The 141,545-nt window shown below is 47.4% G+C and overlaps 9 protein-coding genes and 1 pseudogene across 11 annotated transcripts; 3 read left to right on the top strand and 7 right to left on the bottom strand.

The window, feature by feature from the left end:
• Positions 1 to 19,534: 19,534 nt before the first annotated feature.
• LOC136537261 (pre-mRNA-processing ATP-dependent RNA helicase prp5-like) lies at positions 19,535 to 21,190 on the bottom strand. The gene is made up of 3 exons (XM_066529296.1): positions 20,688 to 21,190; positions 20,131 to 20,554; positions 19,535 to 19,627 (listed from the first exon to the last, which is right to left on the bottom strand). The coding sequence occupies exons 1-3, from the start codon at positions 21,188 to 21,190 to the stop codon at positions 19,535 to 19,537; spliced, it is 1,020 nt and encodes a 339-aa protein (XP_066385393.1).
• A 26,288-nt stretch (positions 21,191 to 47,478) lies between these two features.
• Positions 47,479 to 52,742, bottom strand: LOC136540090 (uncharacterized). Of its 2 annotated transcripts, none has more exons than XM_066532080.1 (2): positions 52,379 to 52,742; positions 47,479 to 49,334 (listed from the first exon to the last, which is right to left on the bottom strand). In XM_066532080.1, the coding sequence occupies exon 2, from the start codon at positions 49,253 to 49,255 to the stop codon at positions 47,567 to 47,569; it is 1,689 nt and encodes a 562-aa protein (XP_066388177.1). In that variant the 5' UTR covers positions 49,256 to 49,334; positions 52,379 to 52,742; the 3' UTR covers positions 47,479 to 47,566. The 2 variants fall into 2 exon arrangements, with proteins under 2 accessions (XP_066388177.1, XP_066388179.1); XM_066532082.1 differs by having other exon boundaries at positions 47,479 to 49,328.
• A 2,294-nt stretch (positions 52,743 to 55,036) lies between these two features.
• On the top strand, positions 55,037 to 56,912 carry LOC136540089 (uncharacterized). 2 transcript variants are annotated; one of them, XM_066532078.1, is made up of 5 exons: positions 55,037 to 55,186; positions 55,267 to 55,541; positions 55,611 to 55,829; positions 55,913 to 56,228; positions 56,314 to 56,912. In XM_066532078.1, exons 2-5 carry the CDS (start codon positions 55,413 to 55,415, stop codon positions 56,826 to 56,828), a joined length of 1,179 nt encoding a protein of 392 aa, XP_066388175.1. In that variant the 5' UTR covers positions 55,037 to 55,186; positions 55,267 to 55,412; the 3' UTR covers positions 56,829 to 56,912. The 2 variants fall into 2 exon arrangements, with proteins under 2 accessions (XP_066388175.1, XP_066388176.1); XM_066532079.1 differs by having other exon boundaries at positions 55,037 to 55,541.
• Positions 56,913 to 58,506: 1,594 nt separating this feature from the next.
• LOC136540088 (uncharacterized) lies at positions 58,507 to 60,068 on the bottom strand. The gene is made up of 5 exons (XM_066532077.1): positions 59,949 to 60,068; positions 59,663 to 59,871; positions 59,270 to 59,564; positions 58,966 to 59,049; positions 58,507 to 58,889 (listed from the first exon to the last, which is right to left on the bottom strand). The coding sequence occupies exons 2-5, from the start codon at positions 59,785 to 59,787 to the stop codon at positions 58,560 to 58,562; spliced, it is 834 nt and encodes a 277-aa protein (XP_066388174.1). The 5' UTR covers positions 59,788 to 59,871; positions 59,949 to 60,068; the 3' UTR covers positions 58,507 to 58,559.
• Positions 60,069 to 82,702: 22,634 nt separating this feature from the next.
• On the bottom strand, positions 82,703 to 83,053 carry LOC136537260 (uncharacterized). The gene has a single exon (XM_066529295.1). The coding sequence runs from the start codon at positions 83,051 to 83,053 to the stop codon at positions 82,703 to 82,705; it is 351 nt and encodes a 116-aa protein (XP_066385392.1).
• A 7,216-nt stretch (positions 83,054 to 90,269) lies between these two features.
• LOC136532997 (probable LL-diaminopimelate aminotransferase, chloroplastic) lies at positions 90,270 to 95,139 on the top strand. The gene is made up of 10 exons (XM_066525563.1): positions 90,270 to 90,475; positions 90,564 to 90,649; positions 92,369 to 92,436; positions 92,522 to 92,638; positions 92,813 to 92,875; positions 93,349 to 93,453; positions 93,541 to 93,591; positions 93,842 to 94,162; positions 94,338 to 94,544; positions 94,619 to 95,139. The coding sequence occupies exons 1-10, from the start codon at positions 90,399 to 90,401 to the stop codon at positions 94,910 to 94,912; spliced, it is 1,389 nt and encodes a 462-aa protein (XP_066381660.1). The 5' UTR covers positions 90,270 to 90,398; the 3' UTR covers positions 94,913 to 95,139.
• A 765-nt stretch (positions 95,140 to 95,904) lies between these two features.
• On the bottom strand, positions 95,905 to 98,354 carry LOC136533003 (probable xyloglucan 6-xylosyltransferase 1). The gene has a single exon (XM_066525577.1). The coding sequence runs from the start codon at positions 97,942 to 97,944 to the stop codon at positions 96,598 to 96,600; it is 1,347 nt and encodes a 448-aa protein (XP_066381674.1). The 5' UTR covers positions 97,945 to 98,354; the 3' UTR covers positions 95,905 to 96,597.
• Positions 98,355 to 101,857: 3,503 nt separating this feature from the next.
• Positions 101,858 to 106,534, bottom strand: LOC136540086 (uncharacterized). The gene is made up of 11 exons (XM_066532076.1): positions 106,135 to 106,534; positions 105,960 to 106,043; positions 105,742 to 105,875; positions 105,565 to 105,662; positions 105,033 to 105,121; positions 104,851 to 104,944; positions 104,612 to 104,769; positions 104,440 to 104,510; positions 104,091 to 104,205; positions 103,461 to 103,673; positions 101,858 to 102,255 (listed from the first exon to the last, which is right to left on the bottom strand). Exons 1-10 carry the CDS (start codon positions 106,366 to 106,368, stop codon positions 103,506 to 103,508), a joined length of 1,245 nt encoding a protein of 414 aa, XP_066388173.1. The 5' UTR covers positions 106,369 to 106,534; the 3' UTR covers positions 101,858 to 102,255; positions 103,461 to 103,505.
• Positions 106,535 to 106,919: 385 nt separating this feature from the next.
• Positions 106,920 to 108,197, bottom strand: LOC136537259 (E3 ubiquitin-protein ligase WAV3-like; annotated as a pseudogene).
• A 457-nt stretch (positions 108,198 to 108,654) lies between these two features.
• LOC136540085 (uncharacterized) lies at positions 108,655 to 114,276 on the top strand. The gene is made up of 12 exons (XM_066532075.1): positions 108,655 to 108,843; positions 108,935 to 109,081; positions 109,179 to 109,294; positions 109,965 to 110,119; positions 110,618 to 110,706; positions 110,833 to 111,358; positions 111,587 to 111,754; positions 112,002 to 112,183; positions 112,462 to 112,541; positions 112,633 to 112,741; positions 113,776 to 113,850; positions 113,958 to 114,276. The coding sequence occupies exons 1-12, from the start codon at positions 108,748 to 108,750 to the stop codon at positions 114,117 to 114,119; spliced, it is 1,905 nt and encodes a 634-aa protein (XP_066388172.1). The 5' UTR covers positions 108,655 to 108,747; the 3' UTR covers positions 114,120 to 114,276.
• The last annotated feature ends 27,269 nt before the right edge of the window (positions 114,277 to 141,545 follow it).

Below are 141,545 nucleotides of genomic sequence, written 5' to 3'. Positions count from 1 at the left end.
CGCGGCGCGCGGCCAGTGGTCCAACGGACGGGCACACGCATGGCCAAGGCGCGTGGCACCATACGGCCCAGGCAGGCGTATAGGGAGCGCGCGGTCCAGCATCACCTGGCCGAAACGGACTGGGCGCGCGACCGACGGCCTCGGCCATGGCCCGAGGCGTGGTGCTTGAACGGCCCTCTAGCCAGCCCACACGGCCAAGGCGGGCTGGCCCAGCGCGGACAGGGGCGCATCACCCTTCTTCTACCCATACCGTGAGCAGAGCAGAGGGATGAGTGTCGAGCCTCATCGACGGCCGGTTCAGCAGGGAAAAACGTCATGACGACGACCGGCTCCAGCACGGGTCTTGCGCGCTCGCGCTCACGCGGTGGCAGCCAAAGTGGCCACGGTGGTGCGACGATGGCGGGAGAGCGGCTTGATCTGTAGCAGGGCACGGGCGGCCATGCCCAAGGCTCATCCACCAAGGATAGCTACTGAAGCTCGTGGGGAGCTCGGCTCTGGAAGAGAGAGAGAGAGAGACACGAGTTGGGGAAGACAGAGGGTGGTGAGGGGATTTGATTTCTACGCTTCATGGCATGAATGAGGGAGGAAAAAAGGAAAAGGCGTTGAGGGCCACGGGAGCTGCCAATGACGACCACTGCAGCTTGGAAGCGGCTCGACACCGGCAAGGAGAGGAAAAGGCGTGGCTTGGAGAAGGTGGAGGAGGGCCTGGAGGTGCTCACCGCCAACCCAATCGAACTACATCGGCAGGACGCAGGAGATCGATGGTGGTGGTCGTCACTGCACACGACGGAGGTGGCGCACACCTGAGTAGGGAATGGAGCGGCAACGTGGGCTCGGGCGTGGACGACGCTCTAAGACGGCGTGGCGAGGATGATGCGGAGCAGAGCCACGCGCAAATGCTGTAAGGCCACGGTGGCTCGGTGAGCAAGAGGGAGGCGCGAAGCCACGCACGGGCTCAAGCCGGTGCGGGGAAAGGAGGGCGAGCTGGGGAGAGGAAACAGAGGGCGGTGGAGCTGCGCACGGGATGGGCTCGCTCGTTGGGTGACCGCAGGGCACGGGCGCGTCCGTGCGTGCGGTGGCCAGGCAGCGCGTCGGTGGTGCACCAGGACGCCGTGGCAATCACAAGCGGGGAAAACAAGCTGGACCGCGGCTCCAGCGAGGGCGGGAGCGCATACAGCGGCATGGTGTAGCGCGGGGTCACGGTTGGTGAGGCGGCGCGAGGAGCTCGAGCGCTCATGGCGGGCGCAAGGCAGGAACCGAGGAAAGGAGGTTGGTAAGGACGGCTTCGACTGCTCGCCTGGTAGAAGAAAAGGGGAAACAAAGTCGGGCAGACAAGGACATCAGAGGATAGGCAGAGATAAGACACGGGCAGAGAAAGACAGGAAGGATTTGGCCTGGCCAAGAGGGCCAGCAGAGCTTGTCGGTTGGCACAGACAGCTCTAAGAAAGTGCACCTGCGCATGGTCAACTGCAACAGCGACGCGGAAGGACAGCGCAGGGACACCGATTAAAATAAAAATAGCAAGCCAGAGATGGGGAAAACAGTGGGAAGGAGACAACAGCGACCAGCAGGCAGACAAGCGGAGACCAGAAATATCGAGGAGCAGTCGGTCAACTTGTACAGTCAAACGCTACAAGCATACGTTGCTCTGCCTTCTAATCCATTGTTTACACATATCGTCGTAACGTATATATACCTATATATATATCGTTCTATTTATTTATAGATTTCATTTTACTTATAAAAGTCGCTTTTCCTGCCTAATCTAACAGAACAAACCCTTCATCATTTACTTGCTAAAATCGTTATCGGACATTCCGGAATATCCCCACGTACGGCGTAATTTCACTTGAGCGTGTATTTGAGTCCACGAAACTAAGTCATATAGGATTCGTTTATCGCCTCGAGTACGTTTTAAATTAAAACCCGAGAAACTCGATTCGAAAATTTTTCCTTAGGCCTAAATCGCAGTGCTAAACGAGGCTGTAACACCGGGGTGTTACAACCAACCCCCCTTAAAAAGAATCTCGTCCCGAGATTCGAAACTAGAACCAGAAGGGGAAAACATGATTACGTTCGTAGATCAGGGATTACACGAAAGATTACACAACTTCGAATACTAAACCACACGGGGAGCTAGGGATACATGGTTAAGAGCAACCTAGTACAACTGAGATCTAATCCAGAAGTCGAGATAGACGAGGACAATGGAGAAACAACAAGATAATGATTATCCAAAACATAGCGTAGCACCAACAGATCCAGAAACAGTCGATTGAGAAGTAAAACATCGTGAACCCTAAGATTGACTACCCAAAAGGGAACTTGAACTTCTTCAATGAACCGGATCCTTTCTTCTTCTTCTCAGATCACATCCTCACCTCAAACTGACAAACCTAGCTTCACAATGACGACTGGATTTCGTAGCTCTACTCCGAATGAGAGGGGAAATGGGGATGAAGGAGAAGAGCAAGGACCAATGGCATTTATAGAGGAGAACGGAGGTGAGGAGCAACACACCGGAAGTGGAGGCGGAATGAATGGGATACACAGATGGTTCATGCTGTGGAGATAAGATCGAAAACATGGTGCGCTCCCTGCGCGAGCGGCGGAGGGGGAAATAAAGGAGAGTAGAGGGGGTCCACTCGACGAGGCAGGCGTGCAGGCGGTCGTGTCACCAAAAGAAGAAGGAAAGGAGAGGGAAGGGGAAATGAGGGGGGTCCGGCACGAGGGACGAGGCAGGAGAGTCGAGAGCCGACCGAATGCTGGGGAAAAGGAGCAACGCACAGTGCACAAAGACGGCAAGCACTGCACGATGGCGCGGCCACGCGAAAACTGGGTCCTACAGATCCCGACACAGACGGCGTTTGTAGGGCACGCAACGAAATGACCCAGCATGCGAAGCACGGTCAACTAAAAACAGGGTTGGGACATGACATCCACTCTGACTTTTCTATTACTCCTGGCTATCCACTGTTAACCTTCCTTACTACTCTTCTTTTGCTTTCCTTCCTTTACCACATCCGTCTTTTCTGTAAACCCACACCATGTCATACTTTCCTTCTCCAAACCATCTCTTGTTTACCTTGGGAGAACACCTCTGCATCAACCCATTGTGGACTTCCCATTTGAACACTTAAACATTTCCAAGGAGAAAATTTTAAAAACAAAATGGTACAGCGGTGTAACTTGGTAATGGTACTTGGTTAACAACCTTGATACCAGCGCGTGCCGAGCAGCGTCACATGTGGCAGCTGTTCCACACGAAGCCCTTGGTTTCGTCGTGGCGCCATAAGCTTTTAACCAGTCAACTATTACCAACTTACACGCCATGAAGGCGATGGGGTCATAGACCACAGAGTAAGGGGGTATCACAAGGGAAAAAATTTCAAACAACAAAGGTTTCCCTCCACAACAAGGGACAAGGAATTCAAATCCAACGACGGATTTATTTTAAAAAGATTCAAGTGTTCTGCTGGGACACCCACAATTAGCTGATACAGTGTCCTATATTATCCAATCACAACTGATCTACTGGCATCTGAATGTCAACTTCTCTTGTAACCCGCTTAATATCACCCCGAAAAACTTTAAGCACGTCTACCGAAACTTAAAGTAAAGGAACACAATAAACACAACGAAATAATTAAAATGCATATTCCAATGATCTTATACGGGTATAGCGTACAGACATTCAGGCTCCATTCACGACACAGCATTCACCTATGGTCAGACGATCTCAACACTACGGACGAACAACAACAACAAGAATACAATACCGGAGGACAGCGATGAAAAGCACTACTACTATGGGTACAACATCCCAAGGCAACTAATCTACATCCCCTCGTGGCAACGGCTGAGCAAGAGGAATCGAGGGTTCTTCTTCTGACACTTCCGAGGGTGGAGGTGCGGGCGGTGCTGCAACACTTGTTCTTCTTCTTTCTGGTGGGTGGATAGGGATCCCTTCCAAGATCGGGGCATCCTGCCTTCCAGCAGCCAACATCCTCCGTTCGGCCCTGGTCACAAGATAGGCCACCCGCAGCTGATGAACATGCTGATCTTCGGCCTCCTTTAGAACTTCCTCCATGGCAGCCTCTCGGCTCTCAGCAGCTGCAGCGCTGTCATGCACTTCGGTGAGCTGCACCTGGAGCATTCGGTTGAAGATCTCGGCTTCCTCGGCGCGCCAAAGGCACGCCCTCAGCTCCAAGGCTTGACGGTTGTACTGCTCATCCAGAGCAAGCAGGTACGTTGTCAAGTGCACCACGGTGGGACTGTCCTCTTGCATATCCCTTCCTTGCAAAGCCTCCATGCGGGCCCTCCATGCCCGTCGATTCTTGTCCAAAGGAGGAAAGAACCGCATGGGACTACGAGCAATGGGCTCCTCATAGATCTGGCAGAGGTACCGCAAGGCTTTGCGGGCCATAACCTGGTAGGTGTCGATGAAGTGAAATCCGGTCGTGGTCACACTCCAGGCTTCAGTGAGGTTGGGGAACTCCTCACTCTTCCCGATGTAGACGGTAACCTCACACCGCTCGGTGCCATGCTCCTCATACTCATGGCCCTCATACTCGGGGTGATCATTGACTCTGAGCTTTTGCAGGGTGGCATGCAGGATTCTAGGAAAACCCTCAATGTTCAGGCAGTAGGTACTAACCCAGGCTCCTGCCATCTTTGGTGGTGGTTGCAAGGAAGGCTAAGCGAAAAGCTAGCTCAAAGGAAAAGCTAAGTGAGCTAAAGTGCACCGAGTGGTGGTACCAATGGCTAAGCCAGGCTCTACTTATAAAGGCGGAGCATTCAGTGGTCTTGGCGTGGTTCACCAGGGTTCCTGCGTGGGGTCACTACGACAAATCGACCAATTCCTGCGCGTTCGAGGCGAGCGACGTGCGATGCCATTACTGACTAGTACGACTGCAGGGCAAGGGTCTGACAAGAGCGCAGAAAGGGGTGCGGAGAGATGTGGGTCACGACCGGCGCGAACCACGGCGAACGCGAAACACGAAGCCATAGTGCAGACCTACTCTAGAACAGGAACAAGTTCGTCGTGCACAATACGACACGCGCGACCCAATGAATGGCGTATCTGCAAGCAATATGGCACGACAATGCACAAATAGGATATGCATGAATGCACGTCCTATACGTCCTTTCCCTGTTGCCAACATATAGGGCAACCGTTCTCAGATTTTTAGCACATCATTCTCTCCCTGTAACTAGTCGATACTATCGAACTATGCTCGAGTGAGTGTACCTGCAGAAAACTTGATCAAGCCTATCTAAGTCAATAGAGTGCCATCTATCCTGGATACATAACCATAGTAATAGGGCTACTTATATCAAAGTCCATAACTGAATTGTTGAAAAACCAAGTCAGGTTTGTCTAGTCATCTGATTGTGAAGAGGCTTTCCAGACTTTGAAGAGATTGTTGACTACTGCACCAGTGCTAGCCCAACCTGATATCGAAATGCCATTTGATGTTTATTGTGATGCTTCAGGTATTGGTATTGGATGTGTGTTGATGCAAGAAGGCCGAGTCATTGCCTATGCATCCAGGCAACTTAAGCAGCATGAAGAACACTATCCGACTCATGAGCTGGAGTTAGCAGCTGTGGTTCATGCTCTGAAGATTTGGCGGCATTACCTGCTTGGTAATACGTGCCATATGTATACAGACCACAAGAGCTTAAAGTATATCTTTACTCAGTCAGAGTTGAACATGCGACAAAGAAGATGGTTAGAACTGATTAAGGACTATGACTTGGAAGTACATTATCACCCCGGTAAAGCAAATGTAGTTGCAGATGCCCTTAGTCGTAAAAGTTATTGCAATTGTCTGACAGTGAGAACAATGGGTTTGACTTTGTGCCAAGAAATGGAGAAATTGAATGTAGAGGTAATTCAACAAGGTAGCTTGACCAACATAATTGTTGAAGCCACTATTCGAGATCAAGTTATTGTTGCTCAAAAGGAAAACAAGGGTATAGCCCATATCAAGGAAAGAGTCAAGAATGGAAAAAGTGGAATGCTTTAGCATAGATGGTGAAGATGTGCTATGGTTTAAGGATCGCCTGGTGGTACCAAAAGTTCCTGAGTTGCGGCAGTCAATTCTTGAAGAAGCACATGCTACTAGGTTATCTATCCATCCGGGAAGTAACAAGATGTACCATGACTTAAAGCAAATATTCTGGTGGACTAAAATGAAAATAGAGATTGCTAGATATATAGCAAAGTGTGATACTTGTCAAAAGGTGAAAGCTATACATTTGAGGTCTGCTGGTGAATTACAACCATTACCTATTCCATCTTGGAAGTGGGAGGACATAAGTATGGATTTTATTGTTGGTCTACGCAAGACATCAAAGGGATTTGACTCAGTATGGGTTATTGTAGACCGACTCACTAAGTCAGCACATTTTCTTTCTGTCAAGACAATATATCCTACGATCCAATATGCCAAGATGTATTTTGCAAGAATCATGAGTCTCCATGGAGTACCCAAGACTATTGTGTCAGATAGGGGTACACAGTTTGTCTCTAACTTTTGGAAACAATTGCATTCTTCATTAGGTACCAAACTTCTGTATAGTACAGCTTATCATCCGCAGACTGATGGACAGACTGAAAGAGTTAATCAAGTACTTGAAGATATGTTAAGGTGTTGTGTCCTTAACTATTCCAATAAGTGGGATGAATGCTTACCTTTGGCCGAGTTCTCATACAACAATAGTTATCAGGAAAGCATTAGAATGGCTCCATTTGAAGCACTCTATGGTCGTAGATGCAGAACATCGTTGAGTTGGTCTGAGCCTGGAGAAAGGAGATTCTTTGGAGTTGACCTTGTGAAAGAAATAGAAGACAAGGTTAGGCAAATACAGAGTAATTTGAAGATAGCTCAGTCCCACCAAAAGAGTTATGTGGATAGAAGACGGAGACCATTGGTATTTAACAAAGGAGATTTTGTATATCTGAAAGTATCACCAATGAAGGGAGTTACCCGTTTTGGTGTAAAAGGAAAGTTGGCACCACGATATATTGGACCATATCAAATTTTGGAAAGGTATGGAAAAGTGGCATATCGCTTGGAATTACCTGAACATCTCATAGCTGTGCATGATGTGTTCCATGTTTCTCAATTGAAGAAGTGTCTCCGAGTGCCTGAGTAGAATGTTGAGGTTGAAGGAGTGGAACTTGAACCAGATTTGACTTATTCCAAATATCCTATCCAAGTTTTGGATCAGAAAGATCATGTTACTCGAAGACGGACAATCAAGTTCTATAAAATACAATGGAATCAACATTCAGAAGAAGAAGCTACTTGGGAATCAGAAGATTACTTATTAGAAAAATTTCCAGAGTTTCTAGCGTCTATATAGAATAGAGTAATGTTAGTTTAGCTCGGTTGTACAAGTTGTGTTTTGTAAAGGAACCTCAGCTGTTTTGTGGACAAGTTTTGGATGTTTTTGGACTGATACATTTCCTTTTCCATTACTTACTCTATGGCTTTGAATCTCAGGGCGAGATTTCTTTTAGGGGGAAGGATTGTAACACCCCGGGTGTTTAAATACTAAAAACTAGACATATCATCATATGCATTGCAAGGCATTTGGTCAAATTGCAAACTTTGATATGCATTCACTAAAACAAGTTTACATTTGGGTTATGAGTGTTGAATTGAATTGTTTGAATCAAGTCAAATTTTGGTTTGGATTTGAATTTTCCAGAAAACCCTGATTTTTAGTATTTAAACCCTACTCTAAAAATCCATTTCAAAATCTAAGCATATTTTAGGGTTGAGCCCAAAAGCAGAAGTGTAGAGCTTCACAGGTTGTACAAAGTTTGTTTTTGGAGTTTTTCAAGTTATTTAGTAAAATTTGGAGTAATTCAAAAAGGCGTAATTCGTTAAATTTCCCCCATTTGAATTCAAAAGTTCATTTCAAAATCTAGACTGAATTAGGGGTTGGTTATAAAAGCAAAGTTGTAGAACTTTTGATTTTGAACAACTTTTGTTTTTGGAGATTTTTGAGTTGTTATGAAAATTTGAGAGTAATTTGTGAATTTTGGCAAATGGCAAACTTGTAAATACTATGAACAGTGTTCACCGCCGTAGCTACACCGCCGGCGACCTTCGGTTCGCTTCCAGGCGCACGCGTGGATGTCCTCGGCTTCGCGCTGGCACGGAGAAGTCTCCTGCGTGGCTTCCTTGTGCTTTTGAGCCGCTCTATTTAGCCCTGGCCGTCGCCGTTTGCCCCCGCTCCTTTCCTCTGTTTCCACCGCCACCGTTGCCATAGCTCCGTTGAGCTTTTGCCGTCGAACCAGCGCCCGCGCCATCGCAGCAAAGCGTGTCCCAGTTTCACTAGTTCCTTGCGCATCTAGCAAACCAGTCCTTGTGGCTTGTCTTCACCGGAAACTCGCGGTGCGCGCTCTTCTTCCTCGCGGCCGGCAGCGTCCCCGTCGCGAGTACTTCATCGTGGCCAGAGCTCCACGGTGTGCCTCTGCCCCTGCTGAGTCTTGCTTCAGCTTCGCCACGATACTGTAGTACTCCATGACCCATTGATTTCTCATTTTGACCGCCACAGCCACCGGAGCATCGCCACCGACGACGATCTGCTCCGCCGTGCTTGCTTGGAACGTCGACCCACCTCTCCGTTGCTCCTCTGGCCTTGTGCTCTACTCAGTCGCGTTTGGGGTGAGCTGCTGATGCTTCCTGGGCCATCTATTTAAGCTTTACAGGTCTCGCGTCGCCAGCGTAGCATAGCCACACTGTCGTGGCCGCCATGGCCGGCGTAGTGCTCGGTCCAGTCCGTAGCTAGTCCAGCTTGTGCCCTAGAATGATGCGCCTAGTTGAGGGGAGTGTTTTGGTGCTTCGGCCGTCGCCGTTGGTCTCGCCGTCGACGAGATATCGTCGGTCAGCGCAGTCACCGGTGTGGTCAAACGCGCGAGGTTAGGGATGACAGGTGGGGTCGGGATGTCAGTGACTGCGTAGTTCAAAATGAATTTCTGTTTTTCAGATTTGAATGAATAGTGTCTGTTTTTGTTATTTTTGTGTAGATTTATTTAGAGTTCCAAAAATTATGAAAATTTTTGTGTGACTCCTCTGTGATGTATATTATTTAAGAAAAATATGAAATATTGTTTTTCAGCACTTTTTGAATGTGATAAAATTTGCTCAATTTATTAATAAATGGATTTCCATGATTTTTCTAGGCTTATTTAATTGTCCAAAAATTATGAAATTTGTTTTTCCACTTACTTATCATGTAATGAACATTTACAAAAATTTTGAGCTCAATTAGAATAAGTTGATTTATTTCATAATTTTGAATTAAATAATTAATTCATAAAAGCAAATAGTAACCTTTAATGATTTAGGTTTTGTTTGAAATTTTGATTGAGTGATGACCTTGGGTCATTTGTTGATAATGATCCTTGGCAATTGATATATGTGTTACGAAAAAGATTTAGTTTGTTTGACTTATAACTGTACCGCGAAGGAAAGTTGTATTCAAATTGTTAATTTTTGCATCCATCATCGAGCATCACGTTCCGTATTCCGCGTCATGTTAAACATGGCATTGTTATTACATGTAGTGAACGAAGGTGAACACGTGGTAGTTAATCAAGTTGTTGAGGAGGTTAATCCATATGTTGAGGTCGGATCGAATACTTGTGAAACGTCGCAGGAACCAGACTTTTCCGTCAACGAAGGCAAGCCCCGGATGCATACAACCCAACCTTGTATTTTATAAATCAATTTCGCTTTTGCTTCTTTTTACTGCATTAAGTGAATAGGAGTCAAGTATAAACCAAATTGGTGCATTACCACCCTTGTTATTCCATATTTACCATATTACCAGTTTTAAATTCGTATATGCCTAGTTTTGCTTAGCTATGCTTAGAACGATGAAAGTCAGGTGATTACCTGCCACCTGCAAGTTTTAAATGGAACTTTGGTTACTTGTGTTATCATGTGACATGGGAATGTGGAGTAATAAATCTAGACCGGGCGGACTCGGTGTGTGTGAGCCACAAGACATGGAGGTCTTGTGAGCGGGTTCTTTCCGCCTGTGTCGATTAAGGCACGTCCGTTGTTGAATTGCATGAGGTGAGAATTTGTAGTACTAACCACATACTCCGGTAAGCCTTAACTTGGCGATTCTAGTATGAGAATGGCTACTCGCGCACTGGGAGTGGAGAGATGTCGGGAATAGCGTGTACCCACGTGGCCATGGGCTGGATTGGTGGAGTACTGTGTTCTCGGGTGGCGTGGACCCGTTCTTGTTTTAGAGGATCTGAGAATAGGTTGGTATATGTAGGTCGGGGACCTGCATATGTCGTGTGGTCTAAAATTCCTAGCTGGGTTTTAATCAGTTAGAATCGTCGTTGCTCCTCGGTTATGGAGACTCAACTCACTGTTCATCATCGTAGTATTAATAACTGGAACCTGAGACTGGTTGAGAAAGTGTTGGATATGAAGTTTCATGATCTCCATACGGATCATGTCAGCTTTGTATATGATTTTATGAAGTTACAAATGTCGAATTAAAGAATTTTTATTAAAAAGCTTTTACGCAAAATAACTTTGATTATTGCTAAAGCTATACCTTGAATCCCTGAGCCTGCATTCCTAAATTTATCAGTTAGTATTTCGGTTAAGTCTTATTGAGTACTTTTTGTACTCAGGGTTCATTGACCCTTGTTGTAGGTGAGCCTCATGAGCAGATCTGTTTTGGATCGTGCTGCATGACTATTGTTCGATCTGACGATGAGAAGTGAATGTGTGGTCCTTGGGTAGGACAGTTTTATTTTGGGTGTTTGTTTATGTTAATTATGCCACTCCACTGCTACTATAGTTTGTAATAATCATCGAACTTAGTTGTGAAGTTTGAAGCTACTGTTTTGTAAATTATGTTATTGTAAGACTTCCGCTGTTTTTACTCTGGTGTAGATATTTGAATAAATGTTGTAATACTGCAATGACTCTGTAATGTGATCCTACTCGGAAATCGTGGATGATTCGGGGTTCCCCAAGGACACCCGACAGTCTTCTTAAATTACTGGAAACATATGCACAGATGTCAAAGGTCGTCGGACAGTGACAGGTGCATGTGGGCCCTATAATTTAGAAGGTTCTACCACAGAGACACATGTGCAAGCAACGCACAACGCTCTGTAACACACACGCTTTCTCGCTACAAGAGATCAACATCTCAAGCAGCCCACGCCACTCTACGCAGAGACCTGGGACTAGCTCCCTCTCTCGCTCGGCTTGTAAGCCCCTACTACAAGCACGTCGGTGCAAGGAATGCAGGATCGCTCTCTCAGACTGGACGTAGGGCACCTATTGCCTGAACTAGTATAAACCTTGTGTCTCTTTGCATCATCATCTAGGATTAGGGGCACACAGTACACTTTCACTAGTCGGTTGAGGACCCGTCGGACCAAAACACCGATAGTTGGCGCACCAGGTAGGGGCCAGACTGCGTGTCAGCTTAGTCATCCCAACAAGTTCCGGACGACAGACCCTATGCGACCACTGCATCTCGGCACGGTGATCTGGTTATGGAGCCTAGAGTTCATGTCTCTAGGATATGAGTATGATATGGTACTCCTCCCACCTAGAGCCCCATCGACCGACGACGACATCACGCACCAGCAGCCCAGGCGCAGGCAGCGCCTGGGCCGCCGCTCTTGTTGTGCTCACCAGGCACGATGCGGGCGGGACCACCTCAACACCGCGTGAGCTCAGGGCGACGCACCATGCTCCGCCAGTATCCCATACCCGGCTATTGGTACAGAGTCCCTGGATGGGGACCTGTCTAGCTTAAGCCTGGGCAAGGGAAAGCTCACGGAGGAACGCCCTGTCATCAAGCTCTGCCCCGCCACCTCATGAGGAGTCGACTCTAGCGGAGTGGAGCCTGGCGACGACGCCATCCCCGTACCCCTTCGGGTTGGGCAATGCCGCTGCCGCCTATGCTTCCGCCTATGCTTCCGCTCACGCAGAGCCCACAGGACGCCACCCACGTTTTGCCCTCGACCTCATCGCCACAACCTTGGCCCACACCCACGCTAACCCTTCGGAGGAGGATGAGGCGTGGGCCGGAGCGGACTTCTCTAGGCTTCGCGACCCTAAAGCCATGCGTCGCTTCATGGCCGCGAGCGACTACTGCTTCGGCTACTCCGACTCTGATGACGAAGGCACTTATGATCCCACTCGTGAGTGCTTCAACGTCGAGCTCGGGATGCCGAGCATGAGCAATGAGGATGAAGGGGCAGGCAATCGCTCCCCGCCCCACGAGGGGGCAGGTGACACCGCACCTCCACGCATCAAGCCCCCAGCAGCGCGGAACGAGAACCCCGCCCCCGAGGAACTTCGATGCCTAGACCTGGAGCAGCTCCGTGAGCTTCAGGCCACGATCAAACAAGACCGACTCCTTCTGCAGCAGCTCCGAGACACTCTTGAGCAAGAGCAGCGGGGTCGCGGTGATGGCGAAGCAGCCCGGCGGAGGGCTCGCGACATCAACCACCGCATCAACAACAACGAAGGGGTCGAGCAACCCCCTATCTTCAATCGCGCTAGCCAGAACGTCGCGGCAGCAGCGATGCTACTCTGGACAATGCCCGAGCCCTCTACCTCGGAGGGGCGATGGGTCCACGGCGAGCTCCGAGACCTCCTCGAGACCACTGCGGTATAGTAGGTTGAAAGTTCTGCCTCTCGACGGCGTGGGGGAGCCTCGGAACTACCCAGGACACCTCCTTGGTAGGATAGAGAGGCCTCCGTTCGTCCCAAGCCTGCTCGGGCACCAAAAGCCAACAAGGCCCCCTCGGTGCACGACCGCCTCAGCGACCGACGCGAGGCGCAAGGTGACCACGATGTGGTCAGCAGGCCATGGCGCCACAACAACGATGGGCCCGCCCGAGGCTACCACCCACACTGAGGCGGTTGCTATGACAATGGGGAGGACCGCAGTCCTTCTCCTGGGCCACCTGGCCCTCGAGTCTTCCGCAAGGCCATCCGCGGCACCCACTTCCCGGCCCGGTTTCGACAACCGACCAACCTCTCAAAGTACAGCGGCGAGACCAACCCCGAGCTGTGGCTGGCTGATTACCGCCTAGCTTGTTAGCTAGGCGGCGTGGATGATGACCTGCTCATCATCCGCAACCTCCCCTTGTTCCTATCAGACTCGGCACGAGCCTGGCTCGAACACCTCCCTCCCTTGCAGACCAACAACTGGCGCGACATGGTAAAGGTCTTCGTCGGGAATTTCCAGGGCACATACGTGCGCCCCGAGAACTCCTGGGACCTCAAGAGTTGTCGCCAGATGCCGGACGAGTCTCTCCGAGACTTCATCCGATGCTTCTCCAAGCAATGCACCGAGTTGCCCCGCGTCGGTGACTTAGAAATTGTCCAGGCATTCCTCTCCGGCACCTCCTGCCAAGACCTGGTCCAAGAGTTAGGCCGGAACATACCGACCATGGCAACCGTGCTCCTCGACATCGCCACCAACTTCGCCTAGGGCGAAGAAGCTATCGGGGCCATCTTCCCCGACAATGACGCCAAGGGGAAGCGGAGGGCCTCGGCCCCCAGGGCCTCGGCCCCCATCTCCCTAAGAAAAAGAAAAAGGGTCGCCAGGGGAAGCTAGAGGTCCTCGAGGCCGGTCTAGTCGCGGCCGCAGATCGCAAGAATCCCCGAGGCCTCGCCAGAGGCCCCGAGCTCTTCGACGACATGCTTAAGAAGCCCTACCCTTACCACTAAGGCCTAGTGAAGCACACCCTCGAAGAGTGCACCATGCTCCGGCGTTACTACACCAAGCTCGGGCTCCCCAACAACGATGCCAAGAAGAAGGGCGCCGGCAATAGGGATAACGACAAGGATGATGGATTCCCCGAGGTGCACAACGCCTTCATGATCTTTGGCGGGCCTTCAGCGTGCCTCATGGCGCGTCAGCGAAAGGAGTGCCGAGAGGTCTTCTCAGTTAAGGTGGCCACTCCCCGATACCTCGACTGGTCTTGGGAGGCAATCACCTTCGATCAGGATGACCACCCTGATTATGTCCCAAACCCTGGGCAGTACCCACTCATCGTCAACCCGGTCATCGGCAACACCCGGCTCACCAAGGTGTTGATGGACGGAGGCAGCGGCTTCAACATCCTCTACGCCAACACCCTGGAGCTCCTGGAGATCGACCAGTCATGGCTCCGAGGCGATGCCGCGCCCTTCCACGGCATCGTGCTAGGAAAACGCACGTGACCCCTCGGGCGCATCGACTTGCCCATCTGCTTCGGCACTCCCTCCAACTACCGCAAGGAGGTCCTCACCTTCGAGGTGGTTGGGTTCAAGGGGACCTATCACGCTATCCTAGGGCACCCGTGCTACACCAAGTTCATGGCGATCCCCAACTACACCTACCTCAAGCTCAAGATGCTAGGCCCCAACGACGTCATCACTGTCGAGTCCATGTACGAGCATGCATACGACTGCGACGTCGAATGCATCGAGTACGACGAGGCTCTCGTGGAGGCCGAGACCCTCATCGTCAACCTCGACCGACTTGCTAGCGAGGTGCCCGACACCAAGCATCATGTCGGGACTTTCGAGCCTGCAGAGGCCGTCAAGCTCGTCCCGGTCGACCCCACCTGCTCCAACGACCGGGCACTGAGGATCAGCGCCACCCTCGATAGCAAATAGGAAGCTGTGCTCGTCGACTTTCTCCGCGCGAATGCCGATGTATTCGCGTGGAGTCCCTCGGACATGTCGGGCATACCGAGGGAGGTCGCCAAGCATGCCTTGGACATCCGGGCCGGCTCTAGACCGGTGAAGCAGCACCTATGCCAATTTGACGAGGAAAAGCATAGGGCTATCGGCGAGGAGGTGCAGAAGCTTTTGGCGATCGGTTCATCAAGGAAGTGTCCCATCCAGAGTGGTTAGCTAATCCTATATTAATTAAGAAGAAAAATGGGAAGTGGAGGATGTGTGTAGACTACACCGATTTGAATAAAGCATGTCCAAAGGTTCCATTCCCATTACCTCGAATCGACCAAATCATCGACTCCACTGCGGGATGCGAAACCCTATCTTTCCTTGATGCGTATTCCGGTTACCATCAAATCAAAATGAAAGAATCCGACCAGCTCGCGACTTCTTTCATCACCCCATTCGGCATGTACTGCTATGTGACTATGCCATTCGGCCTCAGAAACGCAGGGGCCACATACCAGCGGTGCATGACCCAGGTCTTTGGAGAGCACATCGGGCAAACCATCGAGGTCTACATGGATGACATCATGGTCAAGTCCAGGAAGGCCAGTGATCTCATCGGCGACTTGGAGATAGCCTTCAAAGGCCTCAGAGAGAAGGGCATCAAGCTCAACCCCGAGAAGTGTGTCTTCGGGGTCCCCCGAGGCATGCTCTTGGGATTCATAGTCTCGAAGCATGGCATCGAGGCCAACCCATAGAAGGTCTCGGCCATGACCAACATGGGACCAATCCAAGACCTCAAGGGAGTGCAGAGGGTTATGGGACGCCTTGCGGCCCTGAGCCGCTTCATCTCGCACCTTGGCGAAAAAGGTTTGCCTCTATACCGCCTCTTGAGAAAATACAAACGCTTTTCTTGGACCCCCAACGCCAAAGAAGCCCTCACCAAGCTCAAGGCACTGCTCACCAATCCTCCCATCCTAGTGCCACCGACCAAGGGTGAGGCCCTCTTACTCTACGTCGCCGCAACGACCCAAGTGGTCAGCGCGGCCGTAGTAGCCGAGAGGCAGGAAGAGGGGCATGCTCTACCCATCCAACGACCTGTTTACTTCATCAGCGAGGTGCTCTCCGAGGCTAAGACACGCTACCCCTACATCTAGAAGCTGATCTACACCATAGTCTTGGCTCGACGCAAGCTGCATCACTACTTCGAGTCCCACCCGGTAACTGTGGTGTCGTCTTTCCCTCTGGGAGAGATAATCCAGAACCAGGAGGCCTCGGGTAGAATAGCCAAGTGGGCCGTCGAACTCATGGGGGAAGCCCTATCTTTTGCGCCTCGGAAAGCAATTAAATCCCAGGTCTTGGCTGATTTTGTGGCTGAGTGGACCGACACCCAACTGCCACCTGCTCAAATCTAGGTGAAATGCTGGACCATGTACTTTGATGGGTCCCTGATGAAGACCAGGGCAGGCGCGGGTCTGCTCTTCATCTCACCCCTCGGAGTGCACATGTGCTACATGATCCGGCTCCACTTCACCGCCTCCAACAACGCAGCCGAATACGAAGCCCTCGTCAATGGCTTGCAGATCGCCATCGAACTTGGAGTACAGCGTCTCGACATATGGGGCGATTCGCAGCTCATCGTCGATCAAGTGATGAAGGAGTCGAACTACCATGACCCCAAAATGGAGGCGTACTGCAAGTTGGTACGTCGCCTAGAAGACAAGTTCGACGGCCTCGAACTCAACCACATTGCGCGAAAATTCAACGAGGCCACGGATGAACTGGCCAAGATGGCATCGGCACGGGCCCCGGTCCCCCTGAACATCTTCGCCAGAGACCTCCACAAGCCTTCCATCGACTACGCCTCGGCGGTAGAAGAGGACCCACCATTTGAGCCCACTGTAGGGCCCGAGGCCCCCTCTTTCACCGAGACCCCTACGACCGAGCCCAAGGCCATGGAAATCAATGCGGAGCCTCCCGAGGCGGACCAGGGCATGGACTGGCGAGTCCCGTTCCTAGATTGCCTCGTTCGAGGAGAGCTTCCTATAGACAGGACCAAAGCCCGACGGCTTGCACGATGAGCCAAAACTTATGTCCTCAGCAACAGCGAGTTGTACAGGCGAAGCCCATATGGCGTCCTCCAACGGTGCATCACCACCGAGGCAGGCCAAGCCCTACTTTGGGACTTACATGTAGGAGCCTGCGGGCACCATGCAACGCCTCACACGCTCGTCGAAAACGCCTTCCGCCAAGAGTTCTACTGGCCAACGGTGGTTGCTGACCCCACCAAGCTGGTACGCTCCTACGAGGGATGCCAGTACTATGCGTGGCTGATGCACCTCCTGGCCCAAGCCCTCCAGACCATCCCCATTACATGGCCATTCGCCGTGTGGGGGCTGGACATGGTTGGGCCTCTACAGAAGGCCCCCAGGGGCTATACCCATTTGCTGGTAGCTATTGACAAGTTCTCCAAGTGGATCGAGGCTCGTCTGATCACTCGAATAAAATCCGAGCAAGCGGTGCTGTTCTTCACTAATATCATCCACAGGTTTGGGGTTCCAAACACCATCATCACTGACAATGGGACAAAATTCACTGGCCACAAGTTCCTGATGTTCTACGACGGCCACCACATTTGTGTGGCCTGGTCGGCCATAGGATACCCTAGGACAAACGGCCAAGTAGAACGTGCAGACGGCATGATCCTACAGGGTCTCAATCCAAGAATATACAACCAGTTGAAGAAATTTGGCAAGAAATGGCTTCTCGAACTCCCGTCGGTCATCTGGAGCTTGAGAAACACTCCGAGCCGAGCCACGGGGTTCACACCGTTCTTCCTAGTCTATGGAGCCGAGGCCATCCTCCCCACTGACTTGGAGTACGGTTCCCCGAGGCTATAGGCCTACAACGAGCAAAGCAACCACACAGCCCGCGAGGACGCCCTCGACTAACTAGAGGAAGCCCAAGACGTTGTGCTGCTACACTCGGCCAAGTACCAGCAAGCCCTATGACGCTATCAAGCCCGGTGCATTCAAAGCTGAGACCTAAAAGTGGGCGACCTGGTGCTGAGACTGAGGCAGAGTAATAAGGGTCGCCACAAGCTGACCCCACCATGGGAAGGGACGTACATCGTCGCCCAAGTGCTAAAGCCCAGGACCTACAAGCTAGCCAACGAGAAGGGCGAAATCCTCACCAACTCTTAGAACATAGAACAGCTACGTCGCTTCTACCCTTAAATTTCCAAGTATTATATACATTGTTTCTCGAAATACAATAAAGAAGCGTTCTTTAGTTGTTCTAATTTTTCAAGAAATCCCCCCAACGATGGGGGATCGATGTTACGATAACGCTATAAGGGAGACTCAGCTCTACCTCTATAGAGGTGCCCACCGTGGGGCTCAAACAAGACTTGGCTCTGCCTCTGCAGAACCGAGCCTCCCTCGGGGGCTAGAAGGGGGAACCCCCCCTAAGTCCTAGACACCATTTTTAGTCGTTTTTCAAAGAAATTTCTACGCCAAACTCTCTCGCATACTTTGACAAATCGATAGTAAAAACCTAAGGACCGAAAGTCTGTCTCAGGGCCAAAAGGCTGGCCGAGCCGCGAGACGGCCTACGCCCCTGGGCTACGGCAACTCCCTCACCACCTTTTGCCCGAAGGGCAGCTTAGGCTCCGAGGAAGTTTTTTGCAAGATATATGTTCAAAGACGAGACAGAGGGCAGAGGCTTAGAAATATAATAAAAACAATTGAAAAGCATATACACACAAGTACTTTAAAAGGCCTCGACGGCCACAAGCGTCATGGTACAATGATGTAAGTCATAATCTATTTACATGGCCCCTTTGGCCCAGATCAAAACTCAGGGTCGCCAGCGTCGGCGGTCGGCATAGGAGGAACCACCTCCTCTTCGAACAACCTGGCCAGTGCCGTGCCAGGGGCCTCAGCCGCCTCCACCAGCTTCATGACCTCCTCCTCGGCCTTCTCATCATCATCAGCCACGACGTAACCGTCGTTGATGGCCTCAAGGTCGATGCCGACGTAGTGTGAGGAGACAATGGCCAGGGCATGCTTGACGCCCGTATGCAGCGCCCCCCGGAGCTGCTCGTGAACTCGGCCGCTCAACGCGATCAAGCGGCCCCCGAGGGAGCTGCCCAACTCGACCCCCCCCCCCGACCTCTAGGGCCTCGCAGGTGGTACGGATGGCGCTCTACGGCACGTTGTGCTCCCAAATCTCAGCCTCGAGCATCGCCTGCACTGCGACGGAGGCCTCAGCTGCCCGGGAGGCCTCCTTCTCCAACCCTGCGCCAAGGTAGGCGGGATAGGGTTAAGCACGAAAGAAAACAAGCCAAACAGAGGCACAAGCCTATGAGACTCACCCTCAGCTTTCTCCCTCCAGTTTTGGACCTCGACCCGAGAGGCCTCGGCCGCCCTGGAAGCCTCCCTCTCCAGCTCTGTGTCATGTCGGGGAGTTAGGGGTCGAACGCAAGAAAAACAAATAAAACAAGGGGCGTGGCTCAATAGGACTCACCCTCGGCCTTTTCCTTCCAGGCTAAGGCCTCGACCCGGGAGGCCTCGGCCACCTTGATAGCCCTCGCCAGCGCACCTTTTTGTCAGTAGGTGTGGCCCCTGCTCCGCCTCCAGCTGCTCGGCGACGGCCTTGGCAGAGGCTGCCTCTTGTTCGACCCAGGACCTGAAGGTGTCCCGCTCACCGGCCACCTGGGTTAGCTCCTCCTCCAGCTCTTGGATCCACGCCACCAACGGGGTGGCCTGCTCCCGAGCCGTGGCCGCCTTGGCTTTCATGTCAGCACAGCGAAGGCGGAGGTCCTTCTGCTGCTAGAGCTAGTCCCAGACGTCCCTCTCCCGCTGGAGGAACATCGACTTCTCGAGGGACCGGGCCTCGAGCTCTTGGATAGGCAGAACAAACGTCAAGCTCTGCGAGAAAACTCGGGAAAAAGACAACACAGCACAAGAAAAGAAAGCGCGTACCTGGGCAACGCAGGGCAGGTCGTTAGCCACGACGGACAGCGCTGTCCGCAGCGACCGCTCCACCAGCTGGCGGAATTGCTCGAGGGAGCCCTAGTGCCCCCTCGTCCGCATCCTCGAGGGCGAACAGAGGCTCCCCTCAGGGACATCCCGGCTCCGCCATAAGACACGTGGGCTATCCCACCCGCGGGGCTCGGGTCGCACCCGGACGAGGGCCGAGCTCCCCTCGCCAGAAGTCAGAACTAGTTGCTCCATGGTGCTGGTCGCCTCGGCGTCTGCCACCTCCTTCCCCTGGGAAGTATCGTCGGAGGAGATTGAATGAACCTCCACCTCCCAGGCTCTCTCCTACGACGGCGACGGGTCTTGGACCGGGCGAGGTATCGAAGCTTGCCCTACCTCCGTCTTCACATCCTGGGCCGCCAGCTTCGCCGCACCCAAGCCGGCCTCCGCACCTCGGCCTCAGTGGTCCCAGGAGCTCCAGCCTCCGCCACCTCGGCCTCGATGTTCCTGGGAGCCCCGGCGTCCGCCACCTCAGCTTCGGAAGCCCTAGAAGCCCCGGCCTCCGCCACCTCAGCCTTGAAGGTCCTAGGGGCCTCGACCTCGCCCTCGATGACCTCAGCGATTGAAGGCACCTCAGCTTCACCTGACTCGATGGCCTCGGCCTCGCGGGGTGTAGGCGCCTCCTCCCCCGCCTGCATCATGGCTGCCTCGGTAGCCTCTCCTTGGGCGACCGGCTCCTTTGGGTCGGCCCTGGCCGACGCCGCGCCACACCACAGGGCGACCTGCACGTCCACCACCCATCGGGCGGTGGAGCTGGTGCTCACCCTGAGCGCCTTACGTGGCGCCAGGGCGGGCGCTTCCGCCTGACGCTTTCGGCTGAAGACAAAACACTTACCATGAACGGGGACACAATAGCTTCCGCACCGCGTCCCTCGTCCTCAGCAATGGCGGTGGCGGCGGTAGTAGCACGGCCCCCGTGTCCGCCGGTACCGGTCGGCCCTCGCCGGACTTCGACGCCCCCTCGACCCTCTGCGGAGGCGGTTGAGTCACCCCCGCCGTCGCTCGCTCCACCTCCGTCGTCGAGCCCATCGGGCTAATGGCACGCTTCCCCGACACCCGTATCTCGGGCGTGTCGGCCTCGGCCCCGGGGTGGGCGATCGCCAGCCTCGAGGCGTCCTCTCCTCCTCCTCCTAGAGACACCAGGCCGGTCGCCGACGCCCTGGGCGCCGTCTCCCTGACGTCAGGAAGGTCATCCAGGGGACCCCGACCCGCCTCGCTCTCGCCGTCGTCGCTCGAAAAATCCATCGACGACGATGATGGAGACGGCTCCACCGGGAGACCGTCGTGCCTCTGTTCCCGGCGACGTTTCTCCAGTTCGTCACGCTTGAGGCTCTTCCTCTTGCGCCTTGCCTCCTCGGCGTCCTTCCGCTCCTTGTACACCTCGACGTGCGCCCTGTTCTCCGCTCGCCGCTCTACATCCTTGGGAACGGGCGCGCAGGGAGGCTCGCACATCCCTCATCCCCTGCAGGAACGGTAAATGCAAATAAGGGAACAAATTGAAAACATAAGGAGCAAGGAGGCCTCGGGGGCCGCAGCGACGCGTGACTCACCAGAGAGATGTACCCCCGCGACGGGCGCATCGGGAACGGGGTCAGATCACTGCTCCTCTGCCGCCCCTCCACCGTCTCTCTCACCCAACGCAGAATCTCCTCGTCGGAAAGGGCGACGGCGGACAACCGGATGCCGTCGATCGGCTCACTCGGTGTCATCTCGAACAGACACTGTCGCCGAGCCATCAGCGGCAGCATCCTCCAGCGGTGGAAGGCCGCCACGACCACGGCCGCCGTAAGGCCGTGGCTGCGCAACCTCTCCAGCGCCTTCAGGAGCGGCTGCAGCTTGGGCTGATCAGCCAACGGGACGCCGTGCCTCCACCTCTCCGGCTCGCTCTCCACAACCCGCCTGGTATCTGGCCCTATATCCACCAATTCTTACACGAGTGATGACCGAAGCAAAGCTCAACTGTGTAAGCACACAAACTCCCTATCACCGTGAGTCTACTTAGAGCATGCCCAATGCGGTGGCTTCGTTTACGACTCCGCAGGTCGAACTAGCCTCGGATGCCACTGTGTACACAAATTAAGTGCTCTCCAGTTGGCAGTGTAGCTTGTATGGCCTACAATAGGCCTGAGGAAAGATAGCGTGGATACTCTTAGGGCACGTACAACGCCAACCTTCTGCCGTCTATATACCTCGAGCTAAACAAAATACGCTGATGTACTCGTGATTAAATGAGGAGAGAGATGGTTGCCGTCGCCTGGTGAGACGCCGGCTGTGGCTCGTGCTCCTATGCATAATCGGCAGCTGAGTGGCCGTTGTATGGATCGTTGCCAGCCGACGACGACTCCACCTGATCGTGTACGTTGCCTGGTGACACATGTTGCATAGTTTATGTCTGGTAGTGTCTTCTTTTGAGCAGGTGTTCACTTGAATGCACACATTCTATAAACTGAATGTTCACTTGAACGCACACATTCTGCAATTCTATTTTTCATGCTCACTTGATTTTGATTCTTGCTATGGAAACAAAGAAAATTAGACATAAATTTTTAGGGAAGAAGACGTATGTTATATTTGATTTATAAAATATATTATATTACATTATATATATAATATATGGTTTATCCTAAAAGATTTCATCAATTAGCAACACAATGATATATAGAAATGATATTCATGATTGATCATGGCTATATGCAAGCATTAAAAAATTTATAGACAGCCAAATAAACAACAACTGTCTGTGGGTTATATGAGTTATTTATTCAACCGTCTGTATTATAAATTTCAAAAACTTATATACAGCGTGTCTCTCTGTTCTGCATGCCCTTAGGTGTCCTCAATGGCCTGCACAAATAGCTAGCTGACGTGGATGCTTAAAATAATTAAAAAAAATATATAGAGCTGTAGAGTGCTGAGTATGGTGCATATGTCAGAGACACGAAACCTTTCGAGAATCGTGCGTTAGGCTACTGAAGACTCGCTAGCGCGGTGATTTTAATTAGTCTCTCTCTTTCTCGTTGGTTAAGATCCGTACTCGCTGTCGAAATCGACGGCCATTGAGGGCTGCCCTTAAGATGAAAGCGATAGGTGTGAGACAAAACTAAGAAAGGAAAAATATTCTCTTGGGACCAAAAAGCAAAGTCCTATATGACTTGCAACACGTGAATAATAGTCCTAAATATCCATCCTACTTGATGTGAATCTTTTGTTGAGACTAACACTCACATGTGCATGTGTTGTGCATGGCCTTAAGTTCGGCCCTATTTGAATCCTAGAGGAATTATAAGAATCCAGATAGTAGATAGAGATTTGAGAATCTAGATTTTGGATAGGAATGATTTGACCTGTTTGGTTTCTCATATTATACTCTTGATGATAGTGGATGCATGGTACAAGATGAATGTCTAAAATACCCTTCAGATGGTTTTATGAATAAGGTGGAAGCAAGGGCAAAATTGTCTTTTCCACTCTAAATCCCCAAGACCTTCTAGAGAAGGGATACTGAATTATTGCTTTGAATTGCTGAAATACATAGTAGAATCTTCTAAAAGCCTTCATGTTTGGATCATATTCTGATTTTTTTCATCCGGCCTATAAAGTCTCAGTCGAATCCAAACGGCCTCTTAGCGTATAGGAGCAGACTATCTTTTGCGTGTACTAGTAAACGGTACTTTAACTGTTCTATGTTATAAGATGTTTTAGCATTTCTATATACATTCATTTCACTGTGTATCTAGATATAGTGTATGTCTAAATATATAATAAAAGCTATATATCTAGAAAAGTCAAAACACTTTATAATTTGGAAAGTAGAGAGTAGCACGACTACTCCCATCGCTCATCTGTTTCCATTGGGATACCTATCTCAATTCTAATACCTGATCCGTAGATATCTGTGGGTACGAAACCTGCGGGTATTCACAGCCGTGGATCGGATTGCTATCCCTAGCAGCCGTCCGCAGTCGATATCTATGGGAGGTCCCACCTCGAATCCATTAGCGACGACGCATCAGTGCATTTGTAGCAGTACCGGTCACAAACTCACAACAGCATATCACTCTTTGCAACATTAGGCATATGGCACATCACATATATCCATCCATCGCACAGCAAAACAGCGACTGCTGCTGAAGCGGACATACGGTGTTCCAAAAAGTTTTCTCAAAGAGTGATACGGTAGCCATCACATCGAATCTTGATATGTGTATGGAACATTAAATGTAGACGAAAAAACTAATTAAACAGTTTGGTTGCAAATCGCGAGACGAACGTTTTGAGCATGATTAGTCCATGATTAAATACTAATTGCCAAATAAAAACGAAAGTGCTACAGTACCTAGATTCTCAAATTTCACCCAACTAAACACACCCCAAAGCTAGTTGTGTTTTGTTGTCAAAAAAAAAAAAAACTAGGTGTGTTCCACCTGGAATCCTATTCCTCGGTCATGCTGCGATGCATTTATGCGAGCGCAGACCAGAGATCTTTCGGAAAGTAAAGGGCTCGTTGCTTGTCCCGAATTTTTTGTTTTTAGCTTTTTTTTTAAGTTTTTCATAAATATGTTTATGAAGATATGTTTTTAAAATTTGGACTCTTACCGCCTATTTGCTTGCTCGTATATGATCGTGGATTATAAATTGAAACAGTATTTTTCTCTCACATCAAACCAGCCAGCAGTAAATAATCCACGATCCTTTACGACGAAACGAACAGACTTTTAGTGGCGCCGAGTTACACGTCTCGACGCCATAGATTTTAACGCCTAGGTCTTGGGCTCGACGCAGACGTGACGGTGACTTGACAGGCACCTTAGCATCGTTGATCTTGACGTCGTGGTTATTGGCGCCGAGAACGGCTCCAAAATCTATGGCGCTCATACGACACGTCCATATGACACATCCTAAACTTTAGTCACCAGATCCAAACACCCCCTAAAGTCGGGGGTGATGCGGCAACACCACATGCCCCGCTAGTTGCAGCCTGTTGTGTGGCTGAACCGTCTGAAATTAACACACTTACGGAAGCGCTCGTCTTCCACCAGACACTAAGCACCCCAAAAGCGAGCTACAGCGGGCGGTATCCGTCGGGCACACCCCAAGGGAGAACCCAAAAGATCCACATTTTTTCCCAATGATCAATAATGAGAACAAGTTACAATACTTAATACATTTCATACATCTAGAGTTCTTAGAAATTCATTATTACATTGCCAAATATCAGAGTACGGAACATTAAACAACGAAATGTAATTAAACATATATCGACAAGAACAAGGATCCGTCTGTGCTCATCAGAAGAATCCTTCACACAATGGTACTCCTCAAGCATTACCTGCAACAGGGGTAAATAAACCATGAGTACATAATATACAAGCAAGACTTATCCAACTAGTGAGAATAATTTTTCGACTCCAAGGGATATGCAAAGCTTTATGGTTTACTGGGTTTCTTTTTGCAGAAAGCAATACTAATAGTGAATCCTTATTTATGTTATTATTAATGGCCATGATTAATTTATTATCCAGCCATTCTATGTAAGCACATATTCTACTTTCAAGCAAGAGTTGAGCAACCTGTTCCATTTCATCACATTTCATCTTTCAGTTCTTACTATGATGCTAGAGTTAAGACAAGTCGGACCGACTCGGCGGCGATTCGCAAATCAATATGACAAGCTGGGTACCCCGAAAACACACGCTCCGCTTGTACCCCAGGCACAAGCAGGACCAACCCATCACCCTCCTATTCCAGGTTCCAGGTCCCCGTCCAAATTTGGACTCCAAGCCCCCACTCCTAAGTCCCGAACTTAGTGCGGTGCAAGGACCTACACCATCCCCTCCTCCAATCAGTTGGTCCAGAAAGAGCTAGAACCAACGATAAGAGAGCAACAAGTCTTCCCTACGTCCATACCCAAGTATGTGCTCAGGATAATAAATCTGTGACTTGCCTAACATCCATTGCAACAGCCGGTCCTTAACCGACATAGACAGGGAAAAAGTGTAACAAAGCTATGCCCTATTGGCCGCAGGACACAACCTCTTACACCCACCAATACCCAAACCATATCCCTATCTAGTCACCATTTTTCTTTCCACCATTTATCATAAGTGATCATAATTTTTTACATATTGTGAGTAACGGTAGGTTACCCATGCTACTGATATCTTGAGCATAGCAGCTACTCGACCTATACTAGTACGACTCATTGGTAAGTATGTTTATGCATATAGTTCTCATAAAATGCTTGTAACGTAAATGCATATCATATATATATTCAGTAATCATTTAAAATAGGGGTTATGCACCGAGACATGTCTTGGACAGGCGGTGGGTCAACAAAGTTAGCACCAAAAGGCTCTAGGACTCCCTCCTACACGAGGATCTCCTCCTCTTACTCCTCAATGGCCTCCTCATAGTCTTGTTCGTCCACGGGCATGAACTCTATCAACTCATGATCTACATGCATGAAATGATGATACAACACTTAGTAATACAACAACAACAACTATTAAAATATAAATACATTTATTAAGCTACTAAGCTAGTTCTGCCGACTAAAGTGCTAAGTTACCTACTGTTACCACTAACAAGTATAAAACATGGCATGTACTATCTTAGCAACTAAAGGTATTCCTACTCTTAATACCGATTTACTCTACGTATGGTAAAACAAGGGGTACTAGCTATTTTATTTATCAACCTACTCTAGGGCTACAAAAATTATAGTGAGCACCTAAAAATCTAATGAGCCTACTGTAAAAATTTCATGACTAAAGCCATCACCAATTTGCCACAAAAATTCCTATAAATATTAATCTATATAATACTAAGCTCTCTAATTTAAATTTATGAACCTATCATTATCACAGCTAACTATGAACTAACTACACCAACAGATAGATAGTTTTTTGTGAACCTAACAAATTTTGTTTCACTATTTTTGGACATCTAAAAGATTTACTACAAATTATTAAAGTTTAGCTCAAAACTAAATTGAATACACATTTATCAATTTATTGGAAAATGAAAAACTAAATTCAACCTTGCGGCCCAAGTGCGAACGGCTCGGCCCAGTTCGGCGCGAACACACGCGCGCACGCGACGCACCGGCGCGGCCCAGCCGCGCGACGGGGAGCCTGCGCGCTTTTGGCTGTTTTACGAAAACGACCCTAACCTACCGATGATTCACCCTTAGACCCACGACACTATTCCTATAGTCAGATGCTTCACAGATAAACCCTCAGAACAACCTGTCTTCGCAACGGCGATACCCTCGGGCAACCACGCGCACCGGCGCGGCGGCGCTGGCACCAGACAGTTACGTCGGCTAGACCGGCCCCTCCGCGCCCCCAAATGCGAGCCGATGCTCACCTAGGCGTAAACCCGAAGTGATGGGCGGCGACACGGTGAACGGAGATGCTGTCCTGAGCTCCCTCCACAACGACGGACTCCTCCCTACGACGGTGGCCACGTTCCCTTGAGCCAAGGCACAGACAACATGAATGAGCTCAAGAATGAGCATCAGCGACTCACCCCGAACCTACCAGACGTGGTGGATTGATCGAAGACGGGCCGAGTGAGTCTGGCCATGCGCGCGCAGCAAACACGGCGACGGCTACAGTGGCGCGACTGCGTCAGCGACGCAGGTCAGGCAATAGCCGGGAAAATTGGGGTGTGCACGGGATAGAGGGGAACAGGGCGAAGACACAGTGCCAATGAATTGGATGGAGGTGGGCGGGGTAAGATCAATTAGACAGGCGCTACCGTGGGGTCTTAAGGTGGCCGACGACGAAGGAATCGTCAAATTAGGGCTCGACAACGGCTGACAGCAGCAGTAGGAGGGTTCGGCGCGTAGCTAGGTTCCTACTCAACCCTTTGGCGCACGCAATTGCATGGATTTGGCTGGCGCTGCGAGCTGTCCTTGGCGCGGCTCGGGCGACTCCGGCGCGACGCCATTAAAGGCAGAGGTGACCGGGGGCACAGAGCGATGCTCGACATGCAACGCAATGGACAAGGCACACACAGGGAAGACACACGTGCTCGTACGAGTTGGCACGGCTCGGGCGACCACATCGCATTAACTTGCAAGCCGACGGCGACAAGGCCATGTGCCGGCGCAGCGACTCAGGTAGACGCGACGCGAGCGGTGCAGCGCACACGGGTGATCCAGCACTCACGACCATGACTAGCAGCAGCGCGTTGACGTGACACAACGCAGCGCAGGCAATGACAGCAGCAGGGTGACGGGACGGCGGCGCAGCGATGCAGGCGGTGAGAGTGCACGCGGGCAACCCAGCGCTCACGATCGGGGCTGGAAGCCGCACGAGGACACAGCGGGGCAGACAGCAGCGGACCGACAGGGCATCGGGCCCACGACGGCAGCGGTGGTGGTAGAGCGGCCAAACCCGCCGGGCACGGCGTGCATGCGTGCGCGAGCGTGAGCGCGAGCCAGGGCGTGGCAACGCGGTGCGGATGACAGCGGCCAGCGACGCGGCGCCAGCGGTAGGCTGGGCTAACGCAGTGGCACACGTGCGGCATGCGTGTCGGGCAGCAGGTGAGGCGACGCCGGGTGCCGGCGCTGTGATCGCGCCCAGGTGCTGCAATCGTGTCATGCACTCTTTTTAAAGCGCTCTAAAAATTCACCTCGATGATCCAGTAGCTAAACTAACTATTTAACGCTCGAGATGGAGTGTCCAACTACTAAAACCAACCATGAAATTACCCTACTTCTTAATCCAATTCGCCTGCAAAAATTCCCAAACTTAGCTTCGTCGAAGCGATTTCTAACTTTAGAAATTCAACTAAGTTCTTATCGGTTTCACGTCGAATTCGATTTCTAAGCCATCAAGTACACTAGCTAGCGAATTCCATTATCGACCGCAAGTATTTCACCGCCACCTATGAAGTTTGTACCACAAACTTTATTAAAGTGTCGGGTATGCGTTCTATAGCATTTTCGTTCAATAAAAATTTATTTAGAACCCTAAGTGATATAACGCGACATGAAACATAACATTGGTTTCACGTTTCCGATGAACATTTTAAGTTACGTATATTGCTTTACACTCTATATTAGACACATTTACACATAAGTATGATGCTCATGTGGTGTTTTAGCAAAAGATTGTACAGTGTAGCATCGAGGGTGTTACATGCTGCAAGACTAAGTGCGCATTATTAGGGCATCATCAATGAAGGCTAACACTCATAATAGTTCTAGTATAAATATAGTGATCCACGTAGAATAGAAAAAGTTGGGACTACTATTCATACTATGTAAACTATCACTATTTATGGTTTGTAAAGAAACTTTTTTCTTTCATCATACCTCACATTTATTTTCTCTTCCTCTTTTTTTAACATGGACCACATTCTCTCTAAGTATATATAGCTTCTAAAGCCACTTGTCACCTATTTTTTTTATCCGATCATATATAGTACTTAAGGCTACTATTAAAAAAAAAGCAGCCTAGGGAAGCCCTTATTGGCGCTAATTTAACAAACCCGCATCGGGCAGATACTTTGGCTACTACTACATTATCCACAAAAAGTAAACTTGGCCTGGGCTCAACGACATCAGCCAGTACCACGGACGGAAGCTCGTGGAAAGCCGGAAAGTAATTAGGTCCGCGGGTCTAGAGGGTGCTGTCACTGTCAGCTCACTGAGCTGTCACTGTCAGCTCACTGAGGTCCATACCATTACGCACCCGTCGCTGTCAGCAGTTAGGCCAAGCTCTCTTTCCATTTTTGTTTAATTTGAGCTGAATGAATCGCGCGCCGTATGTCTGCGATGCAATGTGGCCCGTGAGCGCCTCCATTAGCCAGGGTCACCACGCACCACCACGGCACGGTGTCGTAATGACCTCCTGCCCGTTGGCCGTTGCTAAACGCGACCGCTGCGGCCACTCCCATTTCGCGGCATCTGGAGCTATCGGTCACCCTGCGCATGTCACCTCGGCGGGGAAAAGGAGGCCAAAAAGCTGCTCGGCAGTTCAGGTTATCCACATATCCCGATCGGCGTTGCCGCCCTCTCCCTCCCCACAGCCACCAACCACCCACGGCGATCTCGGTGCCTGCTTTTGGGGCTTTGTACTCCACTCTACTAGAGACTACTACTCGCTCCACCAGCCAACAAAGATAAGGAGTGGAGTGGATGCGTTCTCATTTACAGTTAAAAATGGCGATGGTTGTGTTTGTTTTGCCCGTGATGGCAAGAGGAGTTTGGACAATGATCTCTGCCAAATCGGTCGGGTTGCCGGCAAGTGCGTCGTGGCAATGCCCATATTCAATTCGTGTGGTTGGTGAGGTCGGTGTACAAGACTTCGGATAGAGACACCGTGTCCATTTGACTTATGTCCGGTGCTGTATATTTCTTCATTTGGCTTCGGAGTCCATCAGCTTGCATCAGCATAGACTTGGTCTTTTTTTTTAGTGGTCAGCGTAGACTTCTTTAAGTATTTTTTAAGAAGCCAGCGTAGACTTCTTGAGTGGTAGCAGCATTTACTGTGCCAAAGAAAAAAAGGTAACAACTAACAAGTGGTTTCTTCAATTTGTCTAGTCATCGAGACATCTCTTTCTCCGCGCACGCAACGTTTGGGCCAGCTTTGTTTTACGCACCGGCAGGCTAGGCCAACTCTATGCTGGCTGTCTTTTCTCTGTTAGGCCGAAACAAAGGCCGAACTTATGGGCCTCGCTCCGTTCTTACAATGAGACGGAAACCGTGCTAGCTGCTGCATGCCACCATAGGTGTTGCTCCAGTGGCGCCCGCCATTTTCCATCATCTGATTTGAAGGGAGATGCTAAACAACAACGCAGCCTTTTTGTTTCTGTCAATCAGCCAATCAGGTCCGTGATTATGTGAAGCTACGGTTCACAAATGTCGTAATTCGTTTGGAGCATAGGGTGAGCCCGGATCATCCAGTCCACTCCACTCATCCTGAGAACCTTGTTCGGATCTGCATGCATTTGGAGGATTTGGATAGTTATTAGGATCATTGGTCCATCAACCCGTGCTCTAGCACAGGTTAAAATCTTAGGAGTCAATATTTACTCTTAAGTATCATGATGACATAAGAATATTTACTCTTAAGTATCATGATAACATAAGTAATAATTTTAGGCCTACACTATGTCACTTAAGATTAGTGGTAGAGCTTGATGTGAGATCTGCAATGGGGTAGCAGTGCTTGATGATGTTAACATTTAAGCTTTATAGTAATTGTTTACTTTAAAATAATCTTAAAAGAGCAAGAAGATGTAGGCACCTATGGTCTGTACTAACCTCCTCCTTTCTCAAGATGTTTGATTCTTTTATTAACAATTTTTTTATGTAGTAATGGTCACATTATTAATATGGATATGTCAAACATTTAAGTTAATATATATATATACATCTGTGTGTGTGTGTGTGTGATTTGCATGATGGTCGCACAACATGCATGTTTACTTTAATTTTTTAATGTATTAATATTTAAAAAATGGACAATGGACAAACATATTTGTGCTTATGGTTATTTAAACATTTTTTGATAAGCTACTAAAATAATAGTAAGGTATAGATAATTTTGATACAGATATAAATATGTTATTTATGTTATCTTTCATAATGGCATATTGTAACATGATTTTATAGAACATAGAGTGCTTAAAATTGAACTACAAATATTTATATATTATTATAATATTTCAGTCAAATGTGTACACTTATCTTGAATAACATGCTTGATAAGTTATTAAAAAAATAGTTATCCTAATGTAAACATGTTATCTGCTCTATATGGTGGAACATATTAGTATTATGCTTATTTTTAACTTAACAGTTGTAGAAGTATATAATTTAGAAATATATACAGCTACTTCATAAATAATCTTTTGTGATAGCTTATATTAGTAGTCACTACTACAGAAGTTAACTGTACGGACGGCTCTAGAGCTTTTGTAGGGGCGGCTGCCCCAGCCGTCCTTCCCAGAGTGTTCCTACAGAGGGTGCCTTTGTAGGGGCGGTTTCCTGACCGCCCCTGCAGTGCCCTCTGTAGGGGCGGCTGGTGTTTTCAGCCGCCCCTACAGTGCCCTCTGTAGGGGTGGCTGATAATATCAACCGCCTCTGTAGTGGACTTCTGTAAGGGCGGCTGTATCACCATCCGCCCCTGCTGTGTGTATTTATATGGGTGGTTCAATCAAGAACCGTCCCTACAGTGGATTTTTCAGCAAAAAAAATAATTCAAATTCAAATCTGACCACATATATATATAATTCAAATTCGAATCTGACCGCCACAAATATACATATATACATCCACAAACACAAGACCATTATTTAGAACATCATCACAAGTCATAATTCACAAAAGTCCATCATTATTGGTAGTAAAGAAGATAAGAGGGGATGAAAGTGGACTACGATTATTACATCTTTAACTTCAAATGAATTGTGCCGCAGAGGAAACTGATCATGTCCAGCAGGTTCGAGCTGAGGTGGATTCACATATTGTCCTTGGCCATAGAATGCTTGAAAAGCTTCCTCTCTTGAGTTGATTTTTTTGTAGCAATTACCCTTGGAAGCCATCGACTTGAGCATGTGCTTTGTCCCAGCTAGAGTACACACCAGGTTCCTTCCTACGATGAACAACATACCATGCCATAGCTGCAGAAAAAGTAAAGTGTAGTAACAAAAAGTAAAGTGTAGTAACAAAAATACCACCAGGAGGCATGTGTAAGCATCATTGGCAAAGAGGCATGTGCTCAGTTCTATGAAAAACACATCACAGGCAACAGACATGTGCTCAGTTACATGAAAAACACATCACAGGCAACAGACATGTGCTCAGTTATATGAAAAATACATCATAGGCAACAGACATGTCCACAGAAGAATGCAGGTAATATGCTTGGAAGAGTTAACAATAAGATGTTCAAATGAATGGCTGGGTCACATGATCAAACTGCCAAGGCAAATACACACACTAGCATCAAGTAGGTTGACCCAAAGAAGAATGCAAGGGTGTAGTGGCATATAGTCACTAACTACAAGCCACAATTAGCCATAGTTAGTAGAGGGTAGCATGTTAACTGCACAAAAGAATGTAGGAACATGTCATCTGCACAGAGATGGGTAAACCGACTGCACAACCAAGCCCAGCAGGAGTGAGTTATGCATAAAAGAAGCCACTAGAGAAGACCAGATGCATCCACTAGGAGAGAGCAGCCACTGCACCAAACCATGCATACAAAATACCACCAGGAGAGGGCAGGCACTGCACAAAAGATGGATCAACCAACGGATCAGCAAGCAGCTTAGTTGTAATAGTGCTTGGCCAAGAAGGTTCTCAGCCACAGCACACGATGATCTGCATTCATGTTCACAAAAGCAGTACCCTGGGGCTTGTTGTCAAGAAGGTGGCCTCATCAGCAAATCCAAGCATGAACATCATAGCCCCATACAGCTCTGGGTGGGAATCCTCAATCTTGGTTGAACAAATAACATCACAGCCCTAGCAGGCAAACCAGCCCCAACAACAGCAAACCTAGTAGGAGCACCAATCCCAGGGAACACAAGCTCATCAGGTGCAAGCATGTCAACATTCATCTTTTCAGCCATCCCCTAGTTTAGTTGGCACACCCCACTCAGATTGTAATAAGATCAAATAAACATCATTGCACATGTCTCTAACCTCAGGTAAATTAAGAGTAACAAATAAACATCATAGTACATGCCTGCGGCCTCAGGTAAATTAAGATAGTAGCAAATAAACATCATAGCACATGCCTGCAGTCTCAGGTAAATTAAGCCAACAACAAATAAACATCATTGCACATGCCTCCAGCCTCAGTTAAAGTATCACATAAACAAATAATCATCATTGCTCATGTCCAAAGCCTCAGGTCAAATGTAGTATCACAAAAAATCATCATTGCATTTGTCCAATGCCTCAGTTCAAGTGTAGTATCATAAAAAAATCATCATAGCATAAGTCCAAAGCCTCAGGTCAAGTGTAGCATAAAAAATTAATCATCATTGCACATTGTTCAATGCCTCAATTCACATGAAAAACATAGTTCAACATTATTGGAACAGTAGCAGTTGCTTTCACATGAAAATCATCATAGCGTAAGTCCAATGCCTCAGTGTTATACATTTGTAGGTTTTATGTAGTTAGCCATTGTAGTTGATGTAAGGAAAATGGACCCTTGGCCCATTTACTTTGGATTTTGGTGTTTGATGACCAACACAACCAAATTGGACTAATGAATTTGCAAGTGTTTGTTTTGTAGTCTAATAGGGTGCAAGACGTGACTTGGACGAAGGCGACGTGATGATCCGATGATCAACACCTTAAGCAAGACCTTAGGAGCACAAGAAAAGACCCAAGATATCAAGCAAAGTCCAAGCATGAAGATAGGAACCAAGCCGTACGCAAGATCACGAAGAAACAAGCTCGAAGAGGCGACCGGACGCTGGACCGGACGTTGGAAGCGCGACCGGATGCTGGACCGATGGCTAGGCAGATAGGCGACCAGACGCAAGGACCGGACGCTGGCGGCAACCGACTAGACGCAGGAACGCAGCGTCCGATCGAGTACAGAGAGGTTCCAGGCGCGCGAAACTACGACCGGACGCGTCCGGTGGCAGGCGACCGGACGCTGGCAGCGTCCGATTGGTAGTTCGCGGCTACAACGGTCGGGACAACCGGACGCGTCCGGTCAGGACGATTCAGCGTCCGGTCAGTAGCAGAATTATGGAAGTTCGACCCCAACGGCTACTTTCTCAGTGGGGCTTATAAATACAACCCCCAACCGGCCATTTGAGAGGAGTGAAGCTGAGGAAACATACCAAGGGTGTTGATACACTATTTTAGTGATCTCCACTTGCATAATGCTTAGTGTTTCATCAGGTGATTAGCGTAGGTGCTTTGCGAAGTGCTTAGGTTGATTAGACCACCGCTTATACGCTTGCTCTAGGTGTATGCCTAGTGTTTAGTGAGGTTTGCATACCTCTTGCCACCCCGTGCTTGCGAGCACAAGAGTTGTACATCGGAGGGCTTGAAGTCTTATAAGATCGCACCAACCGCGTTTGTGGTGCGGCCGCCACCGTGTACCGAAGGGAACAAGGCCCATGGCGTTTCGGCCGAAAGCTTGATAGTGAAGACGGCGGGGAGCATCCGGGAGAGGCTTGCCGGAAGGCACATCGGAGACCCACTTGCGTGTGGGGAAGGCCCGAGGCTATCCACGGAGTTACCCGACTAGGAGCTTGGCCCTTGCGAGGGATTCCTTGCGAGGGGCTCCAACGAGGACTAGGGGGAAGCTTGCGCGCTTCTCGATACCTCGGTAAAAATACCGGAGTCGTCGACGGGAGTTTACATATCTCTACCTTGCTCTTTAAGCTTCTGCATTTACATTGATCATATTATTATTATTTATGGTAGATATAGCAACACACTAGCAAAACCATAGTTGCACATCTAGATATATTATCTTTTACATAGGTTTTGCTAGAGGTAGAAAAATAGGCCATAGTTTAGAGTTAGATTTTTAAGTTGCCTAATTCATCCCCCCTCTTAGGCGTCCACGTGTCCTACAAGTGGTATCAGAGCCGGTTGGCTCATATTTGGACCTTTGGCTTAACCGCCGTTGAGCCGACGCTAATTAGAGTGGTTGGGATGGATACCGCTAGGCCTCCATAATTTGACGGCACTAACTTCCTCTATTATAAGGCTAGAATGGCTTGCCATCTTGAGGCGGTTGATTTAGGTGTATGGAGAGTCACTCGCGATGGGATGAAATCCATTAAGAATCCCGAAAAACCCATGAAGAGTGATGAAAAAGAATTGCATTTTAATGCTAGAGCTAAAAATTGCTTGTTTGAATCTTTTAGCATGGATGTTTTTAACCAAGTATTTACTTTAAATACGGCACATGAAATTTGGTTAAAACTCCAAGAGCTCCATGACGGCACAAGTAATGTCCGTGAGCAAAAACATTGTCTAGCTAAGCAAAATTATGATTCCTTTACAATGAATGAAGATGAGCTTGTTCGTGATATGTATTCTCGATTGAATCTAATTATCAATGAGCTCCACTCTATCGGATTATTAAAGCTAGATGATGCGGACATCGTGAGGAAGATCATCTCCGTGCTATCACAAAGGAAATATTCAAGCATCATCACCATCCTTCATAATATGGAGGACTTGAGCACCATGACCCCGGGCATTGTCATTGGCAAGATAGTGGTATTTGAAATGTCACGCAAGATGGGTCAAGAAGAAGCCTCTTCATCGAGCAAAGGCAAAGCTCTTGCATGTAGCAAGAAAAAGAAGATGAAGGGCAAGAAAGTTGAGACAAGCTCAAGCTCAAGTTCCTCAAGTGAAGATGAAGATGAGGATGAGGATGATGATGAAGAAGAATCAAGTGATGATCAATCTTCCTCCTCCACCTCCGACCTTGATGAAAAATCAATCAAAATTATCAACAAGATGGAGAAGATGATCCAAAAGCTCAATGTCAAGGGTATGCCCATCCAAATCCAAGACCTCATTTTCACCAATCAAAGAAACGAGCAAAGAAAGAGAGGATGCTATGGATGTGGCGAGGTGGGGCACTTTGTGGAAGTTTGTCCAAATAAGCCCACACCCAAGACAAAGAAGAAGGCGTGCAAGAACAAAGCCCTCACATCAATAAAATCATGGGATGATTCTTCAAGTGAACAAGACCATCACAAGAGGCGAGGGCGCAAACACTCATCATCAAGCTCTTCTCGTGTGTGTCTTATGGCACGAGGTAACGAAAGCTCATCCTCTAGTGAGAGTGATAGTGATGATGATTTGCCTTCTTACAATACAATTATGCAATAAAATCTTAAATATGCTAAAGTTTGCACTAGTCAACAACAGAAGCTCAAAATTTTAAAAGAAAAGCTAGGTAGTTCACAAGAAGCATACAAGAATTTACTTGAACAATATGAAAACTTTGCAAATCTCAATGTTGAACTATCTACTAAAATTGAGCAACTTGAGGCTAGTGCAACAACGAGTGCATGCACAATTAATGATAAGCAACTTGAAAAGAAAAATGAAAAATTAAAAGAAAAGTTAGCTAGCTCACAAAATGATTATCAAAGTTTGCTTGCTAAAATAGAAATCATGTGCAAGCATTGTGATGAGCTAACAAATAAAGTTGCTAATCTTGAGGCCATCAAAAATACCCCCACCAAGGCATCTAAAAGAAATGACATAATTAAAAAGGATGCCTCTACTTCTTGCAATGATTTATATTTAGACTCACCCTTGTGCAACCAAGCTTGTGTTAAGAAAGTGATTGTAGATACATGCACACAAGAGGTTGTAAAGGAGAATGAGAAACTCAAGCAAGAAGTAGTTCGCCTCACCAAGGACTTGACTCAAGTGAAAGGCAAGGCGAAGCAAACTCAACTTCATCAAGATAACATCGTCAAGGGAGTGAAGAAGCTTGATGAAGGACAAACTGTGGTTTGCTACGTGCGCCACAAGGAAGGCCACAAGTCCTATGAGTGCAAGGTAAAGAATGGGGGAGGAGAAAAGAAGAAAGAGAAAAAGCAAACAAGCAAGCTCTCCAACACCTACACCAACAAAGTGGACAAGAAAGCCTCCACACCTTATCTCTTGAAGAAGAAGAAAAATGATAAGGTGGTGGCCATCAAGGTGAACAAGCAAGCCAACAATGGGGTCAAACGCTTTTGGGTGCCAAAGGAAATTATTTCCAACATGAAAAGCACCAAGAAGGTTTGGATCCCGAGAGGGAAGTGAGAAGTCCAATGGACTTCGGGAAATTTGGAGACTTGGCAAAGTATGGGTGCATTTCATGGGGTGCATCATGATGGACAAAATCATTGCCAAGTGGGGTAGTGAATACTATGGACCCAAATTCCCCTTCCCATGTTAGGTAACTAGATTTAATTTTCCTACAATTGGTATCTTTTAGCATCTAGTTACTCTTTATGCCTATGTTTGCATTTGAATTCTTATATCCTTTGTCATGCATACACTAGGTATATCATATGGTAGGCTTGCTCGGTTTCATTCTTAACCCTTGGAGCAAACCTACATGGTTCACAATTATTTAAGAGCACGGCACATAGCTTGTCTTACTATTGTTCATCTAATATGTGCCAAAGTCTAAATTGTAGATAATCTCTCCCGAATATCTATTTTTGAAAATGATTCTCACATTCATAAGATGTCATCTTTCAAGTGGTATTTTTTATTCCAAAATCAATGTGCATGATTTCTACAAAGTATTCTACATTTATGTGCACATATTTAGGGGGAGTAATTCTACAACTTGGATACTTTGAGACTAACACTTTTTCAAATGGTATCAATTTTTCAAACCTATCACATGTGTAGTAGTCTCATTGTAAGGAAAATGGAGTCCCCGGAGATAAGCATTATTCTTCATTTAGTATCATCATGTTGACTTCTTTTTGATATTTATATGCTTTCTCCATGCATTATATAAATTAAACTCCTTTGTGCAATAATTTGCAAATTATGCATATGCTTTGCCTTCTATCATATGTATGCATTTACTTAGGGGGAACTTAGTCTATATAATGTGAGAGTCAAATTTTTGTGATCTAACCAATTCTACATACAAAAGATCATAAAGTTTGACCCTTCCTTGTGCTATTAATGTCTTTCTTTTCGGTGTTTGATGCCAAAGGGGAAGAATTTGGAGGACCAAAGGTTAGCATTAAGTTAATATCTACAAATGGTAATGGTTCGAGAAAGGGAGGATAGTGGATTATGGATTAGTCTAAGTAATAAGGAGAATTTATAAGAAGCAAGACTTTAATCCATAATGCCACATGGGGACATTTGCAAGGGCAAGTTAGGTCTTCAATTTGTATCATAGTCTTTCATGTAGTATCTCTTAGCATCATAAAACCTTGCCCCTTGCATTGCATCCTAGCAAGTAGATAGTTTTTAAATTAAAAATTTCTATTATTTGCTTGCTTTGGTCGTGTTGTCATCAATCACCAAAAAGGGGGAGATTGTAAGGAAAATGGACCCTTGGCCCATTTACTTTGGATTTTGGTGTTTGATGACCAACACAATCAAATTGGACTAATGAATTTGCAAGTGTTTATTTTGTAGTCCAATAGGATGCAAGACGTGACTTGAACGAAGGCGACGTGATGATCCGATGATCAACACCTTAAGCAAGACCTTAGGAGCACAAGAAAAGACCCAAGATATCAAGCAAAGTCCAACCATGAAGATAGAAACCAAGCCGTACGCAAGATCGCGAAGAAACAAGCTCGAAGAGGCGACCGGACGCTGGATCGAACGCTGGAAGCGCGACCGGACGCTGGACCGGTGGCTAGGCAGATAGGCGATCGGACGCAAGGACCGGACGCTGGCGGCAACCGACTAGATGCAGGAACGCAGCGTTCGATCGAGTACAGAGAGGTTCTAGGCGCGCGAAACTGTGACCGGACACGTCCGGTGGCAGGCGACCGGACGCTAGCAGCGTCCGATCGGTAGTTCGTGGCTACAACGGTCAAGACGACCGGACGCGTCCGGTCAGTAGCAGAATTGCGGGAGTTTGACCCCAATGGCTACTTTCTCAGTGGGGCTTATAAATACAACCCCCAACCGGCCATTTGAGAGGAGTGGAGCTGAGGAAACATATCAAGGGTGTTGATACACTATTTTAGTGATCTCCACAAGTGCTTAGGTTGATTAGACCACCGCTTATGCGCTTGCTCTAGGTGTATGCCTAGTGTTTAGTGAGGTTTGCATACCTCTTGCCAACCTGTGCTTGCGAGCACAAGAGTTGTACATCGGAGGGGCTTGAAGTCTTACGAGATCGCACCAACCTCGTTTGTGGTGCGGCCGCCACCGTGCATCGAAGGGAACAAGGCCCGCGGCGTTTCGGTCGAAAGCTTGATAGTGAAGACGGCGAGGAGCATCCGGGAGAGGCTTGCCGGAAGGCACATCGGAGACCCACTTGCGCGTGGGGAAGGCCCGAGGCTATCCACGGAGTTACCCGACTGGGAGCTTGGCCCTTGCGAGGGATTCCTTGCGAGGGGCTCCAACGAGTACTAGGGGGAAGCTTGCGCGCTTCTCGATACCTCGGTAAAAATACCGGAGTCGTCAACGGGAGTTTGCATATCTCTACCTTGCTCTTTAAGCTTCCGTATTTACATTGATCATATTATTATCATTTACGGTAGAGATAGCAACACACTAGCAAAATCGTAGTTGCACATCTAGATAGATTATCTTTTGCATAGGTTTTGCTAGAGGTAGAAAAAGAGGCCATAGTTTGGAGTTAGATTTTTAAGTTGCCTAATTTATCCCCCCTCTTAGGCATCCATGTGTCCTACAGTTGATTACCTGGTGCAACCCTTAACCCATCCTCCCTCTCTATTGCATCAGCAAGGAAGGTAGCATCAGCAAGGAAGGAAGCATCTGTGAGCAAGTTCCTTTCTCTAAGCAGTTGGCACAGCTTAAAAAAAGGTGCTCTTCTCATACGAAGCATGTTGACACACTCTATATCATTGCAGTTGTTAATTAAATCCAAGTTTTTTTGCCTTTCCTCATCCATGATTCTCAAAGGACCGTAAGTGATATGAGGCCTTGAATCATGTTGCATTCTAAGCCTACTAAACAAGAGTGCATACATAGCAGTGATAAGAGCAGCGGCCTGAGCAATCAACAGTCGTCACTGGTCCTCCAAAGCCATCTACCAAAGCAACACTGGTGCAATGAGCACAACAACACAACAAAGCTATGAAAATAAGGGTGTGTTTTATTTCCTAGACAAGGTAAACAACAACCAATGCTTACTGTTCAATCTTTAGTACTATATGAAAGACATCATTGACATTGAACAAGTGCTCAGATTAACTGAAAACAAACATCCAAGGCATAGACAAAAATCTTTGGCATTGGACAGTGCTCAGATTTATTGAAAGAAATCATGAAAAGCATGGACAAATTATCATTGGCATTGGACAAATGCTCAGAGCAAAAATAGCAACATCATTGACTTGGACATGAGCTCAGAAATATATTTCATTCACAGATCTAGACAGCACCGACATCATCCATCAAGTATTACTGCAAAAATCAGAATAGGGAGGAGGGGAGGGTTCAAAAGAGGAGGATTGCTTATATCGAACAGATGTGGTGATAGCACCACAATCAAAAGTAGATGAATAAACAAGGGATGACAGATCTGTTGTGCCTGCATCAAGTATGAGACGAAATAATTAGGGATCAACCTATTCCCCAAGAACCTTGGGTTACAAGATGAACAAAATAGAGGGAGGGGCGACGGGGAGAACCAGATTCACTTGCTTGTTTAAGAACTCAGATCCATAGCGCCTGGAAAACAACCATAGAGGGAGGGGATTAGGCCGGCTTGAATCAATGACAAACACCAAAAAAAAGGAAAAAAGATGAACAGAGGGGATGAGCACCTGCTGCCGGAGCTGAGCGAATGGTGAGCAACTGAGAAGGGAGACGACGGGGATGGGGATATATACGTGGTGAATGGCACGAAACGGAGCGGTAACCCTAGAGAGATGGCGTCGAGGTCGGAGAGGATGGTGAGGATGGGGCGAGGGCAGCCGCACGACGAACCCTAGCCGCGCGCCGGGGGAGCAGACGGACGGGCCGCGCCGAGGAGTGCTCCCAAACCCTAGCCGGCCCGACAAGGACGGAGGTCGAGGTCGAGGTCCGAGACGGGGCAGCCGGCCGCGGGCGAGTGCTCCCAAACCCTAGCCGCCGTCGTGGCCTGGGGAACGGCGGTTGGGGTCAGGGAGACGGTGAAGGAGGCGGTGGAACGGTGGTGGATGAACCTAGCATTGACGAGCTGCGCGCGTAGGATGTGGGAGAGGGAGGGGGCCGCCTCGTAGCGAGGGAGGGCTACGGAGGAGGATGGTGGCCGCCGTCGTCGCGCCAGCCGTCGGCGCGGACGCTCGTGCCCGCCGTGGCCCCCTGCCCACGTCGGAGAGGGAGAGCGAGAGAGAGCGAACACGAGAGAGAGGAGGAGAAGAGAAGCTTCGTGAAGGAGAAGACGAAGCTGAGTATATATTTGTTTGGGTGGATTCCGACGAGAAGCGGGAGAAGCAAGAAAGAAGCTGAGCAGAAGCCGGATAAGGTAAGGCGAAGCAGGAGAATCAGCTTCCGATAGAATCCGATCCAAGAGATCTGTGTCGTCGGTTGTGGAGATCGAACGGTCGAAATAATTTGGGAAAAAAATTTAAATTTTAAAAAATTAAAATCAAAACTACTAAAATAATTTTGAGACACCAAATGATCTCAAATGAAAATTTGATAAACATCAAAGTTGTAGAGGTCATGAAGATGTACAATTTTTATTTTGGTCATCTTGTCATTTGACAAAATTTGAACCTTTCAAATTTGAAATTTTAAAAAATGACAAGTTCGAACCAAAATCTGAGACCCAAAATGATTTCAACATAAAAAGTGATGAATACCAAAGTTGTTCAACTCATTAATATCTATAACTTTTATTTTAGTCATCTTGTCATTTGACAAAATTTGAACATTTCAAATTGGAAATTTTGAAAAAACGACAAGTTCGAATCAAAATTTGAGACCCAAATTGATTTCAACATAAAAAGCGATGAATACCAAAGTTGTTCAACTCATTAATATCTACAACTTTTATTTTGGTCATTTCTTCATTTGATAAATTCTTAGCACACATTATTCACTAATCTTACACATGTCTCATATAGTTTATAAAACCTTATGAGAGATGTGTCACATTTGTGAAAAATTTGTGAAAAATATCGTTACCACTTTGTCATATGAAGAAATGACCAATACAAAAGTTGTAGATCTTGATGAGTTATTCAACTTTGGTATTTATCACTTTTTTAGCTGAAATTATTTGGGGAACCAAAATCTTATCTGAAGTTACATTTTTTTGAAATTCAAAATTTAAATTGCTCAAACTTTTTATATGTATATATTGACAAAACCAACAAAATAAATTGATAGAGAATGATTTTAGAAAAAATTTAGGAAAAAATCATCAGATTTGGAGTTAGTATGAGAAAGAAAAACTAGTTACAAAATTAACCCACAGATTAAAAAAAGAAATCACACTGTTCACTCTGATCATGTAAGAATCATCTAGAACAGTGTGATTTCTTTTTTTAATCTGTGGGTAAACTTTGTAACTAGTTATTCTCCCTTATACTAACTCCAAATGTGATGGTTTTTTTTCCTAAAAATTTCTAAAATCATGCTTCAGCATTTAAGTTTGATCAAACATGGATGTGACAATGTTTTACACATTTTAAAATTTGAAATTTAAAATTCGACAAGTTCAAGCTAAAATTTCAAACCCTAAATGATTTCATATGTAAAAGTGATGAATACAAAAGTTGTTCAACTCATCAAGATCTACAACTTTTATTTTGGTCATCTTGTCATTTGACAAAATTTGAACCTTTCAAATTTGAAATTTTAAAAAATGACAAGTTCGAACCAAAATTTGAGACCCAAAATGATTTCAACATAAAAAATGATGAATACCAAAGTTTTTCAACTCATTAATATCTACAACTTTTATTTTAGTCATCTTGTCATTTGACAAAATTTAAACCTTTTAAATTGGAAATTTTGAAAAACGACAAGTTCGAACCAAAATTTGAGACCCAAATTGATTTCAACATAAAAAGCGATGAATACCAAAGTTGTTCAACTCATGAATATCTACAACTTTTATTTTGGTTATTTCTTTATTTAACAAATTCTTAACACGCATTGTTCACTAATCTTACATATGTCTCATATAGTTTATAAAATCTTATGAGAGACGTGTCCCATTTATGAACAATGTCGTTACCACTTTATCATATGAAGAAATGACCAATACAAAAGTTGTAGATCTTGATGAATTATTCAACTTTGGTATTTATCACATTTTCAGCTAAAATTATTTGGGGAACCAAAATCTTGTCTGAAGTTGTATTTTTTTGAAATTCAAAATTTAAATTGCTCAAACTTTTCATACGTATATATTGACAAAACCAACAAAATAAATTGATAGAGAATGATTTTAGAAAATTTTAGAAAAAAAATCATCAGATTTGGAGTTAGTATGAGGAAGAAAAACTAGTTACAAAGTTGATCCACAGATTAAAAAAAGAAATCACATTGTTCACTGTGATCATGTAAGGATTATTTAGAACAGTGTGATTTCTCTTTTTAATCTGTGGGTAAACTTTGTAACTAGTTGTTCTCCCTCGTACTAACTCCAAATGTGATGGTTTTTTTTAAAAAATTTCTAAAATCATGCTTCAGCATTTAAGTTTGATCAAACTTGGATGTGACAATGTTTTACACATTTTAAAATTTGAAATTTGAAATTTGACAAGTTCAAACCAAATTTTCAAACCCTAAACGATTTCATATGTAAAAGTGATGAATACAAAAGTTGCTCAACTCATCAAGATCTACAACTTTTATTTTGGTTATCTTATCATTTAACTAAATTTGAACCTTTCCAATTTTAAAATTTGAAAAAAGACAAGTGGACACTGCAGGGGTGGCTGTTGATTGAGCCGCCCCTACAGATCAGCCCCAACTGTAGGGGCGGCTTAGGTTACCAGCCGTCCCTACAGTGCCATCTGTAAGGGCGGCTGGGGCCCGAGGACGTCCACTGTAGGGGTGCCTCCAACTCCAGCCGCCCCTACAGTAAAAATGTCTCTGTTCCTAGTGTAAGAATCTGACGTACTGAGTTATACATTGCATGAGGTGTTTATTTTAGTTTCATTGTATGTATGCTTCGTTAACTAAATAATTATTAAGTAGGCATAATAGTAGACTGTATGTTTACACGGAAGTTGCCTTCCAAAATGGCTCAAACTGACTGAATGGCACACGCATGGATCTTCTTTATTGGTTTTGATCATCAGGTATGTTATTAATAGATTAACGAACCATGAACGTGATGGGTCCTGCGTGTGTTGTTTGTTGGTTTTGACATTGCCTCTAATACTTTATTAATAGATCCATAACGTGGGTCCTGCGGATATGATATTTTATATTAATAATAATGCATTAACTAAGTGAACCTGATTGGTAGGCTAATCTAATATTTTATATTAACCATCTATGAACGAACATTTGTAAGGCGGATCAAATTTTTTTGTGCACGACAAAATATTCAATTTTTCCTTATAACAAAAGTAAGTTTATTGATAGATCCATACACGTGTTAGGTCCCAATATTTTACATTAATATTAATACATTAACCAAAAGTGAACATGATTGTCGGATATCTATATCCGGGTATCCAAGACAAATGATTAATGAGCGTCACGTCGGCTCATCCGATGGTTAAGGACGCAACTGCGGCCTCGTCCGACCCTCAGGGGCCGGGCCACGCCTCGTCCCAGCAAGATTTCCGCCTCATCCGACCCCAAGGCGTGGGCTCCGACTCGTCGAGTCCCACGGGGAGAGCTCCGCCTCATCCAACTCCTGAGGGTCGGATTCCGTCTCGCCCGGCCCCTGAGGCGAAATTTCTGCCTCGCCCGTCCCCTTGGGGTCGAATTTGCTACCGGACAAAAGCAGTGGCCCCAGGGTGGGACCCGAACCATTTCAACCACTACGGCATGGAGGCACATGCCCGAGAGCACGTCTCGGGCGTATCCTGATGTGACTGGCGGTTGCATCGGGCCATGCTGGGAGACTCACATCGCCCATCGCGTCAACAGGCCAACACTGTGCTGCCAACTCCCTGCCTGTTCACCATCCAACGTTAGTCAACCGGCGTTAGTTAATTGGCACTGTACCGCCAGCACCCCGTATCGACGTCGTGGCCTTCGACACGGACAAACTCGTCGTCGAGGTTGCGTTGGAGTGGCCTTCCTTGCGAGTCAAGCTGAGCCTCGGCCATTGCAAGGGCGACCTCGTTTGCTCGGCGCTGCGCTCGGTTGACGTTTCTGTAGACATGAGCGGCGCGGTCCTCCTCGGTTTCCCCTTCTCGCGCGGGGATGTCGACGCTGACATTGAAGATCGCGCCCCACGGAAAGGTGGGAGAGGAAGTAGTTCGGTGGTGGTTTCGACGACGGTCTCCGTAGAGTTCTCGGACTCAGAGTCCGGATTCTCCTCCTGGATGGTTTGGAGGGATGCTCCGAGACATCGGTCGACGTGCAGCATGTTGACAGCCGGCGGAGGCTGGTCGGCGATCTGGTCGGCAAGAGGATGGACATCTCCAACCTGGTCGGTGAATTTGCCCCTTAGGGCATCTTGGTAGGTGGCGGCGACGTTGCTGAGTCCAAAGGACAGGGCCGTAACCCCTAGAGTTTCCCGATCAGCCTCCGATAGGTCTAGATCGGAGGGTGGTCGGCGCTGAACGAGAGTGTCCAGAGCCGATTCGACGATGGAGAGGCAATCGGCGAGCTTCTGACCAACCTGGTCGATGGATGCGATCAGATCGTCGTTGTTGATCTGCCTCCTCTGGTAGCGAGTAAGCGGGCGGCGAATTGTCGATGAAGGCGACCTCGGAGGCGGTTCTGAGATTGGGTCTACAGACGCAGGTGTTGGGGTGATCGGTGTAGAATCGATCTGCACCAGCTCGATGAGCTCTCTGACTCCGTCAGTGTTGATGATCCACGAGATCGATCCGACCATGAAGATCTGGTCAGGCTGCGGGAGGGACGAAGAGCCTGTGGAACGTACCATCTTGGTCGATATAGTAACAACACGCACATCCCTACCTTGCGCGCCAACTGTCAACATAATATCATCGGCAGTCCTCCGAGGGGTATCCCACGAAGGTAGATTGATCAGTAGAGAGTCGTGTAATCAAGAACAAGAAGGCAACAGAGACACACGAGTTAGACAGGTTCAGGCCGTCAGTATGACGTAATACCTTACTCCTGTGTTCTGTTGGATTGTATTGGCTATCGTATGATGTTGCGTGAGTTTGGAGAGGTCCCTGCCCACCTTATATAGTTCAGGAGGCAGGGTTATAAGTCGGTTAGATCTGAGAGATAACCAGAAAGTAATAACAGATTACAGGAATCATGGGATCATACGTATCCTAACAGATCTCGTAGTATCTTCAGGATATCTTCCCGGTGTCTTGCGGGAGACGCCGAGCAGCGTCGTGTCCCGCAAGGCTTTATCTTGTGGGCTGGGCCGTCCCTGGTGGCACAACCCATGTGATTTGTCATGGGTATCCAGGGTCGTACCCTCACATGGAACCTCCGTTGCTGCCTCTAATTAATAACAGTAAGCATCTATTTGAGATCCTTCTCGGTTGTTCTGGGTTATCCAGTTCGGATCATCCGTTAGTTTCAGATTCAGACCATCCAGGTTTCCCAAGCTCTTTTCTTCGTCTTCCTCTAGTTCCTTTCTTGTTTGCTTCCGCATTGTTCCTGTGATCCTATCCGAGTATATATCCGATTTGTTGGCAAACACGAAGAGGTAATCGGGTTAATTAGGATTTAGGCCAAGTTTCTCTTGTCGGGTGAGGAGATTATTATAAGGCTCTCATTCACCCTCTCTAGTTCTTCTGGTCCCTGGCGTTGGCAACTGATGTATGAAATGTGTGGATTTGAAATGGTGATATGTAGGATGTAGCAACTTTAAAAAGAAAAAAAAAAACGGTGATAGCATGTTTGGAGAAAAAATATCTATCTTTTGTTCATGACTTGAACGGGAAAAAAACCTTATTGTATACGAACAGGACTACAAAAGTAGCTTCCCAAATGACTCTACACTAGTATTTTACAGTACACAGCTGCAACATAGGTATATCGTTGGAGTACAAAGGTGGAGTGTATGCCTACAGTAGGTCCTAGTCTTCTCGCTCCGTTTGCATCAGTGGAGGCAGCGGTGGCCTCATGGGGTGGTACGTGGCCGACCTCTCCATGGCGGCGGCTTCGACCATCCCCGGTCCCAGCGGGCTCGTCACCCCGCCGCCGCCGCGCGCCGCGTCGTCAAGCATGGGCGGGCACGACATGCTCCGTGTGTGCGTCGTGGTGGACGCCTCGCGCGGGAGCGGCACAAGCACGGGGCGCCCCTCCCCGTTGCGCGCGCCCAGGACGGCCACGAATCGGTCGTCGTCCACGTCGTAGAAGTTGGCGGTCCGCACCTCCTGCGCCAGCGCGCAGGTCCAGCAGAAGAGCCACTTGGCGCAGTCGCCCACGGCCGCGCTGCCGCACCACCACCAGGCGGAGCGCCCCCCCGGGAGCTTGTAGCGCTTCCGCATCTGGGACCGCCAGAACCCGCCGTACAGGAAGCCGCAGAAGCCCAGGAGCACGCCCACGGCCACCACCGTGTCGCGGATCTCGTCGTCGTGGATGTTCAGCGCCGTCACGCTGAAGATGAGGAACGGCGCCACGCACAGCAGGATGAAGGTGAAGGCGTGCACGTACATGTTGCCGAACCCGAGGCGCTCCATGTTCCAGCCGAACACGCAGAAGGTGCACGTCGCCGACAGCGCGCACACCGTGCCGTCGTCGCAGCAGTCGAACAGCCCGCCGCTCCACTCCGGGCTGCTCACCACCACGCGACGGTTGTAGATCTTGATCTCTACGTCGTCGTTCTCGGTACGGCTGTTGTGGTCCTGCGCCGCAGCAGCAGCTTCGGCTGTGTCGGGCTCCTTCCGTCCAAGCGGGCTGTATGCGGTGTAGAGGCCGGCGACGACGGGGCACCCCGTGCCGAGGCCGTAGCCGATGTTGAGCGCCCAGTCCGGGCGGTCCTTGCGCGTGTAGCTCCAGAAGAGGGCACAGCAGTAGTACTGGGCGAAGCAGGTGACGTGCAGCAAGACCACCACGACGAGCATGTGCGCTCGGTCGTGCGGGCGCGCGGCGCCGTCCTTGCAGTACACCTTCCTGATCTCCTCGCGGTCGCCGTCGGGGCGCCACCGGAGGAGCAGCACCAGGTGGTGGAAGATCTTGGGGTGCTGGTACAGGCACATGATGGTGAAGAGCGCGTTGAGGATCTGGTTGATCACCTCCGTCCACTTCTTGCGCCGCTCGTCGTCGGGGATGGCGTCGTCGAGCATGCCCGTCATGAGCATGAAGAGCAGCAGCAGCCCGGCGGCCACGAACGCCAGCCAGATGATCATCGCAAAGTTCTCGGGCTTCCTGCACCAGCTCACCGCGTAGGTCCACAGCTTGCCCCACTTTATCTTCCGCACGAACGGCACGCGGAACTGCCTCCGCGGGCAGCGCCGCCCGCCGCTGTCGCCGTCGTCGTCTGAGTCTGCCGACTCCTGGTTGTGGCTACTCCTCCGGCGGAGGCGGCCTACGAAGGTGGAGCGGAGGAACCAGTCCCTGGATGGGTGGGCGCGAAGGAAGTCCAGGAACCGCCGCTTGCGCCGGCTCTTGCTGAGCGCGCCCTGTTCCACTGATGGGATGTAGATGTCGATGGGGATGAAGTCGATCAGCCTCATTGTCCCCGACGGCGTGCCAGGCTCGCCGTCGCCGGCGACCTCGACGATCTCATGCCCGTCGAAGCTGCCAATCGTGTCCGTAGGCATGTCTGCCGAACTCCTCTGCCAGACAGTAGCAGTGCTGCCTCGAAATTTCAGAACATGGCGTCGTATGCGCTATCTGCAACTGCAAAGAGTCATTCAGAATTTCAGATACAAATGAGATGTTAAATCTGAATGATAATAAACTACAAAAAGTTTTCAACAGTCACACAGCAGCACAACCGAAATGACCAAGTCACCGACTTCGACCTTGACTGACTGTTTGTTTGATTTTTTGAATGCTGTAACAAGGATTCAGCAGGGTCAAACATGGTTGGCCTACCTCTTCTTTTTTTTTACCCACTACCTTGTAGTCGTAGCTACAGTGTATCTATCTATGGTCCGACCCGTGTACAGTTCTGCTTCAGACATGTAGCGCTGCATATTTTGATCTGTAAAAAACTTCATGGATGCAATGCAACATGCAAGGGATATAGCCGTGGCATGGCCCTGGAAGGAAGGAATGTACTGCAATTTCATTTACTGAGATAGTACAGAGTAGGATGCAGTTCGGTAAACCGAATTTACTGTACAATTTTCAATGCCGGCTTGGACCACGGCGCATCGTGGCACACAGCCCAGGGTGCAACAACAGCTGATGCATCAAGATTCAGGAAGCGTCGACGGCTCCGGCCGGGGGCCTGTTTGCTTCGTATACTGGGATTCCTGACTGGCGCAGGCGGCTGAGGGGGCGTTTGGTTCGTTTCCCTTCCAAACTGGCTCGCACGAAGCAAGTCAGGCCATGGTTGGCCAGGCCCGACGCATGCACGCGAGCGTGATTGGTTAGTCGGTTTTATCCGGCCAGGCTACGCAGAGATGGCGATTGGTTGGTCCGCTTCCTTCCTGCCTCGTGCATGCGTCCTCTCACGCGCACTGGGCATGTTTGGTTAGAAGCCAGGGGAACTTGTCCGGTAAAAAGTGATACCTGAAAGTTGTCTGAAAAATTGATGATTTTTGTTTGGCGAGGTAATTCTGAAGAAAAGCTGTTTGATTGGAGGCATGTGCTTGAGAATGTTAATAAGAGGAGATATTCATAATATCAGTGTGTTAACTGATGTTTGTGATATATAATTAGCATATAGCTTTTGCAGTTTTACTAAAAAATATATTTGTATAAATATTTTAATTAGTTAAATAAATATAGAATTATTTATAAATCTAAAAACGTTATTTTAATTAGATTTATTTTAGATTATTAAGCTAATAAAATAGAAATAAATATGTATTCATATTAAATTAATCCATAATGGTACACGTTTGCCTTAATTATAAGTAGCTAATGTACTTTTGCCTTAATTATAAGTAGCTAATGCACGGTAGTTAAATAGCTAAAGCAATCAACAGCTTGTTCGTTTGGTCGTATTTGGCTTATAAGTCATGGCTTATCAGCCAACGAACATTATTTTTCTCTCACACCAAACCAGCCAGTACTTTCAGCCATGGCTTATAAGCCAAACCAGCCCAAACGAACAAGGCGAAATCAGTCATTAGAGTAGTACTGTTCTAGGCAAAGAAGACCCCGTTCGTTTGGAGGAATTTTGGAGGAATCTGGATAAATCTGGAGGAATTTATGAGAGGAAAGCACTATTCCGGATGAAAAAAAAAACGGATAAGTCAAGTTTAAGAAGACGCGAACGGGGCTGAAGCAGCAGGAGCCAGACGACCGTTTTTCTACGCCTGGAGATGCCTAGGGCAGGCAACCCACCAGGTCTACAACCAAACAAGGTGCAGTTCCAGGCAAGTTACAGGCGAGGCATTTTCCTTGCAGGGTTCAATCCAAACATGCCCACTGTGCCCGCGCCAGCCAGGCCCGGATTTTCGGGAGCCAGGCTCCGGGTGGCTCGTTGCATGCCAAGGGCCAGGCCCAGATCCCCACCCAGGCTTCCAAACGCTGGGAAACTGCATCCCGAGAGCCAAGCCTGGGCATATATACGGAACCAAACAGGCGCTGAAGCTCTCGCAGGGCTGGATGAAGCTGCCTGGCTGAGCTGCCCAGGCCACGTTCCCAACCAAACAGCCATCCCTGGCCCTTCCCTAGGTGCGATGGCTAAGCCGCGTCACTTGCAGCAAAGCTACCTTTATGTCAATTTTTTTTATTTCTCACTCTTTTCGGTTATATATATGACGACGCGAAAGCAGCTTTGGTCTGCCACAAAAGAAGGCATAGAATAGGTGTTTGAGTGAATGAGTGACATAAGGTTTAACGATTTGGTTGCTGTCAATCTGTCATCCATGTCACGTAGCTAATGTCACCATGCGAACGGATCTCACAGCTAGCGTGGGCGGCCGAATGAATCTACTAGGCGGCCTAGCGCTTTTGTTTGGCAAGCAATGGGGCATCACTATCTCGCTAGAGGTACCGTGGCGAGCGAACATTATGTGGAATCGCTTTAACTAAAAAAACGCGGGTGGAAAAAAGAGCCCTGAAAGAAGAGGAGAAAGCTGAATCCAACAGCGAAGGCACGTCGCTCTGGCGATTGCCCAAGATCTCACGCTGCTGCTACTCGAAAACCAGGCGCACGGATTTGTTTGGAGTTTGGACAGGACTATATGGATTCAAATCATTGTCATTGCTAGATTTGCTTGGTCCTTGGCTCAAATCATGAAACAAACGTTTACGAAACTAGTTAATCACTCCGTCCTTTAAAATAAAAGGTACCGGAGTGATCAAAATTTGTCTCAAATTAATACGCTATTCCAAGAGAATTAACCCTCGTGCTCATTTATTAACATTTATAAAGTCCAGTCACATACTTACCTATCATTAACATTAATTAATGTCAACCCAACTATCAAGCTTAAAATATGATAAACACGATATCTAAATCTACCCACGATTAAGGGAGGATTGCATACTGGCTTACTGCGTAACGTGTTCTAAATTTTATAGAATATTTTGTATTTCAAAACGGGCTGAATAGAAAAACTAACTAGTGTAGTATCAAGGGGGTCATGGAACTTCCAGATACTCATAATCCATCGCGAGATCAGATGTCAAAAGAAGACATCAAACGTTGCCAGCTTCAGCTGAAACTGCAAAGAGAACTCAACCATCTTTCTACCAGCCCAGCAGAAATTCAGAGCTGGAGTCGGATCAAAACGAAGCAGGAAGAGAATAAGGACACACACATGAGCTCAGCACCTCATCTCCACGCCCTCGTCGCCATGCCCGGAAGAAGACGCGCTCAAAGATCTTTCCTGGTATCGCAGTAGACTTCTCAACTTCAACAAGAGCAAAGCCGTCTTGTTGGCTCTCGGCAAAAGGCACCACCGCTGACTGTCTCTGAATCGCGGCTTATACGTAGCCGCTGCTCGCGCCGGGTGGGATCGGATGCCGGAGGTGAGATCGACGGGCCGGGGCGCAGTTATGCTCCCGTCCCGTGCCTCGCGGGGCGAGTCTCGGACTCTCGGTTCTTGGCCGCGGTCCACAAGGGAGATCAGTCGAGGGGGGGAGTCGGGGTCAGGCAGTCAGCATTGGCGGGTCAGGGACAGGGAGACTGGAAAATGGAAAAGAAAAGGAGCGGGCGAGCGGCTATGGCCAACAGGGGAATTAACGGGGGAAGGAAGGCTACTGATTCCGCGGTTTTGGTTGTAGTTCAAGTCATTGATCCGACGGCCCACAACAGCTTGAGTCTTCGGCGCAACAGATTTTGATTACGCACAAAAGATTCTTTTGAATAAAAAAACATTAAATGCCAGATAACGAATTAGATGTTTGTTTCTACAAAAGTCCAAAACCAAACTTGCTATGCATGATAAATGCTAAAGTAAAAGAGAGATGGATGTGCATACAAGAGGGACGACGTAGGGCTGTTTGGTTCTCACCTCAGCTACGACGTAGGGCTGTTTGGTTCCCACGTCAGCTTGCCAAGGCACAAAGACGCGCGCTACAAGTTTTTTGTTTGATTGGGAACAAAACTTTTTTTTTTTGAGAAATTGGGAACAAAACTTAGACATCCACGAGTGTTGCAGAGCTCTTGCTCTATGTAATATCACCACACTCTGTGGCATGGAATTCCTATGCCACGCTCTATGGCGAGCCACATTCTACCGCACTTGCGGCGCGGCTAGTGATGGCCGGCATGTAAACATCCTCCTATATAGGTGCTAGCTTAATAAAACCTGTGCATGACGCAGATAAATAGGCATGAGTGCATTGATATCAGTATATCACTAGGATAGACTATCCGAAATCATAAGCATTAGAAGTTACAAGTTCATATTTAATACCTACAACTAATACACACAAAAAATACCTATCTATGCATGCTCTATCTATTTTCTAACACGATACGTACGCATATAATATTCAATTGGACTTTTACAACCGATATGGCTAACTAGTCACAAAAGCGACTTCAAAGTATTTTAAATTCACTATGTGGTTCATATGTCTTATATAGCTGATTAATGGTAAATGCGCCTTACCGAGTAGCCATTGACCCGTTGTGTTGCTGTTCAAAACATCACCTATTTACGATGGGAAGGAGCATCATCCACAATCCATATGATGATTATACTATATTCATAGGAAAAAGGCAGGCAGGAAAGAGCCAATTATATACTCGCGCAAATGTATGTGTGTTTCCAAGTGCTGTTGCCATTCCAAATGACGATAGTTTTCATCTGAACAACACTTGTCTGACAAGTTACTCGGCACGTGCCACGTTATTGCCACCTAGTCGAGCGGCGGCTAACCATATCGATATCGGCAGTGCAAACGATGATGTCACCTACTCCAACCAAGACGGCGTTTCAGATCATCAATACCAATAGACAACACCAACAAGACCCGGCACTCCAAGACACGGACGCCCCGCCGCCGAAAGCCCCAAGGTGACCGACGAGTATTGTGCGCGCGCCGCAAATCGCAGCGGGTCATGGCTCAGCTCGTGGTCGTGGCAATGGGGGCGGACGGGCGGTGGCGACCGGCGAAAAGCTGTCCAATAGTTTTGCGGACCACGCGGTGCGCAATGGGCCCGAATTTTTTATTTTTTTTTGGTCTTTTTTTCGAAAGTTTCTTTCAAATAGATCTCTGGCGGAAAGAATTTCAGAAATGGACCCTTGGCTAGGCGCCAGAGTGAGTGGCGCCGAGCTCGGCGCCACGGTGACTGGCGCCGAGCTCCTGGCCACGGGCAAACGGCCTGCAAGGGGCTCGGCGCCAGAGCGGATGGCGCCGAGCTCGGCGCCGTAGATCTTGGCGCCGAGCTCGGCGCCACTCACTCTGGCGTCGAGCTACCTGCATTTAACCCCCGCCCAGCCTTCTTCCCTGAGCGTTCTTCCTCTTCTTTCTCCTCGGGTTTTTTTCTCGCCACTTCATCCTACCTCACGAATCGACATATTGGACCTTGAAAACCTTGATTTGATCCGTAGATCTTCGAGAGCAAGGTATACTCGCTCACCTCCTTGTTTTTCTCGTATAGATTCGGTACATATTAGTCGGATTTTTGAACCTAAGAATCGTCATCACTTAGGGTTTCATTGTATCCCTCAATATATGTATTATACAACCGTAGGTTCATTTCAAGGCGTGAAAAATGCTAGCAAACCAAGCCGCATGTAGTTATGTTATGGGTTTATTGTTGTGGATGAAATGAGAAACCCTAGGTTTAGGGTATAATGTTAACTGCTTTTGGTTCTTATAACGAAATTGATTGTATTGTAGTTATGGTTCTCATTGATATTTTGTTGTGATGTTTTTATTTATGTTTGCTAAATTACATCCTATTTGTTAGATGCAAGAAATGTTTCGGGAGGAGTTTTGGCGAAAACTGGGGTCGTCCTCGCGAATTATACCCCGACGCGTCTAGCAAAGATGCCCCTGTTCCCCCTGACCTTCCTGTCCCTAACTGTGATTGTGGTTTCCCGGCCCATGTTTTTCAATCGAAACATCCGGACACAGCCGCGCGTTGCTTCTACACATGTAGTCGGTTTAATGTAAGAAATTATTTGTACTATCCTTTTTCTTTATTTGTTTAAGTATGGTACTAATATATTATTGGAATCTCGTTGTGTAGGACCATGAGAGGTGCTTTTTCTTTCAGTGGATCGATGGTGCAGAAAAGTTTGATCCTAGGTACCTCTTTTTTGACGATTGGTTTAGAGGGAGACATCCACGTGAGCACTTCAAGCGGTGGGTTCCACCCCCCCTAACCCTCTGGCAATGACGGCTAAGGAGAAGCACCTAGCCGCCGTTAGACGACTCGAGGAACCTCCTCTGTGCGATTGCGGAGATCGAGCTGTGATAAACCCTGAGAATACGTTGGAGTTTGTGTGTCCAAACAAGCATGAAGTAAGTGCAAAGTGTATGTGTTAAAATCTTGAGCTATATGTGTTTATGTACTAATGTCTCATTATTTAGGTGTATTCAATGGCGAAGTGTCGTTTCAAGGAGTGGTTGTATGGTCCTAAGAACCAATGGCCGGAAGAACCGCGGAGGGTTAAGGAAAAGAAGAAAGAACGTGTAATCTACAAAGCACCTCCTGTCATGTGCGAATGTGGTGTAAAATCCAACTATGGCCTAGTCCCTTCGGAGCTTGGAATAGGTCATTATTGCGGCCATATGATTGAGTATGATGAGGTTTGTTATAATTCTGGTAAACATGAAATCGTATTTTGTTTGTTTTCCTAATACATATATGATATAATATTTGTTTTGAACAGAGTACTAGGAAATGCAGTTGGGAATGTTATGATGGTCAAGCTAAGTTCTTGGATGAACTGAAAAAGAGGCAAGTAATTGCACGGAAGAGGGGATATGGACCTGACTACGTCAACCTATTCGTTAAACATCACAAAGAAAAGATGTGTGAGTTTGCTAGACAGCGCGGTATTTGTAACCCGATCGATGTTGGGCTTAACAAATGGGGATTGGAGAGGCGAACGACGTTAGAGGAGGAGAGGGCAAGGAATGAGGCAAGGGAGGAGACAAGAGTACAGATGCAGGTCTTGGACGAGCATGTTGCTACATTATGTGCCAGTGAGTGCTTGAAAACCTTTTTTCGTTGCCTGGTTTTAAATGTAATATTATCGAGTTGCTAACTGATTGCATTTTATACATCAAGGGATTGGTTGCAGCGGAGAACATGCTGCAGAGGTGGCTCGTGCAAGATATGAGGAGAAGAAGTTAGATGCCCATAGATCACGAGCTGGTCGCACCGTTCAATCATCGATTGTGCTGTGTGATGATGGAGACGAGGATGAGGACGACACTGGCAGACTGAGTGAGCTCATTGCTTTAGCAGAGGCGGGCATACAGGCGCAGGAGGCTGACGACGACACAGGCAGACTGAGCGAGCTCATCTCTCTAGCAGAGGCGGGCATTCAGGCGCAGGAGGCTGACGACGACACTGGCAGACTGAGCGAGCTCATCGCCCTAGCAGAGGCAGGCTTACAGGCAGAGGAGGATGACGACGCGTTCTTCACTCAGGCCGCAGCGGCCGCAGACGAAGCGGAGGCCGCTTACTACAAGCGACAGGCAGGTGAGAGCAACGCAGTTGAGCCTAGCCGCAGCAACAGGGTTGTAGTAGAGGACTGGTACTCGGATGATGAGTTGCTTACTCAGTACGTTTCAGATTGAGGATTTGGAAGTGCATTTGCCCCTTTGTCTACTGTCGGCACTTAGTTATACTATTAATATGTTGTGTAATATGACATAGTATCTAACTTTTCATTATGTGGTTGTTTTCATTATCAATGGTCTTAATATTCCGCTTAATGATACAGACTTATTTCTATTTTAACACGTGCTGCAAAAAACAGTTAACGACATACGATATTATAGAAATCAACACACGAAACACATTAAATGGCATGTGACTACAGGTACCGAACCTGGGTACATAGTTTTCTTTGACTAAATCTAACATGCCTTAGGTAATTAAACCATGCCTTCGGTAATTAAACCTAACATGCCTTAGATAATTAAACCTGGGATTCTCCACAAGAAAAACATAAACTCATCCTAGTAGTGTGGCCACATAGCAAATTGTGTTGCACCTTCTCCATAGTAGCCTCCCGTTGTTGGTGGTGGTGGTGGCGGGGGTGATGGGGGAGACCCCTTTTTCTTGTGGTTAGGGCAGGTGCAATATGGATCATTGCAGAGTGCCTCCTGTGAATCGGCACCATTGTTGTTGTCGTCCTGTTCGTCGTCCTTGTAACCGCTGCTAACTTCCCTTTCTAGTTCGAAGATACGGTCTTGTAGGTAGTAGATGTACTCCGCATGCGGATAAATAGGTCGAGGATCGACCCACCTACTGAACCCACAGTTTTCTTCTGTCAAGGAAGACTACAAAAAGTATGTCGTGTAAGTGATATACAAGACAAACATATTGAAGAAACAAATAGTAAAAGAAATTACCCATGCTCGCGGGCATTTGAAGAAACGACGACCTCCATCTATTCCCTCGGTGAACATCTGCACTAGGCAGTCCTCACCATGCATGCATTTTGGCCACTCTTCTTTCCTTTCATCGTATCCTGTCAGTGGTGCCTCTTTGGTGAAATCACTTTTGCTCTCAACTGGGAACCTCTCATAAAGAGCTTCCTCAAAGAAATCGGGACCAAGAGGACCCTCCCACCCCCAGGTAGTTTTCTTCCCCTTTCCTCTCCCTCTGGACGACCCTCCAGACATTGGTACTACAACGAAAGCAAATGCTGAGGAGTGTTCTTCTTCCTTATTGTTTGTGTGAATGAGAGGGAGTGAGTGGTTATTTATAGGTCAAGAGGAGGAATGGAGGCCTGTCAATGTGCCATGTCAGCGATCCGTGTGCCGCTTTACCTCAGCCCTTGGATCAAACAGTCATAAGATGGATGGTGGAGATAGAGTTTAGTTGTGCTTCCTTGCATGTTGTCCTTGCAGCTGAGAGGTCTATATCAGTGATGTGATAATTCGATGATGTCCGTGTATCTGAAAAGTCTATATTTATTCTCTGAAAATCATAGATTCTCTGAAATGCATAGATTCTTGTACACAGCGTATGTACAAATATTCCTGGATTATAAACGTAATAAATTTATAGTTAATCTGTGTACTACATTTAGTGTCTTTGTACAAGTATAGTATGATTAAAGATTCACGCAAAAAATTCGCAAGATACGGTCTTGTATTAGAAGCATCCACAGTTACAAACAGAGACATCAATATATATTCTAAACATTTACTCATCCAACAAGCATAATGCAACCACAACGAATATCACAACTAACATAATATGTCATGCAAAGTACAAATAGTCCACAATATTCATACGGTCCCGAATAATTAAAGATAAGTAAATACAATAGTTCATAGTAACATCTACCACGTCCCTCACTGTCTCCTACTCTTGCCCCTACCCTTGTGACCCAGAGCGCTGGTGCCTGGAGTGTAAGGGTCACGGGGACGGCGTCGCCTAGTGCCTAGAGGCGGTGTAGGATAAGTCGATGGAGCGTCATGGAGCTGAGAGGGCCCAAGCTCATCGTGCCTCTTGTCCATGTCATCGTCGTCCTCGGCCTCCTCGTCCTCCTCCTCGTCCCCTGTAGCTGCTTGACTAGAGGAACCCAAGGCTCCTCTTCCTGCGGAAGGATCGTACACGTCATGCGTCGTGTTTGTCCTGCAACCACAACGACCAGCCGCACGGCGTAGACGACGTGACAGCCTCTGTTGTACAAAACAATGTTAAGTGAAAGAATATAACGTATTAATGATTTGTTTGAAAGAATATTTGTAATCTTACATCTAGGAAGCCAAGTATGTAGTCATCATTGACTCTAGGCCGAACGCGCTCGATCTCTTCAACTGAGCTTCTCAGTGTATTGCCCTGCAACAATGTTTTCAATATTAAGACTTCTGAACACCTAATGTATTACAAGGGTTATATATTTAGTTTTGTTTTCTTTTGTACAAGAATGTAACTTATTACAAGGGTTATACAGCGCGAAGGTTGCAATAACTACAATAGATAACTCCTAACGTCGGTCCAAGAACACCTAATGTATTGTTATGTAACTAAACGTAACAAAATAAGTCGATTGGCTTACCACTCTGTCCAAGATCGGTCCTGCCTCCACCTGCCTTCCTGCACGAGTGGACCGGTCGTACGTCGTGTCCTCATCGTCGGAGGACTCGATGTCGGCGTAGTCAGCTTCGGTCCACTGTAGTCTGAGCCTGCACCTTGTCGAACGCTGGTACCAAGCTTGGTACCGCCTGAACTCACGGTTCGTGTGCGGCTCGTTGTTGTCGTCCAGGTTGTCGTGCATCTCCTCCCATTCCTCAATGTAGGACTGGTGGTGCCTCTCCCAGTCAAAAATCTTCTTGTTCCTCTGACGATCCAACCTGCACGTATGTCATCGTTACATTAATCCACGTACGTGGCACCATATTATAATAAATGGACCATCATCATGACTCATTTGAAATATCAAAACACTTACTTGTGTAAGTCAACGCCAGTCGAGAACATAGGCATAGGCCAAAGCTGTCTCACTCCAAATTGGCGTGCAACCCTATCTGGCAGGTGGTACTCGATAGCATAGAAGCAGATTAGAGGACACCTCATCCTATAGAAGTAGTCGTCGGCCCCACATACGGTGCTCAGCTGAAAAAGTAGTGCGTCCTCTCCACCATATGGCTCCCACTCTACCTGCATCATGTTCAAATAAGATGTTAGATGGTATACTAATCCTTTTAATAGGTGCATGGAAAATAAAATTTACTTACACTAGACGCCGTCAGTGAATCTAGCTCACTCGTGTACTGAATGTACGCCCGGTCTATCCTCGTGTGCGAAACCCTGACCTGGTCCCAAAGGTACGCCCACGTCGGCTGGCGACTTGGAGGCTGACCTTAGAACCACTCATGACGAGCCAGTACCTCTGGACGACCAACTGGAAAACGAGCCCACATCCACAGCTGTAACAGGTACACGCATCCACCAAGTGACGGGTTCGCCGTAGACCGACGACACCCCTCGCACAGCTGCCGGTATAGAAAACACAAGACTGTAGAGCCCCAGCTGTACTGACCCGCCTGGTCCCAGTTACTAAGGCAGTGGATCCACATCCAGGACGCATTGTCACCCGTCGCGTCTGGAAAGAGAACGCAAGCAAAAAGGTGTAGGATCCACGCCCGGCAGTAGTACACAACCGTCTCCTCATCTGCCTCCTCGGGGCACTGTGCGAACTCTGTACGTAGCCATGAGATGGGAACTCCAGAAGTGCGAGCCCCTTGCTCGCCAAGCTCACGCCCAAGGAAGGCCTCCACTCGTGCTCTCCATCCCTCTGACCTGCACTGCCCGGTGACTGGGTTCCCATGAATCCTTAGGCCTAGCATCTTCTGACAGTCCTGAAGCGAGACTGTCATCTCCCCGAAAGGTAGGTGGAAGCTGTGAGTCTCCGGCCGCCACCTATATTTAAGACCAAGGAAGATTACTTGTCAAACAGTCAATCGCATTAACAAATGGCCATGAATGGAGGCAATGATTCACTTTAATACCTGTCTACCAACGCAGTTATCGCCGCTGAGTTGAACTTGGGCAACCCACGACGAACCTGAAAGGAGATGACATCCAGGCCAGCTCTTTGCAGGAATGGAGTGTACCTATCATCGTACCGAATGTCCAAGAACCCACTGTGGGTCCTAGAACGAAGGTGCGGAAGGTCCTGCATCGAAGATAACATAGTAACATGTTACTTCACGAACACATGTACGAATAAAACTTATAGATTATTACCTGCCCCAGCGCAACGAGACGTCCTCTGTGGGTCTCCTCGTACGTCGGGTCGAGCAGGTGGAATTGCTCCATCCTACAAAAAAAGTGAATGAATTAGAATTGCAATGTACAATGAAACATGAACTTATAAATGTATACATAATTGACACAAATACAAGCATAAATTGAGACATGCATAATTAAATATATGATACGACAAAATATAAAATAATACTATAAACCAATAGTCCTACCTCACTAATCTGCCAATGGCAACTTCGTGAGTTGTGGCCAAGTCTACCGCACTTGCCGCACTCGTACTGCTCGGGATCAGTAACAAATGGAGTTCCTCTCCCACGCCTAGTTCTTCCGGGTATCTGATCCATAACCATCCTATGTCTCGTCCTCTGCCTTGATCCACGCTTGTTCCAACGGTAAGCTGGATCCGCAATGTACTTCGGCCCATCATAAGGAGGCCACTCTCCAGGGTCCCGGAAAGGCACGAAGCGAGGGCTCCATGTGTTCACAAGCGTGTTGACACTGAACTCGTGAGGTATCCTCCTCTCGATATTATAGTTGCGATGCCTAGCTGCTGCCACCAAATGCGAACATACAAAGTGGTATTGCCTTGGTTTACCACAAGTGCACTTGAAATCTTGGAGGACAACCACATGTATCCTCGACTCTCGGACCTCGCCATCGGACGTTGTACCGCCCCTATGCTCGACCTGATAAGTCCCTGTGGCGTGGTCAAAGCATGCAACCTCATGTGTGCCAGCCCTTTCTCTTGCCTTCTCTAGGTGTGCCTTTGGTTTCGGAGCCCATATCTCTCCATCACTACTCAACTGCAATGCATGGGCGTGTCTATCGTTGAACCAGGCAACAAGCTTATAGAAGGTGAATTGAACAATTGCATTCACGGGCATACCACGTATCCCCAATAGCAATTTATTGAATGACTCTGCCATGTTGCTGCATTGAAACTCGTACCTCCAGCCACCATCGTCATGAGCTCTCGTCCATTTCTCCAAATCCCTCATCAAACCCGTGAGCCATTGTCTACCTTCTGCATTTGATGCGGTTCTGACCTGCTCCAACTTTTCCCTAAAGTACTTGTCCTCAAGCTGTCGAGCAGCCTCCTGCAACAGATCAAAGTTTTTCTTGACACTGTCCTTCCGTAGGAGATTCTCGGCAAGGTGTCGAGTACACCAACGATGGTGCAAAGGTGCATACCCCTCTAACTGCTCTCGCACGGCATTAAGTATGCCCTGATGCCTATCAGATATGACGCCAACCTCCCTGCCAGGGCCAACCACATGTATCCGGACTAGCCTCAAGAACCATCCCCAACTGTCATTGTTCTCCTTCTCAACCAAAGCAAATGCTAAAGGAACCAACTTGTTGTTCGCGTCACAGGATATGGCTATAAGAAGTGTGCCCTGGTATTTGCCAATCAAGAACGTACCATCAATGGAGAAGACGGGACGACAATGCCTAAAGGCCTCGACACACTGAGGAAAGCACCAGAAGGCACGGAAAAATATCTGCCTCCCATCCTTCCATGCATTAGGTTTTGGGATGTACTCATAATGCATGCCTGGATTCACCGCTTTGATTGCATTGAAAAGAACTGGCAGCTGCTCATACCCATCCTCCCAGTCCCCATATATCATGTTCCACGCTCGCTGCTTAGCCCTCCATGCTTTACCATAAGTTATCACATATCCTCCATACAACGCCTCAACGGTCCTGATAATTGTTCTCACCTTCATGTTGGGTTCTCCCTGCAAAATTCCCATCAACCGCTTGGCAATTAGGGTAGATGTCAACTGCCGATGCCTCAGTGTCAGCTCATGGTCAGCACAATTGTGTGGCCCAACTACTTTTGTGATCTTCCATTTTCCGGTCACCTGTTGCTTCCTTGCACAAACCCTCCATGGGCAGCGTTCCTTGTCACACACAACTGTGTAACGGCGCTCCACATATGAATGCAATACCCTGTAAGGCCTCTTTCGTATCACTGCAAAAGCCTGCAACCACCTCTTCAAAGCAGGGAGGTCATTGAACACCCTCCCCTCCTCAATTACCATGTTAGGACCGGCCTCAGGAGCTTCTAGGAGCTCATCATCACGTCCTTCTGCAAACGCCAGATCAGAATGAGCAAGATCACTAAACTCATGAACTCTAGGATCACGGCGGTCGGGAAAGATACGTCTCATCATCTCAACATCACTCTCCGTCAGCTCTCCAACAGGACGATCATCATCAGAATCAAGAGCCCTAGCCATCTCATATGGCTCCGAATCATTCATAATTTCAACATTATTGGAGCCACGAAATCCATCTGAAAAGTGCACTTGCGCAGCAACATGGGGCACATCGATATTCTCAGGAATGTCTCCTGCAACGTCATTACAGAAATGAGGAAAGAATGAAAAAAATACCATGATTCTGATGAGCTCCCAAAAACCATGCGGTTAAGACACTTACTCGGATGATTCTGTGTCAAAGGGATCTCATAAGGAGGATCTGCCACGAAAACATGAGTATGACAACCATCTCCAAATAACGCATTGGGGGCAGATTGAGCATCAGGAACCGTAGGCGCAATCTGCACATGCAGGTAAGGTTCCGGAACGGGAGGGTCGATGTGTGCCGGATGATCCATTGCTGGGGTAAACCCATGAGGGATTGGATCAACTAACACCCAACGAACAACCACGTCCAAACATTGCAGCTGGCTCTTCATAGCCGATCTCACATAATTGTCCCACTGATCCGCACAACCAATTGAGATCATTCGCCTGAAGATGTTTGGAGGACAACCTAGGTGCAGTACACCATCAACTGCAATGTCATCATCTCCAAAGCAATGCAGCTCCTCCCGAGCCCTTGCAACCATATCACTAAATGAAGGCCTATCATTGAATAGCACAGGCACGCTTTGCATGTCAAGAAACTCAACATATCCATAACGATCGCTTTCAACCGTGCCTCCATGATATATAGTCACTAGGTTGCCCATCTATTTAAAAAACGTAACGAAACACATGTCCTTTAGTCCAAATTATACGATAGATAGTACCTAACAAGTACTTTCTAACTACAAACTAAGTAATCATGATAATAACTACGTATATATTTATAGTGTACTCACTAAATAGCAAGATCATATGTAGGTAACTACAAATATAACTACATATCTAAGTAGCTATCTAACTATATCTATTTATCAATGTATCTATGTTTCTATCTATCTACATATATATATAACCATATCACTAACAAAGTCATCACAATATAACTAGTCAATAACATACACCAACTAAATAAGTACATTGCATATTCATATTTTATACCTTTCCGGGTCGACGGACGATGGGCGTAGGCCAAGGCGAATATCCGGGACTGCGGTGGCGCGGCCAACGACAGAGGTGGCGCGCGGCGGTCGCGGGGTGGCCGGCGCTCCGCGCTGCGAGACCGGCTCGACGGCCGCGGGAGGCGGGGCGAGGCGAGGACAGCGGTGGACGTCGGCAAGGCGGGGCGAGGCCGAGGCCGGCGGTGGAGACAAAGGCTACGACGACGGTGGAGGGCGTGGCGGCTCGGCGCTGCAGCCAACCAACGGCCAACAGCGCGAGGGCACGACGGCGCGGTGCGGGCTCGGGCGAGGGAGCCGAGGCAGCGGCTCGGACGGGCCCGGCGCGGCGCGGGCTCGGCGCAGGCGGGCGCGGCACGCGGCGCGGGCAGGCGCGCGCGGCGCGGGGGGCGCGGGCCGCGGCGGGCGCGCGGCAGGGCGCGGCGGGCGCGGGCGGGGCGGGTGCCGCGGCGTGGCGCGCGCAGGCGGGCGCGGGCGACGTCGGGCGCGGGCGGGCGTGGGCGCGGCGGCGGCGGGGGGGGCTGGCTAGGGCAACTAGATGAGGAAGAAGGCCGGCCGGGTAGATATTTAGGCCGAGCTCGGCGCCAGAGTGAGTGGCGCCGAGCTCGGCGCCAAGATCTACGGCGCCGAGCTCGGCGCCATCCGCTCTGGCGCCGAGCCCCTTGCTGGCCGTTTGCCCGTGGCCAGGAGCTCGACGCCAGTCACCGTGGCGCCGAGCTCGGCGCCACTCACTCTGGCACCGAGCGAAGGGTCTATTTCTGGAATTCTTTCCGCCAGGGGTCTATTTGAGAGAAACTTTCAAAAAAAGGGCCCAAAAGTAAAAAATTCGGGCAATGGGCCTGCAGCAACCACGGATGATGTCCCGCAAGGGAGTGCGGGCGGCGCTGATGCATGCGGTGCGTCATATCGCGTTGGGCGGTTCTTTGTTTCCGTTTATAACTGACTTCTTTGTAATCATCATTGTAACTATAGTATTTGCTTTCAATAATTGTCAGCAAAAACAATTGCAGCTCTGCAGCCTGTTTGTTTCGGCTGAAACAATGGAGTTCGGATGCCATGACTCTACTGTAGGCTACAGCAGAGTGCACGACTGCAACAGCCTCCGCAGTCCGCACACTTGTACACAGAGCTCCGTGCGACAAGCTGCAGGCTGAATTGATCACCACTCTCGTTTACCGTCATGCGGTTTGCAGTTACAGCCCGGACAGTTTTTGTTGCGCAGTGTGCTCTCCGAGCTCTGAGTCACTCCCGTTCCGACAGCGTGCCCCCTGAGTTGGCTCACACTGAAGAATAGTTGTAGTTGAAGGAGAGATGTCCCGCAACGGGGGCCCAGAACGAAGGTCAAGCACAACGCAGACCATTTTTATGTTCCAGATTTGTTCAGGGATGGCCAAGCGCGCGCCCACTCAGCTTGGCCAGAACAAGGCCGGTCACCAGGGCCGCACCCGCACTGAACCTGCCCGTCTAGAAGCTGCTGACCGGCGGAGGGTGCACCTCCGACTTCCAGTGTCAGGCCAGCCAGTTACGAATTTCTGGTGCCGCTGCTGGCTACCGTACCATATTCTGCCCACACCGATTGACCACTTCACCTCCCCATCTCCATCCGATGCGCCAGCCCGCCCGGCCAACTAATGATCCCGACTAGGCGGCGACTTCGTGGTTTCCTCCTGTCTAGGGGGTGTCCCGCGGCTAATTTTCCTTCCGCGACGGCTATGGACGTCTGACCACAAGGTACCACGTGCCCATAGTGGCGTGGTGAGGTCTTCGCCATCATAATAAACCGTAGATTCCGGTTCGCTCGAATACAAAACCATGTACACAGTACATAGGGACATATATTTCTATATAGCAAATCCTCACATCACAACTTCAGACACTAACAGAGTGTTTGATTTGAGTAATTAATCAAACCTTATATGAGTTCATTTCTCAAATTTAGTGGAAGAGACTCCCAACATAACTAATTATTAGCTTGCGATGAATGAGGTGATGATACATCGACCTATTACATTCCGCAAACTATTACAAAAGTAAGGGTCTATTTAGAACAAAGAAAAAAAATCCCTGTTCCTGTATTTTTTTCCTATAAAATTAAACTAATTCCTGTGTAATTCATGCATGATTATTGTGAATTTCATGCGTTCCAACTAAGCCCTAAAGAGTGAGAAGATGATGGACCTTCCTCAAACCAAACTTCCTATAATAATATGAAGAATCTTACTGTCGGTGTTTCGAATAAGCACCGTGTCGGTGTTTCGTACAAGCACCGGCAAGTAAATTTATAGTAATGCGCGTTAGGCTCGGATGGTGCGCTAAAGGACACAAGATTTATACTGGTTCGGGCGGAACGTCCATACGTCCAGTTTGCTGCTGCTTGTGTTATTAGCACCGTGAACGATCTGTAGTAAGGGATACAAACGATCGAGAGAGGGACTGGTCCCAAGTCTCTGATGGAAGGGTTGAAAGGTGGTCAAGAGCTTCGTAGCCGCTTGACTGTGTCTATGAGTGCGTTCTCTTGTTCGGTCTTATTTTTCGGTCCCCCCTGATGGAGGAAGCGCATCCTCTTTTATAGATGAAGAGGATGGCTTTACAAGGGTGAGGACTCTAGGACGCGTACTCTACTTAGTCTTGGCTCACATCTACCCGGTCAGGTCCTTCATTCTGATGAGTGCGAAGGAAGATAAGTGCTTACAATGTTGTCGATGTCTCTGTAGGATGTCAGGTTAGTCACAGAATGCTGCCCTGCGCAGGGTATGGGCTGTAGTACAGTGGTTTTGACTTATGAGCCTCCCCCAGCCTTGCTCCGCACGCCTTCTGATTCCCATGAGTCCTCGTTGGAGGAATGCGGGGTCGGGGTCCGGTGTAGCGCCGTGGCCAAGGCCTTCTGACTGGGAGGACCTGAGGGGTCGGGAAGCGGGCGCCGCTCCCTCGGGTCCACAGCGTGGTGACGGAATACCCGTCATTCGTGGAGATAGCAAATCCTTTCCTGGAGCGTAGCGGTTGTCGTATATCTTCGTCGGGTTCCGTGTCCCAGAGCTGAAGGCGGCGCCTACAACTCTACAGGGCGAGGTGCACGCACCTGTAATGCCTTTTGGGTTCTGCGGCGCCCGGAAGGGTCTAAAGCATCAGTCCTGTCGTTCCCTGGCAGTACTTTTCCTGCCAGGGCGCAGGGTATGGTCCTTGGAGCCATGGTTGACCCGAACGTCTTGTCTCGTCCTGTACCCATCATCATGAGGGATAGATATCGATCAGGGCGAGACTCGTTCTTGGCCGTCGGGTGAAACGGAGATCAATCCTTATCTCTTGGGCGAGACTAACCCCGCCCCTCCGGGATCGGGCGAGGCAAAATCCGTCCCTCAGCCCTCGGGCGAGGCCGAGCCCGCCCTAAAGGCGTCGGGCGAGACGGAGATTAACCTTGAGCCTTTGGGCGAGGTAGGGTTATCCCACAAAGGCGTTGGGTGAGGCTGACCCCGCCCCTCCGGGATCGGGCGAGGTGGAATCCATCCCTCAGCCCTCAGGCGAGACCGAGCCCGCCCTAAAGGCGTCAGGCGAGGCGGAGTTTTATCCCTCGGCCCTCGGGCGAGACCGAGCCCGTCCCAAAGGTGTCGGGTGAGGCGGAACCGAACTCCTGTCACTCGAACAAGGGATGACACGGCGCCCTTATGCGTCCAGAAGTTTTTTACGTTTGGTGGTTATTGGTTCCACCTTCTGGGGTACCCTGGTATTAGGTCCCCGACACACCGGCAAGTAAATTTATAGTTATGCGCGTTAGGCCCGGATGGTGCGCTAATGGACATAAGATTTATACTAGTTCGGGCTGAATGTCCCTACGTCTAGTCTGTTGCTGCTCGTGTTATTAGCACCGAAAATGGTTCGTAGTAGGGGGTACAAACGGTCGAGAGAGGGACTGGTCCCAAGTCTCTTATGGAAGAGTCGAAAGGATGTCAAGAGCCTAATAGCAGCTTGACTGTGTGTTGTTCGTCCAGAGTCCCCCCCTTCGTTGAAGGAAGCACATCCCCTTTTATAGATGAAGGGGACGGCTTTACAAGTGAGAGGGCTCAGATGCGTACGCTACCTAGCCTTGTTGTTCACGTCTACCAAGCCTTGTTGTCCATTCCAGTGGGTGCGAAAGGATGATAAGCGCCTACAATACTATCGATGCCACTGTAGAATGTCAGGATGGCTACAGAGTACTGCCCCGCGCAGGGTATGGACTCTGGTACAGTGGTTTTAACTTATGAGCCATGCCTTGCCTTTCTCCGCACGTCTTCTGGTTCCCTCCGAACGGGGAGCCCCCGGTCGGATGGCTCCAGTCGGCCCTCAGTGCGTCAGTAGGAGAAGAGCGATGAGCAAACTTCCCGCGAGCCCCGGTCGCGGGGTCAGAGCAGGAAGCAGTGCTGTGGGCAAAGCCTTTTGATCGGAGGGGGCGTCCGGAGGCTGAAGCGAATACTCCGATCTGGTGGACCCGAGGGGCCATGAAGCGGGTGCCGCTCCCTTGGGACCATATCGTGGAGATAGCATATCCGTCATTTGTGGAGGACGCGAGTCTTTTTCTTGACCGTAGTAGTTGTCGTATGTCTATGTCGGGTTCTGTGCCCGAGGGCTGAAGGCATGAAAGCTCTAGTTTGGTTTTGGTGAATTGATGAAACCCTAAGTGCTAACCTAGTTTATCAAGTGATCATGATATAGGTAGCACACTTTAAGTAGAGAAGCTAATGAAGATCATAGCATGACTATGGTGATGGCATGGTGATGATCCAGGGCTTAAACTTGAAAAGAAGAAAGAGAAAAACAAAAAGCTCAAGGCAAAGGTATAACTTGTAGGAGCTATTTTGTTTTGGTGATCAAGACACTTAGAGAGTGTGATCATATTTAGGTTTGATAGCCGTACTATTAAGAGGAGTGAAACTCGTATCGGAATACGGTTATCAAAGTGCCACTAGATGCTCTAACTCATCGCATATGCATTTAGGATCTAGTGGAGTGCTAACACCCTTGAAAATGTTTGTAAAAATATGCTAACATATGTGTACAAGGTGATACACTTGGTGGTTGGCACATTGGAGCAAGGGTGAAGAAGTTAGAAGTGAAAACGAGTTGGTCACGAAGACGCTGGCGTCGATCAACTGACCGGACACTGGGTCAGAAAGCACCGGACGCTGGCAGCTTGCGTCCGATCGAACTGGTCGGTCGGCACAGTACCTAGGGTATTGCACCAGATGCTGGTCTGTGTTCGGTCAAGGTGGACCGGACGCATCCGGTCGAAGTAATACGCCTCGGGGAGCTTACTGGAAACGACCGGACGCTGGGGCTTCAGCGTCCGGTCAGTTTTGCCAGAGCGTCCGGTTAGCTTCGTAGCTGTTGAAATCTGACGAACAATGTTTGAAGTTGGTGACGCGTGGCGTCCATCAGTGGACCGGACGCTGAGTCCAGGGTCCAGTCAGTTGGACCGGAGCGTCCGGTCAGAGCACAGTGTGCCCAGTGAAGGGGTACAACAGCTCTATTTCGTGGGGCTTCTATTTAAGCCCCATGGCCGGTTATGGCTCACATCTTTGGCCATTTTCATTGATATAGCAACCTTGTGAGCCTAGCCAAAGTCCTCCCACTCATCTCCATCATTGATTCATCATCATAGTGAGATTGGGAGTGATCCAAGTGCATTACTTGAGTGATTGCATCTAGAGGCACTTGGTGTTCGTGTTTCGCTGCGGATTTCGCTTGTTACTCTTGGTGGTTGCCGCCACCTAGACGGATTGGAGCAGCAAGGATCGTTGAGCGGAGGGTGGTGATTGTCTCCGGCTCCGATCGTGGTGATTGTGAGGGGTTCTTGACCTTTCCCCGGTGGAGCGCCAAAAGGTACTCTAGTGGATTGCTCATGGCTTGTGTGATCCTCATCTTGTGTTGGTTGTGCGGCACCCTATTGAGGGTTTGGCGTGTGAAGCCAATTAGCGCGTGAACCTCTAAGTGAGTGAATCGCCACAACGAGGAGTAGCTTGCCGGCAAGCAAGTGAACCTCGGTAAAAATCATTGTGTTCATCCTTTGATTCCGAGGTGATTGGTCTTCATTGTTATTCATCCTTGTGATTGATTGGTTCACTCCTCGACACGGCGGTATAACTATCTTGATCACTCTCTTTACTTTACCGCAAACTAGTTGACAAGCTCTTTAGTGTAGCTAGTTATGAGAGCTTGCTTGCTTGGTTGGTGTGGCTCTTTAGTTAGCCTTTGAGAGCACACTAACATAGGGTAGTGTCATAACTATTGTGTGAATAGACACTATCTAAACTAGAATTGTGGTAGGTGGCTTGCATTTTGAGTAGGCTAGCGCAACACTTGCTTCGCCTCATAATTGTCTAACCTTTTGTTAAGTGTTGTTGTAGAAATTTTATTAGGCTATTCACCCCCCTCTAGCCATTAGGACCTTTCAAGTGGTATTAGAGCCGAGGTCACCGTTATTTGAGGCTTAACAACCTTCGGTGTTAAAATGGCTCAAATCAACAACACCAAGAAGCCACCCCAATTTGATGGCACAAATTATTCTTATTGGAAGTCAAAGATGACAACACACATCAAGTCAATTAATAGAAAGGTGTGGAAGGTGCTAGAAACCAAAATTGAGATTGGTGATCTGGAGAATTCCACCACCGCCGAAGAAGTGCTTCTCTAAAATAATGACATTGCTCTAAGTGCCATTCATGATGCAATTGATGAAAGAATATTTGAGCAAATCAAGAATATTGAGATGGCACATGAAGCTTGGAAGAAGTTGGAAGAATCATTTGAGGGCACTCAAGCCGTGAAGGGTGCAACGGCATATATCCTCAAAGAAAAGTTTGCAAGCTTCAAGATGAAGGAGGATGAGAGTGTGCCGAAGATGTTTCATAGGCTTCAAGTGCTTATCAATGATCTCAAAGCACTTAGAGAAGAAGTGAAGGATAAGGACTTCTCCCACAAGTTCTTGAGATGCTTACCCTCAAGATTTGGTACATTGGTCACTATTCTAGTGAGGAGTGGTTTGGACACCATGACACCAAACCAAGTGTTGGGAGATATAATGACCGATGATACTTACAGAGATGATGATGAGAAGGAAGAAAAGAAGGAGAAGAAGGATGAGAAGAAGAAAAGCGTGGCATTCAAAGCCACATCATCCAAGGGCAAAGCAAAGCAAGAAACTTCAAGTGAAGAAGATGAATCTTGGGATGATGATGATGATGAAAAGATGGCTCTATTTGTCAAGAGATTTGGCAAGTTCATGGTGAAGAAGGGCTACCGTGCTAGAAGAAAGAAGTCTTCATCCAAGAACAAAGAAGAGTCAAGAAGGTGCTTCAAGTGTGGAAGCAAAGATCATCTTGTTGCTCAATGCCCATACAATAGTGACAATGATGATGACAACAAGAAGAACAAGAAGAAGGACAAAAAGGAAAAGAAAGAGAAGAAGGACAAGATGGCCTTCAAGAAGAAGAAGGGTGGTTCATATGTAGTCACTTGGGATAGTGATGACTCCTCAAGTGATGATGATGATGATAGTGATGATCACAAGACCACCAAGAAGAAGGTTCTTGCAAGCATTGCCATCAATGAGAAGCCTTCTCTCTTCGAATCTTCATCATGCTTCATGGCTAAGGCCACTAAGGTACAATCTTGTGATGATGAAAGTGATAAAGAACATGTTGATGATAATGAATATGAAAATGAAAATAATAGTGATAGTGATCATGATGAACCTACTAAGGACAAATTATTTGACATGCTAGAAGATGCTAAAGAATACTTTGACATTAAGAGAAGGTAATGCAAGAGCTTGAATAAGGAGGTAAAAGCCCTTAAGCAAGCCCTTGATGAGCTCAAAGCAACTCATGAGAAGCTAGAGGTAGCCCATGAGAAGCTTGGCAAGGCTCATAAAAAGCTTGAAAAAGCTCATTCCACTTTGCTTAATGAACAAGATAAAAAGAAGCATGTTGAAACTTGTGATGTAGGTGTAACTTGTGATTTAATTGACACATCACTATCTATGCCTATCATTGTTGCTACTACTAACCCTTCTTGTAGCACTTCCACTTCCACCTCATCTAGTAGTGATGGTCTCACTTGTGATACCTCACTAGTGGTTGAGAATAAAAACCTCAAGAAGGAGGTCACTAAGCTCACTCACACCTTAGCTAAGGCTTATGGTGGTGAGGACCGCTTGCTTATGGCCTTGGGTAGCCAAAGAGCTTCTCTCTACAAAGAGGGATTGGGCTATACCCCCAAGAAAGGCAAAGCAGCCTTTGCTCCTCACAAGACTAGTTTTGTGAAGAACAATGGTCGGTTTTGCACTAGTTGCAAGCAAGTTGGTCACAAAGAGCAAGAATGCAAAAACAAGAGCAAAAATGCTAAAGTATCCTCTATTAAGCTTGATTCATGCTATATGCTCACTAAGGGTACAAATGGTGTAAAGGCTAAGTTCATTGGCAAACCATGGATGGGCTCAAAGAAGAAAGCCATTTGGGTGCCAAAGAGCTTGGTTACTAACCTTCAAGGACCCAAGCAAGTTTGGGTACCTAAAAAGAATTGATCTTCTTTTGTAGGTCAATTACAAAGCCGGAGAAAGGCATTGGGTTCTTGATAGTGGGTGCACTCAACACATGACCAGAGATGCAAGAATGTTCAACTCAATCAACACCAATGTCAATGATGGTTATGATAGTATCACATTTGGTGACAATAGCAAAGGCAAGGTCAAAGGGCTTGGTAAGATTGCAATATCCAATGACTTGAGCATGTCCAATGTGTTGCTAGTAGAGAGCTTGAACTTCAATTTGCTATCCGTGGCTCAATTGTGTGATCTTGGATTCAAATGCATATTTGGAGTAGATGATGTAGAAATCATAAGTGTAGATGGCTCTAATTTGATCTTCAAAGGCTTTAGATATGAGAATCTATACTTGGTTGATTTCAATACTAGTGAAGCTAGATTGTTTACATGCTTGTTCACAAAGTCTAGCATGGGTTGGTTATGGCATAGAAGGCTTGGTCATGTTGGAATGAAACAATTGAATAGATTGATTAAGCATGACTTAGTTAAAGGCTTGAAAGATGTTGTGTTTGAAAAGGATAAGCTTTGTAGCTCTTGTCAAGCCGGCAAACAAGTTGGAAACACCCATCCTAAGAAAAGCATGATGAGTACTAGTAAAGCATTTGAGTTATTGCACATGGATTTGTTTGGGCCAACACAATACACTAGTATCAGTGGAAACAAATATGGATTTATGATAGTGGATGACTACACTAGATACACATGGGTATTCTTTCTAGTGGATAAAAGTGATGTATTTGCAACATTCAAATCATTTGTCAAGGGCATTCACAATGAGTTTGAAACAACCATCAAGAGAGTTAGAAGTGACAATGGTAGTGAGTTCAAGAATACTAGAATTGATGAGTTATGTGATGAATTTGGAATTAGGCATCAATTCTCGACCAAGTACACACCCCAATCAAATGGCCTTGTTGAGAGGAAGAATAGAACACTTATTGATATGGCAAGGTCTATGCTTAGTGAGTACAATGTGAGTCAATCTTTTTAGGCCGAAGCTATCAACATGGCTTGCTATTGTAGCAACCGCCTCTATTGTCACCGATTGAAAGAGAAGACACCTTATGAGCTCTTGAATGGTAGAAAGCCCAACATTGCATATTTTCGAGTCTTTGGTTGCAAATGTTATATCTTGAAGAACGGCATAAGATTGGGCAAGTTTGACAAGAAATGTGATGAAGGATTCCTACTTGGCTATTCCACCACAAGCAAAGTATATAGAGTTTGGAATTTGGATAGTGGTACTCTTAAGGAAGTTCATGATGTTGAACTTGATGAAACCAATGGTTCACAAGTAGAAGATGAGAACTTAGAAGATGTTAGAGACATTCAACTTTCAAATGCCATGAAGAACATGGATATTGGTGAATTGAGGCCTAGGCAAGTGATTGATGATGAAGATGATCAAGTGCAAGTGCTCTCCAACTCAAATGTGCAAGATGATACAAATCAAGCCAGTGCAAGTGACTCTCATGATAATGAACAAGATCAAGTGGCTAGTACATCATCTCAACCCAATGATCAAGCAAGTGCAAGCAATCAAGTTCCAATCCTCCAACCAACTAATGTTGCAAGAGATCATCCTTTGGATACAATTATTGGTGATATTTCTAGAGGTGTACAAATAAGATCAAGATTGGCATCATTTTGTGAACACTTCTCATTTGTGTCATCCATTGAACCAAAGAAGATAGATGAAGCTTTGATGGATGTTGATTGGGTGAATGCTATGCATGAAGAATTGAATAACTTCACAAGAAATCAAGTATGGGAGTTGGTAGAAAGACCAAAGGGACACAATGTGATTGGAACCAAATGGGTCTTTAGAAACAAGCAAGATCAAGATGGGATAGTAGTAAGGAACAAAGCAAGATTGGTAGCACAAGGCTATACTCAAGTTGAAGGTCTTGACTTTGGAGAAACATATGCCCCAGTTGCTAGATTGGAAGCAATTAGAATCTTGCTAGCCTATGCTTGTGCCCACAATATCAAGCTCTATCAAATGGATGTTAAGAGTGTATTTCTCAATGGTTATATCAATGAAGAAGTATATGTTGAGCAACCTCCCGGTTTTGAAGATGATAAGAAGCCCAACCATGTGTACAAGTTGAAGAAGGCATTGTATGGCTTGAAGCAAGCACCTAGAGCATGGTATGAGAGATTGAGGGACTTCCTCCTCTCTAAAGGTTTCACAATGGGCAAAGTTGACACCACTCTTTTCATCAAGAAGATTGGAAAAGATCTATTTGTATTACAAATCTATGTAGATGACATCATATTTGGATCAACAAATCAAGATTTTTGTGATGAATTTGGAAAGATGATGGCTAATGAGTTTGAGATATCCATGATTGGAGAGTTGAGTTACTTCCTTGGTCTTCAAATCAAGCAATTAAAGAATGGTACTTTTGTGAGTCAAGGCAAGTACATCAAGGACATGTTCAAAAAGTTTGGAATGATTGATAGCAAAGTCATTAGCACACCAATGGGAACCAATGGCAACTTGGATAGTGATGCAAGTGGAAACATGGTGGATCAAAAGTTGTATCGGTCTATGATTGGAAGCCTACTCTATGTGACCGCATCAAGGCCGGATGTCATGTTTAGTGTATGCATGTGTGCAAGATTTCAAGCCTCACCAAGAGAAAGTCATTTGAAGGCTACAAAGAGAATATTGAGGTACTTGAAGCATACACCAAATGTTAGTTTGTGGTATCCCAAAGGAGCAAAGTTTGAGCTAGTGGGTTACTCTGACTCAGATTATGCGGGATGCAAGGTTGAAAGGAAGAGCACCTCGGGCACATGTCAATTGTTGGAAAGATCACTTGTTTCATGGTCATCAAAGAAGCAAAATAGTGTTGCATTATCAACCGCCAAAGCCGAATACATATCCGTCGGTAGTTGTTGTGCACAAGTACTTTGGATGAAGGCCACTTTGAGTGACTTTGGAATCAAGTTCAAGAAAGTGCCATTGCTATGTGACAATGAGAGTGCAATCAAGCTAACCAACAATCCGGTTCAACATGCAAGAACAAAGCACATTGATGTCCGCCACCATTTCATAAGAGATCACCAACAAAAAGGGGACATTTGCATTGAGAGTATAGGCACCAAAGATCAACTTGCCGACATATTCACCAAGCCATTGGATGAGAAAAGGTTTTGCAAGCTAAGGAATGAGTTGAACATATTGGATTTCTCAAATATGTGTTGATGCACCCCCACTCATATGACATGCCTCTCCTTCGAGCAATTCAAGGTAAAAGTTGGTTGGCATGACATACATCCTTGCTAAGGACATGATTAGTGCATCTAGTCATATTTTCAATCTAATTAGGACCTTTCAAATGGTTCTATTTTATTAGGCTCATTCATGAAAATCAAATGAATTTGATGTTTATATGCTATCACTATTACTTCCATGCTTGACTTGATCTAGTGATGGCATATGACATGTTTATGGGCTTGTAAACCTAGTGTTTAATCTAGAAAATGAGGTATAAGTGTTTAACTCAATATGGTACAAGATAACCCTTATTTGGAGGTGTGAAAAAGCTTGTCCTTGGATCAAACCGAGTTAAATATCTTTGGCAAATGATCTAGACTAGACTAAATTTGGGAAAATAATTCTCACCCCATTGATTGACATTGATACTCTCGACCCTACAAGTAATACTATCTATATCTAGAACCTTTGTGGTCATTGATGACAAAGGGGGAGAAAAACAAAGATAAGGGGGAGAGAAACAAAGAGGAGAGAAACAAAGAGGAGAGAAACAAAGATAGTGAAAAAGGGAAAGAAACATAAAGATATCTTGACATATGACATAGGGGGAGAGATATGAAAAAGGAAATGGATCAACTAAAATTTTGAGCACACAAGTAGGGGGAGCAAGCTCATGAACTTGTATGGTGCATTTGAATGTGCATTTCATATGTTTGCTTGCATGGCACAAGTATTAAATTTAAATATCCATGCTTATGTGATGAATGTTAGTTGTAAGATTGAATGATGAAATGAATTCACTAGATAACTTTCATTTTCAAGTAAGCCTTTACAAGTGGTTTCTTTTCAAAGTATGTTTCCAAGTGATATAAAACTAACCATGATGCTAAGGATGGTATATTGGTGCACTCTGGTTGGTATCACGCTTCAAAGGTCCATCTCTTATACCTTAGCATCATTTGGTAGACATTGACTCCTATATTTCCTATCTAAGCATACATGCAAGCTTCAATCCAAACTCTTAGCACATATGTAGGGGGAGAAATTGCTACCATTTAGGGTTCATGAAACTTGTCCATATCCTTTTACACATGGTAAATATGCTTAGGCAAGCAACATGGATTCAATTGAATTTTAATTCATATCTTTGTATAAGGGTTGTCATCAATTACCAAAAAGGGGGAGATTGAAAGCTCTAGTTTGATTTTGGTGAATTGATGAAACCCTAAGTGCTAACCTAGTTTATCAAGTGATCATGATATAGGTAGCACACTTCAAGTAGAGAAGCTAATGAAGATCATAGCATGACTATGGTGATGGCATGGTGATGATCAAGGGCTTAAACTTGAAAAGAAGAAAGAGAAAAACAAAAAGCTCAAGGCAAAGGTATAACTTGTAGGAGCTATTTTGTTTTGGTGATCAAGACACTTAGAGAGTGTGATCATATTTAGGTTTGATAGCCGTACTATTAAGAGGAGTGAAACTCATATCGGAATGCGGTTATCAAAGTGCCACTAGATGCTCTAACTCATCGCATATGCATTTAGGATCTAGTGGAGTGCTAACACCCTTGAAAATGTTTGTGAAAATATGCTAACACATGTGCACAAGGTGATACACTTGGTGGTTGGCACATTGGAGCAAGGGTGAAGAAGTTAGAAGTGAAAACGAGTTGGTCGCGAAGACGCTGGCGTCGGTCAACTAACCGGACGCTAGGTCGAAAAGCACCGGACGCTGGCAGCTTGCGTCCGGTCGAACTGGTCGGTCGGCACAGTACCTAGGGTATTGCACCGAACGCTGGTCTGTGTCCGGTCAAGGTGGACCGGACGCGTCCGGTCGAAGTAATTGGCCTCGGGGAGCTTATTGGAAACGACCGGACGCTAGGGCTTCAGCGTCCGGTCAGTTTTGCTGAAGCGTCCGGTCAGCTTCATAGCCGTTGAAATCTGACGAACAGCGTTTGAAGCTAGTGACGCGTGGCGTCCATCAGTGGACCGGACACTGAGTCCAGGGTCCGGTCAGTTGGACCGGAGCGTCCGGTCAGAGCGCAGTGTGCCCAGTGAAGGGGTACAACGGCTCTATTTCGTGGAGGCTTCTATTTAAGCCCCATGGCCGGTTGTGGCTCACATCTTTGGCCATTTTCATTGACATAGCAACCTTGTGAGCCTAGCCAAAGTCCTCCCACTTATCTCCATCATTGATTCATCATCATAGTGAGATTGGGAGTGATCCAAGTGTATTGCTTGAGTGATTGCATCTAGAGGCACTTGGTGTTCGTGTTTCGCTACGGATTTCGCTTGTTACTCTTGGTGGTTGCCACCACCTAGATGGCTTGGAGCAGCAAGGATCGTTGAGCGGAGGGTGGTGATTGTCTTCGGCTCCGATCGTGGTGATTGTGAGGGGTTCTTGACCTTTCCCCGGCGGAGCGCCAAAAGGTACTCTAGTGGATTGCTCATGGCTTGTGTGATCCTCATCTTGTGTTGGTTGTGCGGCACCCTATTGAGGGTTTGGCGTGTGAAGCCAATTAGCGCGTGAACCTCCAAGTGAGTGAATCGCCACAACGAGGAGTAGCTTGCCGGCAAGCAAGTGAACCTCGGTAAAAATCATTGTGTTCATCCTTTGATTCCGAGGTGATTGGTCTTCATTGTTATTCATCCTTGTGATTGATTGGTTCACTCCTCGACACGGTGGTATAACTATCTTGATCACTCTCTTTACTTTACCGCAAACTAGTTGACAAGTTCTTTAGTGTAGCTAGTTGTGAGAGCTTGCTTGCTTGGTTGGTGTGGCTCTTTAGTTAGCCTTTGAGAGCACACTAACATAGGGTAGTGTCATAACTATTGTGTGAATAGACACTATCTAAACTAGAATTGTGGTAGGTGGCTTGCATTTTGAGTAGGCTAGCTCAACACTTGCTTTGCCTCATAATTGTCTAACCTTTTGTTAAATATTGTTGTAGAAATTTTATTAGGCTATTCACCCCCCTCTAGCTATTAGGACCTTTCAAGGCGACGACCACAACTCTGTAGGGCGAAGAGCACACGCCCACAACACTATTCAGGCTCTGCTATGCCTGGAAGGGTCTAAAGCACCCATCCCGTCGTTCCCTGGCAGTACTTTTCCTGTTAGGGCGCAGGGTATGGACTCTGGTTCAGTGGTTTTGACTTATGGGCCATGCCTTGCCTTTCTCCGCATGTCTTCTGGTTTCCTCCGAACGGGGAGCCCTCGGTCAGATGGCTCTAGTCGGCCCTTAGTGTGTCGGTCTGAGAAGAGCGGTGAGCAGGCTTCCCGCGAGCCCCAGTCGTGGGGTCGGAGTCACGGGGTCAGAGCAGGAAGTAGTGCTATGGGTGTCCCTCGGGCGAGACCGAGCCCGTCCCTCGGGGGTCGGATGAGGCGGAGTCGATCCCTAAGCTCTCGGGTGAGGTGGAGCTGGCACTTATCCCTTGGGCGAGACCGAGCCTGGCCCTCGGGGGTCGGGTGAGGTGGAGTCTATCCCTAAGCCCTCGGGCGAGGCGGAGCTGGCCCAAAGGCGTCGGGCGAGGCGGAACCAAACTCCCCGTCATTCGGGCAAGAAACGTAGCGGCGCCCTTGTCTGTCCAGAAGTTTTTAACGTTCGATGGTTATTGGTTTCACCTCCTGGGGTACCCCGGTGTTAGGTCCCCGACAGTAGCCCCTGAGCCCTCGGGTGATTCAGACAGAATCGTCCGGGGGGTGTTTTCAATTTCGTCGGAGTTAATTTGCCAGAGGGTGCGCGCGAGCGCACCCGATGGGTGTAACCCCCGAGCCCCCGGGTGACTCGAGTAGAGTCGCCCGGGGGGTAGTATCGGACCCTTCGCAGGTAAGGCTAAAGAACTTGGTTTTTTGTCGATGGGATATTTTTAAGGGAATCGATGTATTCTGTTCGCGGGAATTTTACTCAGTGTTGGCCTGGCTGGGTCCTAACTGTGGATTGAGGCCCTGGTAATGGTTGAGGATCTGTTGGTGAGGGTGAAGCTGGATGAGGAGGAGATCGCCAGGCTCTGAAAGGAGCGAGACGAGCTACTGCAGAAGAATGCCGCGGCTAGTGAGCGGGCCGGTGAGCTCCTGGCGGAGCTGCAGACGGAGCGGGACCTCAAGCTGAAGGCTGAAGAGAGGTCCGCGACATTGCAGGAGAAGGCGAACCAGGATGCCGTGGTGGTCGATCGGGCCATCCGAGAGCGCGACGAAGCGTGTCGAGAGGCCGAGGCACTCCAGGCGGATCTTGGAGTCGAGGTGTCCTAGAAATGGTTGCGTAAGTCTTGTTTCGTTTGTTTTGATCTTACCTTCTCTTTTTGCGATGAAAAAGATTTAGACAGATGACCCTTCCGTTTGTTAAGACCATAGGGCACGAGGTTTTTTTAGGGGAAACTTGATTGTGCTGGTGAGCAAAATTACCGTAGCTGTCTGGGCGTGGGCCTTTTGCGGTCTTACCAGTCTGTTCCGCCGAACCTTGCCACTGGTCTTGATGCGAAGAGGAGGTCAAATGTAATATTTTCTCGAAAAGAAAAGAAAGGAGATTCCCATACCTTTATCAGCCCCTGAGTGAGATCCGACCCCTTACGGTTGCTGGGGTCGGATGTTACTGGATACCGGAGTGAGGGAGGTGAACTTACGTTTGTATTTACTCGTACCCCTTACCTTAGGACTTTGATGATTGCTGCGTGACCGTGCGTTATGAGCTTGCTAACGGGGATGTTCGGACGGAATCCGATCTTGTTTGCTTCGCGACAGGGTCGGCGAAGCCCTCGAGGGGCATTCCATTACTCCTTTGCCCGCCTTCCAACAGATTCCCCCTTAATGGGGTTTCTATGGGCTCGACTAGAGGCTGGATTGAACAAGAAGGTTGAGATGACCTTATTCGCCTTAACGCGGGTCGGGCAAAGGCCGTTGAGGCTCATCTGTGTTTTCTCCCCTAGTTCTTATTCGACGCGAGGCGGCCCCGGACCCTTCGCTGGTCAGCCATCGAACCTCAGTCTCTCGATCTTGGATCGAGTGGCTCGAGCCCCCGAGCCCTTGAGGGTCTGCTAGGGGTTGGCCGTGTTTTTGCGTGCTACCCCATCCTCAGTTTTCGCGGTCGGATGGGCTGAGTTGACGACACTTGCCTCGATGGCTCGAGTGTCGCGCTCAATGAGCTCGCTAACGGGTATGTTCGTGTGGAATCCGGATCCATCATTCGCTGACGGGGTCGGTAGAGCCCTCATGTGGCATTCCACTACTTCTGAACCTGCCTCCCGGCAGATGCCCGAGCCGTTTGTTGGGCTCAGGTGGCCCGTTGGCCTCTCCTCGATGGAGATTCTGTGGGTCTAGCTCGAGGTTAGAATCGAATGAGAAAGGTCGAGATGTCCCTGTCCGCTTCTGAACGGGGTCGAGCAAGGCCACTAGGGCTCATTTTGTTTTTTCTCCTCTAGCTCTGTTTGACACGAGGCGGCCTCGAGCCCTTCGCGGTCCGACCTTCGAACCTCGGTCAGGCGTCGCTCATATTGAATGAGGCGGCTATCGCTTCATGACGCGACACGAAGCGTTGAGATGCAAGGGTTTGCATATGCAATGTTTGAATGCATGAATTTAATCATATAGTTTAATCAAGACGAAAGTGGGGGTCGGTAACGTTACCTTGGTGGTATGAGCCATGGGAAGCTCCTACCAGACATGTCCGTGCCAGGTTCGGGTCCGACGTTTGTGACGAGGCCAGCGTAACCTGCATAAGTATCATGATTTTTTGTTTCCGTCTCTTGGTGGCAATCCGAGCTGTACGATTGACTTTTAAGCGATCTGTTAGCTTCCCCCCAAAGGGGGCTCTGCAGGCGGACCCCTCCAAACTCCTTTCGGGAAGGTGGGAGCTAAGGCTAGTAGTGTGAGGGATTGTGAATGCGATTATGCTGGTGAACCAAAAAAAACACCGTAGCCGTCGGGGCGTAGTGTCTGGTGGTTTGTCCAGTTGTACTCATCGTTGTATTCCCACACGCCATGCTTTTGGTTTCCCAAATGTAAGGAGGGGTCAGGCTAAGAGGGTGTTTAAACAAACATGCGCCCTTGGCAGCCCCCGAGCGATGTCCGTGCCCCTGCCGTTGCTGGGGTCGGAGGCCCAGTAAAGAATTTAATACTCAAAGTAAGTAAACAGGGGTACTTATCTTTCAATTGGTCGTTCGTTCGTTGTTTTGCCTAGGCCGCCCGATCGACCTAGGAGGCCCATTAGACTCCCCCTGGAGGGAGGTTCCGTCGTTGGGTTGTTCTATGGGCCTGCCAGGCGGTGTCCCATCGACCAGAGCGTGTCCCGTCGTTTCCGGCGCGTCCCCTCATATTTCTGTCAGCATTGATTTCGCATTTGTATTGAATAGGGGAAGGCAGAGAGTTTTTTGTCCCAACCTTTCGCCTTTCCTCCGCTACTGTGCCCCTTCTTTAAATAGGGAGGGGGAGAGGAGTTCTCGCCCCATTCCTAGACAGCCTCTGAGCTGCCACCACTTCTCCTTCCTTTCCACTGAATGCGGCGGTTAATGAGTAAGAGAGGGTGATGCGAGGGAGAGAACAACTCACAGGTCTGCTTGTGAATCTAGAGCGCGATGTCAAGCTAGAGGTCGTCCCACATAGATGAGACGGTGCGAGCCACCCTAGCTGTGGGCGCACCACCGCCACCAATGGAGGAGGGGCACTGGAGGGCGCCGAGCATCGTCGCCCTTGCCGTCGTTCGTTGCGGCCTTCCTTCGGTGGGAAGCGCCTCCTGTCCCAACGCCGTTGTTGGGGTTGGAGCTAATGATGATGGCGTAGTCCCTGAACGCCCCAGCGGAGGGGCACCACATTCGCCGCCACGGTGCTCGACGTTGCAGATGACGGTGCCTTCGAAGATCCCATGGCGCGGTGGGATGTTGCCGATGGAGAGCGTGGTGCGGCGGCCGCAGTAGACGAACTGGCCCATGTACATGCCCGGACGTTGCCGATGGAAAGCTTGGCGCGGTGGCCACAGTAGTACATGTAGTAAAACTAAGCAGAGATTGTACTTGTATTGTCGATGTCGCTATAGGATGTCAGATGTGCACGGGGGGTCGAGATATCTTCTTCAGGAAGGATGGACGCCGATACCTGCAAATACTTCTTGATGCCATATGGGAGTTTCTAGCGGCCCCTTGCCTTTCTCCGCACGTCTTCTGGTTCCTTCCGAATGGGGAGCCCCCGGTCAGATGGTTCTAGTCGGCCCTTAGTGCGCCGGTCGGAGAAGAGCAGTGAGGAGGCTTCCCGCGAGCCCCGGTCATGGGGTCAGAGTCGCGGGGTCAGAGCAGGAAGCAGCGTTTTGGGCCAAGCCTTCCATTTGGAGAGACTGCTTGGAGACGGTTGGTGCCTGAAGCGAGTGCTCCGATCAGAGAGGTGGGCCGAAGAAGCTGATGAGCGGGCGCCTATTCTTACGGGTAGACCTTCCGGTCGACAACTGGACTACCCTTCCGGCCTGCTGTGTTTTAGTTTTTTGGGCCATCCCATGGAATATATGTTGTTTTCCTAGGCCAAGCCCGGGCATGGAAGCCGGTCCTCGAGGGACCCTGGGTCAAACGTCGTGCTGCCGGAGAGCGAGCAGCCTGCGCCTTCGTCGGTCGCGCCGTCAGCAGATGCCGTCGGGTCGGTTTAATACCTTTTTTTAAATACAAGTAGTTAGTAAATGTAAAAAGTTTAAGTTCGTGGGGGAACCCCTATGTAAAACGTTCGTGTGTGTTTTAATGACTGCAATTGGTTTTTGTTTTTGTGATGGAGTTGCTCCGTTCGGGGAAGCTTGTTCCCTTTCGTTCCTTAGTTCTCCCTTAGCATAATTTTGTTTTAAATTTCTTTCTATCTTGTACCTGCCCGTTTGTTCCGTAGGTCATAACTTTGTGAGCCCGGGGCATGGCCCACGAGGCTCGGCCGATCGTAGCCGTAGGAAAAGACGGGGTGCGATTAGTTGGAATATTCTAAAGCAAAGTTACGTAAGGTAAAACAAAGGAACGAACTACCCTTTTGTTCAGGTAGGAAGAAGTTTCTTCATACAAAACCAAAAGAGTACTTAGGGTAAAAATAAAAATAAAGGGGTAGTAGAGCCCCCAAGCGCCCCGAGCTGAACAGTGTTCGGGTCGAGGTGCTCTTGTAGGAGCGTTCGCTAAGTAAGATAAGACTGAAACTTAGGAAAAGAAGAAAAGACATAGTTGTTCCAAGGTCGTTGGAGAGAGCGTCGTCGTCGTTGTCCTTCAGTCGATAGGCTTTCGGTCAGATCCCTTCGTGCTCCAGTCATCTGGATCCTTGTCCGCTGCGCCCCTTCTTCGGTCGCTGTCTCCTCGCCTTTTTATTCCTTTGGCCTGCCGGCCTACCTCAGCAGGCGCCTGAGGAGCTGGCAGTCCTTGTAGAGATGGTTGACGGGATAGTTGTGGTTGGTGCATGGGCTCTCCATGAGATCGTGGAAGTGGCTCGAAGGGTCTTGCTGGGGCTGAGTGCCCACGTAATCTGCCGCGGCGGCCAATCGCGGAGTTGGCCGGTCGGCGGCGATCCTTTCTGTTCTTCTTTCCCCTCTATGTGGAGGGGCCTTCGTCTTGATCCTGGCGCTTGCTGGGGGTGTTGGACAAAGGTCCATGGTTCTAGGCTATCAGGGCTGGGACTCCTACTGACACTGCGCGCGTCTTGGTTCGGCCCAAGCCACGCATAGATAGGCGGTCGGCATGGGGTGGCCGTCAAGTCAAGATGAGGTGCGGTTGCGACTTCTTGTGCCACAATCGGTGGTTGTGGTGATGATAGGGTGTAGTGCCCCATCTGCTGTATCCTTGTTCCCCGGATGGGGAGCGAGGTCGCGAATCGGCGTCGTGATACAGAGCACTCCGCTTGTTGAACAGCGGCGGTCTCCAATAGTGCCTTGAGGTTCTGGTGGATTGCTCGTCCACGAGGGTTGTTCGGCTCGAGCAGGTCACGCAGGAGCATTGCTGCTGCGGCAACGTTCTGGCTAGCCCGAGCGAACTGTTGCCTATCGGGGTTGCCTCCTCTCCAGAGATGCTTTGGACGTGCCCCTCAGGGGTTTTCGTCATGAAGCATTCCTGGGAAGGGTGATGGCTCCCCTGCTAGAGTCAGAGCTGGAGGATGACTCTGGTTCCTACGTGAGGAGCCCGTGGAGTGTCTCCGGATCATGTTCAATTGCCCCCATGAACTCGCTATCCGTAGGCGGCTGAACCATGCATAGTGCCATAAGGTGGCCAGCGGTTGCCGCAGCGTTGTGGAGGCTAAATGGAAACGTCGTCGAGGCACGCCGTGTCGAGCGTTCCGGAGAGAGAGTGATGTGGCGTGGGGCCTCTCTGGACGACTGGGGTCCAAGGGAGATGCCGGCCTAGCCCTCAAGCCTCTGGTAGCTGAAGTTGATGGGAGGGAGAGACTGGATGGCCGCGTGGGCCAGTGCTAGCTCTCCTCCTAGTGTGACGATGAAATCCAAGTCACCGAAACGCACGCGTGCGCCCGAGACCCAGCTGATTGCATGGTTAGCCATCCGAGGCCTGATTTGGAACGCGTAAAGTCCCCTACCTGGCGCGCCAACTATCGGTGTTTCGAATAAGCACCGGCAAGTAAATTTATAGTTATGCGCGTTAGGCCCGGATGGTACGCTAATGGACACAAGATTTATACTGGTTCGGGCTGAATGTCCCTACGTCCAGTCTATTGCTGCTCGTGTTATTAGCACTGAAAATGGTTCATAGTAGGGGGTACAAACTGTCGAGAGAGGGACTGGTCCCAAGTCTCTGATGGAAGGGTCGAAAGGATGTCAAGAGCCTGATAGCAGCTTGACTGTGTGTGATGTGTGTTGTTCGTCCAGAGTCCCCCTTCGTTGAAGGAAGCACATCCCCTTTTATAGATGAAGGGGACGGCTTTACAAGTGAGAGGGCTCGGATGCGTACGCTACCTAGCCTTGTTGTTCACGTCTACCAAGCCTTGTTGTCCATTCCGGTGGGTGTGAAAGGATGATTAGTGCCTACAATACTATAGATGCCACTGTAGAATGTCAGGATGGCTACAGAGTACTGCCCCGCGCAGGGTATGGACTCTGGTATAGTGGTTTTGACTTATGAGCCATGCCTTGCCTTTCTCCGCATGTCTTCTGGTTCCCTCCGAATGGGGAGCCCCTGGTCGGATGGCTCCAGTCGGCCCTCAGTGCGTCGGTTGGAGAAGAGCGGTGAACAGGCTTCCCGCGAGCCCCGGTCGCGGGGTCGGAGCAGGAAGCAGTGTTGTGGGCAAAGCCTTTTGATCAGAGGCGGCGTTCGGAGGCTGAAGCGAATACTCCGATCCGGTGGACCCGAGGGGCCATAAAGTGAGTGCCGCTCCCTTGGGACCATATCGTGATGATAGCATATCCGTCATTTGTGGAGGACGCGAGTCTTTTTCTGGACCGTAGTAGTTGTCGTATGTCTACGTCGGGTTCCGTGCCCGAGGGCTGAAGGCGGCGCCCACAACTCTGTAGGGCGAAGAGCACGCGCCCACAACACTATTCAGGCTCTACTACGCCTGGAAGGGTCTAAAGCACCCATCCCGTCGTTCCCTGGCAGTACTTTTCCTGTCGGGGCGCAGGGTATGGACTCTGGTTCAGTGGTCTTGACTTATGAGCCATGCCTTGCCTTTCTCCGCACGTCTTCTGGTTCCCTCCGAACGGGGAGCCCCCGGTCGAATGGCTCCAGTCGGCCCTCAGTGCGCCGGTCGGAGAAGAGCGGTGAGCAGGCTTCCCGCGAGCCTTGGTCATGGGGTCGGAGTCGCGGGGTCAGAGCAGGAAGCAGTGCTGTGGGCGTCCCTCGGGTGAGACCGAGCCCGTCCCTCGGGGGTCGGGCGAGGCGGAGTCAATCCCTAAGCTCTCGGGTGAGGCGGAGCTGGCCCTTATCCCTTGGGCGAGACCGAGCCTGGCGCTCAGGGGTCGGGCGAGGCGGAGTCTATCCCTAAGCCCTCGGGCGAGGCAGAGCTGGCCCAAAGGCGTCGGGCGAGGCGGAACCAAACTCCTGTCATTCGGGCAAGAAACTTAGCGACGCCCTTGTCCGTCCAGAAGTTTTTAACGTTCGATGGTTATTGGTTCCACCTCCTGGGGTACCCCGGTGTTAGGTCCCCGACACTTACTATTACTAATAGTGGCGAGGGAAGGAAGAAATCAAGATATAGTTAAATATTTACGTGAAATTTTTTATTTGACACCGAAAGATAGATTTTTCCTTATATAACATTGGTTATTTTTTATGTCCAATATGAAATTATGGGGAGATTTGTTGAGGGCTAGACAATATTTAATGGAGAACGTCCTTTTGACCTTCAGCAGTTATATTCATACTATAGGATGTTAAGTATGAAGTGGTTACATGAGACTTGTTTGTCGTCAAAGTGACTTGACATGTACTTAGTCAGATTGTTAATTTAGACTATATATAGAATTAGATAACATGAGCAGCAAATAATACACTAAAACTGTTGATATATTTTTTTTAAAAAAAATATCTGTAGTCCAATTTACTCCCTTAGGCCTTGTTTGGTTGGCGAATTATTTTAGGAAATAGTACTGTAGCACTTTCGTTGTTATTTGGCAATTAGTGTCCAATCATAGTCTAATTAGGCTTAAAAGATTCGTCTCGTGAATTTCGTCTAAACTGTGTAATTAGTTTTATTTTTTATTTATATTTAATGCTTCATGCATGCGTCCAAAGATTCGATGTGACGCGGAATCTTGAAAAATTTTACAAAATTTTGGCAACTAAACAGGCACTTAGCTATCATTGCAGTCCCATTACCCTTTTACGGGTGATGTAGCAACATATAGGACGTCTAATGTGGTGCCATGTAAGCTAAAATTACAAGCATACCCCGCGCGTTGCTGTGGAAATTACGGATTAGTGAATTGTGGAGTATGATAATATGGAAAACAAAATGTGCATTGTCTAGTTGGACAACTTGCATGTTGAGATAAATAGCCAATGGGGTATTGCTTAGTGGAATTTTTTTGGAATAATTGCTTAGTGGATTTTAATTGTATGTGATAGTGCATTGGCTAGTTGGATAGCTTGTATGTTGAGATAAATAGCTAGTGGAGTATTGCTTATTGGATTTTTTTTTGGAACAATTGCTTAGTGGATTTTAATTGTATGTGATAGTGCATTGGCTAGTTGGATAGCTTGTATGTTGAGATAAATAGCTAGTGGGGTTTTGCTTTATAAGAGTATAAGATAAGATAAGATTAAAGTCTAAATTATCTATATGCAAAAACAAATGATTTTAAAAGTTGGTAAATGACCACTATCCCATTTTATTGACATTGAAGGAAAGTTGAACTTTAGAATAGTTTAGCTGATAGAAACGGTGTTTTCTATTTGGATCTAATAATAATCATTTAAATATACAGGAGAGAAGCAGAATCCTTTCGCTTGGTTTTATTTTTGAGAAAACACAGTATCGCTTTATTCATATATCATAGTATTCGGTATAGACTCCATTCAGAGGAAATAACAGCCAAACATGATTCATAAATGGCTAATCTATGAGTATCAACATTTGAGCTCATGCTTTCATAGACGACATCCACTGACGTGAAGCTTGCCATTTCTGCCTTGATCTCCCTGATGGTGTGGCCATAGGGGCTCATCCCAAGGCCACGCAGATTCTTCACCACATCCGCACAGCCTGTTCGTTTGGCTGTGGCTCGTCATAAACGATCGTAAATTTTCAGCCAGAACAGTATTTTTCTCTCACACAAACTAGCCAGTAGCACTTCTTCACGAACCAGCAACGATATGAACCAGGCAACCAAACAAGCTGGCACTCAGTAGCAATCCTAACCTTCCGTAGCATGAGGTCATTTGCAAGAGCCAAAACTCCTCTGCAGGCCAGCGCTTCCGCCATCTCAAGGTCTAAAACAAAAGTGTCCGCTTCATTCCTCTGGCTTAGCTTACCAGGGAGAGGGTGCATACATGGGCCTAGAGGTGACACTCCGGCTGGCACAAGAACGGCCCGGAGTAAAATCGTGACGATGTTTTTTTTTTTTTAAAGGCATGCCGGTGTTGTCGATGGGCCATGGCCCATGGGCATGTTGAACGCTCCTATCTTAGGCCCCGACACCGACAGTTCCACACCGGAACGTCGGACCCCCTCCGAACAGTTCAACCGACTCACGTCACCACCGCAGTTTCGCCGGAATCGTGGGGGGAAACACCAGGCTTCGTCAGGCCCACCGCTAGGACCTCCACCAGATTTCCCGAGCGACACGTCCTTCAAATTGTTAGGCTGCTCCCCAGTACCCCAATATGAAAGCTACTACGAGCCAAACAAACAAGTCGCCACTTGTGTTGTGAGCTGCAGCCCATCTGTTCCCGGACAAACTCTGCCTGTGTCCCTTGTACTCTTGACGTTTCCTTGATGATCGATGCAGGCGGCTAACTCCTTGCTATAAATTGGGTTGCAATTGTAACTGAACAGTGTGCACTGGTCTGGTCACCTGGACGATGCAACTGAGAGAGTTGATATCATGACTGGTTCTCAGACTCGTGGATGCAGTGGTGTGTTTGTGCAGGGTGGAGAAGCAGGACACGTGAGCGACCATCCAGAGTTTCACTCTCTGGCACGCTGCGGGCGGTGCCGGCCCGTGCGTCGGATCGTCCGGCTTCCGGCTTGGGTTGGGTGGTCGCTCATGTGTCCGTCCTCTCCACCGAGCACCGGCACATCCGATCCGTTTGTTTCTCCGTCGATCGGCCGAGCACCGGCGCAAAGCAGGGAGCCTCAATCGCGGTGTCTGTAGCTTTGAGTCCAACTGCAACGGCATGACTGCCTCGTTATTTCACTCATCATTGTTCAGCTCCAGGGTGTGCCAAAACCTTCTCTGACGATCTGTTCTATCTCGGGAAGGCCCAGCCGAGCCAAACAGGATAGCACAGCCCATGAATTAATTATTAACTCAAGTTCATTTGCATAGGCTAAGTACAAATATATTGCCTTTAACAAGGAAGTAATATAATTATCGGAATTTCTACATGCATGTTATCTTCAAGGTTACTTTTTATCCTCTTTTTTTTTTGTCGTCGCTCGGACGACTCGGGGTGTGGCCCATAAGATCCATGGAACCCGTCAGCAAAAAGAGATCCGAGTAAGCTACGTGGGCTGAGAATTATCAGCCTACTGTGGCCCACGGCCCGCGTAAAAAATCCACATCGCTCCGTACTCCCTCCGTCCCCGTCGGCCAGCGAAGTCCTTCAGTCGCCAGCGAAGTCCTACCCAGCCGCCGCCGCCGCCTCCTCTCCTGCCGTAGAGCCGTCGCGATGGCAGCAGCCCCTGCCGGTGCCCCCGCAATCACGGCCTCCTCCTCCCTTCTTTCTTCGCCGCCGTTCTCTCTCAAGTAGCCGACTCCTTTCCTTCTTCCCGTCGCAGCATGCGTGCTCTTTTTTCCCCACCGATGGATACGTCTAACTGTGACTCGCTTCCAGGGCATCGATGACTAGCCACCGCCGACCCGCGGGGAGAGTCTCCGTCAACATCCGCTGCGTCAGTAGCCCGCCGGCCGTCGACACAGGTACTATTGGTTTCCTTCCAGTTCTTAGAAACTCATGTTTAAGCTCTAGTAGTTTTCGTTTTAGGCATCCAATCTAATGCTTCAGATGCTAGTTCGGAATCTGTGGTAGTATTCTTGGTTGTGATACCCTGTTTTAACTTCTAGGGTTTTTTTAGAGTTCGAGGGCAGGATCGGCCCGGCCTTTCATTTTCATAAAAGACCAAAAACATTCTGTTACAGCACTTGAGTTTAACAACTCCAAACCCCAGCACTCGCCAGCACCAGGGATAACCACTCAACATCCAAAGCGAGGAATAAAAGGAGCAGCAAAACTGAGTCTCAGAAAAAGCAAACTAGCAGAAAAGCAGACCACCCTACTCGAGCCAGAAACAACTCAGATTACCATTTCACCATCTCCAAAGCAGCGTCAAATGACCACCACCATGGTCCTGAAGACGACATTTCGCCCACCTCCATCTTCTCAGGTTGAGCAACAACCCATTTCAGGTCCCTGATAGCTTCGTCACCAGAGAACTTCAAGTGTCTTCCAGTGTTGTATAAGGGACCCAGAGCACAGTCCTCGCCGCAGCCTTGATTTTGTTCAGGAATTCCAGCAACCGTTCTTTCTTTTCTGGCGTGCATAAAACCACCCAGTTCTGAAGAAGCCCACCTATCCTGCAGAGTAGCATTTCCATGACTCCAGAAAACAAATTTCATTTCTGAGTTTCCATATACACCAAAGCACCACAGAGGTAATAACATTTAGCAAACCATGTTTCTTACTGCTAAGCCAAAATTTCCCTTTTTAAACTAAGTAACCTCCCACTTTGATATTGAAAATCTCAGAAATCGTTAACCAGCACTGTTTTGCAACTACACATTCAAACAGATGCTGCACAGATTCTTCTGAACAAAACAGACAGCACTGTACATTGTAACTTCTAGGGGTGTAATCGAATGGACGGATATTGCCAATCTCATATTTGTTTTCATATTTCCTTTCGGATTCGTAGTCGGACACGTAAGGTAATGGATATACAACTACTAATGTCTCGATTACTATTACGAAAAAGTGTGTATATAATATGGGACGAGTCAGCTGTGAATAATGTCGGTAATAAATATTTCTTAAGATATTGGGTAAAAACAACATTCACTGCATTAATTTGATCACTCCATCGCAACATCTTTCTCGTGTGCCTCAATGTACAGTGTTCTTTGATTATAATCTAATAAGGGGACTAACAAAGGATTAAGGGATTATAATCCATATCTAATGTGTGGGTCACAGAAGCAGCATAGGGTGCAGCAAGAAAACACCCAACGTCTGAGAATTCAGGTTGGGTGGCTGCTCTTTTATATAATTATAACTAGTTATATGTTAGTCCTGGTATAATGTATAATATTTAAGTCTAAATGTTAGCCGGATATTGATTTGATATATCCGACTAAGTTGTCAGATATCGGATATAGGACGTATAATGGTTAAATCGTAGGTGTATTTGGTATCCACAATAAATAACCATATCTGTATTTGATATCCGAAGAAAATTGCTGATATCCAAATACTATCCGTACCTCTTCGGATGGATGGTCAGTCGGGAAATATCCGTACCGTTTACACCCCTAGTAACTTCTTATTTGGTCGATGTTGCATTCGTTTAAGGAGTTGCTTGAAGATGTTGTAGGAACAGAAATATGGATGTTGTTTGCTAATATTTTCTTTCTACTGTCCCGAAGCTTACAAGACTAATGTCCCGCGCAATGCTAACATGGCCAAACTCCAAGCAGGATATTTGTTTCCTGAGGTTACACATCATTCCCATATCTTTACTGATGCTATTCTGTTGGAGATTTGGCTTCTGATAGTATCAATTCTTGACTGTCGAGCAGATTGCCAGGAGAAGAGCAGCTCATTTGCTGAAGTATCCAGATGCCAAGATTATAAGCCTTGGGATAGGTGACACTACTGAGCCCATTCCAAATGTCATAACAAATGCAATGGCAGAGGTACATTCATGTTGAACTAGTGTCCTGTCAATCATATATATTCAACCCACAAAAAAAATCCCAGTATTCCGGTACTTTCAGTTTTATAATTGAAAAAACACACATGCATTTGTTGCTGTTGAATATCTCTTGTACAATTACATTATTTTTTTATCTGTGTATTTGTAAACACAGAGAGCACATGCCTTGTCAACAATTGATGGCTACAGCGGTTATGGAGCTGAGCAAGGTGAAAAGGTACCTTGTGGCGTTATCAGCAATTTTCATTGCATTAACAGGCTAATTCAGATACTCATTTAACAGCTATACTATATAAAGCTTTACATAAATATTTCATGGAGAAATCTGGATACAAAGATTGGTCGTCTTTTATTTAAAAATTATCTGAGGCAGATTGACGATCTGTTGATAAAAGGATAACTGTTTTTAACTTCTTACTGTTATGGTATCTGATTCTATAATTCTTAAGGGTTACTGTTTTCTAATGTATTACTTCTTAGCTTAAAGACCAATCACATACAATCCCTCTAATTAATTGATATGTTTCCTTCCACTTATCCTTCCAAATGCTTGCATAGTTGCACATTTGAACTACTTTGCTTACATGAATTAATTTTTAAGTTTTCAATCCTATTTGTAGTTTTCTCTTTGCTCTGTTCTTGTATAAGCTCCTTCAGCGTCATAAAATGCCGTGCTGATTGCTAATGCAGAAACTCAGAGCAGCAATTGCTGCAACCTATTATGCGGATCTTGGTATTGAAGATTCAGATATATTTGTCTCTGATGGTGCCAAATGTGACATATCTCGCTTGCAGGTACCAAAAAGATTTGACTCTTCCCTTATTAAGTTTACAATTCATTTTAAATTGTTTGTTAATAATTCTCCTGATTCAATATTACAGGTCCTTTTTGGATCTAATGTGACAATTGCGGTCCAAGATCCATCATACCCTGTAAGAGAACTCTTGAATTAATTGTAACTCCCAGTTACTTACACTTTCATATTAATGATTCTAAACTTATGTGTGATGATTGTAATTGTGATATGTTCTTTTGTCATATTGTTACTTATGGATTAGCTGCTACCATTTTACAAATTGTCTATTGAAACTAAAGGCCTACCCCAACTTGCTTGGGACTGAAAGGCTATGTTGTTGTTGATGTTGTTGTATTGAAACTAAAGCAGGCCTTTCATTTTGACAGGCATATGTTGACTCAAGTGTTATCATGGGCCAAACTGACTTATATCAGCAAGATGTTCAGAAGTACGGAAACATTGAATACATGAGATGCAGTCCAGAAAATGGATTTTTTCCTGATCTGTCAACTGTCCCTCGGACAGATATTATTTTCTTTTGTTCACCCAACAATCCTACTGGTGCTGCTGCATCTCGGGACCAACTAATCAAATTAGTAAAATTTGCAAAGGACAATGGGTCCATCATAGTCTATGATTCTGCTTATGCAATGTACATATCAGATGACAGCCCAAAGTCTATCTTTGAAATTCCTGGAGCAAAGGAGGTACGCTATATGTTCCAATATTTACTTGTTCATACTACATATTGGAGTGTTTAAAATGTCCTAGTTGCATGGTTATCCTCAAAATTACAGTGCCAGTGCTATGTTAATTAGTCGCACCATATTCCCCTTGTAAATAAAAGGGCACCTTTTCCATTGTGGTTTTGTATATGTGCAGGTTGCTATTGAGACAGCTTCATTCTCGAAGTATGCTGGGTTCACTGGTGTCCGTCTAGGTTGGACTGTTGTCCCCAAGGAGCTCCTTTTCTCAGATGGACATCCAGTTGCTAAAGATTTCAATCGTATAGTTTGCACTTGCTTCAATGGTGCATCAAACATTGCGCAAGCTGGTGGTTTAGCTTGCCTCTCTCCAGAGGGTCTAAAGGTAGGATTCCTGGTTCTTGGAATTCTCAGATTGCTCTTCTGCATTGTATCCTTTATCCATTTGTTCCCGTGCAGGCTATGCATGATGTTGTTGGCTTCTACAAGGAGAACACTGAAATAATTGTTGACACATTTACATCACTTGGATTCAACGTGTATGGTGCCAAGAACGCTCCTTACGTATGGGTGCACTTCCCTGGCCGCAATTCGTGGGATGTGTTTGCTGAGATCCTGGAGAAGGCGGATGTGGTCACTACTCCTGGCAGTGGATTTGGACCGGGCGGTGAAGGCTTTGTGAGGGTCAGCGCATTCGGACACAGAGATAACATCATTGAAGCCGCAAGGAGATTAAAGCAGTTGTACAAGTGAGCACCGATGCAGCTTCTGTGCCCTCCTGGAAAGATGGTATCAATAAGAACACAGCAGCATTTGGGACACCAAAATTCGCTCAGTGAAGCTGCCAGAATATGTTAGAAGTGGAACATTTTTTTTAGCATGATTCTTTTAGTAGGCTTTCGTGTGATGTACTACATTCAAACTCTTTTAGAATGCTTGTTGTAGTTGAGACTCTTCAATCACTGTTGAAGTGTTTATCTCGTCTGTGTTCGTTTTTGTGTCCTGCTGTTGCTGTTTCGGAATACCGAATACCTATACGATGAGTCGACACGTTATACACGCAGAGTACACATAATCTGACTAAAAGTATCTATGGAAGTTGACCACCTAGAGAAGAGGATTCATCGGAGTACGAGCTCTAATTACCCGGCGTGGAGGGAAGCGAATCGTTGACTTCGTAGGATCAGTTTTGTAATTTTCCTGACACAGGATGCTGAAGAATCATATAGATTCCAGATCCATATGCAATTCTGCAGCGATGTTGTTCACACTACGCAGATGCCTAATTCTGCTGGGATCCAACAGAAGGCAGCATAATAGGCAAGCTTATTGCTCGGTAAAGGAAAGACCATACAAATCTATCTCCAGTTATTTGCACAACCCACATCAGCATTGGCAGTGATTCCATCGACAGCAGCAATCAATTTTGAAACCAAGGGGGAAAAAAAGGTTCTGGACCCCAGTGCTTTCCAGAATGTCACTACATTGACTACAACCAGTCAGAAACGCTGTTAAGGTAAACTCGTCACGATGGTAATGGAAGCTTGCAATACAAAAGTCAGCATAACAGTATTTCTAGAAGAACATAATCTTGCCCAGCATGATAACAAAATGCATCCTAGCAAGCTTTTGTTTCTTCATGTTTACCGCAGTTTACATCAACATCGAGTACAAAAAGAACTGTACGCAACACAAAATATTCAACAATGGTGAGATGCCTTAACTCAGTTACAAAGCATCCATCAACCAAGAACCAAGTTCACATAACTCCACAGTTAGCCATCAATGTCAATGGAAGATGTTATCAACAAGGACAACATAATTGGCTCAATGGTGGATAGCATCAAGCCCGCTTAAATACCTTATATTGGACAAGTTAAAGACGAAGCAAAGGACAAATCATGACAATGGAAACTGAAAGTAACTCCCGCCTATGCATAATATATATATTTTTTGAGAAATTTGAGCTTGTATATATACCAAAACTATATCTAGCAACCCAACAGCTACTAATAAGGCAAAGAAGAGAGCAAAATAATTGGCTCACGAGATATGTTATCCTATCCTGTCTAAGACGACACCAATATCACAAGAATAATTCCTTTGAGGCTTGATTTAAGGACACCTACATGGTACTGGAACACTTATAAATCCCCGCAATAAGAGAAAAACAGGAAACACTATTGAAACCTATCATGCGACCAATAACTTGAGTTCATCCATTAACTCATTTCTAAGAGTGTAAGACATAACTTATGCCAATAAATAAACATAACATCATTCTCCTAACACCTAACATTACAACAAAGATATCCATCCCATGACCCCAACCCAAACTTCTGTTGTCACCCGATTCTACAAAAAGAACACTTTGGATTTAGACCCAACAGGATCTAGAACGAACCAACAAAATAACAAGTGGAATTGTACTCTAATGATCATGTGGAAGTCTTCACAGCCTTGAATGCTGGATGAAGCAACCCAAGCTCATCCTTTGTCTCAAGCGGGTTGCTGGTCTCGTTCCTGATCCTCTTCACTCTCCTGCTTGCTAGTGACTTGTGTGTGAACCCATACATCTGCAAGATCTGGTTATCCCCAAAATTGAATGCACGGTCCATATTCTTGAGGCATCGCTCGACAGGGTAGTCTCCAAATTTGCCACATGGCTTGCACCCGACAAAGTGTGTGACAAGCGGCCACCGGTGGTCGCCGAGCCCTGGCTTGTAATTCTCAAGCATCTCCTCATACCTGTCAACCAAGATCCCCCAGTAGCCGTGAAGGTAGTACCCATTCTCAAGGTAAACCTTATCACCCCATTTCTCGCGCTGCGTTGCGAGGATGTACACCATGGCCGACTGATCATCGGCCTCGAATACTGGCCGATCCTTCAAGGACTTGGTCAGCACCTTGCCAGCCTCAATGCGGACAGGACCCTTTGGCCCCATTGGGGCCCAGGTATCCAACATGTCAAGCGACCACTGGCAGTTGCGCAGCAAGAAGCTGCCGGTGTTGAGCCCAATCCAATTCTTGTCCTCGTAGACCATCTCGTCCCAGCCGTGCATGATCAGGTTGTACGGCCCGTAGCGCTCCCATGGGAGCTCGAATGCCATGTCGGTGAACATGGCGTCAGAGTCCATCCACCAGATGAACTCTACCTCCGGGTGCGCGAGGAGCAGCGCCCGCAGGAGCGGGAGTTTGGCCCAGAAGCCGGCCATCTCGGCGTCGAGCAGCGCCATGTTGTAGAAGACCTCGATGCCGTGGACGCGGCAGTAATCCATCTTGTTCTTGATGGACTTGAGGAGGTAGTGGTCCCCGACGGGGTTCTCGCAGGGCTTGGGCGAGGACCCCGTGACGAGCAGCACCCGCGGCTTGATGTCGTTGAGGAAGGGCGGCGTCTCCGGGTGGCGGCGGTGCCAGGCTGCGCGCTGCTCGTCCCAATCGGAGATCTTGGGGCCCAGCGTGTAGGGCGGGTCCCTGAGCGACCTCGGCGGCGGGTCGGGCTCGTCGTCTCGGCGGCCGGAGGAGGAGGACGACGACGTGGTGGTGGTGGTGGAGGCCCTAGACCTGGCGTCGTGGTGCTCGGCGAGCGCCCGGTGCGGGTGGGAGACGAAGTGCTGGCGGAGCTCGACGAGGTCCTGCTGCGGCGTGCCGAAGCGGCCGGCGCCGACGGTGCCGCGGAGCACGACGACGGTGAGGAGGAGGCAGACGACGGTGAGCTTGGCGTTCCGCGCGAAGCGCTGGATCTGCCGCATCCGGCGCTCCCCGACCACCCGCTCCGCCCACATTTTGGCCCTCCGATCAAACTCTCCCCCTCCCCTCCTTGCAACCAACCCAAACCAAACGCAGGGGAGGGAATCGAAATGCAATAGCCAATAGGGGCACTAGCCGGACACGGTGCGGCGGCGAGCAATGCGGCCGCCGCGGGGCTGGGGAGAGTGGTAGAGAGGGACGAGGCGGAGGAGGTTTTGAAGCGCGGACGCGGAAGAGGAATTAATAAGGGTGGGGTGACGGTGAGTGTGCCGGCCCGCCCGCGAGTGAGCGCGCACGTTGTGGGGAGGGTCAGGGAGGCGCCTCGGGGAGCGGATTGCGTTGGCTGTCTGGGGGGAGGTGGGCGATGGATGGGGAAGGGAATCGAAATCGAATCAACCCCGCCGCAGATGGGGGGAGAAGGGGGAGGGAGGGGAGGAAGAAGAAGAAGGCGAGGTGGAACGAGGCGGAGCGCAGAACGACGCGGACACGAGATGCGATGCTTCTAGGACACCTTTTTCACCCCCCGCTGTCGCCTGCCTCAACACGGTTGGTTAATTAAGGAATTGATCGCTGTTTACCTTCTGGTTTTGCCTGCATGCGGTGGGTCCGCGGAGAGTGGGCCCGGGGGGAGCGTGTATGGAGTACAGAGAGCGTCGAGGTGTCGGTTAATTTGCTCGGGTTATTATATTTAATAATCGGTTGATTTCCGTCATGACGAGGCATGGAAAGAACTTGCCGAGTTTGCAGGTTGATTGATGGGTGTCGGGTTTTGACTTTTGACGAAGCGTGCAGCATTTTACCGTGTGACTTGTCAGAACTCAGAACCAGTCGGGGGCATTTTACCGTGTACTAATTTCGTAGTACTACTAGGTGTAAACTTGATGAAAAAAGAGCACTTGCGTTTGTAGGCATGATGGAATCGTCAAACCTCAAAAGTAACGTGCATAGGAGTACGTTTACAACAGTTAAAAGATGTTGTAGTGAGCATGGGTGTCGCATGGAAAACGATTTGCTGTGATGGAGACGCGCTTGACGGAGAAAGGGGGCCCGTTTAAAGCCGTGCAGTCAAAACAGGTGAGTACAGGGCGTGGGCGGCCATCGCTATTCGCTCGCTACTCGCGGTGGCAGCCAGTTGGCCAGTTGTAGACAGGCCAGAGAAGCAGATTGCCTGCACATGACGCGGTGACTTTTTCTCTAACGTCGTATAACAGTACAATAGCACGCCGTAACCCGGCTGAATCTGGGGGCGGAAAGAAGAAAACTGGAGAGGTACGGTTTAGACATAAAAATCGAAAAACTTTACAAAAAAGACAAGTGAGTTATATATTAACAATAAAGAGCTAACTATTATATAGGTGAACTAAGAGATAGCTACAGCAATCCTTACGACCAACCTGTCGCCTGTATTATTAGCATCCCTCTACTGACAGATCTATCCGCGTCTCAACCGAGGCCCACATCCTTCGGCACCCGGCTCCACGATAAACTTCCTCTCCATTCATCCCGCCGACATGTGGGTCTCCATGCCAACCTAGTCCCACTTGTCACTGGGGAGCAGAGTGCGTGTTCTTTGCAGTACGTACAGAGTGATCTGGGCGTGTCGGTCGTGGAGCTTTCGCTCACTGCTCGTCAATTTGCTTAACGGTGATGCGACGGCGAGCAATTAAGGGACAACCATGGTTTAGTACTCGCCATTAGGGGTTGCCTATGTCAGCAGATTGGAATTGCTACAGTCCATAGTCCATTTGTTTATGCGTTTTGGATTTTGGAAGGTGTGAGCGGCGAAAATTGTATATCCCCTAGGCACGTGACGTGACATCACCACCTTGGATTGGCTTCGCTAGTTCGCTGAGCTATAGTGTATCTACGCGTTTCTAATGTACGAGAGGCCTCTGATTTTCCATTAACAGAAAAAAAAAATTCATCGCAAGTTTAAATACTGTTTTACTCAAAAGAAAATAAGATGGTTTCAGCCTTTAGGTTCATTGGCATATCTCTTTCTCTGGTCCCCTCCGCATGGTAACCAGTCTGGAACGTGTGATTCTCCGTAGCAATTTGGGTCGAAAACCTCACGCTAGTCAAGGTTTCCAATGCTACCAGTACTATGGAATTCATGGACGTCTTCTATAGAATCTACTATTTGTTACAGTGATACGCGGCAATGCAGATCTGCTCTGCCCAGGGAAAATCTGGCGATGCGTCGGTCTGTCTCTCTGAGCTCTACTACTATTTCGTTCAGCGGGGATTTGACTCTTGATTAGAGATGATTATATGTTATACTAATATGAGATGATTATATGTCATATAAAGTGCATCCTACCGCCGGTCGCCGTCACCGAGGCGCCAGTGCCGCCCAGAAACTTGCACGTACCCAAGCGGCCAAGGCCGATCTCCATCTCCATTTCTTTATCGCGGTTTCTTTACTCCGGCCGGCCACTTGCCGGACCATGCCGCGGCGCTGGTACATGATGACAGCAGAAAACAAAAAAGATATACTACAGCCAGTGGATCCGAGATTTCTCAGAGCTGAGGCCCGAGAGAGATCTTTCCGGCCGACTGATTGATGCTTTCCGTGCCCCGCTTGCCCGCCAGGTGTGCCTACTCGCGTGCGCCGCATCAGTGCCATGCGAGCCCAAAGCAGATCGCCAGTTCGCCACCACGCCTTCCGCGGGAATCAGCAGCGGGCAGGCGTGAGCATGCAGCGTAGCGATCTTCCTTTTTGTTGGCTTTCTTTGGCTGCCGGCATGAGACGACGACGGCTCGGGGCGGCGGTTCCGCGTCTTCTTCCGGCTGCCCCGTTTTTTATCCTCAAAAGGCCGGGCACCGACAGGTTGTATCTGATTTCCAGTGCGCGACCGAGCCCGAGTTGCCTGACCGTCCATGCACGCCGGCTGGGTCGTGCGAGGGACACCGGCATCACGCCGTACCCAGTTATCCACCAAAGGAAGACCGAAGACGTGCGTGCGTCAATCGAACAACAACCGCGGTGTTACATGCTGCAAGTGGCAGCGTTGTGTACGGCGTCGTCGAATCGACAAAACTGCACATGGATATTGGCAACTGACATTCCACGCGTAAAGGGCCCAGGACGAAGAGCGCGCTCGCGGGCCGGTAAACACCACTGGAAGATAAACACATACCCTAGTTTAAAATCGAAACTATATCAAAACTTTGGCCAATGAACCCTCGTAGGAAATGCTTATATGCATGTAAGGATGAAAACGGTACGAAAATATCCCGTACTGAACCGCATCGTTTTCTATATTTAATCCGATCGAATTCGTATTTTCGGACAAATTCGAATTCGGTTCGAAATTCGGAACACCAAATTCGAAATCGGAATGAAAACGGTTTAGACATTTTTTTTTCGACCATTTTCTACTTTTAATTCGGAATGTCCCGAATTCGAAATTCGGTTCGAACCAAATTTGACCCACTACAAGTCCAACCTTAGAAAAATCATATATTTTTCATACAATCTCAGATGAAGATGATTTTTATATGAAAATTGTAGCTCTCGACGAGATCTACAACTTTTTAGTTCTTAGTTTTTTCATTTGATGTCTTGAAGATGTTCAAAAAAATTAAACAAAATCAGCGATATATTAATAGCGTACAAGCGCTCGTTGCCTTAAAAAAATCATATCTTCCTTACATCGTGTCGAATGGAGATACTTTTTAAAAAAACTGTAGGACTTGTTAATTATTATGTACTTGTTAATTGTTATGCACTTGATCCTACGGGTCAATATTCCGTATTGATTCTTCGTACACCAACCGTGTTTGACATAATTCCGCTTGAATTAGTTCGTTTTTGAAATTTTTGATATTCCATAAATTCATGTTCGTTTTCGTGTCTAGCTTTACCGCTTTTGTTTTCGTTTTCGTATTCAAATGTAGAAGTAGAAAACGGTTGAGAAGTTTTCCGACCGTTTTCATCCCTATATGCATGTGAGCACTTTCTGAGACTACGGGAACAAAAATATTTGGTTTCACCCATCAGAAAAAGAGCATACCAAGGATCTTTTTTGATAGAGAAGAAAAAACCCCAAAGATATTTAGTGATAATGTGAACGCTATTAAACCGCACATGGTGGCCACCACAAAAATGGAAGCATATGCAACTATTTGACATCACGTCTACATGGGCCCTGGGGTAGTGCCTAAATGGACCAAAGACAATGCAACGAGCACCAAGCATTGGGTTTCTGCCTGTCTGGGTCCACAGTCGGAAGATGCTTAACTCCGCACGACCAATAGACCTGGAAACATTGAAGCCACTCCCTATCACCAAAATTCTAGTACCAAAAGGAGGTACGTACTTGCAGATGATTCCTGTCAACTCCCTAGCCATACAAGAAAGCATAACAGAAGTTAGTAAAGGCTCTTTGGTAATGCAGGTCAACATGGTTAGAGATTTAAGATCAATGCTTTATATTTGGTCCTGGTGTAACGCAGGGTCAACATGGCCAAAGGTCTAATACTGCATTTGTATTTTGATCTAGCTGAGGATTGAACAGACTAGAGACTAACCAGGATTTCTCCCAGCCCTAGGTACAACCAAACTATCACCTGGGTATGAAAGGGTCGCATGAGTATTTCCATAAAGGAGAAACAATGTATGACCTAATCACCCAAAGCAACTTAATCACAGAGTGGCCCACCTAGGATTGAACAGGCAACCAGTCAACTATGCTATATAGTTTGGTTTTGAAATTCTCTTGTGATGTACTAGGTGATTATTCTTGGGATTTTTTCTAAACTTCTCAGCCACATTTCACGATTCTTTTTTTACCTGACTCGCACTTCCACTTGATGCGGCACAATTCACTAATACCACAGATAAAGCCCACCAACTCAACACTAATTACAAGCCATAACATTGCCAAGGCCAACACATTTGATGGACAGAGGAGTCATGAACTCTTAGATCTATGTATAAGAACTTAAAGTGCAATATTCCGTTTTGACTTAATTCTTCCTCCAAAGCTAAAAGCCACTTCACATAGATGCACATGGTTGGGAGTTGTTATATTTCAGGTACCTAAATTTGGAGCAGGCAACAATCTTATACAACCAACTAGTACAATTAAAAGGACAACTCACAAGAGACAATTCACATTTTTTTCTACAGTCAAACAATAACAAAATTGCCTATTGCCTGAACAACAACAAAAAACCAGGCACCTAAAATAGAGGACAAGTGGAACTTATAATATCTACACTCGGCAACTATTGTCTGCTGTTATGGTTACACATGATTGTCAAGACATAGGTGCAACAATGGGACTCGAGAAGCTCTCACTACTCACTGCTCCGAGTCCGAGCATCCCAACCTCCAATTCTACCGGTGGATGTATTTACTGAATTGTTTTTCTGACTTTCTGCAAACTTTTTGACCCCTAAAAAACAATTGAAGATTTTATTGATGTTTCATCCTTTTTCTTACAAGCTGATGACACATGTTAAGCCTGTAAACAGACCTGACTACTTTATAACAAACAGAAAGTGACTATTAGTTTGCAACAGAAAAACAGGTGAAGTTTCAAACCTGCAGTATTGGACAGCAGTTACTCCGAGGAATAGGTAAACATTATTACCGCCTTGTGGTTGTTGTAGGGTACAACTGAACCCAAGCAAATTCCTCTTTGTAGCTAACACTTTGGTCACATGACCCTTGACATGTGTAGACAGCAATTGTTGCCCAGTCAAGTGAGTCTGGTTGATTTCCCACACCAAAGAAATAAAGCAACTGTGGCATTACCTGGAAGACAGAACATATATGTAAGTAAAACCTTTGGATCCTAACTTTTAGATTTGATGGTACTGGATCAGTATATATATGAAAAAAATGGAGTCTTCATCCTTCTAGTGGATATACTTCGTTCCAAAATCTATAGGTCGTTTTAATTTTGTCCTAGGTAAAACTTGACTAAGCTTATAGTAAAATGAAAGAATATCTACAACATGTCAGCATAAAAGTAGTTTCATTAAATATATTATTAATGTCTTGATGGTGTATTTATTTGGTATAGTAGATGTTAATATATTTTTTCTATAAATTTGGTCAAAGTTAGAGAAGTTTGAAAGGCAAAACTAAAACAGCCTATGTTTCCGAACAGAGGAAGCAACTACGATAATGAAATATGGATTGTGGTCATAAACTAGAAATTTGGCCAACCTGAAATTCATAGCATAATGGACCTCTACAGTAGCTACATGATGGGATATCAGCATTTGACAGACACCCAGAAGATAAGGCCCAGAGAGGTTTAGCATTTGGTTCTCGACAATACCTGCATAATACACATATTATGTTTAGCATTTGGTTCTCAACAATACCTGCACGATACACTGTTATGCACATACTGGCAACATTTCTTTTTTTAGAATAATAAGTACGCAATGCAAGTAATAAATTCAGTAACGATAGGTCTATTTTCCCAAAAAAGACAAGGCAAAATGAAGATGGATTCACTATAAAACATGGTAGAAATAGAAGAGATATCATGCAAGCAATGAAATTTCACCTCAACACTTGTTTTGGTGCTCTTGAGACCCGCTCTTGAAAAGATGCCCAGCATTTGTTGTCAGCATCAGCCTACTCAAATAGCAGTAAATAAACACAATGATTGATGCATAAGCAGAAGTCCAACAGAGATTATTCCAAAGGGAATGAAGAAAGAAAAATGGGCCCAAAACCTCAAATTGATCCATCCACGACTGCATCATAACATCAGGTTTCCCATGTCTTTGCATCACCAACGACTTTGAGTTATTTTCATCACCACTATCGGAATCAAAAGTACCTTCATAGTCTATTTCTATTTCAAATTCTGACCAAGAAGTGCGAGCAGGAACTGAAAGTAGACAAAAATGTGAGCACAGCACAATTCAAATGTTAAGAGCATAAATAGCTTTAGTAATCCATACATAATCACCTTTTCCTACAGCTGGCACAACTGAATTTGAAGCAGCAGAAGAACTTATTATCTGAAGGCAATCATTTTTATGACCACTACGCCAATGCAGTGCCTGAGAAACAGCAATCAAGAGCCATTAATCCAAAAAATATGTTCGTGTCAAAAACGAATTGATGGACGCTAAAGTTCAACATACATACCTGATGTTTCTCAGAACAGTATCTTGCTTTCTTGCAGCTACTACATATTTTATCACCTTTCCAGGTACCACACCAGTGGCATACAGGAGCTGGCAACAAATAGTTAGGCATTTGAAAGAATTTAGTAACATTAACTGTTTGACAGCCAAGGGACAGGTAAAGCTCATTTACCAACAACTAGTAGACAGAATGCAGGATTATATCACATAAACAGTAATGTGACATGTCAGAAAGTTCTAAGACAGTAATTGTTGTAAATTTATGTTAAGCTTACGCACTTCCAAATAAACTTCTTTTGAAGAAAATTTGCATGTGCCATAGCTCCCTAGCCGCTCCAAATGTAAATAAGTTGACATGGAGAAAAGGTTGCACACTGGCAGAAACAAATAATGCCAAAGCTGGCAACTTCAAGATTTCAGGTCCAGAAATCCAGAAGTCACTATCAAACATATATTCGCAGTTTCACATATTTATGCAACAGCGAGTGCAGGATATATAGTGTCAACTGCCATGCAACAGAAGAGAACACTACCTCCTGGACACAGTGGTTTGTCAGAGCCATCATGTTTTAGAGGCTGAGCTGAGTAGAAGGCGTTAGTCCGTGGCAGTTGGCACCGGAAAACCTTCACGCTGGAACACAATCCACTTCAAAGAATCACAATCAGAAGATTTCTGAACAAAACCATTACAGACACAGGACTCTCTTCACCTTCTACATGGATTCCCATGCTTGTGTTTCCATTGTTCATGTTGATCTCGAAGCAAGCACGCCATGGATGGGCACATGAACACGAACAGCGCTCGGTGGAAGGCTGCTACATTATCATCAATTGGTGCATAAATCTAAACAAAACCAAGCCCAATTGTGACCAAGTCGACATCATAAGCAATCGAGTGTCACAACTTCATTGCACACAGAGAAATCACCTGGAGGACGAACTGCAGAGGATCGCCACAGAAACCGCAGCAGCAGGACTTCCCCGACGGCAAGTTCACGGGGTCCAGCCACGCCTGAACAAAACCAGGCAACCCTGGCATCAACACGCGAAACTGTACAAAAGAAAATTAACTACTGGAATTTAGGACGGGTTGGCGCGCGCACCGGGATGCCGCCGGCCTTGCTGGGGAACAAGTGGCGGAGGAGGAGGCCTGGGTGCTTCGGTTTGCTAAGGACACCAAGCGTCACGTCCACTTCTTCATCCTCATCGTCGTCGTAATCCGCTGCAGCGGCAGAGGGGCCTGCTGGAGGGGGCTGGTGCGGGACCTCGGTCTCGTCGTCATCGTCATCCAGGGAGGTGATACGGAGGCTGCTAAGCTTCTTGGCGCTGGACTCCATTATCGGCGGCGGCGAGGGGCCGGCGGGAGTGTTGCGGCGGCAAAACGGTCGCTGCCTCGCCGGTTTGGCGCAACAAAACCCTACCCCCACCCAACACGGTCCAGTTGGCTACATGGGGCGACCGAGCCCACACGGCAAACGGCGCGAGGGTGACTCGGGCTTGGCAGGTTCGGGGGCTTTTATATTTTTAACGTTATAAAGATCGGCACTCATCTGAATATCACTCTTAGAATGACACTTACAAATTTACCAGATGAGAAAAGTTTTAATTTTAGATTTACCACATTTGCGCATGTGGCATGCCACGCCAGCTCGACACGCTGTCGTCTAGTCAGCCTGAGCACGTGAAATGTCGTTGCTACCCCTGCCTTGCTCCTCTCTCTCCATCCCGACAACTGGGTCCCGCGGCACCTGTCACTTTCAGATGGACCCCACTCGTCAGCTTCGTCTTCCAGCTCCAACACGATAGCCAATCGGCCAATCTATCCAGCGACAAGGACAGGAAGATAAGGAGTCACCACTCACGAGTCAATACAAAACTCCAGAGGTGCTCACATGTCACAAGCAGGGAGCAAGGAGGATAGTGGTGACTGGTGTCCAGCTCCGGACGGGCAGCCAGCGGACGCATAGGCACCCGCCGCACCCGCATAGTGCCCAGTGCGTACCTCCTCAGCCTGCACCGACCGGTCCTCGCTGTCGGCGACGCCAGGAGGGCTCGGCTCCGGGGTGCGCAGCCGCTGAATGTTCTGGGCAGGCTGCCGCGTTTCCTCGGCGACGTAGCTGTGCCTCGCGACGGCTAAGGTAGCGTTGGAGGCCTCGCTCTCGGAGCTTTGCTTGAGAGTGAAGTTGACAGCGACCTTGTGCGTCTCTCCACCGAAGAGGGTGCCGAACTTGATGGTGAATTGGTGATCACGCCGTTGGCGTCGGTGGTCTCCGTGTAGTCCGTTCCGGGGGCCACCGCCATCGTGTCCAGGTCGTCGTCGCCCGTCTTTGGGGTGAGGGTCAGCTGCACGTCCTGCGCCACCACGGTGAGGAGGCCACCCAACAGCTACGCGAAGGGCGCGCTCAGGTTCGTCCCATCGAGCACGGTGCTGTACGTTCCGCCGTGAGATTTCTTGGCGATGTCGGTGAGCAGCTATAGCAGTGGCATGCATCCAATCCAAGGTATAGGTTGGTTAGCTAGCAGTAATGATCGACATGGCCGGTAGCAGTAGCATTGGTTGGAGTAACAATAGCTAGTGTTGCATACCTTGTGGTATGTGCCCTGGCCGAAACCAAAGGTGTAGACAGACACCTCGCCGGGGTCGACTTGCCTCGGGTCACCGGAGGACTTCCCCTCTGGCTTCCCGTCGGGCATGAGGAAGATGTTGGCGGTGCGGGACACCGTGAGCACGTGGCCGCCGAGGACAGCCAGTCCCAAGTCAAGGCCGGCCTTGACGTTGGTCCCACCGTCGGCAACCAGGCGGCTGACGATTGTCTTGAGGTCGCTATGGGCGGCTTGGGTCATGGAACGCAGCGGGGTGAGCCTCTTGGCGCTGCTTTCGAAGGTGACGATGGAGAGGCGGTCCACAGGGGGTAAGCTTCATGATCATGAACTGCAGGGCCTTCTTCACGCTCTCGATCTTGTGCCCTCGCATGCTGCCGCTAATGTCCACCACGGCCACCAGGTCGAGGCCCTCCCTCACGGCGGTGGAGGATGTTGCCTACTGTTGCAATGCATAAAGCACATGTCAATGAAATGACATCCATACATCATCATCATATACAGAAACTCCATTAATATACGATTATTACGGCCGCACCCGCACAGCGGGCTCGCGGGCACGCATGTGAGCAACTCCGTCGCGGCCTCGCGAGCGCGCGGAGAGGGAGGCCAAGGTGGTGGCTCACCCGCTGGGGAGCTCACATGGGGAGCAGCTGCTCCGGTGAGCTGGGCGTGAAGGCCGTGCCGAGCCTGTGGTGCGTGCCACATTTAGGTGCTGGGCGATGGAGCTCCGACGAGCTGTCTCCCATCCAGGTGTCGAAGCTAGAAGACGAAGCTGACGAGTGGGGTCCACCTAGAAGTGACATGTGCCGCGGGACCCAGCTATCGGGGATGGAGAGAGAGGAAAGACAGGGTAGCAACGATATTTCACGTGCTAAGCTGACTAGGCGACAACGTGTCGAGCTGGCGTAGCATGCCACATGCGCAAATGTGGTAAATCTAAAACTAAAATTTCTCTCATCTGGTAAAGTTGTAAATATCATTTTAAGAGTGATATTAAGATGAGTGACTATCCTACGAACGGGTACCGCCGCTACCGCATTCCTCCACAAAACCCTTCCATCCGCCGCCGTCGCGACCGGCTAAACCCTTCCTTCCGCCGCCGCGGGCCAACCATGGCGCCCGTTGCGGCTCCCATACGCGACCTGCTCACCTCCTTCAGCCCCAGCGCGGACTTCCTCGCGTTCTCTTCTGGGGACGGCCGCATCAAGGCATGGAACATCGAAACTTACGGTCCTCGCATTAGCAGCTTGCCACTGAAGCTATGGGCTACCTAACACGCACTCTTTGCCGTTCGAGCAGGTTTGGGACGCCGTGCGGGGCCGGCTGCACACCGAGTTTGCCGACATCCCAGCAGTGGAGGCGGGCGCGGGCGCGGGCGCTGAGTCGAAGCGCTGCCACCTCTCCCTCGATTACACCTGCATGAAGTGGGTACAGCTTTCCAGCAAGGTAAGCGAATCCACCCGACCAACCCATATCGAGATGTTACAACTTGTTATGTTGGGATGCGCCCTTATCACCTGCTTACATTTTTTTTTCTTAGCAGACGAAGAGGAAGGCTGGGAACTCACTGATTGTGCTTGGTACAGGCAGTGGGGATGTGCTGGCACTTGATGTCGCTGCGGGACATTGGAAGTGGAAGGTCAGCGATTGCCACCCAGGGTAAGTTGGTGTTTAACCTCTTCTTTTATTCCAATTCAAGTGCTAGGGGAAATACATATTCAGTTGTTGAAACCAATAAACCACAATTGAGTACAGGATCATCTATGGCCTTTAGCCCTGTTCACAGGTTGGGTCAAAACCGGTTCACCCCACAAACCAGTCCAGATCAAATCAGGGTAACAGTTAGCAATGGGTTTACTCGTCGCAGAGTCAAAATCACATCCTTGGAAGGGGGTTGGCTCTCGGTTTACAACAAATCAAACCGGCTAACCCATCCTTGGTCATCTTCAACCTTTGGACTGCCACACAGAAACACTCCGTCAAGCTGCCGCCGCTAAGAAGACCGCAGTTGATACGCAAGTAACTACATTCCTGCAGCGGATGGTGGTTCCACACTGTCTAAACCCTCTGGACCAACCCAAACCAACCCATAATGGTAACCAGTATCTAATCTGTGCAAACCAAAGCCAACCCAGTCAAAACCACTAGCTGCACCTAATGACCATACTAACAAGTAAGTAGTAACATTAAAAATGGCTACACATGTTGTGAAGCATACTCATATTGTATCTTTGGCCCTGTCCCTGTTTGGATTTTTGCTGCTAAGGTTAATCTCTGAAAGCTTCATCTCAGTTATCCTCACTTACATTGGAGTACGTGTTGTGTTTAGGGGCGTGACGGCTGTAGCGTACTCAAAACATGGGCGGAGTGTGTACACGGCAGGCGCTGATGGCATGGTCTGTAGGATTGATGCCTCTGATGGGGCTGTTGTCGGGAAATTTAAATCTTCTTCAAAGGCAATATCTGCATTAGCTGTGTCATCAGGTATTTCAACTGTGAAATGACTTCTTAGTTTGTGACTATGTTGGCTCTACTGTGCTTGCTCTCATAAATTGTGTCTTCTGGATGTAACACTGCTCTGATTGCTGTGTATGAACTAACACTAGGTTTCAATGTATCCGCTGTGGCTATAGATGTAACAGGATTATATCTGGTAGATTGGCCTATAGATTTAACACTTGGCACATGAACTCAGTGAAGAATATCTGTCTATCTGCATTATGAGACGATATATTGACACTTATGATGTTTTTGTGGAACTGGAAATCTAACATTATTATTCATCAATTGATAAGTTACAGGTATTGATATATCATTTATGCTGCTTGCTGAAATGTTTATTTAGTTACATACCTTGTTTTTGCCAAGGTCCTTGGTAGGATCCATCTTCTATATATTTTTTTGCTTGTCTATGCAATCCAAATCCAGCAAAGTTCCACCACTTAATTTTAACTACATGCAGCTTGTACTTGATTATGTCAGATGGAAATGTGTTAGCAACAGCAGCTGGCCAGTTGAGGACCTTTGACACTTCCAGCAACAAAAAGATTAAAAAATTCTCTGGACATCCAGTGAGTATCTCTTGCTTTCTCTTACCTATTGGTGTTCCTCTTTCAGGACTACTGTTTAGTGATATGTACCCTCTGTATGTAAGTACCCATCTTTTTTTATTGCTTGCACCCATGAAAACTGCATAGGTTGCTGTGAGGAGCATGGTTTTTAGCAATGATAGCCAGTATGTTTTGTCATCTGGAGTTGGGGAACGTTATATTGCCATTTGGAAGCTGGGCAGTGGGAAAACCCAGAGCTCAAACTGTATCCTGTCGATGGAGCACCCAGCAATATTTGTGGACTGTAAATGTTTGGACGAAGGAGAAATACACATTTTGGCTATTTCTGAGATTGGTGTCTGCTATTTCTGGTCTGCAAATGATGTGGATGACCTTCGTAGTAAGAAGCCGACCAAGATCATATTGTTTGAGTCATCTGTGTCAACAGTTCATCAGGCATTCTCGATATTTGCCGCAAAACTTCAAGGAGTGGATGGTCCTAATTCTGCCCATGTCCTACTGGCTTATGGGTCTGTAGTGAAACCATCTTTTGATAAACTTTTGGTCTGTTATGGTACGGATATTAATTTGGGCATTTCTCAAGATGGTGTTCTCTTGCCAAATACTCAAACCACCATGACAAAGAAAGGCCGCCAATCTGTGAAAAAGCAAGGTATAGTGAGAATGTTCGTTAGTTATGTTGAAAATTTTATCTTGCTTCTTCACTTCACCTTCTTTTTGGGAGTTACACAAATGATAACACCTTTAAATTTTTTAGTAGCTAAGTCAGCTACTAGTTTGTGCTCTAAATTTGTGCGATTCTTAAATGAGCGAAGCATGGATGCACCTTTTTGAGTTTTGGTAGCTACTCTTGGGCTAAATCTTGATTTTTTTCTTATAGAAATTGTAACTGCTCTAGACCGAGCCAACGCTGAAGATGCTATCCTTCCTCTTCCAAAGCTCCATACACAGGAAAAGAAAAGGAAACATGGTGTAACAAAACCCAGTGATGATGTGGAGCCTGAGATTCATAGTGAGCTCACCACTACAAGATCTATTCATAAAAGAGGTAAATGACATATTGGTAGTTTTTTATTCTTTTCTGTACAGTATAGTAAGGAAACACAGCAGTCTGGATATGTTGAACTTACATAAGCAGTTGTTTTCCCATCACATATACATATTGTAGGTTGTTATTCACTAGCATTTTACTTTTGGTTTCACTGAATTTTACATGTATGGTTGATTTATTTATTTCTCAGTGTGTGGCTGTCTTAAACATTTCCATAACTACATTTACTCATCTGTTTGTTTAGTTCCTGTGCAAAGAATCGAAGATGACAGCATATGCATCGAGGATATGATGAGGGAGTGGGGCATTATTGACACTAGAGTTGATGAGAGCATGAAGGGCCATCCTGGCATTCCATCTGATATTTTGTCCGATCTGTTTGGTGATGGCAGCATAAAATTCGATGCTACTTTACCCAGTAAGAAGGTTTGTGGAATTGAATTTCATTTCCATATTCAATCATATAATCTGAAGGGCGGGCCTGGTGCAAGCGGTAGAGTCTTACCGCCTGTGACCGGAAGGTCCCGGGTTCGAGTCGCGGTCTCCTCGCATTGTACAGGCGAGGGTAAGGCTTGCCACTAACACCCTTCCCCAGACCCCGCACAGAGCAGGAGCTCTCTGCACTGGGTACGCCCTTTATTCAATCATATAATCTATTTGCATGTCTGTTGTACACTATTCATGATGATCTGTTCTTTCGACAGATTCGAGGTCATCTAAGATCATTGAAACCTGGAGATGCTTGCAAACTTCTTGAGAATTTAGTATCTACATGGATAACAAGGTGCTCAAGACTCAATTTACATGTCTGTTCTCCAGCTTTCTCATGCATCGTGTAATTATGTATTTTGCCTTGTTTGTTGATGTTTCCACAGATCTGGTAGCACAGAAGTTGTATTGCGTTGGATATACTCCCTGTTAGTCATTCATGGCCGTTTTATTCCCTCTGAGAAATCAACAAAAGTAATTATCAACCTGCACAAGGTATAGTTTCTCACACCAGTACTAGCTGTGTACTTCATATGTTAATTTTTCGTAAATTTAGGCCGTGATTGGCCCTCCCATTCCAGCCGCATGCATGGTCATCTCCTTGCCCAGTATTGCGCATGCATGGTCATCCCCTTGGCCCAGTCCATGCCTGGTCTTCTCTTGCCTGGCGTCTTGGTCATCCCCTTGCCCAGTCTTGTGCCTCTAACGCAAAGAGATAGATATGGGAGACATCATGCTATATAATAAGAGAGGTGGTTGTATCATGTAACTTCTGGAGTTATCTAAGTCAAACTATCTTAAGTTACTACTCCCTCCGTTTTGCTATGTTTGTCCATGGCGTCAGGTGAATATGTAATTATGTCCCACAATGTTTGTTCATTGAGGCTACCAGGAGAGTAGTTATTGCAATATTTCCTTCATACCCCTAATTAAATGCTTTGAAATAAGAGAGGTGGTTGTATCATGTTATCAAACTGAGGTTTGTGTGATCATTAACATTGATGTTTTTGAACTCAAACTTATTCTGTTAGTTCTAATGATGTTCTGTGGACAAACATTGTGAGAGTAATAAAATGTGGCTGGCTAATAGATTTGGTGAGAAACAGCACAGTATTGTGTCACATTAAGGCATCATCTGGAAAACGAGAATTTCATAGTATTTGGTGCGATTTTACTTGTTTCCCATGAACTTTGAAAAAAAAAATTACTCGAAAAAGGGCCTTAACATCATGAAACATTATGTGTTTGCTTTATCCTTTTGTTTTGGTTCCAGCACTAAATTACACCATGCTTCGCAAGTTTTGATATTGCTGAATTTGGGAGGTTTAATTCAACTGAATTTGCCGAAATATGACCTAAGATAGTACTCCCTCCGTTCCAAATTATAAGTCGCTTTGAACAGCCAAAACCTGACACCAGACCAATCTTAGTCAACGCAGCTAATTCTTTTTAAACAGTGCTTGGCAAGTTGTGGCCAACAAGGCATTCACAGATGTGCGCAGAAAAACTTATTATTCCTTCATTTGCAGATGTGTGCAGAAAGATACAAAGCTACTGAAGATTTGCTGAAGCTTTCTGGCCGTCTTCGGTTAATAATGGCTCAGGTTTTCATTCATATCCAACACTGAATCATTGAAAGATAACCCATAAATTCTAATTTTTCAGTTAATGACTAAACCAAATGATCATGTGTTAATTTGAATTCCATCAGGTCGACAAGGCTGCTAGTAACATGTCTGAGCCGACATCAGAGGAGATGCAGGATGCTGCTTTCCAGTCTGACGAAGAGGAGCATGAAGACGTTGATGAAACAGTGTTTGGTCAAGATTCAGATTCGTCTCAAAATAGCGATGATGATGATGATGCTAAGTAGACTCTACTGCTGGTATTCATCATTGTGGTGATGTTTTTTTTAATTAAATGGTCAAGCTTGATTTTTGTCAAGTTTGTAAACTATAGGCAACGCTGAAAGGTTGCACAGAATTTTGACAGGGTCTGGTTGCATTTTGAAGCCACTTTGAAGTTGTGCTTCCTCGGCTTTACTTCCTTTCCATATACGACGGCGATTGGTTAGACTGACTGGTCTAAAGTTCTCGAACCCTAGGTTCTCCTTTCATGATACTACGGCGATTAGTTAGTCAGTGTGGAGGGCAAATTTGGATGAGATATGGTTATGTATGAATTTTGGGGTGTGTTTATCCGTGGTGTCTGTTTGCTTGGATGGGTTGGGCGAGGTATTTTTTATTTTGTTGGATAGATAAGGATGAATGAGACGAGAATAACTAACTCATTATATATAAGTAGTTAAAATAATATAAACTAATTATACCCTAATAAATATGAAATAACACTAATTTTACCATGGTAATTACTAATCAAAAATAAAATATGTTAATTAGCACTACTACTATCTTAATTTCCACATAAATGTGCACTAATCAGCATATTAGTACATATCAAAACTAATATTGTCAACATAGTTACGAGGTAATAATGTAACATGCTAATAATCCTTAATTTATTTATTTATTGATAATAAAGATTAAAAAACTTTGTATCGGAGATCAATACTAGGGTACCCAAAGAGGAGGAGCTAATGATCATCAACATTGATTCATCCGAGCAGTTAAGAGTGCGACTACATCTCCAACCGACCTCCAGGTGCGCGGGTTCCGCCTCGCTCGGCCTCTGGGTCGGGGGCTCCGTCTCGCTCGACCCCTCAGGCGCGCGGCTCCTGACAGAAGCTCGTACCGCCGTCAACCACTACGGGCCAGAAAGTACAACCCAAGGTCAAACTTCTGGCATCGTGTAGGGAGCGGGCACATCTCAACATGACCTATGCCCGCGACATGGAACTCACATCACCAACAGTGACGGACGCGTGGTCACTATGTTGCCTACTCCCTATACGGTCGCTAACCAGCACACTGGTTCGCCGCGTTGCCCGCCGGGACGGAATGGGACGTCACGACCCGCTGACAACGTTGGGGCGTGGCATCAGCGGCGAACAGGTGCCCAGCGTGGAGCCGTCCCTATCACCATCTGCGGTGTCGGCGGGACCCGCATAAAAGGAGAAGAAAGGCCCGACGGTCCTGAAAGCCTTCCTCTCCTTAGCTCTTTTCTCTCTTTCTCTATGTGCAACATGCTCTTTCCCTTTGTCTATAAAAGAGGAAGCAGGACGCCCTAGGAGAGACGAGGGTGGTTCACCACTCTACACGGCTATAGACATCAAAACACACGCCCTAACACGTCTTAGGAGCACACGCACATCAGAGACTTGGGACATGTCCCACTCGCTCGTTTGTAACCCCTACTACAAACTTTCAGTGCTAGTAACACGAGCAGCAGCGATGAACTAGACGTAGGGACTTTCTGCCCAAACCAGTATAAATCTCGTGTCTTCTAAGCACACCATCCGAGCCAGACGCGCAATACTATAAATTTACTAGTTGTTAACTCGAAACACCGATAGTTGGCGCGCCAGGTAGGCACTTTTTGCGCGTCTCGACGTCCACATCAGGCCTCGGATGGCTAGTCACGACGTCAGCTGGGTCCCGTGCGCGCACGTACGCTTCGGGAACCTAGACTTCATCGTCGCGATGGGGGCAGAGTTGGTGCAGGCTACCGTCATCGTCCAACCTCTCCACTTTGCCGGCCTCGATGCGATCGCCGAGGCGCTTGAGGACCTACGGCTGCACACACCGAAGGCCCGCGCCATTGGGAGCATCCAGCTTATCGGCTTTAATTACGGGAGGCTATAACGCCAGCTCGACGCCTTCCTGGGACCCCGACCGTCCTAGGAGGACTTAGGCCACCTCACCTTCTCGTTCACCAACGTCATGACGTAGCTTGCCAGAGGAGAGCCACTTTCCCTAGAATACCTCATCCAGAGCACCCCGATAGCGCTCCCATTCGCTCTGCGCAACGCCGCCGAGACCGTTGGTCACCTTGTGGCGCAACGCACACCCCTATCCCCCACGAACGATGAGTTCGTGAGGATGACCGAATATGTCACGGAATCTTTCCATGACTTCCTCGCAGGAGAATCGGAGTCACCCTCTAACTATGACTCCAGCAGGGGGATCCATCTCCCTCTCGTGAATGTTTCATGGCAGGTACCCCCGAGGAGTACGTCGAAAGCATCCACGAGGGAGAGGCTACCCCAACGAATGGCTTTGACGATGAGGTCGAGGGGGATGCAGGGGCCCCACCTCGCCTGTGGGTAGAGTAGCTGAAGGCCCAGCACTAAGAGCTCGAGGAAGCACGACTCCAGCTTGAGCAGGAACGCATGGAGCTCAAACGAGAGATCAAGCGTCATGGAGATAGTGTGCGTGCACGCGCCGTGGCCCACGATGTGAATCGATGGATCATCGAGGACGACGAAGCCCTCCCACACTTCACCCGGGTAAGCCAGAATATCATTGCTGCGGCGGCCTTGCTTCGAGGGCTTCCGGGGCCCACGACACTCGAGGATCATCGGGCCCATCGCCAGATTCGAACACTACTCAATCGTGCGGTGGCACAATAGGCCAAGAGCTCGCTGTCCCGACGACGCGAGCTCAATGCCAGCCAGCGCGCGCCCTCAGAGCAACCCAACAAGGACATGTCAGTCCACCAGGCGTAGCAAGGTGGCAGGCCACGCGGCGCGGTCCCGGTGCATGAACATCTCATCCTCCATCGTGACACGCACAACACCCTGAATGCCTATAGGCGTACCCATGGAGATGCGAGGGAGAAGGCTAGCCGCATCTACCACCCTCGTCGTGGCGGACGCTACGACAGCGGCGAGGACCGAAGCCCGAGCCCCAACCTATCGGGACCTCAGGCATGTCGGGCACCGCAAGAACCTACCCCAAAAGTGAGGGTAGCTCAATGACACGCTCAACTAGAGTTGCTCTTCGCGGCTCCCGCGGGGCGAGCACAATGCCCCTCACAAAGCTCTTCTCCGGAGCACCGCACAAGCTTCTTGCGGGCTTCAACGGAGACCACCACCAAGCCGTCTAGGAGGTGGCAACCTCCAAGAGTAACAAGCACCACCAGCTTGTAACTCGATCACCTAGTGCCACTCGATGCAACCTCACGATGCAATCACACTAGAATCGCTCTCTCACACAATCGAATGATCACTATCAAGTATATGTGAGATAGAGGGCTCCCAAGCACTACTACACAAGCCACCAAGGCTCTAGTGTGCTCAGCTTATGGCCCAAGGCCGACTATGGCTTCTATTTATAACCTCACAAACAAATAGAGCCGTTACCCCTTCACTGGGCAGAAGTCGGGACGACCGGACGCTCCGATCCGATCGACTAGACGTTGGACCTCAGCGTCCGGTTGTGCGATGCACGCCACGTGTCCCCTTCTTCAAACGCTGTTCGCCCGATCTCAATGGTCATCTGTCGATCGGACGCTCTAGCTTGAATTGACCGGACACAGCAACCCTAGTGTCCGGTCGTTTCCAGTAAGGTACCAGACATGACCGGACGCATCCGGTCGGTCGTGATCGGACGCAACACCAGCGTCCGGTCACCTCCAGCAACACTGCTCTTCCTATGTCATCACACATCACCTTGACCGGACGCACCCTATCAGCGTCCGGTCACTTCCAGCGCCAGCGTCCGGTCGAAGACCGACGCCTACCCGCTGACTGCTACTTCTGACCGGACGTTGGAACCCAGCGTCCGGTCACTACGTGACCAGTGTCCGGTCCACTCTGTGAGACCCTATCTTTTTGGAATAGGGCGCTGGTGGCACCATCGGACTGTCCGCACTCTATGGGCGGACACTCCGCCGGTGGAGTTCCGAACCCTTCTCACCTCCGTTCCATCGCCGAGTTGATCCACATCAACTCTAACTTCATCTCCTTTGTAAATGTGCCAACACCATCAAGTGTACACCACCATGTGTATGTGTGTTAGCATTTTCACAATCATTTTTCAAAGGATTAGCCACTCAACTTGCCACGCCACTCAATCCTAGCGACGATGCAAAGTTAGATCACTCGAGTGGTACTAGATGACCGATATGCAAACAAGTTTGCCCCTCTTGATAGTACGGCCATCTATCCTAAACCCAGTCATAAACTTCTCTACACACCTATGACCGGTGAAATGAAATGCCCTAGGTTATACCTTTGCCTTGCGCATTCCATTCCATCTCCTCTAATGTCGATGCAACACATGCACCAACACGATCGACAATGATATGATCCACTTCATATCATCATGTGATCATATTGATTCATCGATCTTGACTTCACTTACTTTTCACCGTTGCCTTCATCCATCGGTGCCAAGTCTTGCTTAAGCTTCACCACCACGCGGTCCATCGCTCCAAAGCCTCTGACTTGCCCTTCACGCTTGCAACTGGTCCATCAAGCCAAGTCTTGTCTTGATCTTCTCCACCTTGATCACATGACTCAATGTCATGTCTCATGTGCAATGAGCTCCTTCATCATCACATGTGTGAGCTTTGCAACATCTCCAAGCCATTTTCACCTTCATGGCATATGTTGCTCACACATATGTACCTATGGACTAATCATCTGTGTATCTCACATAAACACAATTAGTCCACCTAGGTTATCACTCAATTACCAAAACCACACAAGGACCTTTCAATCTCTCCCTTTTTGATAATTGATGACAACTCTACAAAGATATGGAAATTAAGCTCTTTTGGATTCATGTTGCTTGCCCAAGCAATTTTACCATGTGAAAATGATTTTGGACAAGTACCACAAACCCGAGATGGTAGTATTAGCTCCCCCTACATATGTGCTAGAGTGTTTGATTTGAAGCTCGCACATATGCATAGATTAAAATTATGGGAGAGTAATTACTACTAAATGATGCTAAGGTGTATAGAATAAACCTTTGAAGCGTGTACCAATCGGAGTTGCACCTTTAAGTTCATCCTTAGCACCATGGTTAGTTAGATATCACTTGGAAATAAAAACACTAGATACCTTGTGAGATCAACATTAAAAGCAAGGTACTAGCATTACTTGAAAAGCATACCAAGTATCTAGCTATCATCCTATGCATGCTAGTTATCAAATCATTATTCAAGTTCTACAACTAGCATACACCACACAAGCATGCATATTGAATTTAAAAGCTTATGCAATACAAGCAAGCACATGAATATGCACATATCAAATGTAATCAATAAAAGTTCATGAGCTTGCTCCCCCTACTTGTGTGCTTCTCTTGTCCAAGAAATTTTGATCCATCTCTTTTCTTCAATGTTGCTCCCTCTTTGTCTATATCCATGTCCAACCTCTACTTCTTTGAGCTTTTATATCTTATCTCTCCCCCTTGTATAATCTCAATCTCAAAGCTTTCATATCTTTGTATAATCTCTCCCCCTTTGTCATCAATTTCCATAAAAGGTGTGCTTCTCATTGATGCAAAGGTATGCAATTGGGGTAGATGGTTGAGGCTTGAATCTTGCATTTTTTATAGACATCATTTGATTGGTGGAATGACACCGCTTGAAGATACCACTTGTAACTTATACCACTTGTATCTTGTGTAGGGCTTCTTGAGATACCACACATAGGACCTTTTGATCTTGATATCAATTTGTGGTACACCTCCCCCTATGTGATAGCATGGGTCATCCATTTGATACACTTGAGCTCTTGTAGGTGAGGGATGCATTCTTCATTTGATGATCACTTAAAGTTGAGGATCACTTGTGAAACCATCGTCTTGCATGATTGATACCATGTGTAGATGTGATACCACTTGAAAGAATCTTTTAGTATGAAACCACTTGTTGGATTTATCAATAAGAACCATTTCTTGAACATTTGCTATCTCCATGAGTACCACTTATAGGATATCACTTGTGAGTTGATCTAGACATTACTTGTAGATTCTTGATGAAATACTTGAGTCTAGATACCATTTGAAACAAACAAACTAGATATCCATTTGCATTGTTGTCTTGTACTTGTACTCTTATCACTATCATGAGCTTCTATGATTGACTTGAACTAAATTGATTTGCCTAAGCTTCCAAGTCCGGTTTGAACCAATGACAAGCTTCTTCACACCTCTTACAAGGGTTATCTTGCTAATATTGTACTTGTCACTTGTTAGCAATCCAAATTGAGTCAAGTACTTGGGTTCACTAGCTCATGAACGAATTCATGTACTAACCACTAGATCAAGTAATCATTCAAACAATAGTGGTAGTCTATGAATTTAAGCATTTCATTTGTTATGCATGATCCTATGAAGTATGAACTATATGCACTAACCGCATCTAGTAAGGGATGAAATGATCATGCATATTACAATAATACCTTTGCTATGTTGGAGTAGAGGATAGTCACATAGATTCCAATTCATTACTCCAATAGCAATGTGAAGTCCAATTATAAGCTTGGTGAAGACCAATAGATACCATGTTGAATTTCATTCTTCACCCATATGAAATGAATACCACTTATGATCAAGTACACTTTCTTGTTGTGGTTGGCTTGCTTTATCTTTTGATCTTTGCTTGCATGAGAGTATTAATTTGAGAATACCACTTGAAATATCATGACTAGCTCTCTTTTGGGTGTTGCTTGCTTTTCTTGATCAACCCTTTTGATTACTTCAACTAAGCATCTCAAATGTTCCTCAGATCACTACTTCTATGTTAGCCTTCCAAGTACCACACTTGGTTCACCTACACATAGGTGGTAAGCCCCTACACTAGGGAGAAGTGACCTCTCTCCAAGAATTATTCTTGATACTCACTTGAAATGACTTGATTGATTGATCCAAGTGATGGACTTAATTTGATGAGTGACCTTGATTCCTTATTTAAGTCCTTTTTTTCTACTTGTTTAAGTCCTTTTCTTTCTACCAAATGATCTCCAATCATATCTAGAACTTAAACTATATCTTCAACTTGAGTTTGATATTGATCTTCATCTTGAGTATCAAATGTGTGCAAAGTGCACTCCACAATCAAATGGCCTTGTACTCTTTTCTTGTCATGCTTATAGATCATCTCAAAACTAAACTTAGGTGCCTCAATTACTTATTAAACATGTTTCTGACTTGAGGACCTTTCAATCAAAGTGACTCTAGATCAATCGAATATTTGTCACTTTTCTAACAGATTTTATACCCTTCAAAGGAATAAGCATATTTCCCAAAGTACAAATCCAAATACCATAAAATTTGGTGGAGGTGTGCTTCACTAAGTTATCTAGCAGCTGTAAAAATTTGAGCTTTATTTGACTTCTAGATTGCTACCAGATTTCAATTCTTCCACCACTGCTACATGTTGAAAACTGTTGCACTATAGTTGACAAGAACCACTCCAAAACCGAAGCATTTCTTATCCAATTTTCATGAAATTTCTACAGCATCTCAAAAACTGCTGATAGAAGTCCAAGGAGACTCTTCGTGGGTACATCCGGCGCTTCTCTCGGTAGTGCAACGAGCTACCCAACGTCGCCGATACCGACGTCATAGGAGCTTTCTTGTCTAGGACCACCTACGAGTCCCTGGTTCACAAGCTAGGATGTAAGGGCCCATGAACCACCAAAGAGCTCCTCGACATTGCCACCAGCCATGTCTCGGGTGAGGAGGCGGTTGGGGCAATTTTCGACCGCCTCAAAGGCTAAGCTAAGCGGGATGAGGACATCGACGAAGGTGCCTCCAACCGACCTAGCAAGAAGAAGGACAAGCAGCGGCGTGAGGGCTCGCTCGTGACCACCGCCGACCGTAAGGGGGTCGGAAGCCCACCGAGGGTACCTCGAACCACTTTGAGAAGCTGCTCGAAGGGCCATGCCCGAACCATGCTTTTCGCGTTGAGCACCTATACAAGGACTGCGTCCTCATGAAGTGGTTCCCACGGTGCTCTATAGCCTGAGGATGACCCCCAGCCGGGCCACCAGCTACACACCATTCTTCATGGTCTATGGTTCTGAGGCTATCCTCTCGACCGACCTCGATTATGGAGTGCCGAGGGTCTGGGCGTACGACGAACAGGGAGCCAAGGCGTCCCTCAAGGATGCCATGGACTAGCTAGATGAAGCACGTGATGTTGCCCTCCTCCGCTCGGCCAAGTACCAGCAAGTGTTGCGCCGGTACCACATCCATTGAGTACGGGGTCGGGCCTTTAACATCGAGGACCTAGTGCTCTGCCTCATCTAGAGTAACAAGAACCATCACAAGCTCTCTCTATCATGGGAGGGACCGTACGTCATCACGGAGGTGCTCCGACCAGGCACCTACAAGCTTAAGACCATCGACGGCGAAGTCTTTGTCAAGGCCTAGAACATCAAATAGCTATATCACTTTTACCCTTAATATACGCACACTTTCTCTTATCAGTTTCGCTATTGTCTTCTCGATCTTTAGTGAAACCCGACCCCGGCAGCGGCAAAGGGTCGGGTCTCACTCGGGGGCTGATAAGAGCATATCTATCCGGTAGACATTCTCTACGCCCGGCCCTTTCTCACGTTAAGACCCAGAAGCGAGGGTCGCGGAAATAAACGCTGAGTAAAACTAGTCGGACTGCAAGAAACCTGCGCCCCAGCGGCTATGGCATTTTTGCTCACCAGTGCGATCAGAGTTTTTTCCGCACCACGAGCTTTTTAGCCTTAACTACGGAAAGAGCTAGTACGTGTTTAAGAGTATATCCACCTGGCAAACATTCTATGTGCCTGGCCCTCTCTCACGTTGAGACCTAGAAGCAAGGGTTGTGGAAACAAATGCTGAGTAAAACTGGTCGGACTACAAGAAACCTATGCCCCTACGGCTACGGCATTTTTGCTCACCAGCGTGATCAGAATTTGTTCACCCGCACCCTGAGCTTTATAGCCTTAATGATGGAAAGAGTTGAAACACATTAACTTTTTTATACAAAAAGGGGAGAAGGGCTAAAAATCTGTTTGGCCATAATGAAATTTAAGAGCTTGTCCATTTATTACAAGTTCGTCGCCTGGCTTATCTGCCTAACTAATTTCTTGGGCGGGATGATCTCATCCTCTATCTTCGTAGGTAAGTCCTGTGCCAGCGAATCACCCAAGTCGATCAGATGGCTCAGGCTACTGTCGAGAGACAGGTAAGGAGTAGCAGGATGCTCCATGCAGGTTACGTCGACTCTATCACTAACGATAGACCTGGATTCCACTCGGACATATCCGATAAGAGCTCCCCGAACCCGTCACTCGAGCCATCGAGGTAACTTTACTAACCCCCACTTTACTTTCTAGTGCATGATCATTCATTCATCCATTCTCATACATCCAAGCATCACATATGCAATTATTGCATCACAACGCTTCGCGTCGCGTCACAAAGCGGTAGTCATCTCATTCGATATGAGCGGTGACCGACCGAGGTTCGAAGGTCGGCCCACGAAGGGCTCGAGGTCACCTCATGTCGAACAGAGCCAGGGGAGAAAACATAGATGAGCCCCAGTGGCCCTTTCCCGACCCGCTCAGAAGCGGACAGGATCGTCTTGACCTTCTCGTTCGATCCTAACCTCGAGCCATACCCATAGAATCTTCATCGAGGGGAGACCAGCGGGCCACCTGAGTCGGTCTCCAGAATGACCCGGGCATCTGTCGGGAGGCGGGTTAAGAAGCAGTGGAATGCCACACGAGGGCTATGCTGACCCCATTACGAACGATGGACCTAGATTCCACTCGAACATGCTCATTAGCGAGCTCACCAAGAGCGAAACTCGAGCCATCGAGGCAAATGACGCTAGCTCAACCCCTTTGGTTGCGAAAACCGCAAATGGGGTGATGATCACAAAGACGAGCCGACCCTCGACCGGACCCCCGCTACGCGCTGGGGCTCGAGGAAAGTTGGACACACATGGAGACCAAATGCACGGTCATAGAATGATGGCTCAGATCCTATGGAGGGGGTACGAACGAAAACAAAGAATAACGTTTCTAAAACAAAAAATGATTTCTCCTACTAGTTTCGCTATCGTCTTCTCGATCTTTAGTGAAACCTGACCCCGGCAACGGTAAAGGGTCGGGTCTCACTCGGGGGCTGATAAGGGTATATATATACCCTTTCCGAAACAATCATCATGCCCGACCCCTTTCTCACGTTAAAAACCTAGAGGCAAGGTTTGTGGAAATGAACGACTGAGTAAGGCTGGTCGGACTATAAAAAACCTACGCCCCAGCGGCTATGACACTCTTGCTTACTAGCGTGATCAGAGTTTCTCACCCGCACCTCGAGCTCTACAATCTTAACAACAGGAAAAAGGAAGGGTCAGAGCGCTTTACCCCTTTTTACACATAAAAGGGGAGAAAGAATAAATTTGTTCAACCAAAACAAAAGAACAGACTTGTTCAAACAAAACAAAAGGGATGGGCCCGCTAGCGGCTAGTACTCGGGCGCACGACCGCCATGGGAATCCTAGCCCATGTTCGAGTCTCGGTCGTATAGGATCCATGGTTTTTCCTCGAAGAAAGGCAGAGACCCTCAGGACCGATCAAACGGGCCCGAGAACTATATGGATTGATCGCTGATAATCTGAAGTCGGTCACCAGCTGACCCAAGCCGAACCCCCTTGAACGGGATGCTGGGGCCCCACTTGGACTAGCCCATTAATAGCTCACTGAGCACCATGATTCGTCCATAGAGGAAAATCACGGCGTGGCTCAGCCCCTCCATTTTTATCAGAAAAAATGCTTGAGGGAAGATGATCACAAAGACAAGCCGACCCTTGACCGGACCCCTGCTATGGGCAGGGGCTCGAGGAAAGTTGGACTTGCAAGGAGACCGAACGCACGGTCGTAGAACGACAGACCCCCTTAGGGGTGAGAATCAGGAAAGACCTTTTCTGATCCACCAAATCTCATGGCTATACCCCCGAGGGGTCCGATCACGATAAAAGGGAATCGCCGTCCCTAGGGCACGTCATGGGCGACAAAAGAAGGCCAAGGCCCTCAGAGTCCTCCCATTCGGAAAAGCCTCCGAAGGAGTATTCTACTCCTCCACAAGCTCGGGAGCTATTGTCGGGGACCAATACTAGGGTACCCAAAGAGGAGGAGCTAATGGTCATCAAAATTGATTCATCCCAGCAGTCAATAGCTCGACTACAGCTCCAACCGACCCCTAGGTGCGTGGGCTCCACCTCACCCGGCCTCTGGGTCAGGGGCTCCATCTCGCCCAACCCCTCAGGCGCGGCTCCTGACAGAAGCCCGTACCGCCACCAATCACTATGGGCCAGAAAGTACATCCCAAGGTCAAACTTTTGGTATCGTGCAGGTATTGGGCACATCTCTACATGACCCGTGCCCGCAACATGTCACTCTAGGGAACTCACATCATCAACAGTGATGGACGCGTGGTCACTATGCTGCCTACTCCCTATACGGCCACTGACCAGCACGCTGGTTTACCGCGCCGCCTGCCAGGATGGAATGGGATGTCATGACCCGCTGGCAACGTCGGGTGTGGCATCAGCGGTGAACAGGCATCCAGCGTGGAGCCATCCCTGTCACCATCTACAGTGTCAGTGGGACCCACATAAAGGAGAAGAAAGGCCTAGTGGTCCTCGAAGCCTTCCTCTCCTTGGCTCTTCTCCCTCTTTCTCTCTGTGTAACCTTCTCTTCCCCTTCGTCTATAAAAGCAGAAGCAGGATGCCCCAGGAGAGATGAGGGTGGTTCACCACTCTATATGGCTGTAGACATCAAAACACATGCCATAACACGCCTTAGGAGCACACGCACATCAGAGACTTGGGACCTGTCCCTCTCTAGCTCGTTTGTAACTCCTACTATAAACTTTCAGTGCTAGTAACATGAGCAACAGCGACGAACTAGACGTAGGGACTTTCTGTCCGAACTAATATAAACCTCGTATCCCCTAAGCACACCATCTAAACCAGACGCGTAATACTATAAATTTACTAGTTGGTAACTCAAAACATCGACACTTTGACAAGCTCACCTAATAGATTTTTATAGATGAGCTTATTCAACATCTATAGAAAATATTCTCTTGTCGTGGAAATCTCTGTGTAAGGGCTTGTTTAAATCCATGGTGTAAAATTTTAGGGTGTCACATCAGGTGTCACATGGGGGTGTCGCATGGGGTGTTCGGATACTAATAAAAAACAAATTATAGAATCCGTTAGTAATCCACGAGACAAATTTATTAAGCCTAATTAATCCATCATCAGCACATGTGTTACTGTAGCACCACATTGTCAAATCATAGACTAATTAGGCTTAAAAGATTTAGCTCGCAAATTAGTTGCAAACTGTACAATTAGTTATTTTTAGTCTATATTTAATACTCTATGCATGTGTCCAAATATTCGATAGGATAGGAAATAAACTTTGGAAGGAGGAACTAAATAAGACCTCAGTTGGCTGTTGTCGGTGTAGAAAGTGACCAAGTAGTGAATATTTGTAGTTTTGTCGTACGTTGTGATCAGAGGTGGCCTAGCACTCAATGACACATGATTTATACTAGTTCAGGGAACGTGCCCTACGTCCAGTTTGGGTCGGTTAGTGACTTTATTCCTGAGCCTAGGTGCTCAAAGTTTGCTGTGGGGTTACAAACGAGAAGGAGGAAGAAGGGGTGTACAGGAGGTCTGGTCGGCTCCGGTCGGAAGGGCTAGGAGCAACGAGAGCTACGATATGAGTAAGTGTTCAAGTGTGTGCTTAGAGTCCGAACCCGACGGTTCTGTGGTCGTGAGCTAGTGAACTTGATCGGTGCATGTTATCTTCAAGAAGGGCTCTCCCTTTGTTGGAGGGGGCGCGTCCCCTTTTATAGATAAAGGGGATGGCTTTACAAGTGAGAGGGTGAGGGTACGTATACTACCGAGCCTTGTTGCCCACGCCGGTAGGTACAAGATAATGGTAGGCGCCTACAACACTATTGATGTCACTGTAGAATGTTAGATGCATGCAGGAGGTCGTGCTACCTTTTTCAGGGATGGCAGACATCGGTACCTGCAAATACTGCTTGATGCCTAGAGGCATGTGAGGAGTCTCGCTATGTTCACTCGGTACGATAAATCCTGGCACCCATACCGCTATCGATGCCCAGAGGCACGTGGGGGCCTTACCATATGGGAGTTTTACCGACCCCCTATAATACTATAGAGGGAGATGTCGGCGCATACAATACTGTTTGTGTTAGGGTGGCTGCAGAGTATTGTTCCGTGCAAGGTATGGTCCCTGGTATAGTGGTTTTGACTTATGAGCCTTGCCTTGCTTTTCTCCGCACGTCTTCTAGTTCCCACCGAGCGGGCATCTCCGGTCGGATGGCTCTAGTCGGCTCTGAGTGTGCCAGTCGGAGAAGAGCGATGAGCAGGGTTCCTGCAAACCTAGGTCGAAGATGCGAGGTCAGAGTCGAAAGTAGTGTTTTGGGCCAGGCCTTCTGATCGGAGAGGCCGTTCGAAGGCGGCTAGAGTCGAAGCGAACGCTCCGGTCGAAGAGGTGGGCCGAAGTAGCCGACGAGCGGGCGCTGTTCCTCTTCGGCTAGACCTTCCAGTCGGTGACTGGGCCGCCCTTCCAGCCTATCATTTTAGACTCTTGGGCCGAGCCTTGGCGTGGAAGCCGGTCCCCGAGGGACTCCAGGTTTTATGAACCCGACAGGAGCCCTCGAGCCCCCGGGTGATTCGGGTAGAATTATCCGTGGGATTTTTGTCTTGCCGGCGGGTGCGCGCGAGCGCACCCACGGGTGTAGCCCCTGAGCCCTCGGGCGGTTCGAGTAGAACCGTCTGGGGGGTTTCCTATGTTGTCAGTGGGGGAGTTTTTTTGTTGGAGACAGAGTTTTGCCGACCAAGGCATCGTTGTGTAGCCGAGGTAGTTTTTAGTCGTTTTGAGAGATTGGGTGAGAGGGAGCTCGTGGATCTTGGTGTCGGTGCGTGCCGTGGATCGAGCAAGGGAGTCAGTCAAGGGTTTTGGACAAGACAGAGCTTCACTGATCCTAGCGTCAATGCGTGTCGTGGGATCAGATGAGGCAGTTAGTTTTGGACGAGACAGAGCTCACTGATCCTGGCATCGATGCGCGTCGTGGGATCGAGTGAGGCAGTTAGATTTGGATGAGATAGAGCTCACTGATCCTGGCATCGATGTGCACCGTGGGATCGGGTGAGGCAGTTAGATTTAGACGAGATAGAGCTCACTGATCCTGGTGTCGATGCGCGCCGTGGGATCGGGTGTGGCAGTTAGTTTTGGACGAGACAGAGCTCACTAGTCCTGGTGTCAATGCACGCTGTGGGATCGGGTGAGGCAGTTAGTTTTGGACGAGACAGGGCTCACTGATCCTGGCATCGATGCGTGCCATGGGATCGGGTGAGGTAGTTAGTTTTGGACGAGACAGGGCTCACTGATCCTAGCGTCGATGCGCGCCATGGGATTGAGCAAGGGAGTCAGTCAAGGGATTTGGATGAGATAGAGCTCACTGATCCTAGCGTCGATGCGCACCGTGGGATCGGGTGAGTCGGAGTCGTGGGGCAAGATCAGGGTCACAGACCTAGGTTTTTGGAGCGTAGTCGGAAGCGTAGCCGGATGGGGCGAGATCGGGGTCGCAAACCCAGGTTTTTGGAGCGCAGTCAGAAGCGTAGCCGGATGGGGCGAGATCGGGGTCGCAAACCCAGTTTTTTTGGAGCGCAGTCGAAAGCATAGCCGGATGGGGTGAGACCGGGGTCGCCAACCTAGGTTTTTTGGAGCGCAGTTGAAAGCGTAGCCGGATGGGGCGAGATCGGGTTCGCAAACCCAAGTTTTTGGAGCGCAGTCGGAAGGGGCGAGTTCGGGGTCGCAGTCCCAGGCTTTTTGTCTTGAGCCCCTGAGCCCTGTTGGGCCTTAGTAGGGGTCGGTGTGAGTTGTGTGCGTTACCCCATCCTCGGTTCCTCACAATCGGAGGGGTTGAGTTTTGTCGCTTGTCCCGATCGCTCGGGCTTGAGTGACGCGCTCGGTGAGTTCGCTAATGGGTGTGATCGAGTGGAATCCGGGTCCGTCGTTCGTGACGGGGTCGGCATAGCCCTCTTGTGACATTCCACTACTCCTTTACCTACAACCCAGCAGATGCCTGGGTCGTTCCGAAGACCGACCCAGGTGGCCTAACGGCCTCCCCTCGATGGAGATTCTGTGGGTTTGGCGAGAGGTTCAGGATCGAACGAGAAGGTTGAGATGACCCGGTCTGCCAGACCGGGCGAGGGCCGCACGGGGCTCATCTATGTTTTTCTCCCCTGGCTCTGTTCGTTGCTCATGTTGAATGAGGCAACCGCCGCTTCGTGACACAACACGAAACATTGTGATGCATTTTGCTGCACGTGAGATGCTTAGTTCCCGAGCCCCCGGGCGGTTCAGGGCCCGAATCGTCCGAGAGGTTCGGGCGTATGGAATGAATGCGCGTATGGATGTATGAAATGATTTGTAAGGAAATAGAGGGGGTTGGTAGTGCTCACCTTGATGGCTTGAGTGATGGGATTCGGAGAGCTTCAGTTGAAAATATCCGACCAGGACCCACGCTCGTCGTTCGTGGGTGAGCCCCTGTGTGAACAGTTTTTGTATTAATGAACACATGCTCACCTTGATGGCTTGAGTGATGGGGTTTAGAGAGCTTCAGTCGGAACTATCCGACCGGGACCCGCGCTCATCGTTCGTGGGTGAGCCCCTGTGTAAACAGTTTTTGTATTAATGAACACATCAATCCTGTTCTCTATGATAGAATCACTATCCGTTCCTTGCTTTTATCCTGGCGTAGTTATTGTTTTTGTCCTTTCTTTTTCGCACCTGCCTGTTAGTTCCGTAGGCTACAGCTTTTTTAAGAGCCTGGGCATGGCCCGCGGGGCTCGGCTGCTCGTAGCTGTAGGTCATGGCGGGGTGCGTTCGGATAGGAGTGAGAACTAAGTTATGTAGGACAGTTAAAGGAAAGGAAATGTGCTTCCATTCGGGGATAAATTTGTTTACCACGTGACAATAGAAACAGAGGTAATATTCGGTATTATGAGGTAATATTCGGTATTATGCCCTTATGTAGCCCCCGAGCGACCTGGGCTAAAACTGTTCAGGCTGGGGTGCTTTTCAGGAGTAAGTGTTGACTAAAATAGCGGTAATACCAAATTTTAGGGGGAAAATGACGTAGCTGTTCGATGTTCCAAGTGTTGGTGAGAGCGTTGCCGTTGTCGTCCTCCAGTCAGTAGGTGTCTGATCGGATTACTTCAGTCACCGTATATGGTCCTTTTCATGGCGGAGAGAGTTTGTGTTTTTCCTTTGTCGATTAGGTCCTTCGGAGTACGAGGTCACTGACTTCGAGGATTCTCCCCCTGATCTTTCTTTTGTGGTACCTGCGGAGAGTTTGCTGATAGCGAGCGGAGCGGATGACGGTCATCTCACGGGCTTCCTCGAGCAGGTCAGCTATCGCAGAACCGACCAATTTATAAGAATACAAGTACAATGGCAATCCGCAAGCAGTCGCACTGTTATACTTGAACCCATATAAATCCGGTAGTCCATCGAGTACCACGACGGGTCTCGATAAACGATTTACAACAACCAAGATCGTACAGGATTCAACATACATGCCACATATTACATAAAGTTCACAGATACTTTTCATCATCAGAGTACGAATAAAAGTTATTACAAACCGAGTTTGATAAATAAAGCGGAAGCAATTAAGTTCGAAGATAAAGTTTTCCAACATAGTTTGATACAGTGCCAAACCAGATCACGGTCCACAAAAGCAAGGATAGGAATTAATAAAGAAGCCTGCCCAAGGCTTACTCCTCATCCACAGCGGGATAGAAGCAACTCTTGCAATAACCATGATACACAGTGCCATCTGCAACAATGGGAAAATAAACCCTGAGTACGAGAAGGTACTCAGCTAGACTTACCCGTCATGAACCAGAAATAAAATGACTCCAAGGATTATGCAAGGCTGTAAAAGTGGACGTAACTTGACAACATTTTGCGAAAAAGGCAATTGACCAGTTGTACAATTATGATTCCTTTATCAAGTTAATTATAACTATCCATTTCTAGATTAGCAACTATCCTGTGCCAAATATGTGATATATCATTTAGAAGCATACAATAGTAACCATAGCAGGTATTGTAATTTCATTTTCATCCGAACCATCATGTTTCATAACATAGTTACTACGAGGTTGGGACTAGCCAAGTTTCTCACTATCCGGGAGAGACGGCGATTCGAATCGATTTCAACCAGCTGGGAATTTATTCCTAACGCAAACCCAGGTCTACCAGCCACGATAGCCTTAGGTCACCTTTAGTACAACTCCGGTACACATTTCGCGGGTCCGTACTGCGCCGCACAATCTGGAACACCAGATGCCAGGATGCTCAGGCCAAGCCTGCCCTTGGGCTCAGTCTGATCGTTCCCCAGAAGGAGCGCACAACAGAACGATTCCTGGCCTGAGTTGAATTACTCGGCTTCACGGTCAGAACGAGTTATCCGGCCAGCTAAGTGAGAGGCATGCGTTCAATCTTGTCAGAAGCACCAACAACAGTACGGTCCTTAATCGACACAGACGGGGATAAATCCACACCCAAGACCTCCATGTCTTGTCGCTTCTCTATCGACTTCCCGTCCGGTCTCGATTTACTTTTACCCCATGGTTCTCGTTCCACGATAGCAAATATAGCCAACCGTGCTCCGGTATCCACCTATATCTCGCAGGTGACAGGACATCACCCGACTTCTACCGATCTAAGCATGGCTAAGCATATATATTCGATCCTAGACCTATACCGGTTAAAGGTGTAATATTTGGACAACGAATGTACATGCATCAAGTGGTTTCATTCAACTCTTATAACCTAATGCATCAATCATAAATACGTAAGTAAACATTTGTAAATTACTAGGAGACTTATAATGCTCCGGGGCTTGCCTCGCAGAAAGGAAGTAGGGCGGTGGTCAGGACACTCCAGAAGCTCTTCAGGGTTCTGCTCCACGCCTTCGGGAGCTGCGGCTTGCGGATCCTCCTGCTGGTTCCCTTCCTCTGCTTCTTCGAATTCCAGCAACGTGATCTCTTCCTCCAATCCTAGATGCATGAGTATGGCATAAGTATTACGAATGCATAAATGTTAACAAATGCATCATGTTCATTGAGTAGGTGCATATCTCTTCTCGGTTATTTAATTATCTACTTCCATAATGCATCGATTATACCATAAAATAGCAGCTACTTGTTTCACTCATAACTGGAGTTCTACAAATCCAAATCCAGTGATCTTGGACTTTCTGGAAAGCCTATCAAATTCTCTACAACTTTGTTATTAACCATTTTACAGTCACATCAGTTTCAACATGCAACTCATCAAACTCTAGAATCAGTCCGAAAACTATTTAATATGCAATATAAAGTAACGATACTTCTACTTCATGTAATCATTCAAAATTTGACCACATAGAATCTACCAACAGTTTAAGCATACCAAATACATTTAAGATCATATAATGGTGAAGCCCAAACTATTCATTTAATTGCCTTTATTATTTTGTTTATATATCTAGGTTAAATAATAAATATATATCAGATATACTTAATAAATTCTCAAAAATTTACAATGCCTTACTAATGCTATCAAAGGACTGCTATAAAAATTTCATGTCATTTTACTAAGTAGAACATTCTATACAAAAATGATAAGGCAGCAAGGCTTGAAATACCATAAATGGAAAACCCTATTGAAAAGTGTCAAGCAACAGATTTCCTATTTTTCTTAGCATCCATATGGTACTAGGATTACCTCCAACAAATTTCATGAATTTTGGACTCATAATTAATTTATGAAAATTCATGCAAGGATTAACTAGTCATAAAAGAAAAATCTATGAACTGGTCCTCAAATTTTTACCAGAGCTCATATATGACAAGAATAGCTTACCACAAAAATTTCATAATTTTTGGAGCACAGGAACTCTAGATATAAAATAAACAAATTTGAATGCATTCAAAAGGACACTTCAAATCCCTATTTAAATCTCCAAAAATTTCTACTGTAAATGTTAAAAACATATTTTTCCTAAATACTACACTTCCTGAGGAACACCCACAAATTTATTTCACAATTTTTGGAGCTATCAAACTGAAGATACAAAAATAACAAAACACATGTGAATCTACAATTTTTGAACTAGCCCTCAACACTGCTGTCGCTGACCGGTGGGGCCTACACGTTAGTTGGACCCATGTGTCATTGAGACGAAACAGAGCAGCGGCGCTGCTTGGCACTGCGCGGCTACGGCTCATCGACGGCGAGCTTCGCCGGCGGTGACATCTTCACCAGACCTTCTACTCGACCTAGCGCGCCTAATGAGCCAGATGGCCGGACCTATTGCCGACTCTAGAGACGACGGCGGCGGTAATGGCGGAACGGCGGGGCTGGACCACGGCGGTACGCCGGTGGAGGCCACGGCGAAGCGAAGGAGGGCACGGACGAGTATCCTGGGGCTCAAGCGAACCTAACGCGCACGGTTACGCGGTCTATGGTGGAGGGACGCGTCCCAGCCACGGTGACGGGCGCGGCGGGGAAACTCCGACGAGCACTAGCATGGCGTTGGCGCTTACCGAACGTGGTCAGCGGGCACGGGAGGAGGCAGTGCTCTGCTGGGGTGGTGGTGGAGCTATGGTGGTGGTGATGGAGTGGCTAGACGTGAGCTGGCGCACGGTTGTGGCGACGGCGGAGCTGCGGGAGCTCGGCTGCTGCTGCGGCGAGGAAGAAAGGCCGAGGCGAAGCAAATGGGGGCGCAGGATGGCTCGGGCAGACGTTGGCAGGGTTAAGGCCGCGCCCAGGCGCGTTGTGGCCTACGCGGACAGACCGGCGGCGACGCGTGGCCGTTTCCCGCGCCACGCGGCGGGTGGGTTCTACCGGTGTCGGCCACTGAAGGTTGCAATTCAGTTCGATCAGACACTGCAATGGATGCCTGACAGCGAGTTTTCACGGCGATGCAATGGCTAATCCATGGCTCCAATTCGTAACTGACCTAAACAACTTTTGTAGACCTAAGTACCAGTTACAAATCTTGTTCAGATAACTTGTTCTAATTCGCAACAGAAATGGAGAAAAATCGTGCTCAATATTGGCTTGTCAGGCTGTCAGTGTTCACGACTTAGCAAAAAATTGCTAAGTGTTGCAATTGTGATTTCTCTGATTTTTGAAACCCAAATTCACACATGTTAGGAGCTGAATCAGTCAAAGACCCAAAAATCAAAGTTGTTCCTTATGTCAAACACTACAACTTTGCTTTAGTGAACTCCTCCATGCAAGGTCTCTAACACCTAGTTCAACTTTAGTCAAACATGTCACTTTTAAATGATGATACCTATCAAAGCATGGCTTAATGACCAAACTAGCCCTAGCCCTAAATACCAAAGTTGTTCATGATGATATCCTAAGCATGTTTAAGCAATTTGCAAGGTCATTCAATCATTTTATTTAGTAGTCACTCATAGATCTATTTAAAGTAATCACATGAAATATGCCTTAAAGACTTGACCATGGAAAATGACATTCATGATCCATGTTCCATTTGTGAACCTAAGCATTGCCAAAAATATTTTGGTGACTCAATCTACCAAGTACATGTTTACATTCATGATCATTTGCATAGGTTCAAAGAAACATGCAATAACAAGCAACGTTGCATATGTTTCAATTCAATGTTTCAAGTGAAATGCTTGTTTATGAATGAGTGATGATCATGCTCATGTTATGCAAGTCAAGTTATGCAAGGCTAACACCCGAGGTGTTACATCAACTGCGCCTTATAAAAATCTTGTCCCGAGATTTGCAAGACCTACCATTCTTGGAAAAAGGCGGGATAAACTTCCCATAGATAATCTTCTCTTTCCCACGTAGCATCTTGTTCACTATGATTGTTCCACACCACCTTATAGAACTTAATAATCTTACTGCTTGTTACTCTCTCCATCTCCTCTAATACTCGAATTGGCTTTTCTTCATAGGTCAAATCCGATTGAAGCTGCACGTTGGTGGGAGCAATAGCTTCTTCCGGTACTCGAAGACATTTCTTTAACTGAGAAACATGGAACACATCAAAGATTGCACTCATCTCTGGTGGAAGTTGTAACTTATACGCAACATTTCCTTTTCGTTCCAAAATTTTGTATGGCCCTACATATCTTGGTGAAAGCTTCTTTTTCATCCCAAATCTTTTCACACCTTTCATGGGTGATACTCTCAAGTATACATAGTCACCCACTTCAAAAGTCAGTGGTCTTCTTCTTTTGTCGGCATAACTCTTTTGCCTTGATTGAGCTGCCTTCATATGTTGTTGGATGATACGTACTTGCTCTTCGGCTTCATTGACAAAATCAATACCAAAGTATCTCCTTTCACCGGGCTCAATCCAGTTCAATGGAGTTCTGCATTTTCTGCCATACAAGGCTTCAAATGGAGCCATTTTGATACTCGCTTGATAACTGTTGTTATAGGAGAATTCAGCTAAAGGTAACCATTTCTCCCATGAACCTTTTGAAGATATAACACAAGCTCTAAGTAAATCTTCTAGGATTTGGTTCACTCGCTCTGTCTGTCCTGAAGTTTGCGGATGATAAGCTGAACTTCTGATTAGCTTGGTTCCCAAAGCCTGGTGTAAGTGCTCCCAGAAACGAGCTATGAACTGTGGTCCTCGATCTGAGATTATGGTCCTGGGTACTCCATGCAATCTCATGATCTGGGAAACATATATCTCAGCGTATTTCCCAACTATATACCATGTGTTCACGGGTATAAAGTGTGCTGACTTGGTGAGACGATCAACAATGACCCATATTGAATCATGACCTTGTGGTGTTGTTGGAAGGCCTGTGATAAAATCCATGCTGATTTCCTCCCATTTCCATCCTGGAATAGGCAATGGCTGAAGTAATCCAGCAGTTTTCATATGGACGACTTTTACTCTACTACAGTTATCACACCTAGCAACATAGGCTGCGATCTCTTTCTTCATCTTAGTCCACCAAAAACGGGTTCTTAAATCTTGATACATTTTACTACTACCCGGATGGATAGACAATTTGGATGAGTGAGCTTCTTCTAAAATTTGATTCCTTAGCTCATGGTCTTTTGGTACCACTAGTCGGTCCTCAAACCATAATACACCTCTTTCGTCCAATCTAAAATGTTTGGTTTCTTGCTCTTGCATTTTTCTCTTGATGTGACTTATTCCTACATCTGTCTGCTGTAGCTCTATGATTTTGCCCTCAAGTGAACAACTGATTGTGATATTGTGCAGTACAACAGGATGTAACAAGTTGAATCCATCTTCCAATAATGCTTCCACAGTGTTGCAATGGGACTTCCGACTAAGTGCATCGGCTACTACATTTGCTTTACCTGGATGGTAATGCACTTCTAAATTGTAGTCCTTAATCTATTCTAACCATCTTCGTTGTCTCATGTTCAGTTCTGGCTGGGTAAAGATATACTTGAGACTTTTGTGGTCAGTATAGATATGACATACATTGCCCAACAAATAATGTCTCCATATCTTTAATGCATGGACAACGGCTGCAAGTTCCAAATCATGTGTAGGGTAGTTGACTTCATGTTTTCTCAATTGCCGAGAAGCATAGGCAATTACTCTCCCTTCTTGCATAAGCACACATCCTAAACCTATTCCTGATGCATCACAAAATACATCGAATGGCTTTTCAATGTCTGGTTGTGCTAGCACAGGCGCTGTAGTCAACAAAGTTCTGAGGGTGTGAAAAGCTGTTTCACATTCTTGTGTCCATTTGTACTTCTCTTCTTTCTAAAGTAGTCTGGTCATAGGCTTAGCTATCTTTGAGAAATCTGGAATAAACCGGCGATAGTATCCTGCTAACCCTAGAAAACTCCAAACTTCATGAACCGAAGTTGGGGCTTTCCAATCCATGACCTCTTATACTTTTGATGGGTCTACTGAGATTCCATCTCTTGATAAAATGTGACCTAAGAAAGGTACTTTGCTCATCCAAAATTCACATTTGCTAAACTTGGCATATAGCTTATGCTCCCTCAGTCTGGATAGGACAATCCTCAGATGCTCTTCATGATCTGACTCATTTTCTGAATAAATCAATATGTCATCGATAAACACGACCACGAACTTATCAAGTTCGGGCATGAATACCGAGTTCATCAGGTACATGAAATAGGCTGGAGCATTTGTTAGTCCGAAAGACATAACCAAATACTCGTATAAGCCGTACCTAGTAGAGAAAGCAGTTTTAGGTATATCCTCCGGTCTGATCTTTATCTGATGGTAACCTGATCTCAAGTCAATTTTGGAGAATACCTTTGCCTTCGCTAGCTGATCGAACAAGATGTCTATGCGGGGCAACGGATATTTGTTCTTGATGGTCACCGCATTAAGTGGTCTGTAATCTACACACATTCTCAGTGACTTATCCTTCTTTTTCATAAACAAGGCTGGACATCCCCACGGAGATGAGCTGGGTTGGATAAGACCTTTGTCCAACAGATCCTGCAATTGAACTTTAAGTTCCGCTAACTCATTGGGTGGCATTCTATAGGGCCTTCTGGATATGGGTGCGGTACCTGGCACTAATTCGATCTTAAATTCCACGTCCCTATCCGGTGGTAGACCTGGTAATTCCTCTGGAAATACATCCGGAAACTCACAAACCACGGGGATATCACATATTGTGGTGGTTTGGATAGCACAGGCTAAATGTTGGGGTTTGAAATCATGGGAGAGTGGGACTAGAAAAGCATTCCCTCCCGTGGGTTCTCTCAACATAATAGTGCGGGTGCTAGTATCAATAAGAGCACCATGATACTTCATCCAATTCATGCCTAAGATTACACTTATCGACAACCCCGGCAATATTATCAAATCTGTTGTATACTCCCTCCCTTGTATCGAGATGAGTACATTTTTGACTATCTTTTTGGTAGTAACAGTTCCCCCTGCTGAACTTATGTTAAAACCCCCCTTGCTTACTTCAATTATTTCTTGATCATGTCTAGATGCAAATGCTTGACTCATAAATGAATGAGAAGCTCCTGAATCAAATAAAACAACAGCAGGATGCTTGTTGACAAGAAACATACCAGCCATGACAACTTCTCCGGCGGGCACCTCTTCTACAGCGGTATAATGCACTTGTCCCTGACGTGCCCTGGCATTCACCTGTCTCTGATTGTTCTGATTCTGGTTGCTATTCCTCTTGGGGTGGGGGCATTCCTTGGACCAATGACCCAGTTGGTTGTAGTTGAAACATGGTTGATTACTTCTGAATCCGGTGGAGTTGTCCCGATTGCCATTTCCTTTTGGTAAGGCAATAGTGAACGCCTTACGGAATGGTTTCTGTGGCCTATTATTCTGAGCTTTCAGTGGTGGAGGCCTAAACTTGGGTGCAGGTGGACGGAATTGTGGCCTAGCTGTGATAGGCGCTTTCGACTGGAAAGATCCAGATGCACCGGCCTCATATGCCCTCTTGCGACCTTTAGCAACTGCATGCATGTTGTTGTGGTTTTCTTGGGTCAAGGCATCACTAATAAACTCATTGTACGTGGCACATCGAGAATTTGCCATAGTCTTCATCAGTTTGGTACCCAAACCTCGCTTGAAACTCTCTATCTTTTTCTCCTCGGTATCCACAAAACTAGGAGCATATCTTGACAAGTTGTTGAATGCGTGCATATATTCTGTGAGTGACTTTGTTCCCTGAGTGAGCCTCATAAATTCGGCTGCTTTCATGCGCATCAAGCCCGGGGGAATATGGTGTCCTCTAAAAGCCAGCTTAAACTGTTCCCAGGTCACTCACGCATTAGCAGGCAAAGATGACAGGAAATGTGTCCACCAGATCCCTGCTGGTCCTTGCAATTGATGAGAAGCATACTCTGCTTTCAGATGCTCTGTGACCCTCAACAGACGGAATTTCTGCTCAATGGTATTCAGCCACTCATCGGCCTGCAGTGGTTCCTCAGCCACCTTAAAGATCGGAGGCTTCGTGTCCAGAAACTCCTTGAACGTACTGTGCTGATTTGGCTCGGCCCCTGGTTGATGTGGGTGGCCACGAGCAGTGTTTTGCGCGATAAGGCGCAAAGCTTCTTCCATTGTCCTCTGGCTCCCCAGGAACTAGGTAAAGAATTCCTGAGCAGACGGCGGTGGTGGGGGTGGCAAGTCATCATGGTTGCCATCTTGGCTGCTACTAGCTCCTGCACGGGTGCGCGTCATGTGCGAAGTTGCAACAATAAGCGATTATTGGTTGATGTCAAGAGATTGCAGATGAATTAGGTACTCATGCCAAACTGAAATTACTGGAGAAACTTCTCAAAAGCACAATAAAAACAGAGGCATAACAATTCATTCTCGCAACATGACATCACCAATTTGACCACTTATCGTGCGCATAACGCATGCAATTTAAATCGTGATTACCGACAAGGAACTGGGATTGCATTGATGTTCAACCAAACGTGCGCTTAATCAACATTACATGATAGTCTGGTTACTAATGCCAAATTCGAGCTACAGGTCCATTACATGAATAAAGGTGATACATTAGTCCTTCCACTAAGTGCTAAGCGATCTAATCCTCATCATGATCACTATCGAGGTCAGACGCAGAATCATCTCCGTCCTCAGGTTCTACTTCTTCTTCAGGCTCCACTTCTTCTTCTCCTTCCTCGTACCCTTCTAGATCCATTTCTGCGGCTCCAGGTGGGACATAAGGGTGGAGCTGATTGTTCAGTAGGTGAACCTCTTCATGCAGATTATCGTTGTATTCTTCTGCATTGGCCAGCTGCTGTCCCAGCTCAAACTGTCGAGCTCTCAGGACATCTTCCCTGGTCTAGGCTGCATTTCGCTGGTGAGTTAACCGAGTCATCTCTTCAGTGAGCCTCTCAATCTCCGCGTCGTGCTCCCTCTGAAGCTGACGTCGGTCCTCACGGGCATGACCAAGAGCACCAGACACACGTCTGAGGCTACCCTCAACTCCATCTAACACTCTCATCATTGCAAACATGGCGCTCATGGCAGGGTTATCACTGTTCTGCCCTTCTGCTGCACCAATCTCCAAAGATCTACCTCTTGCCTGCTGCCATGAGTCAGTGGAGGGGTTACCCCTCGGAAAGACTCCAACCTAAGCGGCTGCCAGCTCCTGAGGAAAACGATCCATTATATCTCTCAGGATCCCAAAGGCTGCCCTGCCAGCTGCTTCTTCAGCAGTCCTGCCAGTTGACTCATAACACTAGCCTGTCCACTCAGAATCGTCACCTCGGGGACGAACAATGGCTTCCACAGTAATTAAGAGACCTTCTCCCAACTGCTCATTCGCCCAGAAGTAGCGAGGTTCCATTCCATCAGGATAGCCTACATGGCTGAGCACTCTCCACAAGAGTGTAGGCATCCCAAACTCTCCAAGGAACGTGTGACGTTGACGGGTACGTGGAGCAAGCTGAAGGCTAGGAGCTCTGTCTCCGGTGGACTTGCGAGCAGTCTGCTTGGTGCATGCCATCTGCACCATTAACATGTACCCCTTGGTGAGACAATGCCATAATGGATAAGAGTTACATAACCGAGTAAGAATCTTATAAGGGGAGGAACAATGTAATTATGTGAATGGTAATTTAACATGATGCATGCTCGTGCCATACGTCCTCACAAACTTAGGAAAATTTGTTTCTAACGGTAGACACGGTGGCATACATACGTTCTCTCATAAATAGCGTAACTAGTCGAGCTACACGTTTCGTTGTTAGTGTACCTGCATAAAATTTCATTTCAGCCCTAAACCCATAATGAAATATGCAGAATGTAATTGTAAATACTTCCATATGTGTATACCCATACATATACTTCTGTATCAATCTACCTGACAATAATTTACATCCACAATTAAATACGTACCATATACACATGCAAGCATGCATACATAGCCGTACCACAGCTAACTCTTCCCGACCGCACGCTCACATCTTGCGGTCATACACTCATCTTACCTTGGCGTAGAGGCATTTGATCCATACATTACCACTCAAGTGAATGGCATAATTTGGGCATAAGGAAAGTGATCATTGGCACACTTTATATTTCAAATACCTATTATATAATTAATAGTTGCTAGAGAAGGGTTTTTGGAAAACAAAAACTTTTGTTTTTAAATACACTTGTGACAATTAACGTTGAATCTTGCTCTGATACTAGCTGTCGCAGAACCGACCAATTTATAAGAATACAAGTACAATGGCAATCCGCAAGCGGTCGCACTGTTATACTTGAACCCATATAAACCCGGTAGTCCGTCGAGTACCACAACGGGTCTCGATAAACGATTTACAACA

The sequence above is a fragment of the Miscanthus floridulus genome, chromosome 2, assembly GCF_019320115.1.
Source record: "Miscanthus floridulus cultivar M001 chromosome 2, ASM1932011v1, whole genome shotgun sequence".
Lineage (NCBI taxonomy): Eukaryota > Viridiplantae > Streptophyta > Magnoliopsida > Poales > Poaceae > Miscanthus > Miscanthus floridulus.
The sequence above is the reverse complement of the archived record's forward strand: the minus strand, read 5'-3'. Positions and strand labels throughout refer to the sequence as shown.

What these genes read in the sequence shown, in the direction of transcription:
- LOC136540090 (XM_066532080.1), bottom strand. Translation starts at nt 49,255, where the DNA reads ATGCCTACGGACACGATTGGCAGCTTCGACGGGCATGAGATCGTCGAG.
- LOC136532997 (XM_066525563.1), top strand. Translation starts at nt 90,399, where the DNA reads ATGGCAGCAGCCCCTGCCGGTGCCCCCGCAATCACGGCCTCCTCCTCC. An exon ending in TCGCCGCCGTTCTCTCTCAA is followed by an intron (nt 90,476 to 90,563) that starts GTAGCCGACTCC and finishes ACTCGCTTCCAG; the next exon opens with GGCATCGATGACTAGCCACC. An exon ending in TCTCTCCAGAGGGTCTAAAG is followed by an intron (nt 94,545 to 94,618) that starts GTAGGATTCCTG and finishes GTTCCCGTGCAG; the next exon opens with GCTATGCATGATGTTGTTGG.
- LOC136533003 (XM_066525577.1), bottom strand. Translation starts at nt 97,944, where the DNA reads ATGTGGGCGGAGCGGGTGGTCGGGGAGCGCCGGATGCGGCAGATCCAG.
- LOC136540086 (XM_066532076.1), bottom strand. Translation starts at nt 106,368, where the DNA reads ATGGAGTCCAGCGCCAAGAAGCTTAGCAGCCTCCGTATCACCTCCCTG. An exon ending in CTCTGCAGTTCGTCCTCCAG is followed by an intron (nt 105,876 to 105,959) that starts GTGATTTCTCTG and finishes GGTTTTGTTTAG; the next exon opens with ATTTATGCACCAATTGATGA. An exon ending in CAAACCACTGTGTCCAGGAG is followed by an intron (nt 105,122 to 105,564) that starts GTAGTGTTCTCT and finishes ATTTGTTGCCAG; the next exon opens with CTCCTGTATGCCACTGGTGT.
- LOC136540085 (XM_066532075.1), top strand. Translation starts at nt 108,748, where the DNA reads ATGGCGCCCGTTGCGGCTCCCATACGCGACCTGCTCACCTCCTTCAGC. An exon ending in CCAATCTGTGAAAAAGCAAG is followed by an intron (nt 111,359 to 111,586) that starts GTATAGTGAGAA and finishes TTTTTCTTATAG; the next exon opens with AAATTGTAACTGCTCTAGAC. An exon ending in CTACTTTACCCAGTAAGAAG is followed by an intron (nt 112,184 to 112,461) that starts GTTTGTGGAATT and finishes TTCTTTCGACAG; the next exon opens with ATTCGAGGTCATCTAAGATC.
- LOC136540089 (XM_066532078.1), top strand. Translation starts at nt 55,413, where the DNA reads ATGACGGCTAAGGAGAAGCACCTAGCCGCCGTTAGACGACTCGAGGAA. An exon ending in ATATGATTGAGTATGATGAG is followed by an intron (nt 55,830 to 55,912) that starts GTTTGTTATAAT and finishes TGTTTTGAACAG; the next exon opens with AGTACTAGGAAATGCAGTTG. An exon ending in TGTTGCTACATTATGTGCCA is followed by an intron (nt 56,229 to 56,313) that starts GTGAGTGCTTGA and finishes TTATACATCAAG; the next exon opens with GGATTGGTTGCAGCGGAGAA.
- LOC136537261 (XM_066529296.1), bottom strand. Translation starts at nt 21,190, where the DNA reads ATGTGCGAGCCTCCCTGCGCGCCCGTTCCCAAGGATGTAGAGCGGCGA. An exon ending in AGGGTCGAGGGGGCGTCGAA is followed by an intron (nt 20,555 to 20,687) that starts GTCCGGCGAGGG and finishes TTTTGTCTTCAG; the next exon opens with CCGAAAGCGTCAGGCGGAAG. An exon ending in CTGGGACCACTGAGGCCGAG is followed by an intron (nt 19,628 to 20,130) that starts GTGCGGAGGCCG and finishes GTTTTCTCGCAG; the next exon opens with AGCTTGACGTTTGTTCTGCC.
- LOC136540088 (XM_066532077.1), bottom strand. Translation starts at nt 59,787, where the DNA reads ATGAGGTGTCCTCTAATCTGCTTCTATGCTATCGAGTACCACCTGCCA. An exon ending in GACCGATCTTGGACAGAGTG is followed by an intron (nt 59,050 to 59,269) that starts GTAAGCCAATCG and finishes ACATTGTTGCAG; the next exon opens with GGCAATACACTGAGAAGCTC. An exon ending in ACATACTTGGCTTCCTAGAT is followed by an intron (nt 58,890 to 58,965) that starts GTAAGATTACAA and finishes TTTGTACAACAG; the next exon opens with AGGCTGTCACGTCGTCTACG.
- LOC136537260 (XM_066529295.1), bottom strand. Translation starts at nt 83,053, where the DNA reads ATGTACATGGGCCAGTTCGTCTACTGCGGCCGCCGCACCACGCTCTCC.